Below are 144179 nucleotides of genomic sequence, written 5' to 3' on the forward strand. Positions count from 1 at the left end.
CCTCATCTGCTCCCTAGCCTGTAAAACACAACTATCCACCTCTTTCCGTTTGTCCGTCGACCACTTTTGTGTGAAATCCTCTGCCCACCATAGCCACTCATCTATAATTTAGTTTTTTCCCCCTTTTCTTCTCTTAGTTCCTTTTTCTCCAAATGTTCCTCCTCTTCTTCATAATCTAGAGATATGTCTCCATCACTCCCCCTCTACTCCACTGGCGCTAGGCAACTCCCCAACACCATTACAAACATGAGGCCAAACAACCTGTGTCTACCACGTGTCCTTGAATGAGGAGAGTAAGCTGGACTTTGTTCAACATTTTTCTTTTCGGTCCCTCGTTGTGGTCTGGCCAGCAGCTGTTGTCTGTGACTTCGCTTCTTCCTGAGGTCTTGGCCCACGCTAACATCTCCTGAGTGCTGAAGCAGCACCTCCTGTTGAGGCAATGGAGAATCAAAGCATCTTGGGGTCACTTATTGATTAGGCTAAGGGCACCCACATCAGGATCCCCTGCACCTTGTTATGTGACTCGTGTGCCAATAATAATTGTCGCAGAGTCTTGCCACATTTTTCAAACACTCTATAACTTTGTGTGATTCAGAATAAACACTCTCACCTTTGGGCACCTTTCCAGCCTTCGTGACCTTCACCCATTCATCTACATCAAACCTTTCTTCAACTACTCCTTTCTTGGCATCAAAATACTTCTCATACAAGGTCTATTGCCAATATCTCCCAAACCATCTTGGGGCACTCCATAGGATATAATATTGGTCTCAATGTCTTAAGACTCTTATCCGAGTTTGCACACTGCAAACACTCTCTTACTGTTCTCTTTCTATCTAATCCAGGCCACCAGTACACAGATTTCGTTCCCTTCTTTGTTCTAATTACCCCAAAATGCCTTTCACGACATAACTCCAAGATTATTTTCTTAAAACTTGTGGAGGATCAATTTAACCACACTTTACAACTGAATCTGATTCCATTGCCAGCTCATTCCTGACTTCCCAGAACAGCTTTAAATCCTCAGGACACTTCTTTCGGTCCACCCTATCCATTCTGAATGTACTTTTTTACCTTTCACAATTTTGTCATTGCTATATGCCTCCCTTCAATCCTCCTTAACAATAGAATTCATGCCATCATCATTCTCATATGCAACCTGAAAATCACCCCACTCACTCCATGGGAGCTCTGTCATGGGAAACAGTATTCTACTCAAACAGTCTGTCACCTTATTCTGCACACCCGGAACATACTTTATTTGATAGTTGAAATCCCTCAACCTCATAGGAAACCTTGCAATTATTGCAGATGATTTCAGAAACCCCTCTGTGACAACAAATGTACTGACGGCTTCAGGTCCATTCTTACATCAAATTCTGTTTCCCTACAAATTATCTAAAATGCTCCATTCACAAGCTAGTGTTCCCTTCTCAATTACCGGATATGCTTCCTCTGCAGGTGCTACACTTTGTGAAGCAAAAAAAATTAGCCATGCTTTGCCATGCACATCCCTTTGTGTAAGTAGAGCACCCAAACTCTTCTTGCTTGCATCCACTGTTGACATACTACGCAAGGCAGGATCAAAACCATGAATGGGTGTCACTGTGCTCAATTAATTTTTGTATACTTCCAAACTGCTTCTCACACTCCTGAATCCCCACAAATGTATTTCTGGTTGTCAAAAGTTGTCTCAAAGTATACGTTTTTTCTGAAAAATATTTTTCAAACTTAGAGTAGTACTTAACGAGACCAAAAAATCAGAAAATCTCATCCTTATTTGTTGGTGCAGGAGCTTCTCTTATCGTTACTACCAACTCCTTTTTGGGTGCTATGCCAGTCCCTCCAATGACATGTCCGAAATATTTTTAACCTGCTCATTTGCAACCTTACAATTTGCATTTGGACTTCAACTTCTTCAACACACACCTCAACCATTCATTATGCTCCTGTTGAATCTTTCCCATAGTAAAAACTCATCTTGGAAATTCAGAACTCCCTCTATTCTTTCAAAATGTCCCCATTAGTCCTTGAAAAACTGATGCGGCTGACACCAATCCAAAAGGCATTCTAATAAACTGAAAACATCTGTGTGGAGTAACAAATGCTGTGATATTCCTGCTCTTCTCATGCAATGGTACTTGGCGGTATACAGATGCAAGATCTACAGTGAAAAACCACTTCATATTCTTTGTTTTTGACAACAACTCATTAATTGTCTGCAAACTGTATTTATCAACTTGAATTTGCTTGTTCATCCCTCTAAGGTCAATGCATAGACAGATCTTGCCATTAGATTTTCGGGCAAACACAACCGGAGACATCCACTGTGAAGATTCTATGTGTTCAATCATATCAGCTTCCTCCAATATCAATTACTCCTTTTCCATTTCATCTCTGACTACTAATGGCACACTTCTTACTCTATAATTCACTTGAACAGCATACTCTTGTAGCAGAATCTGGTGTTTGAACCCTTTTAATGTGTCAACTTTCCTGACAACCATTCTGGAAAATCTGTGCACACCCTTTTACCCACACTGTCATTTTCATCGATTAGCAGCACTTGTTCTTTGCTATTGGTATTCAGAGTTATGCCTAGACTCATCTGGTCCCTCCACCTTAGTAGGAAATGGCCATGTTCTGATACATACAGCTTACCATTTGCAGAACGGTCCTTAAACTTGAATGACACCACACTAAATCCCACCATAAGTATAGCTTCTCATGTAAAGCTCTCTGGAGGTATTTAAAGTAGTCTGTAAAATATTTTCCAGTAGCTTCTTCAAACTTAGTTTTCCTGGTTAATAATTGTGAAAGGCAATCCCGAATCCGACACTAAGATTACCATTATGCCTGCCACAACCACCTTACACTTCGATTTGTTTCTGAAACGTGTTCACATTGAAGATTACATCAACAATTAAGATACAATCATCGCCCCCAGACTGATCCTCATCAGGCGTTGACTCCTTTTAAGAATCAGACATGCACTGGACCTTTTCCCTCCTGCCTCTTTGTTAACACCTCCAGGCATAATGACCTATTACACCAAAAATAGAGCATTTTTGGTCTCTTACTCTGAATTTCTTACTATTAGCTAAATGGTCTCGACTGCCACATATGTAACACGTCAATGTACTTTGAGTTCCATCCTTATTCATGTTTTGGGCATAAGAATCTATAACTTTATATTCCTTCCTTCCCACAGTTTTTTTTACTTTCTGAATACTTCTTAACTGATTTTCCACTTCTATTTCCACCCACCGCACAAACTTCTTTGACCTCTTTACTATCCTCCAAAACTGCTTTGGCACATCTATTCAATATTTCTGTTTTCCTCACAACTGCCAATACCTCTTTCAAAGTTGCATCCCTACTAGCCCACAAACTCTCTTTTGTTGTTCATATGCATGATGATCAGATTCCTTAGCAACTCCTCTTGTATCTGACCAAATCTGCAAGGAATCGCCAATTTTTTAAGAGCTGAAACATGATCATCTATTGTCTCTTTCAGCTCCTGCTTCCGAGGCAAAAACATATACCTATTGATTGCTATGCAAATAGTCAGCGAATAATACTATTCTAAATCATCCAATGCATTTCATATACACCATCTCAATCGGCACTTCTCCATCTGGTTATACTGACTGATAACCTCTGGACCCAATAAGTGCAACAAAATACCTTTTTTGGTTTCAGGTGTCACTGTTTCATTATCTATAGAAGACATATGATTGGAAAAATAATACTTCCACTCTTGACGCTTCATGCGTGGTTCTTTAGGTTCTGGCAAAAATAGTTTTGGTGGAGTCAAAGTGAATATTTGCACTGCACACATGGCTACAATTTATTCCTATTCCATATTAAATATTTCAGTTGTACCAACACACCACTCTGCCCTAAAGAGTTCCGCTGTAAAACTAAGAATAAACCTAGATTAACTTAGTTAACAATAACCACAGCTGTAACAACTCTGAACAATAACCACAGCTGTAACAACTCGGCCTTTCACCCCAAGTGTTCACTGTTTAACTATGCAGATATCATTGCAGTCGTAAATATTTCAAAAACTCCCCCAAATGATATAAAGTCAAAAACAATCCGGTGTGTGTATCACCGTTGTAGAACAACCAAAAAGTACTTACTGGTGTGTGTATCTCCATCTTTTACACCTCTGTATGTTTCATATGGTGTGTGCAAAACCGATGTGAATGCACATAATAAATATCACCCCCAGGTGTGCATATCACTGCTCACAATTCTGATCACCAAATGCTTCCGAGTACGCACTTCAATTGTTTCTGTAACTCTAGTGGATCGCGATCGTGTCTTACCACAGCACTGTTGGCCGGCCACCTGCGAAATTCTAGATGTGTCCTCCCTCGATGCTGTCGCTGTATTTCACTTCCTGACCAATTCCAAATGATCGCCCGACATCAGCATGAGCGTCCAAATATATAGGGTGCACACTATGACGCGCACTCTTCGGCCGAATGCCTCTTCGAACGCCGCACACAATTTCCTCTTTAAATGCGTAGGCAGCTGGAATCCCTTCCTCCGTATGACCAGAGACAATGGGGTGAGTTGGCACTTGAAGTGCACTCGTGCAGCTGCGATCGTGACTGCGATCACGGTTATTCCGTTATTCCTACCGTTGCATCTGTTTCACTTGGGCCAAAACCACTAAAAATTGACTTGGCATCACCGCATCTGAGCCATTGTTGCCACCAATTCTCTATATTCCGTGCCTCACTCCGGTGCACTGTAAATATGCCGCTTCTGCTCCTAGACAATTCCAAAAGAAAACTGCCTCAAACTTATTCTGCATACGATCATTCTCATAGAGTTGAGATCCTCCCCAAATTGTAGAAATGGTACATACGCCATCTGGTATCCGAAAGACCCTTTATTCTTAACTCTGTTACAGCGAGAAAGGCAAAGATGTAGCACCAACTCTACTGCTGTGACTTTACTGTTGCCATTCCTTTTCCTTAGCTACACCATCCCAACTGCTCCTTCAGTATGATTGTGGGAGTGCTTGGTGATGTGTAGAATTCTGAATGCTTGGTGATGTCAAAGAATGTGTGGGTGCCTGGTGATGTGCTGAGTGTCAGTTGGTGTGTGCAGGCTGAGCATCAGGGAGGCTGCTCCTGGTGGGGCTATCCGCTATCTGCATCCTATATGTCATTATCTACCTACTTACCTGTAACTAACCTTGTAATTAAGTATAATAAATTCATCTCCTTCAAACCTACTCTACAGCCACATGGACTTCATGTACCCATTGCACTGCACCCACCTCAGCCAGTCAACTCCCAACAGTCAACCCACAGAACGTTTACCTTCTCCATATTCTACATTACATCACAACTCACCTTCCACTTCATGCAAGCAGCAACAACACATCCATAACAATGCACCAATTTATTTTAATGAGTTTAAATTGCGTTGTTTTTTTCCACCAAATTGACGTATTATTTGAAGTTCAAGCCAACTGTGAGAATGCCCGGTTACTCACCAGTAATATTCATTACTTCGAGTAGTGGTCTTCCAGTCCCATTCCTTAACAGTGGACAGCTAATCTGCCCCCCAGAACCCTATACGTAGCAGAACTTTTTAGCACTTCCCCCAATATGGTGCCACTAATCAGGCGAGCATATAGGGGAAAGTGCGTCACACAACTTCCTGAGAATAGCAAAGAAACACAGAAAACAGAGAAAGAATCACCCCACCAAAAAAAACAGGGAGGGAGGGGAGGGCTCAGGAATGGGACGGGAAGACTAGGACTCGGAGTAATGAATACTTACCCTGAGTAACCGGGCATTACCTCCTCGTCCTGTCTTCGCGTCCTAGTCCTTAACAGTGAGCCCATACCCAAGCACACGGTGATGGTAAGAATATAGACCAGAAATTTAAGCAAAACAGGTCAATCTAATCAAATGAAACCAGTACAAATTAAACATCATGTACAGCAGACAAAACATGAGAGCCAAAAGCAGCCGAGGCCGCCATCCCCAACTGAAGATGGTTATGAGAAACAAACGTATGGGGAGAGGCCCAAGTGGCAACATTACAAATGTCATGCAAGGAGGCACCCTTGAACATGGCCCATGAGGAGGATACACTCCGGGTAGAACTACCCTGTACCGAAGAAGGGAGAGGACAGTGAGTGGATTCATAAGCGGAAACCACAGCACATTTCACCCAACGTGACAAGGTGGATAAGGAAGGACGAGGCCCTTTCCCCGAGGTCCCATAGGTAACAAACAAAGAATCTACCTTACGAAAGGCACTGGAGCGATCCAAATAGATGCGGAGAGCCCGCAACATATCCAAAGTCTGGGGAGGAGGGGTCCGGAAAAAAGACAGGGAGGACAATAGCCTCCTGACAGTGGAAAGTAGCCAAAACTTTGGGCAGTAAGTACTGACAAGGACGAAGAATCACTTTGTCCAAGCAGAAACGCAACAAGCATTTACAATGCAATGGTTTTGCCTTTGTTAAAGTTAGAGCGATTGGCATTGCTCTTGACATTATTTTTATTTATGTTTTTTTTTTAACATAAATAAATGGCATTGTCATTTACAATGCCACTAGCTTTATCTCTTGCAAATGACACACACCAACACCCACAGAGAGCCCCCCCAACACACACAAACCCCCCCCCACACACACACCCATACAGAGCCCCCCCACACACAGCCACACAAAGCCCCCCACACACACCCACACAGAGCCCCCCCACACACACACCCACACAGAGCCCCCCACACACTGCGAGCCCCACCCCACACACTGTGGGCTCGCTGCGAGCCCCCCCGCAGGCAACAGAGGCACGAAAACAGGGTCACAAGCAAGCAACAGGGTCACAAGCAAGCAACAGGGTCCCAAGCAAGCAACAGGGTCAGTGAAATTAGCCAATGGACGGGAAGGGCTTCCCTAATGCCCCGGGTTCTATGCTGCAGTGGGTGGAAGAAAAGTGCGAATGACCCATTAAAGACCACTGGATGAGCGCATATGCCAGGAATGTTGTACGTATATTTTTGCTAAAATCAAAAAGATACTGCTTGAAGGCAAACTTGAAGAAAATAAGCATAAACAACAACAGTATACAGCTTCAAGTTCTTAAAAGCCTCAAAACCCGTAACCAAATCAAATAAGTAGAGATTTCAAAGCAAGCAGGTTTGGAAATTTCAGGGCCTACCTGCAATGTAAATTTCATCTAGCTTTTCAGCTACTTTCTGTGGCAAACCTGCATCGAGCAACGTCTGGAAATGTTCTGAATGGGTAATCACTGTCGAAGAATTCAAAGCGTCATCAGTGCCATTCCCATTGACATGTTCTGAAGCCATGTTGCCAGAATGCTGTTGAAATGCAATAAATAGCAATATTCAATACAAAGACCGGCATCGCTGAAACGTCTCAAAAGAAAACTGGGTAAGAACTGGAAACTCCGCCACACGACTAAAGGCACGGGCCACTTTGATCGTGACCTACCATGGACGATAAGGGTTCATGTTTCCCATATTCAGTGTAAGCGAGTACTTCACCTAGTCCTCAGTATCTGCAATAATTCGGAAATGAAAAACTACAAGTACATAAAAACAGGACCGGGTGAACTACTCTCACCGAAAACTGCCAACTCCGTTTTTAAGAGCATGTGATCTAATTTAAGATCAGTTCACCAGAGTAGTGGGTTAATATTTACGACTGCGTATAATAAGGCTCTTTTTAAATGGCGCAGAGTAAACGAGTGCTTCCGGGAGGACTAACTATATGCATGTAAGATTTAAGCATCCCACCTAAAAGGGAGTGGCCTCTAGTCGACATTAAAGGGCTGCTCCAGTTTCCAAGAGTACTTCCCAGTACAAATGTGTACAGTAAACCCTGCCGTTAATATGTCCTAGTTGAGTCAAATTAGTAGAAATCGCACGATAGCCCGTGAACACGCTTTGCAGTTAGAGTGACCACATAACTCCTCTCCGTGTCAACTGGAAAACGCTTTTCCCATCTCGGGCTCGCCTTTTACAGAATCAGGCATCACGAGGTGCAGCCCAGGTAAATGGATCTACAACGAAGGCTCGCCCGATGCACTGACTTAGTTAAGTGAAGCGGCGGAGCTGCTGACAATATAACAAAAGAGTAACCTGGTCATTGTACTTGCAAAGCACTGTCATTACTAAGTTTGTAAACTTTCTGAGAACACAGAAGAATCCATACTTCACCTATCTTAAGTAAGGTGGTGTCAACCAAACAGCTTTCAGTTTTAGACCCCGGAAAAGGCAGTCAACCTGGGCTTTAGGTCACCCGCATGGGGGTCGAATAGTGAAACTAAACCGGCTTGACACTCACTGACCCTCCTCTTCCCGTGTCACGTGCAAAGCATTAGCCGATAGCAACATGAAAGCCTATCCGACCCACTCCCCGCAATTGAGAGGAAGCAGCTCTCCCCAGCTCACGACTCCATTGACACGGCGCACGTGCTCCGATAGAGGCTGTCCTCTTCAGATAGCGCCCTGCTGGCTCGTGCGCCCCTTATACCATGCCACCTCCCCGACCAACATACGGGTAACCCATATAGGGGGATGCTAATCCACACAGCTATTTCTCTGACAAGCTTGCCCCTCACAGCGGGGTGAGGCCGGTAACCGGCACACAAAGCCCGGCCATGCGGGCGGCCTAGCGCCCCTAAACATAGCCCCGGCCACGAGGAGGAAGACAGGTTGGGGCAGGGGCTCGGAGGGTAGGGGAGGAGGGAAAAAAAAAAACAAATAAATCGACTCACCTGCACCTTGCGACGGCGGCACTTCTCGATCGGTCTGGGAGGCGAGCAGCGACAGGCTGGGCAGCCCAGACAGAGCGGCAGGTTGGAGAGGCACTTCTCCGGTCTCCCCGCGGGCGCCGCCATAGTGCTTGCCGTCTTCCTCTCCTTCTTCCCCGGGCTGCGGGGGGCGGGCACTTCCGGCCGGCCGCGCTAGGATTGGCCGGCCGGCCAGTCACGGGGCAGGAGAGACGCAGAAGTGCCGGCAATGCCGGACCAGACACGGGGGCGTTCCCGGCGTCGCGTGACGTCGGCAAAAGCCAAAGAATGTCAGGAACGCCCCTGTGTCTGGTCCGGCATTGACGGACAGGCCCCTCGTCCAATGGCAAGGCTCCGTTTACGGAGCCAGCCAATCAATGACGAGGGCCGAGCCAAAGCACACTACACTTCTCATCAGGTTTTCGCCTGCGCGAAAAAGCTGCGCAGAGCGCAGCTTTCGCTAGGCAAAACCTAAAAAAGGGGGAGAGGCCATCAAGACACCAATCTCACCAACCCGTCGACCAGAAGAAACAGTCACCAAAAAAATAACCTTAGCCGCAAGGAACTTAAGGTCCAACGAAAGCAAAGGCACAAAGGGGGGCCAAGTCAAGGCCTGCAGAACAAGGGGAAGATCCCAGGCAGGGACAGGAGAGCGAGAAATAGGACGTTGAATCAAAAAACTTAGCTGAAAGGGGAGACAGAACCCACAACAGAACCCCAAAAAGCAAGAATGGCAGTCCATTGTGCACGGAGCGTCGAAACAGCGAGCCTCAGGACAAACCCATCACGCAAGAAGTCCAGCACCAGTGCAACCGCACCGGAGGAGGACAAAAAACCCTTCCCAAGGCACCAAGAGGAGAAGTTATTCCAATGACGTTCGTAAGACTTCAAGGTGGAAGGACGTCTAGACATCTGGATAATCAGGAACACTTCGTCAGAGCAACCCTGGACCAATAAATTCAACCATTCAAGTGCCAGACCCCCAGCCGGAGGCGGCGCAGAGAGGATACGCGGAGGGACGAGGGTCTACAACAGAATCCACCAGCAGTGAAAAGGAAACTTACCTTTGTGACGCCTCTCCAGCCCTACCAGCACCGTCGGGACCCTGCCTCCGCATCAGAGGTGCCTCAGCCAGGATCCTTCTGAAGCCACACAAGACTTACCCTCCCAGCCTGCAAGCCCGCAACGTGAGTATTTTAATGGCCGTTTTTTTATTCCCCTTCCCTGCAGCTTTCTCATTCCGCTGCAAAGCGCCATTCATCTTTTTTCAAAACTTTCGGAAATATTGTTACAATATTATGATTTAGACCACGCCCCTACGTGGATAGGCCACACTCCCTTGCCACGCCCCCTTTTGAGCATTCACAGTTTTTTCCCCATTTAAAGCCTGGAAATAGCAAATAGATGGCAATCATAAACTCTGCTTTTCTAGCAAATGCTTCTAGACCTCGCTTGATCAAATACGCGTGTGCAGGTTTTTAGATAGACTTTAAATAAGCACAGGATTTTAGATTGTTTTTTTATCCTTTAACGTGTAACCAATTAACGTGTAACCAATTAAACTTCATGTAATACCAACATGCTTCACTACAAGATGGCCTCGGATACAAATGAGATTTTAGACAGTAAAGCGAACACGTTAGCGTAGTATCGTCATAGCTCAAGGAAATAGAAAGAGGACAGTCACAGGAAGACTACAGCTACTGAGTACCGTACTTTATATTGAAATATTTGTCATCTTGAGCTGGATTGCTGTGGCAAGTACAAACAGTACGTGTACAATAGTGGGCATTATTATTCACTAACGAACTATTTTAACATTTATTTATGTGTCTTCTTCATAGTGGCACACCCTCACTTCCTTCCAGCACTTAGTTATTGTTTTTACTTTTTACAAAATATCTTTGGGGCATACGTCGTATAGTATCGCTTTGGAAATTTTCACCCCCATTTTTCTTCCTTAGTGCAAAATGTTGCACTATTTCCCTCCACCGTCTGCTAATATTCTCCAGATGCATAACGGCATTGTGCATTCCAAGATGGCGAGTGTTTTTCTGGTTTGTTTCGTGGGCGGTGCTTTCGATGCTTCGTATCCACGAGGGCGGACTCTCATTGAAGACTCGAGGGAAGGAAAGACACCGCTGGCGACATGCAGCACGACGATGTGAGTTGTGATCCATATGTATAAGCTCGGGGGTGGGGTCCCGGGTAGCTGCATTAATCCTGCGATATTATATAGTGAAATTTATCTGTTCTGGTACTAGACGACAACGGTGTCCTAGCAGGATTTTAGTGGGGAACGGAGGGTGCACGACCAGGGAACTTTTCTAGTGTGTCAGGTACATGATCGATAAGGCAGGTAGGATATTTCTAGACGGTGGTGAAAACAGCCTGAGAGTACTAGGGGTTTATGAGAGTAGCAGGGGCTTTTTGGTAGATGGCATGAGGGCGGTAGCTGTTAGAGCTTCGCGAGAGAAGAGGCCAGAAACTAAGAACTTTACGAAGCGTGCCTAGAGAGGGTGACACCACTTACCACCATGTCAGACCACCTTACTACAGGTCATTACGGATACAGTTACCAGTCCTAGACGTTTTAGCTACAAATCATGTATGTCCAGGTTACTTGCCAGTAATTTTCATGACTTTTAGACATACTTGTCCTCTTCACTTTACTATCGAGATGAACCCCTCTAACACGAGAACAGAAAATAAACATATTGGACACCCCATGGACACTATTAGAGCCAGCTTACCCAGTACTTCCTGTTTGTACCAAATTCATGAAGGTCAGTACATATTGAAGTGACAAGTATGACTATGGAAAGTGAAGATCACTGACAAACTGGGGCTTTATCCATCTATCACTTGTCCTAGTCACAACTTTTGAGGAATATCAAAGTTTAACTAGCCTCAACAGCAATAAAGAGAATGGAGGATAAAAAACTTGTTTTAACCAAAACTAAAGCACTGTTGTTATCTGATCATTTCGAAGGAATCAACTTTTCTAGACTTCTGGAGTCAGGTTTCCAGGATTTCAGAAGGTGCATTACCAAATAGCTAATCTAAAGATATGGCCAAGGTACTAGGAACATGTACATGGACATATGATCCTGTAATGTGAGTGAGTCATAGAGAATGAAACCATTACAATAATTGATGAATTGTTACTCTTAGTCTTTCGGCTCTGTCTTAGAAGATATACCATCCAAAGATCTTTTCAGAATTGTGCTCTTATAATTGTTCTGTCTTGAGTAGGTTCTAGTTTGGATTTCTGAAGTTTGATCAATAGCCACTGACTCACAAAACATGACCAGGAGTTTCCCATCGCTTCATAGTCTCCTCTCTCAATGTGACCTGAAGTAGAGAGTTGACTAAATATGGGTAAATGTTCCAAGCCGTAATTGTACATTGCTGCTATTCACTGGTGTGGGTATCCAGGCTCTGGGTTGCTGGGCTGTGTCGTATCAATCAATCAGGAGTTTGTTAAAGCGCGACTACTCACCCGTAAGGGTCTCAAGGCGCTAGGGGGGGTGGGGGGGTGCAGGTTCCATTCCATCAAGGAGGGGGTCTGTCGAAGAGCCAGGTTTTGAGGTTTCTTGCGAAGATGGGGAGCGATGTCTGTCTGAGGTGGAGCGGAAAGGCGTTCCATGCTTTGGCCGCGAGGAAGGAGAAGGAGCGGCCTCCCGATCTGGTCTTTCTGGTGCGGGGGACCACGGCGTAGGAAAGCTGGGCTGATCGTAGGGTCCTTTGGGGTGCGTGGAATTTGAGTCGGCTGTTCAGGTATGCTGGTCCGGTGCCGTGGAGGGCCTTGTGTGCGTGGGTGAGCATCTTAAAGGTGATTCTTGCCTCGACGGGGAGCCAGTGGAGTGTGCGCAGGTGCTGGGAGATGTGGCAGTGTTTTGGCAGGTTGAGGACCAGTCTTGCGGCGGCGTTCTGGATGTTCTGTAGCTTGCGGATGCGGTTTTTGTTTATTCCGGCGTAGAGTGCGTTGACGTAGTCGAGTCTGCTGGTGACCAGGGCGTGAGTGACTGTCTTTCGGTGTTCGAGGGGGATCCATTTGAAGGTCACAGGGATGTGGAATTCCTATAGTCCGACGCCCAGGACATATTGTTTGGGGTCAAGGGCAACAAGTTTTAATGTGAATTTTGTCCTTGGGACAAGTAGGCCCAACCCCCTGCAGCACAAACCCTTTGGCTGCCAGTTTCCAGTACCACATTAAGGATCAGGGAAGGGTACTGCCAGTAGTTAACTCAATATTTGTGTGCCTGTGTTAATGCTGTTCAAACTTGTATTCATTGTTCATTATTTGAAAGCCTTTATTATTAGGGTGAGTGCGCTAAGTAAATGTACGTTCTGACTGCACTACTGACAGTGGCTCCAGTATGAAAATGTGTCCACACGGTTTCAAAGTTTAGCAACATGAGGCTTTGCATGATGCACACAGAATGCTCTCTGATTAGATGCAAATATTTGCAGAAGCTTGAAAGCAAGATTAATGTTTCTTTGCTTTCAATATGAAATGCTCCTAAAAATGAAAGTAGGGAAAAAACATTTTGGTAAACTACTTTAAAATTTCAGGTACCATTTCTTTGCAGCATCATTTAGTAAAATGTGTTGATGCATGCTAGTATTTTCCCCAAAATATTCATATTGGAAAATTTGTGTAACCAGTTTCAATAAGATTATGGGAAACAAAAATAAACAAGCCTTGGCAAAGCCAGAAGGTCTGACACTGGTGATCAGCTTTTTAAGTTTGGCGATGCATTTTGGCATGGCTTTTGTAAAACCTTATTGATGTGAGAGCTGCCGGGCCCTCACCATTATAACAAACCTTGGCAAACGCAAACATTGTTTTTGGTCTCAAAAAGCACACACTGCCACATTAGTTACAGGCACTGAACAAAACTACTTTGTGTACCGATTTGCTCCTTGTAAAAGAGCAGAATGCTGTCACTCACAGTGAAGCCAGATGATTCTGAGAGAGAAAATTTTAATAAACACAAAAGGTCATAGTTAACGCCAGACCAAATTAGGGGCCCATTTATTAAAGAAAGTCTCAAAAGTGCACCTTTGGTATATAGCTTTTGTGAATTCACAAGAATTTACATTAGTAGGGCAAGAAATTGTACTTCTACAAAATATTTGTGAACTGCATTTCAGCATGAGCAAATCTGCATGTGTAGATTTGCTCATGTGAAACCCTGGATGTTTCAAAGTTCATTTTCACTCCAACTTCTTTTTTTCAACTCTGAAAGAAGGTTTACGTCTGCCACTCTCAGGAGTAAATTTCCAACATTTCTCAGTATGGGAAAGATTAGACCGGATTTGTTGAAAACCCTTAAAACATGCAAGTTAGTAGGTTAGCACAGACTCAAAACGGCATTCCAACCCTTGAACTACTGCTTACCACCATCATCAGTCCTAGTATATAGATCTCCAGAAACGTGGCAACATAAAATGACTACTAGTATTCAAACACTTCTATGGTATATGCCCTGGTATAATCAGAGAGGCTATATAAGAGCTCTTATATAATGAGATTGCTGCCATAATTTGTGGCAGCACTACATGGCACCAAAGGGACAAGTGGATTTTGTTACAGGACATGTAGATTTATGAAGCAACCTGCCCCATGGACAAGTAGATATTTTAATAAATTCCACACCCCTGCAGGTCTTACGAAGGAGGCGGAGGGTGTGGAAGCAGGAAGATGAGACAGAGTTGATCTGGCGGTCCATTTTGAGCTCGGAGTCCAGGATGATTCCCAGGTTGCATGCATGGTCTTTGGGGGTTGGCGGGTTTCCGAGGGCGGTGGGCCACCAGGTGTCGCTCCAGGCGTCGGGGTTTGGGCCCATGATGAGTACTTCTGTTTTGTTGGTGTTTAGTTGAAGGCAGCTGTTTTTCATCCATTTGGCAACGGCTTCCATGTCTTCTCGAAAGTTGCGTCTGGCGGTGTTGGGCTCGTTGGATAGGGAGAGGATGAGCTGGGTGTCGTCTGCATATGACACGATGTTGAGTCCGTAGGTTCTGACGATGGGGGCAAGTGGAGCCATGTAGACGTTGAAGAGCGTCGGGCTGAGGGAGGAGCCCTGGGGGACTCCGCAGGTGATCGGTGTGGGGTCAGAGAGGAAAGGGGGGAGTCTGACCCGCTGCGTCCTGCCGGAGAGGAAGGAGCAGATCCAGTCGAGGGCCTTGTCCTGGATTTCTGCATCGTAGAGTCTGCGTATTAGGGTGCGGTGTGAGACTGTGTCGAACGCCGCTGATAGGTCGAGGAGGATGACGGCTACTGTTTCTCCTTTGTCCAGTAAGGTGCGGATGTCGTCTGTTGCGGCGAGGAGGGCGGTTTCCGTACTGTGGTTTTTTCTGAAGCCGGATTGGGAGGAGTCGAGGATGTTGATCCATCTATGCAGGGTTCGGGCTGCGGTGTTGGGGTCGTCGTTTTCCGCGATGGTTGGGGTGGAGTTGTTGAGTGAGGTAAAGCCAGGTCTTGAGTCTTTTCCAGAATTTCACCATGGAGGGTGAAGTCCGGAGTTGGATGGGAAGGCTGTTCCAGGACTTGGCGGTGACATAGAAGAAGGAACGCGCTCCACTGAGGTTTCGGCGGATGTGCAGTGTCTTTGCGAGGGCGTCTGAGTGTAGGTCTTTGGAGGGTTGGTGGAAGTTGAGGCAGTGGTTGCTGTATGCAGGGCCTTGGTCGTGGACAGCTTTGTAGGCATGTGTCAACAGCTTGAAATGGCATATTTTCTGGACAGGGAGCCCCCTGAGGTGAGGGGTAATGTGAGTCCATTTGGACAGGTTGAGGATGAGTCTGGCCGCGGAATTCTGTATCGTCTAGAGCAGAGGTCTTCAAACTTTTTGAAGCCGAGACCCCCTTGTAAAACCTTTTTAGGGGTAAGGACCCCCTTCCGACAAAAGTTTCTAGAAACTGGTACTCCTCATCATCATCTTGTGGCAAGCATAAATGCGCCTGATAGACCTCATCACATCCATCCATCATTCATCCACCCACACTTTCACACATCCATCCATCCATCCTTTCATCCTTCCACCCATCCATCATTCATCAATCCTTCATCCATCCACCCTTTCATCTTTCCATCCACTCTTCCATCCACCCATCATTCATCCACCCACCATTCATCCACCTTTTCACACATCCATCCATCATTCATCCATGCAACCTTTTATCCATCCATACATCCATCCACCCTTTCATCCTCCCATCCATACATCCATCCTTCATCCATCCGCCCTTTCATCCATCCATCCACCCACCGTTTCATCCATCCACACACCGTTTCATCCATCCATCCTTCATTCATCCCCCCACCTTTTCACACATCCATCCATGCATCATTCATCCATGCAACCTTTTATCCATCCATACATCCACCCTTTCATCCTCCCATCCATACATCCATCCGCCCTTTCATCCATACATCCATCATTCCATTCATCCCCCCACCTTTTCACATACATCCATGCATCATTCATCCATGCAACCTTTTATCCATCCATACATCCATCCGCCCTTTCATCCATACATCCATCCACCCAGCCTTCCATCCATCCACCCTTTCATCCATCCACCCTTTCATCCATCCACCCTTTCATCCATCCAACCTTTCATCCATCCATCCTTTCATCCATCCATCCACCCATCATTCATCCCCCCACCTATCATTCATCCCCCACCTTTTCACACATCCATCCATGCAACCTTGTATCCATCCATACATCCATCCATCCTTCATCCGTCCACCCTTCCATCCATCCTCCCTTTCATCCTTCCTTCCATCCATCCTCCCTTTCATCCATCCATCCTTCATCCGTCCACCCTTTCATCCATACATCCACCCTCTCATCCTCCCATCCATACATCTATCCATCATCCATCCACCCTTCCATCCATCATTCATCCCCCCACCTTTTCACACATCCATCCATGCATCATTCATCCATTCAACCTTTTATCCATCCATACCTCCTTCATCCATCTACCCTTTCATCCATCCTTTCATCCATCCATCCATCCATCCACCCATCTTTTCACACATCCATCTATCCACCCATCTTTTCACACATCCATCTATCCTTCATCCTTACATCCATCCATCCACCCATCATTCATCCACCCACCTTTTCTGTGCCTCTCTCATGGGGGGGTGGGGGCATCAGTATCTCTCTGCGTCTTCTTCCTTCTTTCCCGACCATGGGAGGGCATCTTTGTGCCTCCCTGCTGGGGGCGGGGAACGTGTCGCGGGACCCACAGCTCCAGGCACGCAATATCCATTGACCTCAAAGGGTACACTACAGCCCTCTCCCCCAGTCCCCCTCCGCCCCCCCCCCCCCTTCCCTTCCCCCCACAGCTCGAAACGGCTTCAAGGACACACATACCGCCACACCCGAGTACTTGACAGGTCTTTAAAAGACCTTTAACTTGTTAATGAGGCTTTGATGTTGTTCACACCTCGGTGTGAATTAGGCCTCCACCGTGAGCACCCTCGACCAGCCCAAGCCAGGAACTGCACTCTGACAGAATCTGCGACCCCCTTCCAAGGACTCCACGACCCCCCTTGGGGTCGCGCCCCACAGATTGAAGACCTCTGGTCTAAAGTCTCCTCATGAGTTGGGTAGTGGTACCTGCAAACCGGTTCCACCCTTTGAGATGTAGACAAACCACCAATGGTGTCATCAGCTTTGCAAAGATGTTGTGTTGCTGACTTGATTCCAAAGGATTATACATGAAAATGGCAGTACATCTCCCACAGGCCAAACCTTAAGAAGGTATGATGTTCTTTGGCCAATAGAACATGAAAGAAGATGTCTTTCACATCCACTGTGACCATAAAGGCACCCTTCAGAATTACCTGTATGATGTTCGGTAAGGTTTCCATTTTGAAAGGTATCCTTTTGATCCATTTGTTTGCCTTCTGTACATTGACGACCAATTTGAATTCCCCTTTTGGCTTGGGAACCAGAAAACTTATTGAATGACACCCCTTTCTTCTCTGGGCACCACAACTATTGCCTTCTTCATTGTCAGTGTCTGGATTGAAGACATCAGTGAATCGTTCCTGATCATATTTTTGGAGCAAGGAGTAACTATGGTCCCCACCTCTGGAGGTATTGAACTTGACCTGGTATCCTTCCCTGATTATCTTTAGGATCCATACATTCGAGGTGGATTTTTCCCATACTGCCTTGAAATGCCTTAATTGACATCCAGCCGAAAAGGTTATCCGTTTGTGCATTGTCAAAAACACAGACTTTTAGAAGGGTAAGTAGATTTTTCATCTTTTCAGACTTATTCTTATAACCTTTCCTCTACTGTTACCCGAAGTAGCCAGACAGTTGCTGGTGCAACCAAATGAAGGTTGTTGAAGAGAAGATGTAAAAGGTGGTTGAGTACTTGAAACTTAAGAGTCAGTATACGGTCCAAATCATGCATAGCTTCTCCCTCGGTGGAACCTCTCTTCTAGTACTGAATTTTATAACCGCATTCCCTTAAATGGTAGACGTAGTGCTGTCGACTTCTGGGATAAATCTATTTACCACTCCTTTAGAAGCAGATTGCATCTTGCTGCAATATTGGAACCCTTTGCCAAGGTTAAAGCAATGGTTACACCACATGCTCATAGAGAATATCTATCAGATTCTCCATTACTGCCAATAAGGTAACCATTAATCTCCATCGTCCACTGCCTTAAATAGAGTCTTAAAGTTCGAAATTAGCGATTGGCTAGTGGAAAATTCCTGCTGTAATTGCCAAGTGGGCACCTGCTTCGTTCTTCAGTGCAAAATCTTCCTGTTAGTCCTATCCTTTTCTCATCTATCAAAGAACAACTAAATAGCCAGACAACCAGGGAATCGGCTGCTAACCAGTTTGCAGAGAAGCAACAAAAATCTACATAATCCCTTCTGATATGTGTAGTACAGTCAGTTTATTTAGAGTCCTCTCCCAGCACCAAACTTATTTAACAACTTTTAAGTCAATTTTTTAAATTAGTATAACATAGGCAATTGAAGGAATGATTCTCCTAGAATGGTGATAAAACCGGTAGAAATCAGGTGCGAATGCAGTAAGAACCTCTTTTTAAGTAATTGCAAATGTTCTTTGTTCACCGAGGATATTCTAACACAGTGTGTTGAAATTATGCCTCCTAAGAATACCTTCTTCCATGTCAACTGTTGTAGTTATATGAGTTAAGGGGTGGCCTAAAAAGTCGGATAAGAATAGAACAATGTTCCGGTCTCAAGTTATTGAGGAAGGTACTCTAAGATGGTTGATTATTTTAAGACCTTCCATGAACGACTTTGACAAGGTCCCTGAAACAGAATGCTTACCTGTTTTATAAAGAGGTAGTAACAACCACCAAATAGACTCACCATGCGAAAGGATTAGATTTACAGACACCGTAACGGATATCTACTCTCTCAAAGATGCCGTCCTAAGCCCGTTGGATTTTTCAGGATCCGGCACGGGGGAAAAACAAGCGAGACGCTCAAAGCAGAGTTCAAATTTTATGATTGAAGATTACCGGCATCTTTCTAAATGGATCGTAAAGTGGACTTATGCACTTAATTGGGAAACATAAAGAGCGAACACATCGTTTTCACTAAAGCTCATCTACATTTGGGCAGAGATTACTTAAGGATTCAAATCCTTTCTGCTTGACCTCAAAAACTTTTGATTCAGCTTATCACCTTAAGTCTTGAAAAAGCCCTGTGTGCCAAACGCAGCTGCTGCTGTATCAACAGATTTTTTTGATTGGAAAATAATAAACACACAGATCTGATTGAGGAGTGAGATTGGATTACTTCCCCTGACTGGAAACTGTGGGAAATTGGATTACATTGTGCAAGGACTAACATTTGATGTTGCTGTTTCTGTGTTGTACATGAAGACTGGATTATAGATATGATTGGGTGTGCGCAGGTGTAGTGTTTAAATGATTTAGCCAGGATTTTCGAATCTGTGGATTGATTAACACCCTAGTGGGTGGGTGTATGACACCTTAGAGAGCAGCCCGCACTCGGTGTATTGAGAATCAAGGATTTCACCTCATACTGTGACAATAAATAGATGTGCGGATTGATCTAGGCAAACCCACGTTCTGTGTTTTACACCAAATAGACTTGTTTAAGGCAATCCTGAGTTTTATAATATAAAAAATATATACTTTGATGTATTGTACTGATGCCTGTAGTGACCAGCGCATATTGCAATGTAGTAGTTTGCAAAATGTTTCCACTTTGATGCATAACCTGCAGTAGTGGTCAGATATTGTACTTTAAGAATACCCTCGCAGTATTTAGGAGGCTGCAAGTAACCCCATTGGAAGATCTCAGATTTGTAGATTCTAGTACAGTGAATTTGTATGTAAGATGTTTATGCAGTGTTACCCTAGCAAGTCTGCTTGATTCAGTAACTTGTGTAATTTATCTACAAACATTTCCATAAGACAGGGGACTTATTGCTGGCAGGGCCAGGCTCGAGGAATGTGGACACTTGTCATAGAAATATGATTAATTTTGTGTATGTTATATTGTACAAGATGTAGATGGTCAATTGCACAAGCAATTGTTCCAACTAATCTATCCACGGAGAATTCCTTAGTGGCTGGTTCTGTGGCAGTGTAACTTTGGTCTTTTTATTTGCTTGTTGAAGACACCTCTGAGTGTGAAAGAATTGGTTGAGAACATCTGTCTTGATGTCCATTTTGGTGTGTGAGTGAAACTGTTGCACAAAGGTAGAAGATGTTGTGCCAGAAGATAAATCTTCAGTTATCATTGACAGCTGAAGAGTGCGTGCCTCCCTTTTGCGACTGTAATGCATTGTTGTCATGTTGCCCTGCACAGTAGCATTCATTTGTTATATAGTATTTCTTGGGAAATCATGAATCCCAAAAGCACTGCCATCAGCTCCTGTAAATTGACATGCTTTCGGGTGTCTTTACTTGTATTTTGGCTGTCAAACTGCAGTTCTTACAAGTGTGAATTGCACCAGGATGCATTTGTTGTAATGGTTACCAGTGGCTGAAGGTCTGCAAAAGGCTAAGAATAGAATCTTTTTGTTCCACCTCTGATGTCCGTGCTGTACTCTAGATGACACCATAAGATCCTTTCAGGCATCAATCACTTAACACCATTGACTTACAAAGAACTCTTGTAGGGGGCACATTTGTAAACTCGCATCGGGCACTAATGAAATGCAACTACCATTTTCAGGACACTCCTTGATAGCCGAGGTTTTGATAAGTTGGTAAAGAGAAAACAATTTCTGATGTGGCAAAACACATTCTGTTGTTGGGTTTTCTTGAGACTACTGAACTGAGAGCTGATCCCCAAGACGGTTTGTATTTATACTGGTGGCAAATATAATTTCTTCAAATTAATTCTAAACAAAAGGGTGTTCAGAAAAGTGATTGTCTCTTTTGAGTGGTTTGGCATTTCTGAGATGTTGTTCTCCTTTACAAAGCATTCATCCAGGTAAGACTAAATATGAATACATTAACTCTGTAGATTTGATGCCAAAACTGCCACACATCTGGTTGATACTGTTCGTGGTGACATGCCAAAAGAGTGGTATTTGAACTGGCAATGTATGAAACATATTGCAAATTTTGAGTATATTGGCAATGCCCTGGGTGCATTGGTGTGTGGAAGTACTCATTCTTCAAGTCTAATGTATTCTGCAGGCTTATGTTGACCATAAATGTCACCCGATTTGAATGTGTTCTTTGTGCATTCCTGTTGAAAAGTATCAAATCTTGAATAGGCCTCAGTGCACATCATTTGGAAACCGAAAGTAGACTGGGTACACTTATGACAAGTTCCGACAATGGAATGATCCTTGTTGGTTCTTTCTTTCTTCATTGGATGGAAGATGCACTGATTCATTGTTTGGTTGCATAGGTTTTTGCATTTCTTCCCAAAGGTGACTTTCCTATATGCTGAGTAAAGCTTGTGAGTTGCAAGTTCTTTTTTCATATCATCTCTGGCAGCACAGTGTCCTGTTGTGTCTAATGTAGTTTCCATGCTCCTATAGCTGTAGGAACTGCCATAAACCTGGTCTTTTTGTTCTTGGATGCAGTATATTTCTCGAGTGTAGGGGTTATTGATCAAGCATTTGCAGGCATGTTTTGAATTCTGTGTTTTTTAAGCATCAATAAATATAGTTTTTTTTCTTCTGTTCTTATGAGGCTTTCCATAAAGGTTATTGTTTCCTCCTCTAACTTGTATTTCACTTGGTTTGTACGTAAATCTTGTGATTTGCATTTGTGTAATTGAATGGAATTTCGAGAAAATGATCTGAAATTACACATAATACAAATTGCGTTTGGTGCAGTATTTTAGCTTAAAACTCTTCCTTGCACAGGCATGTTTTACCCTAAGAAATAATACACACAAAGCAGGTTCTGTGAACAGCGGCTATGCTTGCTTAGGGTGTTCGTGCTAAATATTATGCTGCACAACATGTAATTACATGGGGTGTTATAGTGGAATTTGACATAATGCAAATTTCCCGAAAATATTCAAGCTTATGCTGTCATCAAAAGCGACCGTCTGAATAGCAGTGTGAAATGATGACATCTGATCATGGGGTAGTATGTTGATTAGATGAGTATTTAAACACTCATCTAGCAGTTCAGCTCGTTATTGTATGAACCATTGTTTTCCTCTCATCCTACTTGTTCTGTTCTACATTTTCTCCCATCAGATTCTTGTCTGGAGTGGAAGTAAAGGTGATTGTTGCTCAGAAGTGCTCCTCGTAATAAAAACTGTAGGTTTGGTTTTTGAAGGCTTGCACCGAAAATGCAATTCTTTCGTCTGAAATTGCTTCTTGAAAAGCTAGGTCACGTTGATAGGTGTTCGATTAAGGAGATGTGGAGAATGTGCCATTGTCTTGGTCGGTGTTTATTTTCCACTGTCTTTTATCAACTCTTGTTCTTTCAGTAGCAGCTGGTGTGGTAGTATCTACTTTTCCCCAATGCAGAAGCTCCATTGATGGATTTTTTTTTAGGTCTCGCCTTTTCCATTCCGAAGGAATGGGAAATGGCGAGAATTCAAGTGCTCAAAATACTCGTGAAACCAAGGGCTTTTTGGCGCGGTTCACGTGACCAAACAAGCACGCGCATCAGCCTCCCTTGCATTTTTTCGCAGCCGCTACCACATCAAAGGCTTCTCCCAGCGTGTGCTCTGCGGCTTCTCCTCCCCTAATTATTCATGGCTGGCCGGCCGTACTTTCAGTTTCCCGGCCGCTCTTGTTTCCCAAGCTGGGGTTTTTCATTCTGGTGCCTGTTCGTGCTCGTGTCACGTACAATTTTGTTCGTGCAGGAGTGTGTTCATGCCGGCGCTTCTCACGTTAGGCTTTACTTATGCTGGGTCTTTTCAAGCTGAAGTTTGATCAGGTTTGGTATGGCCGTGTTGTGATTACTTCATGGCTCATGGTATGTGTGATCACGGTGTGACACTTACCAGACACTGCTGTTCAGGTCTGAAATGTTTCTGCATGGCTCCCTAAAGCGGTAAATCACCCAGTGGTTCCATTCCAACCAGTGCATCACAAGAACCGATCTGCTCCATTGATGAGGACGCCCTTTACAATAGTATCAATCACCTTCCGGTTTATGATGAAACAAGAACATATGTGTAACACGCAGCAAGGAATCTCAAGCTACCTAACAGATTTCAGCAAAGATAAACAATGACGTAAAAGCTGTTGAATCCACAACGTCTATAAACAATGTATGTGTGTGTGTGTGTGTGTGTGTGTGTGCGCGTGTGTGTGCGTGTGTGTGTGTGGGGGGGGTGTATATATTTAGCAGTCGTATTATAGTAGTCGAATGGTCAAAAATAGCATATAAACATACACCGCCTCCAGCCCTCTGACAAATTCTCCTGGGGGAAACATGTATATTATTCTATCACCATGCGCAACTCGCTGTCCGGTCATCTTCTTTTTAATTATGGTTAGTATCTCAGCATACAACACCACATCACTTCTTGAAGATACATTCAGCCTGAACCCTTACATGCTATATTTCACTTGTCATCTCCGTGGAAGCGTATTTTACAAACTACAAGTGTGTCCTCTCTTAGAAATACAGACAAGTAATTCTTAAGCTCTTACATAAAAATATTCAGTCGGTGGTCTTGCCTGCTAGGCGTGTAATATATGCGCGTGGTATAATCTACCCTGCTTTTACCAGAATGTATTCTGAAAATCCGAATTCGAAGGGGGCAAACCAATGTGCAGTGTCAACCGTGCAGACGTGTGTGTGTGTGTGTGTGTGTGTGTGGTGTACAGACTACCAGAGAGGAAGGTGGCCCGCGATAATCCAACAGGCGTTATTGCCCGAGTGTATTTTTGCCCTTGGCGCATCTCCCAGGACCCGGAGTATTGCAGGTAAAGTATCAAGAGCCCACACACCGTCCCCCCAATCAAGTAAAAAAAAAAGCCCGTTGCTTTTTCAGCAACCAGTCGCCAAAGAGGAAAAGAGGTGAATAACGTGGAAGGATAAACTTACCAGGCGGCTGCGAAGGGGGGGCCTCCATCATGTTGCAGACGGGGATTTGACTGGACACGGAGCGCGCGCTAATAGGATAATGTGGCTGTGATGTGAGCGAGTACAGCCTGCTCCTCGTCCTGACCTGCTGTAGTTTACGAATGGTGCTGGCAGCTAATTCCATTTCAGCTTGCAGCGCTTTAGGCAACGCCACCTGCAGATAATTACCCGGCCGTCTGCTGAGGCAATCAGCAGCGCTGCTCTCGAAGAATAACACGGGGGTCCATAGCAGGGCCACGCGACCGGTCCGGCTCGCTCTCCTCCCTGCTACTGGGGGCCAAGACTGGCAGGGATATCCTTAAATTGCACAGCCAACGGAACTCCTGGGTAAATGTGGTAAGGGGATAAACAAGGGCACGGTGAAAACATGGCAACAGTCACCGCATGCAAAACTCGATTGCTGTTTAATTTCCTACCCCACCACCATACACGCATACAACCACTCACACATACAACCACTCACACATACAACCACTCTTGCATACAACCACTCTTGCATACAACCACTCTTACATACAACCACTCTTACATACAACCACCCACGCATACAACCACCCACGCATACAACCACCCACGCATACAACCACCCACGCATACAACCACCCACGCATACAACCACCCACGCATACAACCACCCACGCATACAACCACCCACGCATACAACCACCCACGCATACAACCACCCACGCATACAACCACCCACGCATACAACCACCCACGCATACAACCACCCACGCATACAACCACCCACGCATACAACCACCCACGCATACAACCACCCACGCATACAACCACCCACGCATACAACCACCCACGCATACAACCACCCACGCATACAACCACCCACGCATACAACCACCCACGCATACAACCACCCACGCATACAACCACCCACGCATACAACCACCCACGCATACAACCACCCACGCATACAACCACTCACACATACAACCACTCACACATACAACCACTCAAACAACTACACACACAACCGCACACACACAACCGCACACACACAAACACACACGTCTTTCGCCCTCACTCTATCTATTCCCCTCACTCTATCTATCTATTGCCCTCACTCTATCTCTCTATCGCACTCACTCTCTATCAATCTATCTATCGCCCTCACTCTATCTATCGCCCTCACTGTCTATCTATCTATCGCCCTCACTGTCTATCTATCTATCGCCGTGACTCTGTCTATCTATTGCAATCTATCTATCTATCGCTCCATCCCCAGCATCACTCCGGGGCACCACAGCATCACTCAGCACCACCACAGCATCACTCAGCACTACCACAGCATCACTGGTTCAAATATGTTCTCTCAATGTTTGAAGCTTTATTGCAAATGTCACAAAAAAATGTTAATATTTCACTTCTGTTCTTGGATTTTAGTCAATGAACATAATCTTCACAACAGTTATTTACAAAAGTTTAAGCTATTGCCATTAAAAAATACAATCACTTTTATTCGATTATTAATTAATTAAAAACATTAAAAGCCAATGTTATATTGTAATATCAATACATCTAAGTAAAGGCAATACAAAACATGTGACATTACAAATGCTAAAAGTGTCACATATGCTAAAGTTAAAAGTATTGGCATTGTAAATCACAAAACATAAATATAAAATGTCATTTACAAAACAAATAGCTCCAACTTTCCTACTGCGAGACCTATTGGCAATGCCAGTGCTTGTTTATTTGACCGGATCCTCCCTTAATGATCGAGGTTGATATTGAAACATCATTTCAAGGTTGATCCTTTTGATGAGACTATGTGAATCACAGGCTCATCTGCAATTCCAACCTGCTTTCGACTTCAATGTTCCTCCTGAGGCCAAGCCTCTTTTGAGGTCACCGTCATAGGTGCAGAGCCGAGTGTCAGTTGGAAACATATTATAAATAATCCAGTTGTAGTTGGAATTTCTTTCAAGCCAGAATTTTTATATAGTCCAAATTTCAATGTCATATGTCTTGATGAAAAAAGCTGAATGCTCACATACATGACTTATGAATCTTCATAATAATGTGCATTCATTAATCCAAATCAAGTGTAGTCAAATCTCACTTAGGTCACCTGGGAACAAGTTGCTCATCACCTCCGTTGCAGGGAGCATGATGCATATAGAATCTGATGCGCCTGAAAAAGGACCAGGCACTGAAACTGTAACAGAGAGGGTGAGGAGGCACACTTGTGATTACCTCAGGAAACTTGTGGCACCTTGGTTCGGTTGCAAGGAGACAGGTTTATAGTTCAGAAGTGTCGCAGAGAAAAGAGACTGCTGATATTTTTGGGGGATTTAAAGTGATTATGGTATGTATTGCTAAATTATTAACACTTACAAAAAACCGTGACAATAGCTATATATATTTTTTTTAAGTTTTCAAAAACCTTTGACAAATTCAACATAACCAAATTACAATTTTGCATCAAATCAGAACATCATACACGTTAGGCCATTTAAAAAGCATGTCTACGATAAAGAGAACCAATCGGACAGAGACATTTTTGTTTTGTACAACATGGCAATAGCACCATGGAAACAATACATAGTTGCATAATGTGGTGACAGCACTGCAGAGGTAAGAGCAGGTCCGGCCTGGGAAGAATGGGTAAAGGGAAGGAAAAGACTACTGACCAGCACCGGCCACAGGCAGAGTGCCGGCGGGGAGCGCGGGAAAGGCAGTATGGCTCCTGTGTGATCGGGTGTGAAGGTATGTTATTAGGGGCCCCATATGTCCGGTTGGTGAGATCTAGCAGGCATAAGGTCCCAGAACTCAGATAGTAGTGTCTGACATCTCGAAGCATCCTCAAGCCAGTGGGCGAACTTAGGCGCTGGCCTACACGTCCCTTCCTCCCCTCCCTCCCCCTTCCGAGGACAAGCAGCATTGCGACCAATTGGCGACAGGCATCTGGGCAAAACTTAACAAAAGCCCAGCAGGGTTTACAGTGGATCGGGCATGAGTCCCAATTTATATAGCTGAACAGGGGTGCGGTATAGCCTGTGCAAGTATGTTAAGTGTATAAGACGTAGGCGATAGTTGGGAGATAGTTTCTTCGTGTGATTACAGCAATATAGCCAGTCGGCTTGGGAAATGTCCATGCCAAGATCCTCGCCCCACTCCACCCAGGCGCGATCAGAGGAGACAGAGGAAGTCGACAGCATAAGGGCATATAGTTTGGTCACCAGCTTCGGGGGGAGGAATTATTTGAAGTCAGGAGTGGGCATCGAAGGGGGAGGCTGGGGGAACGTGGGATGTAATTGCCTAGAGATGGCCTGCAGCTTATAAAAGAGCAATGTGTCCATAGGGGGAGAGGAAGCAGGGATAGAATAGTAGGTGTCACTGTCAATGTCTCCAGCCCCAGGCGGGCGGCATGTTTAGACATGCCAGATGGTTGGAGGGAGGAAAGGCAGGGTGACGTACAATCGGCATAGTATTAACCGATAACATTGCGGCGTTAGAAATACAGTAGTCCCAACCGGGACCAGTGCAAGGTCTCAACCGTGTCCACTTCAGCCCACAGGCGACTGGCCGGGGCAAACAGGGCAGTTTTCAGTGGCCAAGGAGTAGCAAGGTCAACTTTCACTGCGACGTGCGGCTGGTAAGGGGTGGGGTGAATCCAGAAATGTAAAAAGTTGCCCTGGGCACTTAAGGCATAACGTTTGAAATAGGGGGCGCCCATGCCACCAACCGACATGGGGAGAGTAAGGATATCGTATGCAATCCTGGGTTGTTTGCCAGCCCATACAAGAGCTATATTCAGGGAGCAGATCTTATGAAAAAAATGGGCAGTGAGTGGTATGGGGATATTCAAAAAGAGGTAAAGACATTTCGGGAGGACAACCATCTTGGCGATGGCTATATGACCAGCAAGAGATAGGGGGAGCCGGTTCCAATGAGGTATTTTGGGCTCGAGCCAGTCCACAGCACGTCCAAAATTGGCCCTCCAAAGGTCATCCAAGTCCCTGCTCAACCAAATACCCAGATAGCGGGTGGGGCCAGAAGCCCATATAAAAGGAAAGTCCGGGGTGAAGGGCTTGGTGGCGTCAGTAAGAGGGAATAGCACTGATTTACTCCAATTCACCTGTATACCGGAGAATCCACCAAATCTTATTATCTCACACACAAGGGGGCTGAGGTTTCCTTGAGGGTGGTGGACATTCAATGTAATATCATCCGCATACATGGAGACCAAGAGCAAACGGGCAGAGTAACCAATGCCCTTCTGAGTGTGGTGTTGCGGAGTCTGGCTGCGAGAGGCTCCACCGCAGTTGCAAAGAGCATGGGGGAGAGTGGGCACCCCTGCTGGGTACCCTGTTCAATCGGAATAGGATCTGAGATTTGTCAGTTTGTCGGAAGGCGGGCGGAAGGGCGAGTGTATAGGAGTAGAATCTTACTAATAAAGATGTTGCTGAAGCCAAGGCGCAGTAGAAGATAGAGTAAAAAGGTTCACTCTAGGGTGTCCAATGCCTTAGTGATGTCGGGAAGAGCAGCCACTGCAGGGAGGCTAGGATTGATCTGATGGACAGAGAATATGGTCCCGAGGTTATGGGATGTGGCGCGGCCTGGAATGAAACAGGACTGGTCAGAATGGGCGATGAGAGGCATGAGGAGAAGAAGACGTGAGGCTATCAACTTTGTGAACATTTTATTGTCTGTAATAATTAAAGAGAGGGTGCGATAGGAGCAGCGGCAATCAGAAGGTTTGTCTGGCTTAAGAAGACTGTTTGTTTACTCCTGAGGCGGAAGCCGGGAGATTGCTTTGCTTTTAAAAATTGGAGTCACTTGATAACTGTGTGTTTTTAACTCACTCGCCTATCTCCCTGAGCATCCCCACGCAGCGGACCCTAGCGCTGACGTAGGGAAAATTGCCTAATTGCTGCCACCTGGTCGAGCACTCAGGCCACGCCCACCTGCTGACCACGCCCCCTGCATCCAGTACAAAAGGCACGCTGATTAAGAACGCGCCCAGAAGACTGTTTACTCCTGAGGCGGAAGCCGGGAGATTGCTTTGCTTTTAAAAATTGGAGTCACTTGTTAACTGTGTGTTTTTAACTCACTCGCCTATCTCCCTGAGCACCCCCACGCAGCGGACCCTAGCGCTGACGTAGGGAAAATTGCCTAATTGCTGCCACCTGGTCGAGCACTCAGGCCACGCCCACTTCGCTGACCACACCCCCCCACACTACTAAAATGTGCCTATTCAGGAAGCGCAGCAGACGTGCGCAGCGGGAGCGCCGTTTGCGCGCCGAAGGCGCGCCAAAGGCGCGCCTAAGGCAAGCCCGTCCGCGCCAGACCGCGCCCAGAGCCCGGACCCCTGGTTCGCCCTTCCCAGGCCATCACTTACTCCAGGGACACCTTGCTGGGACTTCGAATCCCCCTAACCCCCCCCCCTGCAGCAACTCGATCTCACTCGCTGAAGGGAACTCTCGATGCCGCTCATGCTCGTACAGTTTCAGCCCGGAGCCAACGCTGAAACCCAGCATCCTCAATATGGCCCTGCTAAACTGCAGATCCCTCCCAAAGCACCAAACGGAAATTAATCTGCTCCTGAAAGACTCCGATATTGAAATCTTATTCCTAACGGAAACATGGCTCACAGCAGGATCACAGCCAGACATCGTTCAGTCACTCCCACCGAAATACCTGATTAAATTCCACAACAGACCCGAAGGCATAGGCGGAGGAATCGCTGTCGTTTACAGAGACTACCTCTCATGTCAATTCAGAGACAGTCCTATTCTTGACTGCGAAAATATCTTCTTCTCAGTGAGTCGTCCACCCTCGCTCACACTTTTAGGACTATTAGTTTATCGTCCCCCTGGACCAATTCGTCACTTTAGCGAGTCACTCATTGACTCTGTCTCTTCCCTAGCCTGTATAACACCGAATTTCACGATATTGGGAGATTTAAATCTCCATCTCGACGACCCCTCCAGCAAACCGGCGATGGATCTCAAAGCCGACCTTGGCTCACTCAGCCTCGAATTGCTTAACGACCTTCCCACTCACATCAAAGGGCATCTATTGGATCCCGTGTTCTCCAACCTCCCGCGTCTCACAGCTAAGCCCCCCATCCCCATTCTATGGTCAGACAACTTCTTGGTCCCCTTCGAGCTACTGCTATCCACCAAGCCTCTTGGTAAACCTCCCCCCCAACCCCCCGATCGCCCGTGGAAAAAACTGGACAACAACGCCTGGGCTCAGGCTCTATCCTCCACCTCCCCCCTCCTGGACGATGACCCTTCCATCGCAGAAACTCAGCTACAGGATTGGATCCATCAATCCTTAGAAACCATTTTGCCACTCAAACAACTGCCTAGCAGGAACAAAACGACCAAATCTCCCTGGTTCACCCAGGAACTCCGCACCCTAAAAAAGAGCTGTAAAAAAACTAGAACGCGCCTGGAGGAAAACCTGGTCCACAGCCTCCAAAAACGAATACAGAGCCACTATCAAGCTCTACAAAAATACAATTAAATCTACTCAGGCCACCTTCTTTGAAGGAAAGATTGCTGCAGCGGCTAACTCCGCGAAGGAAACTTACCGGATAGTACGGCTCCTCACCAAAATCCAGGACCCCCCACAGACCCCGAAGGCGTGAGATGCAATCAAATGGCCAACTTCTTCTCCGCAAAAATTGATAAAATACTTACTTCACTTCCCGCACCCTCCGCTTCCCTCCATTCCATTTCACCTCCCCTTCATCCGGAGGCTCCGTACTTGCGAGCCTTTAACCAGATCTCCACGGAGACATTTTTAGACACCCTGCAAACTGTAAAAAGTGGCTCACCCGCTGATCCTGCTCCCATCAGCAAGCTGAAACTGGTCGCCCCTATTGTAGCTCAACCCTTCACCAATCTAATAAACGCCTCCTTTAGGAAGGGCGCCGTTCCAGCCAACTGGAAAAAGGCTACTGTCAAAGCCCTCCTGAAAAAAACCTCACCTAGACCCATCGGACCCCTCCAACTTCAGGCCGATTTCACTCCTACCTGGGATCAGTAAAGTGGCTGAACGAATAGCTAATAATATACAATGAGACCCAATCCAAATGGCGAGTAAATCTATCAGTGACATATGGGGGGTCCAATACATCCCACTCCCCACTACTCTCTTATCCACATTATAATGAGATAATGCACTGTACTCTGCCCTGTTTAAAATATCTGTTCTCCAAGACAACCCAACAGAGCAAAGCTCTCAGAGTGACCCCAATCTTGGTTGTTCAGACAAGGGCGGTGCTATTGTCCTTCTTAATACCACTGATTACGAGGCCGAAGTACTACGCCTCCTGAGTGTCAGGACCAATTATGTACCACTTAAAAAAGATCCGGTGGAAGAATTGTCAAAAACCATTCGCGACATGGTTGGGGTCGCTAAAGAAAGAAAATGGATTTCGGTTAAAGAGGCGGAGTTCCTTGTTAATACCAGCCCTAGGACTCCGTCTTTTTACATCCTCCCAAAGATCCATAAGCCCACTCGTCCACCTCCGGGTCGCCCTATTGTGGCAGGTATTCAATCGGTTCTGGAACCGCTATCTCAATATGCAGATTACTTTCTCAGAGAATCTGTAGTCACCCAAAAGTCCTTTGTCAAAGACACGACGGACATCTTAAAGGTACTTGAAGACATCCATTATGACCCGGCTAATGAATTCTTTGTCACCATTGACATCGAATCCTTGTACACTTGCATTCCCCAGGACGCGGCGCTGGTGGCAGCGGCCCGCGCCCTGGGTGACCAGGAATGGTTCTATGACACTACACAGACATTCGTGCTGCAGTGTATAGAGTTAGCCCTTACCAAGAACTACTTCTGCTACAAAGATCAGCTCTATCTTCAGGTGTCTGGCACCTCGATGGGGGCTACTATGGCACCCAGCATAGCTTGTATCTATGTGGGACAATTCGAGGAGCACGTCATCTATCATAACAACAACCCCTTCCAGAGCCAGATCCGGCTCTGGAAGAGATATATAGATGACGTGTTCTGCATCTGGTCAGGAACGGAGGAACACCTGTTGGAATTCCTTAACTGGCTGAATGCACAAGATGAGAACCTTAAGTTCACCTGGACATATGACAGACACAAAGCAGTATACCTTGACCTCGATATTGAATACAGTATGGGCACCATTAACACCTGTGTACATCAAAAACCCACAGACAGGAATTCCTTGCTCTCGTATGATTCCTTTCACCCAAGAGCTTTGAGGGACAACTTGCCTGTAGGGCAGTTCCTGAGGTATAGACGTAACTGTTCTAACACCAGCACCTTCTTGGAACAATCTGAAGTTTTGACCTCTAAGTTGAGCAATAGGAACTACCCTATGAAGGTAGTAAAACAAGCCAAAAAGAGAGCTCTTAACACCCCCAGGAGTGCCCTTCTAGAAAAGGCTACCAAGAAAAGGGACGACTGTATACCTGTGGTCATGACGTTTGACCCTATGGCCACCAAAATCCGCCAGTCCATCCGGAAGCATTGGTCCATCCTGTCTAACAGCGAGTTCCGTATGCCACCTCCGAGATTTGCATTTAAGAGGGCGACCAATTTGAAGGATAGACTGGTACACTCAAGGGCCCCCCGGGCACCAACCGACCACAATTCTACTGTACCCAAAGGCCACTTTCCGTGTGGGACATGCTCTGTATGTCCACTTACCAAGAAAAGCAAAAGTGTGAGTCTCACATCAGGGAAGGAGTGGTTTCAAAATCAGTTTAGCAACTGTAATTCCACACAAGTGGTATACAGGTTAACGTGCCAGTGTGGATTGCAGTATATAGGTCTGACTTCACGCAAGATCAAAGTGCGCATACAGGAACATCTTAGCACAATAAGAGCAGGTAAATTAACAACAAAGCTTGTTCAGCACTGCTCTACTGAAAAACGCACCTTTCAGTGGACAGTGCTTGAGAAGATCACAGGCTCTCCCCAGAACATTGATGAGATCTTGTTGACTAAAGAATCGCGCTGGATCTATAATGAGAAAACTGATAGGGTTGGGCTCAACGAAATCATTGAATGGAACAGGATTAAACTGTGATCCTGGGTCTTATGTTGCTCCACACTGGGACCCCTTCCATGCTTTGGGGTCATGCATCCTGGCCAAACTTGGGTTCACTATCTCCCAGTCGAATCAATGAGTGGTTCCATGTACAGTAGCCCTCCCTGTGCCCAGAACCTAGACTCCCCATATTTGATACCCCTTGAGGGTCAGGTCCTATCCAGCACAACTCTCCCTGACTCTGTGTTACTCTGGAGTGACTTTGGATCTCATCACATTACATGACTTCCAATGGGCTCAAGGGGGTGAATTGCATACAATTTGATCTATGGTGACTGGTCTATATCCATCATATCATTCACTGGCTTGATGACTATTTGAAGTAACCAGCTTGTCCTTTTTCACTTTTTTCACTTTCTACAGATGGGGGAGAAGTTCTGACATTTAGGAGCATTATGTCCCTGCCCTCCTAGTTTCAATACCTAGCACATCTGTCAGGGCAGCGTTGCAATGGTGAAGTAATCAGTGTGTCCCTTTTCACTTTTTACACATGGGGGTGAAGTTCTGACATCTATATGTCCCTACCCTCCCAGTTTCAATACCCAGTACAGTTACCAGGGCAGCGTTGCAGTGGTATAGCATCTTGCCCACTACATAGGGATGTACCAGTATATATCGCTATAGCCCATTGACTAGGCTAAGATGGCCGCCACGCATGGAGTCGCGATCACGTGATGTGACGCGAAGGGGCGTGGTCGCACCGGCGCAGCGCTCTTCAGTGATCCTGGCGCGGGCGTCCGACACGGCTGAGGAAAGGCACCTTCCCAGATCGTCACGGTGAGACGGATTCTAATCTAGCGCCAGGGAAGTATGCTATCGATTTTCGCTCCTTGGGTTAAATGTCATTTGCTCGAGCCCGCCGGCCCCGCGTAGCCTCACAGGTTCATTTGGAAGTTGGTCATGATCGTGACTGTTAAGTCCCAGTTTGCTTTGGCTGCATTATTGTTGACGTGGGGGTCGCTAAGATGGGTGCGCTGCACCATGGTATTTACAACTGGCACCCTAGTGATGGAACTGCACTAGTTAGAACAACCTTTGTCAGCAGTGTGTAATAGCAGCGTTAAGCATGTCACTTGTTGCTCTTTCTCGAGTATAGTTGTATTTTCCATCAGGTGCTACATGGCATAACAGCACATGGAAAATTACAACTTTGTATTTGTTTCTTCCATTTTGCAGATATAATAGTTTTATAACAAATCAAGGGGCACACTCACGCTTGGAGTATCTAGGGTCCCAGTTTGATACCGGAGTGGCTGGTATGCAAAGCTTTGCTGCTCCTGGGTAAATATTCCTCACACTACCACTTGGTACATACCTTCAGAGTATACCTCTGGCCAGCCTGAGTCTACATGTTTTTAACTACGTACCTGTTCTCCATTGACAGCACGTTACAGAACTGAGTGTCCAAAAAAAGAGTGAAGTGGCAGCACTTGAGTGCAGCCCTGATGAAACTGCTCTACGCTATACAGCAGTGAAACATGTCGGCACTGTAGGTAATGGTATGCATGACTAGCTACCAGCCTTTTTAATACTTAAGAGCACGCAATCACCACCCTACGAATAAAAGTGGATAAGGGATTGGTGTGTTGTGTGTGGTTTTAGGCACTCTATCATTATGTTTGTGTGTGTTTGCCACTAGCAGAATTTTCTGCACTTCACTGTAGCACTTTTATATGTTGTTTGTTTTGGACACGTCTTCTTTTCTATCACCTTTATTTTCCCGAGGAGCGAGTGACCACCGATGATGAGACAGGGGCCTGTCTGGAAATTGCATACCAGTTACCCCGCTTGGTGGTGTTTCCGTGAGGGGTCACTTGCTTCTCGCACATTTTTTCTCTATTTAGAATAAGGTCCAATGTGTAGTGTGGACTGTTGTGAACAACCAAGATTGGGGTCACTCTGAGAGCTTTGCTCTGTTGGGTTGTCTTGGAGAACAGATATTTTAAACAGGGCAGAGTACAGTGCATTATCTCATTATAATGTGGATAAGAGAGTAGTGGGGAGTGGGATGTATTGGACCCCCCATATGTCACTGATAGATTTACTCGCCATTTGGATTGGGTCTCATTGTATATTATTGACTGTGAGTGGAGGGCGACCCTTTCCGTATTCCCTCTAAGCTCCATTGTTTTTTGAGTGAACGAATAGCTAACCAACAGCTATCCTCCTTTTTGGAGTCCAACCACTTATTACGTGACTCCCAGACCGGCTTCAGACCGGGGCAAGGCACCGACACCGCCCTGCTTGCAGTTGTCGAAGAGGCGAGAGCCATCATAGACGCAGGAGGATCAGTGGCAGTGATCCTCCTCGATCTTAGTGCCGCCTTCGACACGGTGGACCACTCCATCTTGGTCCACCGGCTGAGTCAAGTAGGAATCACTGACTCAGCCCTCGCGTGGATTAAATCCTTCCTCGAGGGAAGATCATTCCAGGTCTCAGACGGCTTTTCCACGTCCAAACCCCTGACCATGCAGTGTGGGGTCCCCCAGGGCTCCTCGCTCAGCCCCACACTTTTTAATGTTTATATGTCTCCCCTCGAAAACATTATCACTCCTTTTGGTGTCAAGACAGTGATGTACGCTGATGACACCCAGCTGGTGGTGTCCATCAACCACTCAGACACTAGCTTAGGAAACCTCGCCAGTTGTCTCGAAGGGATCTCACAATGGATGTCGGACTCTAGACTTAAGCTCAACGGCGATAAATCCGAGATCCTCCTTCTGGGCAATCAAAACAAATTACCCGCAAACCTTTCTTGGCCACCCTGCATGGGCACCTACCCTACTCCCAAAACCGAAGTTAAAAGTCTAGGTATCTGGCTTGACCAGGACCTAAACTTCAAAACCCAGGCCAGGAAAACATCAGGGACCTGCTTTGGCCTAATCCGTATGGCCCGCAAGATCCTCCACCTGATCCCTTACCATTCCAGGAAGTTACTGATGCAGGGACTGATCAACTCAAGACTAGATTACGGTAACATCCTGTACTTGGGAGCCCCTGCATCAGTCATTCAAAAACTTCAGGTGGCCCAAAACGCCGCAGCTAGAGTCCTCACGGGCACCAAGGCACGGAGCTCGGCGAAACCGGCCCTCAAAAGCCTACACTGGCTCCCAGTGAAGGAGCGCATCACATTCAAGACGCTCTGTATAGCGCACAAAATCCTGCATGATAAGGGCCCCCCAATACTCAGATTCCTGATGAAACCACACAAATCTAACAAACGCCTAAGATCTGAATCACTTGCCCTGGCCTCCATCCCTAGAATAAAAAAGGCAAGATCTGGCGGCCGCAGGGTCGCCTACAACGCGCCAAAACACTGGAACTCTCTCCCACTAGCCATGAGGAGTGAGCAGAATCTACTATCCTTCCGAAAAAAACTAAAAACCTGGCTCTTTCCCTAAATACCTTCCTGCACTGACCCCTTTTGGAATAAACTATGTCCTCTTAGCGCTGGGATGCCCAAGGGTAGCTATGCGCTCTATAAATCCAATTCCAAATTCCAAGAAGCGTGATCATCGCCTCACGGAGCGATGGCGGGAGGAGGCCATTGTCAAAGGAATCATTGTACATGGCGGCCAGATGCGGCATCTAAAAATTTACGATGTTAGTCTTCGAGCCAGACAAGTGTGAGGGTGTCAAAATATTGATCGAAGTCCTTGCGCGAAGGGGTGGAGCCCACGGAGTAGAGTTGCGTGTAATAAGCCATGAAGCGCGACTTAATTTCCTCAGGGAAGGTGGTTCTAGTAGGACCGCCGTCCCGAAGCGCCGTGACATATGATGCAGCTCAGGGAGGACAAAGGAGGTTGGCCAAGGTCTTGCCAGGCCGATCGACCTCTCCGAAGCGGTGAGCCCGGGCCTCTCTGCCAAGGAAAGAGTTCTCTGTCGGCCTCCTCAGTGAACTCCGAATGTTTTTCACGCAGACGAGCTAGAGTCTCAGGGCTAGGATAAATTGCGCTTGATGTCCGATTCTAGTTTATCTAAAGTGGTGCGGATGGAGTGAAGAACTCCACTTTGTTTACAATAGCTATAATTTTGATTTTACTTGGTACTAATACACTTTGACAGATTTCATTGTCTAAATAAAGTATTTTTGAATATGGTATGTATTGTAGCGCAGTGTGACTCATGACATCTGGGATCTGTCAACTGAAAATGGTGCACGTATGGCATCAACCACAAAAATGAGTTTGCATATAAATGCTAGCAACAAGAATTTATTTTTGTTCTGTAGGTATGAAGCAAAAATTGCTTTTGAACAAAACCGTCAAATCTAATTCTTTTCAATTTTTACCCTTTTTCAGGTAATTTGGGACATTCTGGGTAACAAACAGTTCTGTTCATTCAAAATCAAGTAAGTACTATTTAATTGTTTTAGTGAACAGTTTATATGCATTTGAGTCTCACTGGAAGCACATTTTGCTCCACCTATTTGTCCTAGTTACTAGTTAACCTTTCTATGATCCTCGGGCTAGACGTGCTGATTATCTTGTTATCGATCATGTGTAAATGTTATTGTTTTCTTAACGCTTCTCAGGCTGTTCAGTTAACATATTTATACGGTTGAATGTTACTAGTAGCCACTTTAGTTTCAATGGTCCGATTCTTCTCGTGCATGTGTATTGGCAATCCTATTCCAACTACAGTACGTTTTATCTGTGCTTGCCTTCATAGTGTGTTTGACTCTAGTGAGAATTTAGTGCTCTTTACTGTTTAAAGGGATCTGCATTGCTCAAATCCTTTGACATATTCCACTTATAAGAAAGATATGACTTGGGGGTTTTATTGTGCTTCAGATTTTGGAAGCTTCTTTGACCTGCTTCGTTTTCACTCATACTGACAGGAAATCTTTTGCTTTTTAGGACAAAGACACAGAACTTTTGCCGCAATGAATATAACTTGACTGGCCAGTGTAACCGTTCCTCTTGTCCCTTGGCCAACAGTCAGTATGCTACAATAAAAGAAGAACGAGGTAACTGCATCAATCTGACCCATAATTGGAAATACGTTTTTGTTTATTATCAAGCACCAGTAGAGGCGGCTACCCTGACAGACAAAGCACTGCCCTAGACCGAGTTCTGGGAACACTTTGCCTAGAAAAAGGCAGTTTGCACTTAATATCAGTTTATTATTTCCTTCTGCTGAAGTTGCCCATTTTAAAGGTAGATTACATTTTTGAGGAGCTATTAATGTTTGACGGAATTTTTGGTATTTCTGTTATCCCTCTGTATCTGAAGGTAATGTAACTTCAGCGTATTCTGCACTAGTGCATATAGCTTCCGCTGTTGGCACTATAGTGCTGTATTCAACAAAATGTGATAGTTTGAATGCTCAAATTAATCTGTTTCTTGTAATTACTCAGGACAGCATTGCAGTCCATTGTTTTGTTATGTATCATGCCACCTCAGATTAGACCCAGCCATGCAAATGATGATTGGCCTTGCTCCACTAAGTGTAAGTAGCAAGGACCCCCTGATTAGATATAATAGCTTACACTTCAGGGAAAGACAAACGTGTGCATAACATCGGAAGAATATAAGGAGGGTAGTTGCAAACGGAAGAAATTCTAACAAAATAGTTAAAAAATTATATATCGCTTTTAATTTGTATAATCAGTTAAAATCAGCAAAAAATACACAGAAAATTCATATAACATTTAAACACATTTCCATTTCAAAATAAAATCATTACAGAAAAAGGGGAAAAGGAAAGTTATAACAACAATGTATTATACAGTCACTTAAAATTACACAAAAAAGGGGGGTGGCAATTAATATTCGAATATTGAATATTAATTGCCACCCCCCTTTTTTGTGTAATTTTAAGTGACTGTATAATACATTGTTGTTATAACTTTCCTTTTCCCCTTTTTCTGTAATGATTTTATTTTGAAATGGAAATGTGTTTAAATGTTATATGAATTTTCTGTGTATTTTTTGCTGATTTTAACTGATTATACAAATTAAAAGCGATATATAATTTTTTAACTATTTTGTTAGAATTTCTTCCGTTTGCAACTACCCTCCTTATATTCTTCCGATGTTATGCACACACTTGCTCCACTAAGAACAGTCCTGCCTGAACTGCCAAGCCAGATCCTCTCTTAATGTGAACACTAGCAAATTAAGACTGGTTTCGCCCAACTTGGAGCCCTTCAGTAGAGTGCTGCTTTTTCCAGTGGCACAGTGAAAACTAGACACTCTTCTGGGCATACATTCAGTGGTCGGCCAAAAAACGATGGTCGGGGATCTGGCTCACAGTAATTACCAGTGACTGAGATTATTTCGAGCATTCCACCCATCGCTTTTTATTTATATCGAAGCAACGCCCTAAATGTAACAGGTATGCCCAGACATGGGTCCTGTGATCACTGGAACCAAGGTCCGCTCAACTGAAGTGGTCCAACTAGGGTGAAACTGGTCTTGGGTTACTTGTGTTCCTGTTCGGAGAGAGAACCCAGCTTCGTAGTTGGGCCTAACTGTTCCAATTAAAGAGGACCAAAACTGATTTTCATGTGGTTGAGTCTAATTTGGCGGGCAAAAAAAAACATGGACTGGGGTGCAGCTAAAAGAATTACCAGTGGCAGAGATTAATTTAAGCATTGCACCCATCGCTTTTTTTTGTTTACTTCAGTTGGTACTATAGCAGCATTGTCTCTGGACCTCAAACGGGATTTGTTTGTTTCACCAACTACAGGCAGAGAAATGGGAAATCTCATAACTTGTAAATCTAGCTCGGCATCATAGAGATCATTGGAGGCATAATCGTTTGAACTGTCCGACCTAAGGGGGTGGCCCTGGAACACCATTTGCAATACATATACACAGTTCAGTAATGGTTAAAATACAAAAACCTCACCTTTTTAAAATTTCACCCATGCATTGCAGTCCATGTAAGGCTCGCTATCCGGAGTTCAAGTGTTTTTCTCCTTTGGAAAATAACATCCAATGAAGAAAATTAAATCATAATTGATTGGGGTTCTGACTGATGGAAACCTCACATTGCATTTTCAGGTCGGCACTGTAGTGTCAAAATGCTCATTTTGTTTTAAAACGTAGAGTGAAATTGCACCTCTACTATCCACTGAGGCGCGGAAACTGAGCGTTGCCATCATGTCACAACTTGACTACACAAACCTGGTCTACGTAGGATTGCTTAACGTTACCTGGCAATAACTTCAAGTCGTTTAAAATTAGGCATCTAGGCTGACATTCCGGCTTCCATAAAGGAATGCATACAGTTTAAGATGTGTTGCCCGGTGTTTAAAAGTCTGAATAGGACAGCCCCTACATTTTTGGCAGAAAAAAATCAAGAAATATAACCCAATACCTAACTTGTGATCAAAACATGCAATTCGTACCACTGTTGTTTAACCCTTTCAATGCTGATGACGAGCTCAGCTCGTCATCACCCACGGGTGTCGTGTGCTGATGACGAGCTGAGCTCGTCATGGTGCCACTAAAATGGCATTTTCCAGCACAGGGGGGGGAAACGCCCAGCAGCCATGTGGTTAAATGTCGGGAATGCAGGCCTGACGGTCTGAATTTTTCAGCTGTGGCCTCCATGATCTAGAACTCCTTGTCGGAAAAACTCCACCATGAAAGGGATTTCCGTTTTTTAGGGCTCGACCTCTGCCAATGCGCAAGCATTGCAGATGTCGAGACATATTATGGCCTATCCAGAGCTTACCCAAAGGGGCGATTTGATGCTGTGCCCGCGAAAAAGCTCGTGCACAGCATCAAAGCCACCAGCCTCCCTCCCACAAGCTGTCCCCAGCGTGAGCTCTGGCATATCTCCTCCCCTAATTATTCACTGCCCACGGCCGGCCGGCACATCAAAGGCTGCTGCTCCCCGTGCGTCTCCCCTTACTCTCCCCTACTATCTAATTATTTTCATACTGATGGCCGCTGCTTTAACGTTAAGCACAGCAACAGCTTTAATGTATTTTTAAATTATTTTGTGCGTCTCCCCTTACTCTCCCTATTCTTCCCTTCGTTTCTAATTATTTTCATACTGATGGCCGCCACTTTAACTTTAAGCACAGCAACAGCTTTAATGTATTTTTAAATTATTTTGTGCGTCTCCCCTTACTCTCCCTATTCTTCCCTTAGTTTCTAATTATTTTCATACTGATGGCCGCCACTTTAACTTTAAGAACAGCAACAGCTTTAATGTATTTTTAAATTATTTTCATGCTGAGGGGCATGGTAAATGCTCTGTTCAACAGCCGCACGACTCTTAACTCAAGCGCTTCAGTGCACGCAAAGCTGTTGACAGAAAAGCGAAATCAAGGACATGAGGTGATTTACCAGGGATCACACACTTTGATCGAGTGGGGTAGCCAGGATTGTAAAACACTGGTCTTGTATTGCGCACGACTCTCAACTCAAGCGCTTCAGTGCACGCAAAGCTGTTGACAGAAAAGCGTTTTGAATGCATGAGTGAATCAACTAACAAACACCTACAAATAAATAAGTGCATGAAAGAATGACAGGTTAAACGAATCACACAGTGTGCTTCACGCACGCAGTTAAAGCCTCGGTGCCGGCTGGTGATCATGGTTAGAGCAGCGGAGGGACCGATTTAGAATTTGGGCACTTTAGTGAAATATGCTTTTTCAGGAGCCCTTTTGCATAACGTCAAAGGCCTCTTTTCAGAAAACAGTATTCAGTTGGATCAAAGTACACAATTAGAAACTGTTCAACTCTGCTGTGTACAAAAGTTTATTGATGTGTTTTTGTGTGCTCTTTCATGTGCACCAGGCGCAAAATGAAAACAGTCTTAGAAGTACAGGAGACATTTTATTTTGTGGCGCAGAGGTACTGTGAACTTACAGCGTCATCAATGCTGCAGACACACAACATATTTACAGGTTTTTTAGGTCAAGCTTGTGCTCATAAGTATGTATCCCGGTCTAACTTTTTGTGTATGCGTATATGTATACTTGTCTCTCTTCGAAAGAAAGTGTTTGTTTTCAGGTATCTGTGGTGACCTCCATTGGTGTGTGTGTTCGTGTTTTTGTTTAGGATGTGATATGTGACTGTAAGTGTGTTTGAGGTCTTCTTTTGCTTGTTTCGACTTGTTGGTAGAGTCACTTAGTAATTTGTAGAGCGAGGAGACAAGCTCCTCCCCGAATGCCTGCCTTTCAATTGAAATGACGTCAGCCCAAGTTAAAATGCAGTCTGGCACTTTGAAATGCCCTCAGTGAAACCTGGAGTCTGCTGAGGCTGTTCCCCTGAGCTCTGTGTACAGAAACCAGGTCGGCCCAGCTGCCCACGTGGGTGTCTGTTTTACCAGACATCTAAGTTCTCGGTCACTCAGCACATACTAGTTACCACACCAATGTCTGTCTTTCTTTCTTCCTTTCTTCCTTCCTTTTTCTTTCTTCCTTCCATTTCCTTCCTTCCTTCCATTCTTTTTCTCTCTTTCTTTCTTTTTCTTTCTTTCTATTTGTTTCTTTCTTTCTGTCTTTCCCTTTCTCTGTTTTTCTTTCTTTCTTTCTTTCTTTCTTTTTCTCCTTCTTTCATTCTTTCTCTCTTTCTTTCTTTCTTTCTTTCTTTCTCTCCTTCTTTCTTTCTTTCTCTCTTTCTTTCTCTTTCTTTCTTTCTCTCTTTCTTTCTCTCTTCTCTCTCTTTCTTTCTCTCTTTCTTAGTTTCTCTTTCCCTATGTCTTTCTTTTTATTTCTTTCTTTCTCTTTCTTTATTTCCCTTTCCTGCTCTCTTTTTTCCTTTCCCTTTCTTTCCCCTTCCCATTCTTTCTTTCTTTCCCTTTCTCTCTTTCTTTCTTTCTCTTGAGTCAATGGGTTTAAAGAGTAGATAAGGGGGTGGGCAGGTGGGATAGAAGTGGTGTCACCACACTAAGGCATACTAACGCATGTTTCTATTCCACCAGCTAAATACAGGGTCTTTCCTGCGTTCCAGTCACACACTAGTGGGGTTCAAGCGAAGTTCAGAAAAGTTGCACCCACTCTATCGATTGCCCTCACTCTATCTATCTATCGCCCTCACTCTATCTGTCTATCTATCGCCCTCACCTTATCTGTCTATATCGCCCTCCCTCTATCTATCGCCCTCCCTCTATCTATCTATTGCCCTCACTCTATCTATCTATCGCACTCACTCTATCTATCTATCGCCCTCACTCTATCTATCTATCTATCTATCTATCTATCTATCTATCTATCTATCTCCATCTATCTCCATCTATCTATCGATCTATCTATCGCCCTCCCTCTATCTATCTATCTATCGCTCTCCCTCTATCTATCGCCCTTACTCTATCTATCGCATCACAACAGCATCACTCAGCAGCATCACTCAGGGGCACCTCAACATCACTATGCGCTACCACAGCAGCACTGAACACCACAGCATCACTCGTCGCCACCACAACATCACTCCGCGCCACCACACCATCAATCTGTGCAACCATTCAACAACAGCTGGTTCAAATATGTTCTCTCAAGGTTTCAAGCTTTATTACACATGTCACAAAAAGATGTTACTATTTCACTTCTGTTCTTGGATTTTCGTCACAATATTATGCACTGAACATAATCTTCACAAAAGTTATTTACAAAAGTTTAAGCTATTGCCATTATAAATTACAATAACTTTTATTTAACCCCTTTGACGCTCATGACGAGCTCAGCTCGTCATGAGTTACGCCTGTCGTACGCTCATGACGAGCTGAGCTCGTCATGAACCGCAGGATTTAAAAAAAGTCAGCGCACAGCGGGAAAACGCGTAGCGCGCATGGGGTTAAGTATTAATTATTTTAAAAAATTAAAAGCCATTGTTATTTGTAATATCAATACATCTAAGTCACGTAAATGCAACACATATTGCATTAGAAATGCGATCGGTGTCGCGAAAGTTATAACTATTGGCATTGTAAATGGCAAAGCTATTAATTTAGCAATTTACAAAAATAACACCTAAATTAAAAAAAATCATTTATAAGACCAATAGCTCAAACTTTCCTAATGCGAGCCCTATTGCATTTCCAATGCTTGTCTTTTGTGCAAATCTTTAAAGACTTGACTAGTCAAACAGGTTTATGAAAGCAATTAATCTTAATTTAAATCCTGTTCAGTTTGTTTTTAAGCGCCAAGACCATTGGTGAACGTGCGTTCTATAAGAAACATATTAACATAACATCATGAAATAGCCCTTCAGCTTAACTAGCACAATGTACACAAAAAATCTTGTAAAATGTGCTACATATTGGAAAAACATCCAAATGCACTGCTCTTTTAAGGAGCCAGCAGCTTCCCAATCCCATCATGCCCTGTACTGGCAGTTACTTAAGAGCACCATTACTTTTGATAGCATCATCATTGAAAATTCTTGGGAAATCTAAACTTCAGATATTACATTCTGGTTGCTTCAAACAGGGGAGAAGTGAGCTTATTTATGAATTTTATGAAGGTTCCTATGTGGCAGAACTAGCATTACAAGTAAGTAACTTTGACTTCTGCATCGTAAGTTCTTCATTGATGGTCATTAACATTAGAGTAGAATAGCAATCTTATCTCAGTATTCCGAGGCTTGAAGACACCTGAAAAAGGAGATGAAAATTGAAGTATTTGGTAATGTAGAGAAAACTATTTGTACTCTTCATGAACAGGTTTTTCTTGATAGCCTGATCAACTATTGATTTTTTTTTTCTAGCATCTGTGTCTTAACAATATTGCTTTGTAGAAGTGTGAACAACTTTCACTTCAGTCTTCCAAATATCTGACATGGGGACATTACATAACCAGGTAGTTGTAGCTGTCTTACCCCTCCTCAAATGAGATTTAGGTTTTGATGAGAACGATTGACTTGCTAACTGTCTCTTATTTAGTGTTGAGTTACCAATCTTTTGCGAAATGGAGGGTCCTATATCCATCTGTACGAAGCAATAGTTTACAAATACTTGAGAATTGTTCCTAATGTCCTCAGCCTTGTCAAAGTAAAACATTTTGGACACTTATGTCTCTAGAGTATGTTAAGTCTTTTCCAAGGTGACTGGGTTTTTAAAGACTACTGGAACGGAGATAGACTGATTTAAGTGAAATACTCCTACTACTGAATAAAGATGGAGTATTGCGTGTTTGTTTGCAATTCAGAAAGGGTTTACAGATCCCTAATTCTACACACGTAGGTAGAAGCAATTAAAGTTGTACCAATGAATGATGCTGCAAGAAACCTTTGTGTTGGCTCAAATAGGTTTTAGAATTTTGACAGTGTCACATCGAGCTCCTAAAGAAGCGAAGGTTTCGAAATTTAAGGGAAAACGTTATTCTGTCCTAAGAAGTTCTTAATGTCTGAGATCATAAAAAATTCTCTGAGATGGGTACTTTCCTTACACTATAATAGCTGACAAGCGTGCTTTAATCTGGGAGAGCTGAAGTCCACACTTGCCCAGCTGCAGCAGGTAAGGCAGTACTGCCTCATTTTGGCAGGAGACCAAATTAACGTCTTTTTGCTGGCACCATGTGTACAAATATTTCTATTTAAGAGGATATTTTATTGTTTTATTTTATTTTCAAAGTTTTATATAGGGCGAACAAGATCTTTGCAGATATCAGAGCGCTTTACAGAAAAGGAGGGGTAAGGGAAACAAGGGAGTGGTTAAACAAACTTTTGGGTACAAAATAGTAGTAGTTAGTAAGTGAGGAGCAAAATAGGATGGCAATCAGATAAAACAAAAAGTACAGTTAGACAATCAAATAAGCAAGTAATACAAAGTCAGTACAGTGTGTTCGATAAATCCAAAAAAGAGTTCAAGTGAATTTAGCCATAAGGATGGCTTTTACTTCTTCCTTAAACAAAGCAGTGGAGGAGATAATCCTTGTTTCGGGAGGGAGAGCGTTCCAGATCCTGGGTGCCATTCCAGAGAAGGATCGTTTATAAGTTTTTTCCTTCCGAAATCTTTGCGGTTTCAGGAGGAGATTTTTTGTGCTTCTGGTGGATCTCGAGCCCCCTGATATAGTCAGCTTTTGAGTGAGGTAGTTAGGTGAGTTGTGGTGTACAGCCATGTGAGTCATACAAGCGATTTTCAGCTGTATCCTGGCTTCGAAAGGCAGCCAGTTCAGGGATTTTAAGTCGGGGGGGAAATATGCGAATGTTTTTTTGATCCAGTGATAAGTCTCGCTGCAGAGTTCAAGGAGGCTCTTAGGGGAGCGGTTGTTGATCGGGGGAGTCCGCTGAGAGCGACGATTCCGTAGTCTATGCGAGGTATGACTAGGGCTTGTACTGCAGTCTGGAAGTCCTTAGCTGGGAGGAAGGGTTTAAGTTTCCTCAAAGTGTTGATTTGGAAATTAGCTCCCTTAGTTGCTTTGCTGATATGCTGCTGCATGTTGAGATTGGTGTCAAGTGTGATGCCTAAGGATTTAGCGGAGTCCACGATAGTAGGTTGGACATTGAGTGCAGTTAGGTGCTTGAGCCAGGTTTGGGTGGTGAAGATTGTCGTAGGAGGTGAGATCAGAAGGAACTCAGTTTTCAGAGCATTTAGTTTGAGGTGATTATCGGCCAACCATGATTCGGTGTTTCTGAGCGTAGAGTTTAGAAGTTTGATGTCTTCCGGGGATTGTAGTTTGAGATAGAGTTGAGTGTCATCGGCGTACATGTGAAAGTGTACATTAGATGCTTGTAACAAAGTGGTGAGTGGTTCCATGACTAGATTGAACAACGTTGGGGATAGGGAAGATCCTTGTGGGACGCCTAATGTAACAGGCACGGATGGGGATAGCACGTTGTTGATCTTGAACTTTTGAGACCGATTATGTAGAAAGGAAGTGAACCACTTGAGAACAGTCCCTGATAGACCCATTCTGGTGTTTAACAGCTCAAGTAGATTCTCATGTTTGACGGTGTCAAATGCTGAGGAGAGATCAAGTAGGATGAGGAGGCAGGTGTCGTTATGATCTAGGATTTGGAGGGCGTCCTCAATTATGTTTGTCATAGCGGTTTCAGTACTGTTCCCTGCTCTGAAGCCTGATTGAGTGTTGAGGAGGTCAAACTGATCAATGTGTTTCGTCAGTTGGAGCTGTACGCATTTTTCCAACAGTTTGGCAAGGGTGGGAATGTTGGTAATAGGACGTTAATTGTTTAGGTCAGTAGGGTCAGCTGTTGGTTTCTTGAGTATAGGTGTGACTTGTCCAATTTTGAGGGAGTCTGGGATGAATCCTTGTTGAAGTGAACTGTTGATAATTTTGGTCCAGAGTGGGAGGAGTAATGGGATGAAGTCCTTTACAGCGTTAGCAGGAAGGGGGTCTGTGAGGTGATTAGAAGGTTTCAATGTGTTGAGCAGTTTGTCAATTGTTTCTTCCGAGTAGGTGTCAAAGGATGACAATGCAGCATTGTTTTTTGGTTCAGTGGGTGTTATGCTGTGGGGGTTGGAGTAAAGGCTTACGTCATTCCTTATGCTATCAGTCATTAGATTAAAGAAAACAGAGGATTCTTCACAGGATGGTATAACACCTATTGTGCAATGTGATAGTTGGGGTTGTTCCTTGGATTGTGTATTGATTAGTTCAAACAGTTTTCTTGGTCGGTTTTTTGCTTGGTCGAGCTGGAGGCTGAAGAAATCTGATTTTGTGCGCTTGATTTTCCTGAAGTAGGCGTTTCTCTTTTTCTTTAGAGTTTTACGGTGCAGTGCCGAAGGGGCTGATCTCCAGGTGCGCTCTGCCATTCGCATGGCCCGTCTCTCTTCGTTGAGTCTACCATCATACCATGGGTTGGAGTTCTTAGTGGAGACTCTTTTCAGTTGCAAGGGGGCGACCTCATTGATTATTGAAGTCATAGAGTTGAGGTAGTGGTCGGTCAAAGATTGAACGTCAGAAGCGCCGGTAGGGGGAAGGAGGAGATTGCAGCTGTGGGAAGGTAACGAGTTTGGGTTGAGTTTCTTCAGGTCTCTTTTCCAGACCTTGGATTTGGTGGGTTGAACCAGGTTAAATTTAACTTTTTTTCATTGATGAAGAATGTGATAATGTGGTGGTCTGACCAGTCACAGGGTTGGATTGACTCAAGTTGGGTAGAGTTCTCTTTGGAGTTGATAAGGTCGAGGATAGAGCCTTTATCATGGGTCGGGCTGTTGAAGATTTGGGTGAGGTCAAGAGCATTGAGGTCGTTTTTGAGACTATTTACCACCGCGTCATTGTGATCGTTCCAATGGAGATTGAAGTCACCAAGGAAAATTTGAGTGTTTTGCCGACCGGAATTGGTTGAGATTGTGTCCATGAGTTGTTGGGTGAAGATGAGGTTGTCCCCAGGTGGGTGGTAGATGACGTGTAGAGAGCATACAGGTTTGCTCTCGCGGATGACATCGAGGCAGATGTATTCACAGGAGGTAAGAGAGGAGGAGGTGACTCTAGTAACTGAGAGGTTGCTCCTATAAATACATGCGATTCCACCGCCTGTCTTGCCAGACCTGTCAAGTCTAATGATGTGGTAGTTGGGGGGGGGGGGGGGGGGGGGGGACTAGAATATCCATGATAGGTGAAGAAGATTCAGTAAACCAGGTTTCAGTCAGAATGGTAAGATCAAGGTCCAGTGTTTTGATGAGATCAGCGATGTCGGAGGAGTGTCTAGGGGCTGACCTGCAGTTGAGAAGTATGCATTTGAGCCTGGGGGTGTGGAGGGTGGTAGAGTGTTCTAGAGTGAGGGGGACTTTTTTAAGGTTATTTGGACAGAGCCTCTGTTGTTTTGTGTGGGGTGCCTAAGGGGGTTAGGGTGAATCGTGGGGATGGAGAGGTGTGTGATGGTTAAGTAGTTTTGGGGAACTGGGCCATATGAGCGGAGGAGGATGCGTATGTCGTGGTCTGAAAGTGGATTGATAGTGCGTCGGGAGCGGTTGGTGGGATTGCAAGCGGGGATTGCGGTCCAGTGTGGGAAGTTTTGTGTGAGAGGGTGAGTAGGATGGGTGGGGGATTTGTTAGGGGGGGGGAAGTGGTGGTGGGTAGGGGGTGTCTGGGTTGTGTGAAGAGTAACTCTTTGAGGGTGTGGAGATCCTCTTTGACTTGGAGGAGGGTGGACATAATCATATCCAGCATGTGATTGGGAATAGAGTTGGGGATGGGCACTGAAGGTGAATAAGTGTCTAGGTTACTGGAGTGGGGGGCGGAGGTGTGGTGTTATTGCAGGGGTTGGTGGTATTAGTGAGTGGGTTGGTGTTCGAAAGGGTAGATAGGTAGGGTGTTAGGGGTGTGGTTGAATTAGGAGGTGGAGGGGAGTTGTGGGATGAGTGTAGGCTGGGGGTTGCGGAGGTGTAGGTGAGGTAGTGGGGACTAAGAGTGGGGGGGAGAAGTTGAAGGATGAGTGAGGGCTAGTGGTGTCTAGGGTGCCGGTGAGGTAGTGGGGACTGAGAATGGGGGGGAGAAGTTGATGGATAGAGAGGGCTAGGGGTGGCTGGGGTGCAGGTGAGGTAGTGGGGACTGGGAATGGGTGGGGGGAGATGGGATGGGAGATGGTCCTGTTGTGGGGAGGGGGAGTGCAGTTAAGGGAGGTGGGGTGTTCTGAAAGTCTAGTTGGAAGTGGGAGGGGAGGGTTATGTTGGGGGGTAGAGGGGGTGGGGGTGGGGAGGATGTAAGAAGAGTGATCTACAGCTGTGATTGAGGGATGTGAGGTGACTGTAGCGGGTGGGTGATGGAGAAGAGTACTGGGGGAGGGGGGAGGTGAGTGTTAGTGGTATGAGGCGCTGTGGAGTCAAGGTTGTTAGGATTGGAGGCCAGATGGATTGGAGTCTGAGGTTTGGAGATATATTCTATGAAAGTGGGGAACAGGTTGTCGAATAGGTCAAGGTTCCGGTCTGTGGATTGAATTAAGATAATGTCGTTGTTGTAGATAGTGATGGTTGCTCTAGATGGGAAGAGTTGGGATGGAGTGGTGGACAGTGTTAAACCATGGGCGGATTTCCTGGTGGCGGAGATAGCGAGTAAGGTGAGGAACACTTTTCTCCATTGTGCTCTACGTATAGTGTATAAGATGATATCAGTGCTCTTGGCTCCATTGTTTAGTGAGAAGTAGGTGTCTACAAACGGGGTTTCAGGGTGGGACTTCAGGAAGTTGTTTAAAACGTTTAGCAGTTTTTTTGGAGAGCTCGGGGGGTAATTAATTTTAGGTGTGCTTGCCCGTGGGTTCCATGATGGCAATAGAGGTGTAGGTAGGTGAAGGAGGTTGTGTGGGTAGGTGTAGATAAAGCGCTATGGTAGGTGCGAGTATGGTGTGGGTGGTTAGACTAAAAAGTGGGCATGAAGGAGAGGAGAAAGTGACCAGGCCGCTTCCTGAGGCTAGGTAAAGTAAAGATGATTGACTAGTCTAATATGGCCGCCAAGTTGGGGAGAAAGAGAAAAGTATTACAGTCCTTTTTTTTGTTATTATGTTTTGAGACCAATTTCACTTTCTGATCCAGGGCAGACCGAGGAAGTCCAGTTTCTAGCTTGCGGAGTGGGGAGTCCTATGTCTATTTTGAGGGTCACAGTGCCAGGCTAAGTTTTTAGCTTTGTGAGGGTCTGGTAAAAAATGGAGGCGATTTGTTGTTGCAATTTTATGACCCCAGCCATTTTGGGTAACATGTCTCAGGGGGTAAATTGTTAATATTCTAAAAATTAAAAGCGGTGCAGAAGCAGTGCCTTGCCACAGTCCTGTGCATCAAATGCGCTGGTGTTATCTGCAGTTCATTTCAATCACCGAGGGGTCGATGTGAGTAACGTCTTCTGCGACGATCTGCGGGTCTGCTCACGAAGGGCATGGTAGCAGCAGGGGGGCCTCGGGCGAGCCGCGAAGAGAAGACCAGGAGCGGATGCATGAGCATTGGGAAGATCCGTGTCTCAAGGATCAGGATCATCGGTGTAGGCGGCGTGCAGCCGAGGGCCAACCAGGGGGACACGTCAGGTGGGGAGCTCAGCCCGCCTCGATAGCAGCCGTCACGTGCAGCTTCAGGACGCTCCGTGAGGCACTGCGGAGAGCCGTGCACCATCCAGGGGAACAGGTCAGGATCCCAACAGTTGCCGCGTGTAACCAAAGATCGCTCCGTAAAGAGCTGCCCAGTCTGCCCCAGGGCTCCACATCAGCCGCTTAACCCGGGCAACGGCGCGATCACTCTGGCGCAGACACAGTCCTCGGCAGTGCGGTGAGGGTGACTGCAGTCCAAGGCAGTCCGGTGGGGGGGACCGTAGACAAACCAGACACCTCCGATGGCCAGAGCAGCTCTCCGGCAGACACTCCCAGCAGGCACCAGCCCTCAATCTCGGGCTAATCGATGTCCCGCTGCAGTCAGGTGAGGGTGGGGAAGATTCCAGGCGATGGCTTCCCAGGTGAAAAACAAGATCCTCAGCATGCTCCAGCCATCCGTCGCGGTCTCCACTGATGGCCAAAGGCAGTCTGATGAAGGTGGGGGCGACTCCATACAATACAGGCTCATCCGATGATCACAGCTTCCTGGATGACCGCGGGACTCTCAGCAGGCTCCAGACATCAGCAGTCAGGTAAGTGTACAATCCAGTTACTTGTGGTTGTTAGATTCCTTGTAAGAGACTTGCGCTGTAGGGAGCTGGACTTAGGAATAGTATGATTTACTATTCCAACTCCAGCCTACGTTCAGTAGGGAAGGTGTTGGACTAGTAAATCACACTATTCCATAGTCTAGAGCACCCTCCAGTTTTAGTTGTTGTAACGACTTGCGATGTAAAAGCAGCAATGTAAATGTATTGCGGTGTTTTGACTGTGTTGTTAAGGTCGTTTCCCGAAAACCCCAGACGGCTGGCCCAAAACATTTAGTGGCTTTGAACCAAGTTTCATTATAAATATAAACAACCCTCCAATGCTTTTTTCCATTACGCTTCCTCTATTGGTCAGTCACCATATCTAACCATGTGCTTTTCCTATTAAAAATAATCTCAAGAAACTTAAATGAGTCCACAGTCTCAAGATTTCTGCCTTCGATAGACCAAGTGGGGTGTTTTGTTAAAGTCGTACCCGTCACAAGTACAAATGACTTAATTTGATTTATTTTCATGTCCAAATTATTAATACATTTTACATATTCCTCTGTGAGACAATGCAGTACATTACCAGTTTGGGCCAAAAGCACTGCATCGTCTGCATAGCGGAGTATCGGGACAGGAGAAGATTTGATACAGGAGACATCTGGGATAGAGCCACCAAGGCCCACTCCACTGCATTAGTATATATAAAGCAAATACAAATTGGGCGAGTACACACCCTGTCTCGGGCGTGGGTAATTCTAAAACACCTTGTACGTTCTCCCTTTTTTCCATAGCAGTCTCGTGTGATGTTTTCCTGGCAGATGAAGTGGGTTGGTGTACAACCGCTGCTTTGGTCATTCACGTGAAGTCGGGATCAATGTTGCAATCAGGATCATCTTGGCTTTTGCCTGAATCGTAGAGTGGTAGGGATTAGAACAGTCTAGGGAGATATGTTCAGAAAACGATTTGACCACTTCATCATACGGGCAATTCCTAAGCACCCTGGTTATGAGTAACTGGATGCAAAGTCTTGATATTTTGTGTTGTCTGCCGTTTCAAATATATCTGTTTGCGGGATGCCCCAATCAGTAAAGATGTCTCTTAGAAAGTCATCGTTTAGATCAGTGGTTCCCAAAGTGTGCGCCGCGGCGCCCTGGTGCGCCGTGATTAGAAGCCAGGGGCGCCGCGGCGCAGGATGTGGATTCAATGTGTGAATGACGAAGAAAGCCTCACACATGCCAGACATTGCCCCGCAGTCTTGGGAGGGCAGAGAGGTCTGTGAATGGGGGTGTGGCTGGACAGCCCTGGGAAGCACCAGGGTTTAGTGGCGGTCGGAGGCCGATAGCTGGCTCTGGAGCTGCAATTCATTCAGGGTAAATTACAGAGCTGTGCACACAGGACTTCCGGAAGGAAATCGTAAATAACACTGAAGCGACCGGGGCGCCTGGGGTGTAATCACAGACCCCAAGACATGGGCGTAGGAAGTGTGGGGGACGAGGGGGATATATCCCCCAGAGTTTGGAGTGCACACGGGTGGACAAGAGTGGGGGGGAGGGGGACAAAGGAAATTCTCCTCTGTGATTAACAGGGCCATTAGCGCGCGACAGCGCTATGCATAATGATGACCCTGTAACTGCCTCCTGATACATGTGATCAGCTTGTAGGGGCTAAAAGGAATTTAACACCCCTGCCTCTCCCATCTCTCCTCTGTCCTCCGGCCTGTGTCTGGGCTGCTGCAGCTCCAGCTGCTGTTTCTGGCGTCTTAACACATACGTTTTTCACAGGTCTTCAAAAGCGCATTTACGTTCCTTTGGAACTGGTTAAGGAAGGTTTGAGGGTTTGTTGTTTTGTTGACTGATTCCAGTATCCCATGTGTCCCCACTCTGCCTATTCGATATTTCACACTTTTTATTTTATTTTTACTGCCTCAGTGGGGGAATGCATGTAGTGAAAAGACATCTCACAAGTAGGGACTACACATTTTCCCATGTTCACAGAGAGAGAGCATTTTGTTAAGAATAAATTGTTACTTCATTTTCATTTTTGTTGTAATTTAGCCGTTAATGTTGGTTTTCCACAAGGGGTTGTCTGGGGAGTCCATAGGATCGCCTTTATCCCACATAGAAGCAGGCAGGGTCAGAGGCCAGGTGGAGAGTGTTGGGTGGGTAGTGGGTCAGATGCCTGGTGGAGAGCGTTGGGTGGGTAGTGGGTCAGATGCCTGGTGGAGAGCATTTGGTGGGTGGGTGCGGGGTCAGAGGCTGTTTACGAATTTATGCTGATGTGAAAAGCCTCTTGCGCCGTGCTCTTTGTAATTTTACTACGTCATCTGATTAGGTGCTCCCCAAAAGTAGCACAAGTCCCCCTACCAAGTATTTTTTTGCAGTTTTATATAGCGCAAACTCACCGGAAGGCATCAGAGCGCTTTACATTAGCGCCAGTTGCATTACAAACGGACACATTCATTTTTAGGCACGGGGAGTCCATCATGTTTTTGAAATGGTGCCAATGTTCCAGGTGGCAGCCCCCTCCATTGGGTGGGAAGGGTGAAAGGGAGTAGCCGAGAAGGGTGCAAGGCAGAGGGAAGAAGGGTGCAAGACAGAGAGGAGAAGGGTGCAGGGCGTAGGGGAGAAGGGTGCAAGGCAGAGAGGAGAAGGGTGCAAGACGAAGGGGAGAAGGGTGCAAGGCAGAGGGGAGAAGGGTGCAAGGCAGAGAGGAGAAGGGTGCAAGGCAGAGAGGAGAAGGGTGCAAGGCGGAGGGGAGAAGGGTGCAAGGCGGAGGGGAGAAGGGTGCAAGGCGGAGGGGAGAAGGGTGCAAGGCGGAGGGGAGAAGGGTGCAAGGCAGAGGGGAGAAGGGTGCAAGACAGAGGGGAGAAGGGTGCAAGGCAGAGGGGAGAAGGGTGCAAGGCAGAGGGGAGAAGGGTGCAAGGCAGAGGGGAGAAGGGTACAAGGCAGAGAGGAGAAGGGTGCAAGGCAGAGGGGAGAAGGGTACAAGGCGGAGAGGAGAAGGGTGCAAGGCAGAGGGGAGAAGGGTGCAAGGCAGAGAGGAGAAGGGTGCAAGGCGGAGGGGAGAAGGGTGCAAGGCAGAGGGGAGAAGGGTGCAAGGCAGAGGGGAGAAGGGTGCAAGGCAGAGGGGAGAAGGGTACAAGGCAGAGGGGAGAAGGGTACAAGGCAGGGGGGAGAAGGGTGCAAGGCAGAGGGGAGAAGGGTGCAAGGCAGAGAGAAGGGTGCAAGGCGTAGGGGAGAAGGGTGCAAGGCAGAGAGGAGAAGGGTGCAAGACGAAGGGGAGAAGGGTGCAAGGCGGAGGGGAGAAGGGTGCAAGGCAGAGAGGAGAAGGGTGCAAGGCGGAGAGGAGAAGGGTGCAAGGCAGAGAGGAGAAGGGTGCAAGGCGGAGGGGAGAAGGGTGCAAGGCAGAGGGGAGAAGGGTGCAAGGCGGAGGGGAGAAGGGTGCAAGGCAGAGGGAAGAAGGGTGCAAGGCAGAGAGGAGAAGGGTGCAAGGCGGCGGGGAGAAGGGTGCAAGGCGGCGGGGAGAAGGGTGCAAGGCGGCGGGGAGAAGGGTGCAAGGCGGCGGGGAGAAGGGTGCAAGGCGGCGGGGAGAAGGGTGCAAGGCTGAGGGGAGAAGGGTGCAAGGCAGAGGGGAGAAGGGTGCAAGGCAAAGAGGAGAAGGGTGCAAGGCGGAGGGGAGAAGGGTGCAAGGCGGAGGGGAGAAGGGTGCAAGGCAGAGAGGAGAAGGGTGCAAGGTAGAGAAGGGTGCAAGGCAGAGGGGAGAAGGGTGGAAGGCAGAGGGGAGAAGGGTACAAGGCAGAGAGGAGAAGGGTGCAAGGCAGAGGGGAGAAGGGTGCAAGGCAGAGGGGAGAAGGGTACAAGGCGGAGAGGAGAAGGGTGCAAGGCAGAGGGGAGAAGGGTGCAAGGCAGAGAGGAGAAGGGTGCAAGGCGGAGGGGAGAAGGGTGCAAGGCAGAGAGGAGAAGGGTGCAAGGCAGAGAGGAGAAGGGTGAAAGGCAGAGAGGAGAAGGGTGCAAGGCAGAGGGGAGAAGGGTGCAAGGCGGAGGGGAGAAGGTTGCAAGGCAGAGAGGAGAAGGGTGCAAGATAGAGAAGGGTGCAAGGCAGAGGGGAGAAGGGTGCAAGGCAGAGTGGTTGCAAATAAAGTTTTATGACAGTGATGGCTACTCTCTGAATCCTTCATCACGTCTAGGCTTTGATCTTCATGTAGACCAGTGGTTCCCAAAGGGTGGGCCGCGGCACCCCGGTGCGCGGGTAAAAAACATGGTGGGGAGCCACGTCCAACTGCCAATTAGGTCAAGGGAGCCACGGGTCAAAAAAATTTGGGAACCACTGGTTTAGATTACAATTGTGGTTTCCTTCGTATAGTCTGCTTAGAGCATCCTTTTAACCAATCTTGTTCCCTTGCAGATGCATTCTCCAGTGGTCATACCTCCTGGAGCTAACCACTTTGTGTTTCTCTTAACAAAATCATATACTTAGTTCCCCCTAGTCTATTGAAGTAACTCATTGTGCTTCTATTGTCTGTTTGAATTAGTATTTTGCCTGTTAGAGAATGATTTGATGGGCCTGAAAACTGCCTTGTGCTCCAAAACATTGACAAGTTGTCGGCTTATTTGACCAGACGTCTGTACTGTTCGATTCCCTCAGTGCATTACCCTACAGTCAACAGTGCATCCATTACTGTTGTCTGTCTTCAGGGATCCTGATGGGAATTCGCTCCATAAAGGAGGCTGCAGCGAAAGTTCCACGATGTTGGAGACTGTAAGGATTCATGGAGTAGAAGAATTTGATTGCCCTGAGAGTCTGCTTCTGAGTCCACTGATCTTCCCAACAGTCTTGTAGTGTGCACATGTACAGCATGTTATTCGGAATTATGTACATCCACCCATGCCTTGCAGTTGGATTGTGCGTCAGTTGGAGTAGCATCACATCATTTGTTGAGCAGATACCTTCGTCACTGGAATAAATACATTCCATAGTATTTCTGACATTGATTCTGAAGATTGACCTTGCAGACATAATCTGCTGAAGTTTCCATGTTCATTAAAAGGTTGTTTTATTTAATACATTTCTTGATTAGATTTCATTTAAAATAAAACAACAACACAAGCTACCCAGATTTTGGTAAACTCAACTTTGGATAGGTGGCAATGAATGATATATTTTTTATTCAATTTATTGTAATGTTCATATGTATGGTAGGAAGTGTTGTGGGCTCCCATGTGTAGATGGGATAATTCTAATGTTTCTGACTATCTGTGAATACCCTATGATACAGAACTCCGGTTTACAAGGAACTAGCAACTGTATCACCCACCCCTCCCCCTTGTTTACTGATATATATTCCCAGAAGAAGAGATGAAAATGGTCAACGTGTTATTAAATCTGCTGCAGAAATCTGAGTTCACAGATTTGAATCATGGAAGGGGCCATAAAAAGTCTTTCCTTCCGAGGCCGATGACATGAGTACAACCGAATAGGGTTATATTAAAATGACATCTGTTTTCTAAAGCATGGTACATGTCTACATCTTCCTTCAGTTTATAAAAAGTTGATATTATTAAAATATGGCAACTTTAATTAAGGCCAAAATTTATACCACCGCTAGCTACTATTTGGCGTGCCGTTTTTATCACCTCATATTCCACTTCTTTTCCTTCAGATATCTCCTCCAAATTTTGTTATTGTAATACATATGGACATTTTTGTAACTGTTTCTGACAGTACGGGCAAAAGCCTTTCTTTAACTTCAAAGGTAAAAAAAAATGACCATCACTATTCTCTTCCCAATATTTAGCCATATGCTGCTATTTCTGTTTTCTTTATAGGTAGAAGTATGCTTTTTGGTACACTGAGGAAAGCATACTCTTAAATTTAAAGACCATGTCACTTTAATGTAACATATTGCAACATGTGTGTTCCTTTTTGTGTACTGTGGGAATTCATGGCATTTCACCTGGAGAATCTGTTGACCTACTTCTTGTATTAATTATGTTCTCCTTCCTTTAGGTCTGTGCTACTTGTACATGAAAGTGATTGAAAGAGCAGCTTTTCCGGGACGCATGTGGGAGCGGGTGAGTTTCAAGCAGTCTTGTCATTTGGTACCCTTATCACAGTAGAACTGTTATAAAGTGCAGGATTGCTCCATCTGCTTTAAAAGAGTGACCAGCTGTTCTCCTGATCAAGTCGGTGTGGCAGGCATGTTTTCTTCATTGCTCAAGGAAGTAAAAAAATACTTTTCATAGTGCTGCAGTAAAAAAAAATTGAATATGAGGATTATGACAACTGATATTGCAGGACAGTACCACTCCACTTTGGGTTTTTGTAGAGAAACATTTTGTGTATTTGTCAAGCATTGCAATCTCACAATTTGGACAGAGGGTTACTATAAGCGAACTATACAAGGCACTTTAATGATTTGTGATAAGTTTTATAGTATATATTGAGTAAGACAAAACCGGATCTACTCAGATGGGTCTACTTAGCTTCATAATGCACTGTATATTTAGCTCAAGGGCTGATATTGTTGCATTAATTTCGCTTCACGAAGAGGTGTGAGAGGGAGCCAGAGGGACATGGCAGAGGTTTGTGAGTTATGCAGTTTGAGGGTCAATTGGAAGATTCTTTGGGCAGATCATATTTCCTGAGATATGGGTGGATGTTAACATGGAGAGGCACCAGCACTGACATGGCCCTGAACTTGTTGGTTCAGGAATATCAGAGTTATAGATTATTGGTGTATGGGCTACTTGAAAGAGAGATGGTCTGCAAAGGTAAGTGACGATGAGTTTATTTATGCTAATTTAAAATATCCTGGCAAGGGGCCCTTTGTCGACGTTTTAGCCAGCTTGCTTTATGTAGGTATTTTGAAGTCTCCGTATGTGGAGGCTAGATAAAGTGTGTATCTCAAAACGAATAACTTTATTGTTGGAGAGAGGGTTTAAGGTCATGTAGTCTCCCGTTTCAGTGGGCCTTCTTACTGATGACTGGAGCGTCTCTTAAGGTTGGAGAAGGGTGTAAGGCGTGGTTAGATTTTACAGTTATACAGAGAATAGAAAGGAAATGGTATGAGGCATCAGTTCTCAACCTGATCACTTCTGTGGGCCCTCACTGATTCAATAGTGGAATCCGGGGGACCTCCACTGAGTCAAGTCAATAATCTTTGTTCGGCTAATTAAAACAAAACAGCCATAAAAGCACACACAATATAATACAATAAGTGTTTGCACATTAAAAGATGCCATCCTTAAAATTATTTATTTATGGATTATAACACAATGATTTTCCTTGCGTTAATCTATTTTAAAATGAACAGAGCAGTATTATAACTCGTCAATGGGTCCTCTACAGTTACAAGAAATTTCATTGCACTTTTATGAGACCTAATTCCATGATTAACAAACAGGGGCTTCAGATAAAAACATTTAAATTAAAATAAAATTTACAGAATAATAAAAAGTGCAACAAGCTTTGTTTACTCTTGCTGTCACACTCACAAACTGTCGTGTCTGGGGGGGCGTAACTTTATTTTTGGGACAGCAACACAGTAATGTACAATACCGCATCTCCGCCTCAGTAAAACAAATCGGTGCTGTGCGTGGGTCACATGAAATAAATAACTATTAACTCCCTCTTCTTGTATAAAAGATTTATATAAAACCACAGTGGGTTTACTCTGATCCGATTTTGCTCTGAGATTCTGTTTTGAAATCAGAAAGGAATCCTTAATCTCTTTCTTTGTGATAGTGTATTCCTAGGGTCCAACTGTACAGACATTTTAAACAGATTCCCCATGTGCTATTAATATAAGACAGCCAAGGGATTTTCAGAGCATCATCCAAGTTCAAACAATCTGAGATAATAGACCTGGTGAAGACAGTCTTTTGACGTCTCCATATTGATGCCCATAGTAACAATGGACCAGCCCCCAATATGCCCCCCAAAAATTGCAACCCCACCTCGTGATGTACAATAGTATTTGATACTGATGATGGTAAAGACCGCAATGGCAAGAAGCAATTTTCTTCAGTTTACAGGACCACACTATTTGTGTTGCCCCAAAGTCCTGACCCGTATGTGGCAGTACTTACTCCTTTAGCTTTGTAGATGGTTACCATCTCCTTAATTGGTTGATTACCCAGTTTAGCTGCAAATTTAACCAGCACTGGCGTTGCCAATAGGTCTCGCAGTAGGAAAGTTGAAGCTATTACAATTGCAAATAACAATGCCTTTTATTTTTGTTTTCATTTTAAAAACATAAAGGGCTTTGTCATTTACAAAACCAATAGCTCCAACTTTCCTACTGCAAGACCTATTGTGCACTGCACATTGTGGGTGAAAGTGGCACTGCGTGGGTGTGAGTGGCTTTGAGTGAGTGGCGTTGCATGTGTGAGTGTTGTTGCGTGGGTGAGTGGCGTTGCGTGGGTGAGTGGCGTTGCGTGGGTGAGTGGCGTTGCATGGGTGAGTGGCGTTGCGTGGGTGAGTGGCGTTGCGTGTGTGAGTGGCGTTGCGTGGGTGAGTGGCGTTGCGTGGGTGAGTGGCGTTGCGTGGGTGAGTGGCGCTGCGTGGGTGAGTGGCGTGGGTGAGTGGCGTTGCATGTGTGAGTGGCGTTGCGTGGATGAGTGGCGTTGCGTGGATGAGTGGCGTTGCGTGGATGAGTGGCGTTGCGTGGATGAGTGGCGCGTCGTGTCTGTGAGTGGTGTTGCGTGAGTGAGTTGCGTTGCGTGTGTGAGTGGTGTTGCTTGGGTAAGTGGCGTTGCGTGGGTGAGTGTGGTGTTGCTTGGGTGATAGTGGGCTTGCGTGGGTGTGAGTGGCGTTGCGTGTCTGAAAGTGGCACTGCGTGGGTGAAAGTGGCACTGCGTGGATGTGAGTGGTGTTGCTTGGGTGAGTGGTGTTGCTTGGGTGAGTGGTGTTGTGTGTGTGTGGGGTTGCGTGTGTGTGGGGTTGCGTGTGTGTGTGGGGTTGCGTGTGTGGGGGGGTTGTGTTTGTCGGGAGGTTGTGTGTGTTGGGGGGTGTGTGTGTGGGGAGTTGAATTATTATTTACCTTGCAACCGAGCTGCTTCTGTTCACAAGCTTGAAAGCAGCAGTTACATAACTCGAGAGCTGCAACATGCCCATGGCTCGCCAGTGCATGTTGCAAATGAAACAAAGCATAATGTATTCGGATCGCATTACAAAGAAAGCCGCATGTAAAATCCAGACCCTCTCTTGCCTCAGTGTATTAAGGCAGCACACAGAGAGGGAAAGGGGAATATTTTAACCTCCTCTGTGCTCATGGTAGAAAAAAAATGGGAATCAAAAGGCGCGTGTCCCATGACGTACAAGCCATTTCGTGTGAAAATGCATCAGCTAAAAGGCAGGGCGCTGACAGAAACACAAACTTGCCAACAAACACGAGCCTGCCAACCAAATGTAAATATTCTGCGTGCAGTGGAGCGCGAAGAGCAGCACGAAGAGCAGCACGAGTCTCTAATGTAAAATAAATACGCTGTGAGTAGTGAAGCGTGAAGGAGACCTCGAGCCTTCAAACTGAAAGGGAAAAGGCGCGAGGATCAAAAAGCGACGAATATCTCAGGCTGGAAACACATTATATGAAATGCTGCTGCTGCTAATTAAATATAAAAAGTGTTTAGGGAGTCACGGCTGCCGAGAGTAACAAGGCAGTGCTGGGAGGGGGGCTGCGCACCAACTGAAGTGCTCTGGTTGCACGGCCTGCAGCCGTGTGAAGTGATGAGCCTTTGAAGTATGTCACGGCGCCTGAGGGGAGAGCAGAGAGAAGAGAAGGCGAGACCTAAAAATAAGACGGACAGGCATGCTGTGACGGAGGTGTGAGAGGTCTGGCAGGGAACAGATGGCCTGGTCGTGAAGCAGGGGGCGGGCAGCGCTGGGGAAGCCTGTGGGAGGGTGATTGATGCCTTTGATGTGGGGAGGGAGGAGAGCCTTTTGCGAGCCTTGTGCAGGAGAAATGCTGCCGATGCGCGTGCTTATTTAATCACGTGATTCACGTGAACTTAAAGAAAACCGCGGGCTGAAAGCCCTTGGTTTGAAGAGGATTTTGACGACATGAATTCTCGCTCCGCTCAATGCGCTTGCGCGCATTGATAGGTCGCGAGACCTAAAAATCTCATGGTTAACTGTGCTCATTTTAGCTCTTGTGTTTATAATGTGTTGAGACCAGGTACCATTACCTGAAAATAGTATACCAAGGTAGGATAAAGTTTACTGTACATATTGGGGTACTGTCTATAGAAAAGGTTTTACAAGATTTATTTTGGGCCCACATACCATAGTAAATGATTTTAGTTTGTTAATTACCTTCCTCCGTTGTTTTATAAAATCCGAAAAACCATCCATCAATCTTTGCGGGCCTACTGGGGTCCGGGCCAATAGTACTACGTCGTCCGCATAAAGTAGTACGGGTATCGGACTACCATCCACCCTTGGTGCATCAGCCTGTATTTTTTATAAATGTGTATCAACCTCATTAATAAAAAGGGAGAATAAAATTGGGGCTAACACGCATCCTTGACGTGTACCCCGCCCCGCTTTAAATTTAGTAGTACATTCGGCCTGGTGCGGGCCAAAGCGGACCACACTAGTTTGTTTTTCATACAGATGGGAAAGAAAACTGATGATCGCCTGGGGCGCTCCCAAGTCGGTCAAAGTTTGCCACAGTATATTACGGTTAACTAAATCAAAGGCACTGCTCAAATAGGCAAAACATAGATATAAAGTACCCGTCTTTGCCCTAGTGTATTTGCCGATGAGTAGCTCTAACTTAAGATATTGTTCCACTGTCTCCAGGCGTTTCCTGAACCCGTACTGTACATGCGTTAAAATATGGTTGTCCTCAGCCCATTCCGCCAGCCTTTTAAGTAGGACCCGACTCATAACTTTTAAGGAGGTATCTAAGCAGTAGATCAGGTTGTAATTTTAAGGGTCAGTTTTATCCCCTTTTTTAGGTCGAGCCTAGCGCGCATGCGTTGCTCTAGGAGAGGGCCTCTTGGAATCACTCCAGACTTTTAGAAAACACAGCCTCAGGCTTGCGGGAGTGAGCAGCAGCGGCGCGCAGGGTGCCATCTGTTTCCAATTAGCGCTGTCCCTTTCACAGCAGTGTGGCCCTTGTTTATTGTTTACTCCTGCTTGTTCTTTATTGCACTTCTTCATCTGCACTAAGCTGGTCTGCTCTTCTGTTGTGTTTGGACTCTGCTGCCGCCACCGCCGCCGCCTCCTACTTTTATGTTCCCAAATCAGGATGTGTCTAGTCAACCTCCCGTTCTTGTGCACTTTTTTATTGGGGTTCATTGCACTGTCCAGATGTCTCACTCCTTTGCCTATCAAGGAGCGACCTCTGCTTTACGGTGTAAACAACTCCCCCGGTTACAACTCGCTTTTAGTTCTGCCTGCACAATAATAGTCAGAAATATGTATGCAATGTAAGGATTGTTTACTGTGTGGGGCAGAACAGTTCCAGCTATTTTCAGGGAAGCACTCACAGCAATGTTCTGCCTGTAGCCTCATGCGAGGTCACGCTCTCATCGAATCTGAAATGCACGTTTACTTTTATTGCCGGGTTGTTCACCTCCAACTTTAAAAACAAACAAAAACCACGGAAGTGTTCAGTACACAGACACACGTCTTAGATATACGTTTTACGTATAATTATTGAAAAGGGGGGCAAACTGGACACCTGAGCCGGAGGACCTCTAACCCGGACAGCGGTGGAAGTGCAAAAAGAAAAGTATGGGATGGGTAAGGGGGTGGTCAGTGAATCTGGGGACGAGATCAGAGACTGGGGCTAACTGGAGCAGAAGTTTCTGCAACTTTTTCGTTGGCCTTTCACCTACAGATACTTCCATTTAAAATATAAGGTGCATGTCTTAATTAAAAAAATAAATACAAGTTACATTTATTTGTGCAAATGCATTTTCTTGGTTGATGCAATCACTTTAATTAGTAGCCCTCTGATTTTAATGCTACTCGGTGTACTGGGGAAATAGGAAGGTGTATTTATAGTGCTTAAAGTCGGAATAAATGACAAAAAGCCCTGTGAATAAGTAATCACTCTAATTTTTTTTATTACACACAGTATAAGTTAGGTTGCACACAATGTAAATAGGCTGTCACAGAGTGTGCACAAAGATTTAGTTTAAATGCCTACAGTGCTTTCAAAAATATATTTTTTAGAAATTCGCTGCTTCTACCTCACCGCCTGTGTGCGTGCACTTCCGGTACTCTGTGTGCAGCTCTCTTTGCCTATGCTCTGTATGAATCTCCCTGTTGGCTGTTACCCTGTCTATACTCTGTATGAATCTCCGTGTTGGCTGTTACCCTGTGTGTGCAGCACTTTCTCCCGGTACCCTGTGTGTGCAGCACTTCCTCCTGGTACCCTGTGTGTGCAGCACTTCCTCCTGGTCCCCTGTGTGTGCAGCACTTCCTCCTGGTACCCTGTGTATACAGCACATCCTCCCGTAACACTGTGTGTGCAGCACTTTACACCACTTTACAACAAGTTGTTGGTGCCTTCTTTACTCCCCTCCATGCCTTCTTTACCCCCCTCCCTCCTGTTGTCCGTGCCTTCTTTACCCCACCACCCACCCATTCCCTCCCTTCTGTTGTCCGTGATACCTACCATTTGCAATGCAATGAGTCTCGCATTTACACAAGTTTGAGCTATTGGCAATGTAAATCACAATGCCTTTTATTGATGTTTTTTGTTTTTAAAACCTAAATAATACACATTGTCATTTACAATGGCAATAGCTTAAACTTGCATAATTGCAAGACCTATTGCATTGCAAATGCTTGTTATAGATTGGGACAATAATAGACTTGCCCCATGTTTGTGGAGTTTTATCCATTGCAGCTGAATTAAACACTCTAGTTAAAATAGGTCCCAATAGTTCTGGTTCGGATTTATAAACATCAACTGGAACTCCATCGGGCCCATCCCTCATCCCCCCCCCCCCCCTCTCGCTGCCACCCCCCCTCCCCCCCCCCCTTCAGCAGTCACCTGGATTGCCTGAAGGACTACGTCACATGTGATATGTATGGGGCAGGGCCTCTCTTCGTGGGGTTCCCGATCTAATCCCCTCACCATCCCCTCATTTTTAAAAAATGTGCCACCCATTTATCTGCCGGGATAAATGAACCAAACTCTGTTAAATCATCATGCTTTAAAAATGGGTATTTACTGTGTCCCAAAAGAGTTTGTTGTTCCCAATTTCTATGGAAATAGTCACATTTTCCCACGCTTCTACTCGTAATACCTTTTTCCGGGCCGCTGGAGCTATTTTATACTCTTGTTGTGGGGATTTAATCTCCAGTGCGTCTCGTGGTGTTTTAGACCGTGCAGATTTAAGCACCTGGAGTACTTTAGTGCAAGTACTGTTGACCCACCCCTTTTTACTTTTGGCTATATTAGTCTGCCTGGTTAAAAGTGTTGTGGTAATACAATTAAAATTTCTAATTAATATGATTGGGGATAGCTCATCTTGAAGGCAATAAGCCATTTTGCACTGGTTATGTGTTATTATTTGCTTTAATGTCCTACTTGGATCAAGGCCTGCCCATTTTATTCTAGTTCCATTTTTCCTAAAGGGAGTAATATGGTCAGCTAAAGTAAAAACTTCTCCTTTAGGGCCCCAAAAAAACCGATTTGGCCAGTAAATTGTGGTAGCTGAAAATGTTAGGAACGACAGTGGGGTTCCCACACCTTAATATGTACGAAGTGGACACTAGTATGCGGCCTATAAAGGTTGGGAATATGACCCCGTTTTGGCCAGAGCCTCCTCTAAGTAGGAGGAGATCATATTTAGGTATCATCTGGTTTAGGGCTTTCCCATACGCAGTGTGGCAAAAGTGGTCAGTTCCGTCCCCATCACCATAGCTAGGGCCGCATGCCTGAGGATTGGGCATATCACATGCCTGAATATTAAAATCTCCTTCCCACATTAGGACATAATCTGTACTGATTATGGTTAAAAAGGTTTCTAGTCGTCGGTCAAGGGCAATTACCACATTCATACGGCTCGAGTCAAAAATGTTATTGTAGAAATGTACTAAGATAAGATCTTTGCCTCCCTTCCTACTTAGCCATAAGATCTGAGCGTGGGGTCCCACTGTTACAAAATTTTGTAACCCTTGCAGAGATTTTAGTGGAGATTAGAATCTGTAGGCCCCCCCTTTATCGACCTGATTGTGAACCAGTTGCTTGAAGAAAATGGGAAGAGAATCCATCAATATGTACCAGGTTTATGCACCATGTTTTCTGGAAACATATAACATCATTACAGGAAATAAAATTGACCCAGTCTGTATTCTCAACCTTGTTCGACAACCCATTCACATTCCATGTTGCGAAAGCAAACCCTTCCCCACGATGTTGTACAGTTTGCTCAGTATATGTTGCTCTAGATGGTTAACTCACTATTTCCACCAACCATTGGCACTGCTGATCTCATTTGCCCCCCCCCCCCCCCCCCCCCCCACACCCCTTCCCCAAGTGATCTACCTTCATTTACTGGTAATGAATGGTAACTTGGAAAGAAAAACCCATAGAGTAAGACTTATATCTGTGTCTCCCTTGGGGGGGTCTCCCCACAAGTAGTCCAGAAGGGCTCTAGGGCTGTAATAATGATTAAAGTTCAGGATAACACAATCCTCCTCTGTTATTTTATTTGTCGAACCCACCCTTCTTGCCATAATAATTTGTATAGAGAGTGGGACAGCCCCTGTTACCTCTCTAGGAACCTGGCGGGATAACCAGTGCAGAGATTTATTTAGCAGTTGGATAGTACATTCAGACTGGTCTTTCCCTAATATCGGAACGTTCGTCAAAATCAGGACAAAAGGGTCTGAGGCTCGAGGGAGGTGCAAAGAGTGATTAGTTTTAATAGATGGGCCCCTAAGCAACCTATGTTTGTTGGAATAAGGGGCTCTCCCCTCCTGTCCCTGTGAGATTGGTCCGATGTTGTTGCCTAGTTTGTGTCAGTGGCAGATTGCAGTGAGGGGATCTCATCTCTTTGGTGGGATGGATGTTGGTGTGCAGAATGTGACGTTTGTACTAGGGGCTCAACTTGGGCAGTAGTTGTCAGACAACTTATAATGGGGTGTCTGTTTGTATTCCCCTCTATTGTATTGAGGGTCCCAATCCCTCACTCTCCCCCTTGGATTGGTTGATCCATCTGTGCAATGCCCCTACTTGTATATGGCAGAGGCCCAGGATGTTGATACTGGTGCCCCATGGGTTGGTGAGAAAGCTTAGTGGGATGATGACAAAATGATGTAACCAAACCCTCAAAATGCGACAACCGCTCCTCAATTCTATTTAGGTATGTTTGCAACAGGCTCAACAATACCATGATTAGTGTCTCAATCCTCTTCCACATATCATCACCCTTTGTTAGTGGGGATGAAACCGAGTCCTTCGTTACCACTGGAAACAGAGTGGGATTTGAACCGTGGTCAGTTCTTTTAGTTCCTTCCTTCCCTCTGCATCTTTTAGGTTGGGGTTTCTGCTTCGCCGGCTGTTTTGCTGGTCCACTCCCCACTTCTGCGTTCTCTGTGGGCTCGCTATTCTTGTCAGACCCCACTATTAGACCCCGGCTCACTATTGGTAACTTGGATCTAGTGATAGGCTGGATTACAGCAATGCCATTTATCTGGGAGCCCCTGAAGCCACCTTCAATACCTTACAGAGAACACAGAATGCCGCTGCTCAGCTTCTCACTAACACCCCGGCCAGAACATCGGCCAAGCCAGCCATAAAGCAACTTCACTGGTTGCCAGTTAGAGAAAGAGTTATGTTCAAGGCTCTCTGCCTTTCCCATAAACTCCTTCATAAGAAAGGCCCCCCCATCCTCAAAAACTTTATCATCCCTTACAAAGCCACCAGATCACTCCGGTCGGACCATGAGAACTTCATCACAGTCCACAGAGTGAAAAGGGCCCGCACCGGGGGACGGCGATTTTCTGTGAACACGTCGAACCTCTGGAATACCCTCCCCCGTAAATTGAGAATGGAACCTAACCACCTCTCTTTCAGAAAATCATTGAAAACGCTCCTCTTTCCCTGATCCCTCTGACTTCCCCTGCAACCCCGCCCTCTCGACTGTCTAGATTCCAGCGCTGGGATGCGTACGGGTTACTACGCGCTTTACAAAACCCTAATAATAATAATAAGGTTCATTATTAGGTTCATCCAAAAGGTGGGAGCCCACTGGAACAGGTATGTGTACTTGGGATGCCAGTGGAGCTGATGGGATAGGGGGTGAGGCCAGTAGGGGAGCTAACAAAGTAGTAGTAGTTTTACCTGGTTCCACTCCTTTCTTAAGGACAGATCCTTTAAGTTATCTGCTCCCCCATTCCTTTCAAAGTCCCATCCTATAGCACAAGGAGTCCCCCAGGGTTCAGCGTTGAGCCCCTCCCTCTTCAACCTGTATGTCCAGCCGCTTGCGGATGTGGCCAAAAAGTGGGGACTCACGCTGGTGTCGTACGCCGACGACACCCAGCTGGTCGTCACCCTCACGGAAAGCCCGTCCACTGCGGCATCCAAGTTCAGAGAGGGCATGGCAGCAGTGGCACAATGGATGACGGATAACTTCCTCCAACTCAACTCCGGAAAAACCGAGGTGCTCCTCCTTGGCAGAAACACCAGCCTATGGAACGAGCACTGGTGGCCGTCATCCCTTGGCACCACCCCACTCCCCAAAAACTGTGTAAAAAACTTGGGAGTCTGGATGGATGACAGCCTCCGCTTTCAATCACACACTAAAAAGGTGGCTGCCACCTGTATAGGTCTTCTAAGAAACCTTAGGCCTATACTCGGATTCTTTGATCCTAAGGCGCAACAGCTAATTGTCCAGGCAACCATCTTGTCACGCCTTGACTATGCGAACGTCCTCCTTCTGGGAGCAAACAAGGCAGAAACGGCTAGGTTCCAACGAATCCAGAATGCGGCAGCTAGAATACTAGTCGGTCTCCCACGCAGATGTTCAGCCAGAGCCACCATCCGCAAACTCCACTGGCTGCCTGTGGAACACCGAGCCAAATTTAAAGCTCTCATTACGATCTTTAAAATTGCCAAACAAGGAAACCCCCCTCTGCTACGAAATCTGGCCTGCCCCTATGTCCCTGGCCGTGAACTACGCTCCTCCAACCAACTTCTCCTGAAAGTACCCAGAACAAAGCGCTGCCGTACTGGAGGCCGTTCCTTCGGCGTCCTCGGTCCCAAACTTTGGAACGATCTTCCTCTCAGCATACGCTCCATAGATTCTCTCTCTGTCTTTCGTAAGGCAATTAAGACCCTTCTCTTCCCCGCCCCATAGGCTATCTCCCAGCCTGTCCAATAAGGTGTGTGTTTGTCTCTCAGGGCCGGGACGCCCCATTGCTGGGGTAGCTGTTGCGCTTTACCAAATTTAGAATAGAATAGAATAGGTGAAGAACGCTTCTAGGCAGTCAAAGAATCCAGGGAGAGGCGTCTCTCAGTTAGGGCAATACTGTGAATTAATACTGATTCAGCCTTTGTTAGAAAGGCATCCAATGTTCCTGCCACAATCCCCACCGCCTGGTCCGCACTGGTCTTCCTTTTAGCCATCCGTAAATCTATTTAAAGCTAAATACAAGTATAAACAAAACAAAGAAAAGACCACACATTCTTACTTGGCTATAATAAGCTGGTTCATGTATCAGTACCTTGTCTGGTATATTGTGGAATCCCGAAACACCGATGCAAGAGAGGGGGCCCAGTCCAGTCTCTTCCGGGCTTTGACGCGCGCTCCGGGAGCCGCAATGATCTTTTAACACTCCTCCGGGCGCATACACTGTAACGGCAGCGCCTCCTGGCACTCCAATTCGTGGGGCTTGTAGTCCCCCCGGGCTGTGGCTGGTGCTGGCACTCTCTCTTCACTGCTGGTGGCTCCAGTGCTGCAGGAGTCCCAATAAGCTTTTAACGCGTCTCCAGCGTGGACAAGGTTCGGCAGCGCCTCCTGGCGCTCAACTTTGTGGGGCTTGTAGTCCCCTGGCTGTGGCTGCTGATGGCACACTCTCTTCACTGCTGGCGGCTGCCCGGAGTCATTATTGGAAGCATGGGAGCCACAGCTGTTTCTATGATTTGAAAGTCAAAACAATACACAAAAATATAGAAAAAAGTATGCGGCAAACCAATGGTCAAAATTGAAATATTTTTATTTCCCAATCTAATCTAGAGATTTTTTTCCAAATTGTCAATTTTACTTCTTTGTATATACTTTATACATTTTAGTATTTAATTTTGTAAACAATGAGACCCTACCCCCAGGTAGGACTTGTGGCCCGAGGGGATCCTCAGACCACAAGTTAAGAAACACTGATGCAGGGGACTGTGATTATAGCTAGTAAACGATTTCAGTCTTCTAGCAGAGGAGTTCAGGTAGCTTCTGACCAGCCAACTGACACACAAACTAGGTTTACGGGAGACAGGGGAAGCTTGTCATCATCAAATGATTGGTTGATGAAACTTATAAGGTGGTGATGTTAGTAGAGGTTGTGTAGAGGGAGGAGGTGCAGGGCAGTCAAGCTGGACACTCACTGCTTTGGAGCTAAAGAAGCAAAAGGACACAATTGTATTAATCATCAAGATAAGAAGAGGCCTTGGAGTGCGGTACCAGTGAGGCCTAATATTGACATACCTGACAGAAATAATTCATGGTAACCAAGGAAGGGTGCTGCAGAGACATGCGAGTAGGATGAGATTGGAAGTGTGCGATTGTTGTGGTGGGCACAAAATGACGTTAGAGATGAGGGCAGCAGCCATTTCTGTTGAATTAAACTTTGAAAAACATGATTGGAAACTATTGGTAAAGTGTTATTGGGTAAGTGGTGAGACAAAGGACAGTAGTGTATTTTAGTTTTCTATTACGCCAGTTTAATTGGCATAAACTCATCAAAGTAACATGTTTAAAAAGAGCCCTAATCTGGCTAAATTTGAATGTGTTTAAAATGTATCTTTTGCTAATAAATGATGTGGGCATGTTAAAAAAGGTAGAAATTAAATGTATTTATTTTTAAAAGGACTGTTGTCCACTTTGAGGTACTTGGCTCTGTAAAGGTGGACTTTAGTAAACTGGAGAGCAATTGAGATGTGAAAATGCTCACTTGCATCAAAAGTTGAAATAGCTCCGAAAAACGAAGTTGTATATCTGTCATCGTTTGGTCCCTGGGTGGCACTTTGTTTCGAAGGGTAAAATATTGAAAAGGTAGAAGTGGAATTGAGCGTGGAATGTTTTATAGAGATTTTTGTCATTTGCGAGAGCTGCCTTTTGGTGTCTGCTTTGTTGCTACCTTTCATTCCAGTGTGGATGGTTTATTTTGGAAGTATATTCTTCCAGGGAAGTTAGTAAAATGGACTGCAAATCTTTGATCCATGTGCTGTCTCTGAATGGCAGAAGGACATTGACCCAAGATTAGCAGTTTAAAAAAAACTAGCATTTTGGTATGTAATCTAATATGTGCCTAGGGAAAGAAACAGTACCCTGGCAGAATATATGCCCAGACTGCTTTCAGTTGATGTTGATGATTGTTGTTGGTGATCATATGCTGATATTTTATATATTTTAATTCATTCTGGTTCTGGAGGCATTTTTGAATGGCAGCTCACCTTAGCACTTGCACTTTGTGTGCCGATCGCGTGGAGAGATGCTACTCCTCCCCACCTGAGTCCTTACTTCCAGTATTAGTGGCAGTATTTAAACCTCATGGTTGCCAGGCCGTGCAGCAAGTGCGCCGCCGGAGCGCCGAAGACGAGCCCATCTGCGCCCTTGCGTGTCCGGATCGCGGCCAGCGCCAGCCATGCTGCCCAGCTGATCAGGAATGAGGTAATCCAATAGTCTAGAAATGACCTCCTGTCCTTTAGAGATGAACCGTGTTCTAGAGAATATGCTATCAACCTGTCTATTAAAGCACTTCTGAGTGTGTGCTCTGGCTGTAAACAGGCTCTTGGTGACACCGCTGAGTATCCAGGTAAGTACAACCAGAAGGGCTGTAAGCGGGTTTTGAGTAAGCATGTTGCTGTGATAAGGGCGCGTCTAATCAATTGTAGATCATTGGCTAGGCACACGGAGGATATGTGGCTCCTACTTGCAGAGATTGAGTGGGATGTCATGTTCCTGACAGAAACATGGTTGAAAGAAGATGACTCAGCCGCAGTGGCGTTGGCCATCCCACCCGAATTCAAATATGCTGTGCTATTAGGGAGGGAGCAAAGAGGGGAGGTGGGGTAGCCATTATTTTAAAAGACACTTGGCAAATAGTATCCTCACTGCTACTTAATATGGATATGATTGAAGGGCTCAACTTTTGTATCAAGGTCAGCCCAATAACCTCCGTCCCAGGGTTCCTGATTTACAGACCCCCCAGACTGTGTGACAAGTATGCACCTAGAATTGTGCAACTACATTGCCCAGAAATCGCTTTTATACTCTAATTTCACTGTACTAGGGGACTTTAATCTGCATGTGAATGACCCAAAATGTGCTCAGGCAACATAGGTAGTCTCGTCCCTCTTGGGTGCTAACCTGACACAGCACGTGAAACTTCCAACTCATAAGGCAGGAAATACTCTTGACCTTGTGTTCTCAAATATACCTTCTCTGAAAACCGGCTCCCCAAGAAAAATGGCTTGGACCGACCGTTGCCTAATCCCAGTTTCATTTAATGTGGAAAAACCAAGTCAGCAAGGGAGCACTCGCTTTTGTTTAGAGAGAAACTGGAAGAAGTTAATAGGGGAGGTCTTGGGCCCAGTTTTGCAGAACAGTTAACCTCCATTAACTAATGATTTGAACGTGGACACATAGGCCTTAAATAATGGATTTTTGAGGAGATGGAATCCACTGCCCCAGCTAGAGTCACTAAATCGATGTTGAAATCTCCCTAGGGCCCTTGGTTTTCAGATACGCGGAGTAAAAAGCCGGTGCAAACGTCTGGAATGTCATTGGAGGGTGGATTGTAGTACTTTAGCCAAAGCGGCTTAAAAGTCTGCATTGAAAGAGCTCCATAAACTAATGAGAGAAGCCAGGAGGCATTACATAGCGCTGTGCATCAGCAATGCTGAGAACTCCGGGAAATAAATAGTCACGGTTGTTCATTATTTTCTTAAACCACGGGTATTAGAGATTGAGGTACAGTCTTCTTTCTCGCTATGTGCAAGAATTTCTGACTTCTTCGACAATAAAATTAGCAAAGTCTATAACTCCTGCTCTCCGGCGGTAATGACTGCTAAAACAGATGTGATCAAAGGTAGAAAACCCAAGCCCTCCCTCTCTGAATTTTCCCCCATCTCTCATCAGGAAGCCATGGCAGAGATAGAGAGATGTAAGTCCGGGTCACCGGAGGACCCTTGCCCCCCAAAAATGAGGAAGGAGCTGGCGCACTCTGTTATCCATGTGTTGTCCCACATATTGAATACATCTCTTGCCTCGGGCATTTTCCCTGACATTTGGAAGCACTCCATCCTCCTGCCACTTAAAAAGAAACCTAGTGTTGATCCAGGGGAATTGAACAACTATAGACCAATCTCACTACTACCAGCACCCGCAAAAATGCTGGAAAAATTGGTGCAGCAGCAATTGGCCAAGTTCATTGAGTGTCAAGACATCATGCATGATACTCAATCTGCGTTTCGAGCTGGCTTCAGCACTGAGACGGCGCATCTAGAGGTGGCAGAGTCAGTGAGGATGGCTGCAGATTCAGGAACATCAGGTTCGAGGCATGTGGGCTGCTAAATTCATATCTTAGCATTAGATCGCCACCTAGTGTTGGGTCCGGATGATCGCACATTGTTGTCCTGGAAGAGTCTTCGAAGTATCCTGAGATGGGTGGCTCCTCCCCTGGACTACAGTGCGCATGGGCATCGGCTCCATCCCCAGATTGTTTTTTTCCGCCATTGGGTTCGGATGCGGTCTCGACGTCTCTCCGTCGGAACCGAATAAACATCAATCTTTACGGCCAAAAGGCTTGGGTTCTTTACGTCGGTATTGTTTGCGTACGGTCTCGAGTTCATCCGTCTCTCGGAGCCGGATTCAGCGGAGTTTGTAACACTCTTCGGACATCGAGGCCTTCTCATCGCGACTCGACAACAAGTTCCCAACATGGAGCGGAGTCCGTTTAAACTCTGTCCGCTCTGTGGGTCCAAATACCCACACATAGACGTGCATCCGGTCTGTAATAAATGCCTTTCGCCGGACCACGACGAAGGCAGTTGCAGGGCCTGTGCGAGTTTCAGGTCGAAGAAGACTCTCACGATTCGGCGCGCGGTGCGCCTTGTGGCCAAACAGGCGGCCCCGGATCCAGAAAACATCTTCGACGACCAAGAAGACGAGGACCAGAGCCATCATCTTCAAATCTCCCCGCCCGAGACGGAGGTCGAGGCCGATCCGGAATATGACGACGACGGAGTCGTGGATCAAGACCTTGAATACGTCGACGAGGTAGGGGACGACAATATGGTTTATGGGGCCGCGGAAGATAGCTCAGGGGACGAGCTATGCCCCGAAGTTGACGGACATCAGGAGAGGGTCGCGGGATCGCCTGTCGGCCTTACCCAAGACCCTGGAGCGCAAGCCACGGCCTCGCCTGCTGGCCCGGCCACGGACACACTTGCTGCGCCAAGGGTTTCGAAACCGAAACTGAAAGCAACGGTCTCGGCAGCACCTAAGATGGCCGACCCAAAACCGAAACCGAAAGTCAAGGACTCAAACGTCCCTAAGATGGCGGTCGTCACCGCAAAAACACCTACACCGGCAGCCTCATCGACTCCGTCGACCTCCGGTCCACAGAAGTCGAAGAAACACGGCGATTCCACAAGGTCAAAATCGGCGCCGGAGGAGAGATCCGCTAAAAAGAGTGGCACGCACAAAACTAGCGCGTCGGCGCCGGCAAAGCCAACCAAAGTAAGCGACACAGCCCCGGCTCCAACGGGGACATCTGCGCATCGCTCCAAGGACTCGGGGTCGGCGCCGTCCGTCCCTCCAAAGGAGCACCGGAACGTCGCTTCCGACGGCAAGGCCGCCTCGTCGGTGCCAAAGACATCGGTCACCGACGCATCTCTCGTTGCTTCTTCACTACAAAGAATTAGGGAGAAGGCTTTTTCTTCGTCGACGCCAGCGCCATCGACGCAGAAGGCGGCGGACGTCCCGGTCAAGCCCGCAAGTAAACTCCTCTTCCTTCTACCGCCAAAAGTGGCGCCGAAGGCCTTTTCATCGAAATCGACGCCAAAGAAGGTGGAATCTTCTACGGCAGGGCCATCTTCGGGTCAGGTGCTCGACCAGGAAGAGGATTCGGAGTGTTTCATAGATGCGGACACGGGGAAGTTAACCCTTTACAAAAGAAAGATCACTTCGCAGCCGGTGGAATCCTATGTCATTCCCCTAAAGAAGAAAAAGTTTCCACAAGACGCCTCAGGCCTCATGGAACCTATCCAGCCTCCTATGGGAAGGAGCCCAACACCGTCTCCAGACCACTCTGAAGGTGAAGGCTATGGTGAAGATGAACAATACACGTTCCCAGTCAATGAGCCTGAGGCACAGCCAGATTCATATGATGTCATTGGGGACCAGGGCACCCAAGATATGGGACAAGACCCACAGACTTTCAGTACACGTGCGTCCCCTACAGAGGATTCTACAGGTTTTCATGCACTCATTGAAAGGGCAGCTGCTAATCATGATGTGGACATGCATGCTGACCCAGTTGAGGAAGACTTTCTGTTCGACACCTTTGCAGTTTCGGAGAAAACTGTAAAGACACTGCCTATGCTCAAAGGGGTCCTCAAGCATGCTGCGGACATCTTTAAGGAGCCTACCAGGGCGAGGGTGGTCAATCCACGTATTGAAAAAAAGTACAGACCAGCGCCTGCGGACCCTGCATACATTCGAGGACAGTTGCCGCTTGACTCCCTGGTGGTCGCAAACGCACGCAAAAGGGCCAACTCCCAATCAACGGGTGAAGCTCCTCCCCCGGATAAGGAGTCCAAAGTGCTAGAGGCAGGAGGCAAAAGAGTGGCTGCGCAGGCTGCCAATTTCTGGCGTATTGCAAATACACAGGCACTACTGGCACGTTATGATAGATCACATTACGACACACTAGAGCAGATTGTGGAACACCTGCCTCCGCAGTTTCAAGAGGGCACCAAAATGATTATACAAGAAGGGCAACTGATCTCCAACGCGGCCATAAAGTGTGCACTTGATGCCGCGGACACAGCCGCTAGGGCCATTAACACCAGTGTTATGCTCAGAAGGCAGGCGTGGCTCCGCATATCAGGGTTCAAAACTGACATTCAGACAACCATACTTAATCAACCAGTCAACCCGGATAGACTGTTTGGTCCAGATGTTGACACCACCCTGGAAAAAATTAAAAAAGATACTGAAACTGCTAAATCTATGGGGGCCCTACAATCACAGCAGTTTCGTGGCAATAATTTTCGTCGCTCAGGTGCCCGTGGAGTCACCAGAGGACAGTTGGGTCAGCAGTCACAGTTCCCTAGAGGTGGAGCACAATCCTCGTACCCCAAACAAAACAAGAGGGGCTACAGGGGAAACAGCAACAAAGGACGCGGCAAAGGAGGCAACAATTCACGCTCCTCTGCCCCAAGCAGCCAGTGACTCGCTGTCACTGCCCCCCGACCACTTAACACCTGTCGGGGGGAGAATACAGCAGTTCCTGCCCGTCTGGATCAACATCACCACAGACAGGTGGGTGCGACAGCTTATCCAGTACGGTTATTGTCTAGAGTTAAAATCCACTCCACCCAACATTCCACCAAGGCAAAGGCCTATGTCCGCAGAGCACTTGCACTTATTGCAGCAGGAAGTGTTGGTGATGCTGCAAAAAGGAGCAATCGAGCTCGTGCCAGTGGGGGAGGAAGGCACAGGGGTCTATTCCCTGTACTTCCTCATTCCAAAGAAGGATGGATCTCTCAGACCAATTCTGGATCTCCGTCCCCTCAATCTGTACATACTGTCAGAGCATTTCCACATGCTTACACTGCAACAGATTCTTCCTATGTTAAACAAAGGAGACTTCTTAGCAACCTTAGATCTCAAGGATGCTTATTTCCACATTCCGCTACATCCGTCCCACAGGAAGTACCTCAGGTTCACTATCCAGGGCACGCATTATCAGTTCAAAGTCCTACCCTTCGGAGTCACAACTGCCCCAAGGGTGTTTACCAAGTGTCTGGCGACAGTGGCAGCGCACCTCAGGAGGCAGAACATCCATGTCTATCCCTACCTCGACGACTGGCTCGTTCAAGCCAGGTCGGAACAGCAGTGCGCCGCGGACATGTCAACTACCATTCATCTCCTTCACGACCTGGGTTTCTCGTTGAATTACCCAAAGTCACACCTTCAGCCGGCACATGTCCGGCAGTTTCTGGGTGCGTCAATCAATACCCTGACGGCCAAGGCGCAACCAAACCAGGTCAGGATAGACGGCATACAGTCTCTAATCCAAAAATTCAGACCGGGACACTCACTGCCAGCAAGAGTGTTCATGCAGTTGATAGGCATGATGGCCTCCTGCATCTTCATAGTCCCGCACGCACGGTTGCATATGCGCCCGCTCCAGGAGTGCTTAGCAAATCAGTGGACACAGGCTCAGGGACAATTAACAGACCTAGTGTTGGTTACCAGTCGGGCATACAACTCTCTGCATTGGTGGACTCCACACAACCTTTGCAAGGGCCGACTGTTCCAGGAGCCAGTGCCACAGGTTATCCTGACAACGGACGCATCTCTCCAGGGATGGGGAGCTCATCTGCTCACTTACACAGTGCAGGGACTATGGACGACGCAGCAACAGAATATGCACATCAACTATCTAGAACTGATGGCGATCTTCATGGCGCTCAAGTCCTTCATTGTACATCTGTGCAACAAGGTGGTGTTAGTCCGGACGGACAACATGACCGCGATGTACTACATCCAAAAGCAGGGGGGCACCCACTCACCACAGCTGTCTCACCTGGCTCAGAGCATGTGGAAGTGGGCCATTCAGAGGAACATCTTCCTCATGGCAGAACACCTCCCAGGGAAGGACAATCAGATGGCGGATCTGCTCAGCAGATACAGCCATCAAATGCACGAGTGGGAGATACATCCATCGGTACTCCAGCCGTACTTCCAAAGGTGGGGTCGTCCAGACATAGACCTGTTCGCCACAAGGGAGAACACAAAATGCCAAAGCTTCGCCGCCAGGTTCCCACACCCCCAATCGCAGGGCAATGCGATATGGATGAACTGGTCAGGCAAATTTGCTTACGCTTTTCCCCCGACACCTCTGATACCACTGGTGGCGAGAAAACTACGGCAACACTCGATGACACTTATCCTAGTTGCTCCAACGTGGGCGCGCCAAGCCTGGTACACCACGTTCCTCGAACTCTCAGTGGTGCCGCATCAAAGACTGCGCCTCACGCCCAGACTTCTGACGCAGAACCATGGAGAAATTCAGCATCCAGATCCGCAACAGCTCAACCTGGCGATCTGGCTCCTGAAGTCTTAGAGTTTGGATACCTCAACCTACCTCCTGAATGCATGAACATCATCAAGGAGGCGAGGAAGCCGTCAACCAGAGCATGCTATGCCGCAAAGTGGAAGCGTTTTGTCATTTACTGTGCGGACAATGACATAAACCCGCTAGATGCATCTATCCCTAACATCATTTGCTATCTGTTACACCTTTATAAGTGCAAACTAGCGTTCACTTCTATTCGGATACACCTATCCGCCATCGCAGCTTACCTTCAAAACAGGCAGCATCTCTCAGTCTTCAGGGTGCCTGCCATTAAAGCGTTTCTTGAAGGTCTGAAACGAGTCATTCCCCCAAGAACACCGCCAGCTCCGGTGTGGAACCTCAATGTGGTCCTCACCAGACTGATGGGACCACCATTTGAGCCACTGCACTCGTGTGAACTGCAATTCCTGTCGTGGAAAGTTGCTTTCCTAATTGCGATTACGTCACTAAGGCGGGTTAGTGAGCTGCAAGCGCTCACAATACAAGAGCCTTTCATTCAAATTCATCCAAATAGGGTAGTGCTACGTACTAACCCCAAGTTCCTTCCAAAGGTGGTGTCACATTTTCATCTCAACCAAACTATCGATTTGCCGGCATTCTTCCAGAACCCACAAACAGTGGCAGAAAGAATGCTCCATACGTTAGACGTACGGAGGGCATTGATGTACTACATAGACAGGACACAACACTTTAGGAAGACGAAACAACTCTTTGTTGCCTTCTCACCACAACACAAAGGCAACCCGATTTCCAAAGCGGGAATAGCCAGATGGATTGTTAAGTGCATTCAAATCTGTTATCAAAAAGCCAAGCGCACTTTAACAATACCCCCAAAGGCACACTCCACACGCAAGTTGGGGGCATCCATGGCTTTCCTAGGAAACATTCCTCTAGAGGACATTTGCAGAGCAGCCACGTGGGTTACACCACATACCTTTACAAAACACTACTGTGTTGATGTACATTCCAAACAGTAAGCGGCTGTTGGGCAGGCTGTTCTCAAAACACTTTTTCAGGTTTCTGCAGCTGGCACGGGCAACCGCCGCTAATGGAGGGACTGCTATGTATTCTATGCTAAGATATGAATTTAGCAGCCCACATGCCTCGAACTGAATATGCTACTTACCAGTATGCATCTGTTCTTGGCATGTAGGGCTGCTAACATTCATATCGCCCACCCTCCTCCCCGGTGCCCGTCGCAGCTGCAGATATACTATTGTATTCAATCATTAGCATGGACATCCTTTACACTTTTCACTCCATCCTCTGCCACAATGGCGAAAAACAATCTGGGGATGGAGCCGATGCCCATGCGCACTGTAGTCCAGGGGAGGAGCCACCCATCTCAGGATACTTCGAAGACTCTTCCAGGACAACAATGTGCGATCATCCGGACCCAACACTAGGTGGCGATCTAATGCTAAGATATGAATGTTAGCAGCCCTACATGCCAAGAACAGATGCATACTGGTAAGTAGCATATTCACTATGCTGGTGATCTTGGATCTGTCTGCAGCATTTGATATGGTAGATCATTTAATGCTGATGCAGCGTCTTCAGGACATTGGCATTGGGGGTGTAGCCCTTGCCTGCCTAAAGTCCTTTCTCAAAAATCGCACTCAAAGGGTCTCTCTATAACCTCACGAGTCCAAACCCAAAAATGTATGTCTGTTAACAGTCAGATATTTTGGAAAGAAAAGAACTGGTATTTAAGCATAAAAAGATAGCTTTGAATCCCTGGGAAGCTAGAAGTGAAGGTAAAATGATGATATTCACACTTTATTCCTTCTTTACCTATTCTCTAACTCTGCAAACTTCTCTTCCTATCTTCAACTGTGGATCACATTTCAACAAGCTGTGCAGAATATCCTCCTGCATTACCTTAGATTGCTGATATCCTGCATTCTGCTCCTGTGACACAGTTCCTAATTATATCCAGCTCTTGTCACAGCACTGTCATATTTATTGCCGGCCTCAGTCTTTTCTGTGATTGCCATATTCCCTTCTGTTATCAGTGGTTTCATACCGGATATGGAAGGTTTGCATGTTGTTTCTCCCTTTACAGCCTCCCACGCTCAGTACTTCTGTGACATTTTCACCATTCATTCTTTAATGGTATGTTTGTTATGTCTAGAAGACGTAAATCTTCCTTTTTGTCTCAAAGGCATTAGTTTGGTGAAGATGTGGAGCCCATGCCACTGCTTCTATTGCAACACCCCTCAGTTACATCTATGTCAGTACTGTGCAGGATCAGTGCAGTTTCCATGCCAACAACTATAGTTCTTGATGAGTCATTTCTTTTGGCAACCTTTGTAAAGCTTCACTCATAATAAACAAGTTGAGGGCTCTGCTTCGTGCCTCCTTTCTCAAGAATCTGTTTTTCCCTCATCCTGCAAATTGAATGCTCTTGTATTGCTTTCAAATGCACTTTCTTATTACCCACAGTGTGTTATCTTTTTACATATAAGGCTACACTTCCCAACTGTTAACCACATTTTTGCAAGAGCCCAGCTTGGAGCAGTGTATTCACACCCTGGGCTCGTCATTCTATCAAATCATCGCTCAGGAAGAGCACCAACATGTCAGGTTACAGCTTCCTTGTCCATGTCCTCTAATAACACTCTTACCCCTTGTCGCCTCTGATGATTTTGGATTGTGGGTCATCAATGCTTCAATAATATCTCTAAATTTCTTCTCATTGAAGGTTTCATCTCCTTTTTAGGTCTTGCTGAGTCAGAGCATGCGCTGCTGCTCTGCGAGACATTTAGTAGGTGAGTTTTCAAAGTGCTACTGGCTTCACTCGACCGTGCACACGGCCAGCCGCCATCTGCCTTTCACGGGTCATTAGCACCACTCAGCCGCACGTCTTGTGGCTCCTGCCATGTCTGCTTTTGACCCTCGTGCGCGCACCACTCGGCCGCACGTAAACAAGAAGCAATAAGTGGGTTAATATTAGCAGCTGTTAATTGAGTCGCTAATCCAGGTGCAAAATATACGACACAAAACCTTAGAAATCTCCCCCACGATAAAGTCTCACTTAAAAGATAGTGCGCTTTTACAATTAGCACACAAAACTTCTCCTCCCATAGCCATTGATCCAATACTTCCCATTTGCCACCACTCCAAGCATGGCTGAGTTGTCACTACCAACCCATAATTAACATAGAAAAGGGCCTGCACAACATCCTTGTCACGCCCTAAGTGCTGCGGCCACATTGGAATGATAAGAGTAATGTCACAGCAGTAGAAGCCACGTTACTATTGTGCGAACTGGTTGTTTTGATGGAGATTGCTAGTCTCTAAAGTAGTTGCTCTTTTTTTGTACATCAGAGGGAACTGCTCAACATTTCTTCATTGATAAATAAAATATACCTCCGTCCCAGAGTCTGTTAGAGAAAACGCCCTCAGATGAGTGCAGGCAAGATCGCCATCTTTAAATACAGCCGGGTTAGTAAAACGGTCTGAAAAAAAACATGCCATTTCTGTCAGTCAAGTCATTAAGGCATGGGATCGACCTCGCACCACTTCAGCCTGCGAGCTGCGTTCCACGGCTAAGAAATTGCTTGCGTGATACAACTAATACCCTTCCAACACAGTGGCAGGACCCCTGGTCCTCGCCAATGCAAGACGACCCGACAGACCTACGACGCCGCCGCCCTCAACGCACTCCATGCTGGCCAGGAACCCCGCCTGCTGCCGGGCCACCCCGAAACGCATCCACGGACCCTTCACCTGCAGAACCTGCAAGTTCACCTGCCTCCGAACCTGCACCGCACCCGCCAAGCCAGACACCAGCAGCAACCACCTCAAGTGTATCCTGCTCAACACCCGCTCCGCCCACAGACACGCCGTGGAACTCTGGAACCTCCTCAACACAACATCACCAGACATCGCCTTCCTCACGGAAACATGGATGAACGCCTCCTCAGCCCCCGCCATCGCCATCCCGGACGGGTACAAGATCATCAGGAGGGACCGCATCAACCAGACCGGAGGAGGCATCGCCATCGTCCACAAGAACACCATCCGCATCTCGACCGATTCCAACGACACCTTCGCCACCGCGGAGCACCTCCACTTCCAGATACACACCGACCCAAAGACAACCCTCAGAGGCACCCTCATCTACAGACCCCTGGGACCACGTACCCAATTCAGCGAAGACATCACAGACTTAATCAGCCTGCACGCCCTCCCCTCCACCGACTACATCCTCCTAGGGGACCTCAACTTCCACCTGGAGAACAACAAGGACCGCAACACCGCCGCCCTGCTAGAAAACCTCGCCAACCTCGGACTCAAGCAACTGGTCAACACCCCCACCCACTACGCCGGCCACACGCTTGATCCCGTCTTCTCTTCCAGTAAGCACATCACCTTCAGCCACGCCACCGGACTCCACAGGACCGACCACAGCTGCGTCCACTTCAGTTTCAGAAGAACCACGACCCACCACCACCCGCAACAGGTTCCTCACAGGAGCTGGAGCAAGATCACCGCTGACCAGCTCACCACCTCCCTCAACCAGAACCCACCTGCCAGCACAACGGACCCCAACGAAGCAGCTCGCAACTTCACGCAGTGGCTGACCGCCTACGCCGACGACCTCGCACCACTGAAGAACCCTCCCAGCAGACCCAGAAGCAAGAAGGCCTCCTGGTTCACCAGCGAACTCAAGGACTCCAAGAAGAACTGCTGCACCCTTGAGAAAGCCTGGCTCCTCGACCAGACCCTAGACAACAGGACCGCCCTCAAACAAGCCACCCGCAAGCACCACCAGCTCATCCGCACCACCAAGAAGAAATCCCTGAAGGAACGACTGGACAACAACGCCCACGACAGCAAGGAACTCTTCAGCATCGTCAAGGAGTTCTCCAACCCCTGCACCGGCAACAACGACATCACTCAATGTGCGCCTCAATAAGATTGATTATTTTTTACTGAATACTTTGCGTGGATAACAGCGACATCATAGAGTGCATTACTGAGCTGTTGATTTATTCAAGCCTTTCACCTCCTAAATAGGGGTAACTCGTGTCATCATATTGATACGGATATTATTTAATGACCTAGCCAATTAAGGTTGGGACGGAATTACAACCAGCCAGAAGGCTAAACACCCTTGTGTATCTGCCCACCAGCCCTGAGGAAGTCGTTGGTAACTCACAAACGATGAAACACGTGTTGGCGGCGAGAAATATTACAAGATACCATAAATTAAAGATCTCATGAAGAAAAATGAATGTTTTGTTTCTGAAAAAGTAGTATTACTGTAAAATATTTTGCTGTGGTATGCTAGGGACTTGGATTCTGTTTATTGATCTACCTGAGGGCATTTGGATGATTGACCCTTCTCTAAGCACCCATATTACTGATAAGTAGTATATTGATATTCACAAACTAACTGAATATTGGTTGCGCCAATTCTATCCAGTACTTAATCATCCCAATGTATCCTAGCATTCGAAGTGTCGTGCAGATGGCAGCGGCTGCCTCAGGCAGGCATCATCATGAGTTTACCATCATCAGCTGTGCAAGGTTTTGTTTGTGCACCACGAGAAAGTCTCACAGTCGAATCAATCCTCCCACAGTGGAAAAGGTGAACACATATTCTCTGCGAGTTTACATGTTACAGTGGTCGTCTATCAGAGCGGCAAATGTCTGCAGAATGTTTCACTGCAAGTATTCCTTGAGACATAAATTGTTTTACATGTCTCAACTGTCACTCAAATGTTGGGGGAGGACAACGCTGCATGAAGTTGCACAGATTTCGCTAGAAACGTACGGCGTTGCCCCCCCCCCCCCCCCCCCCCCCTTACACACACACACCTCTAGGAATGACCAGAACTTTGCATCAGTGTACGGGGCTCTCACTAGACAAGAAGCAAGCTTCACCTTCCTTCAGGCCCCCCGTGGATGCTGAAAGTGAAAGCCGTCGCCATGCGCCCTGTGTCTGGCCCAGAAAATGTATATTCCTTCCAGACTATCGCCCTCCTGGGAGTTGGAAAGTCACGGAAAAGCTGCACGTTTAAAAAGATGCACTCAGTGAGAAGATATGTTAAATGCAAACTGTGCTCTCTGCGCCCATTGAAGCCATTCTTCTACCAGCTACATCCTGGATGTCATGCAGTTGTAATAAGCGGTGTGTTGCTGTCCCCTGTAGAGCGCTCTTTCATTGCTTTTTCAACCCACGACCTGAAACCAATGACCTAAATTGAAACACACCCGTAGTCCAGGGGTGCTGGAAAGAAAAAAGTCTCTGCAAAGGGATAAAAACTATTCCGATCCACAGGTGTCCTGGAAAGTTTGTCACTCGGCTAGATCTGCACCAGGGGGAAAACTGGCATGAGTAAAGTTTGCAAAGTTGGATTAAACCTTGAAATCTACAGTTTTGAATTAGCCCGCTTTACTGCTGGGATTAGGCGCTCGGTGCTGACAAAGATTATACCATTGGCGGCGTGGACTATCAATACAAAGCTAATGACTTCACGCGCAGCCGAGCAGTGAGACATGCTGCGCAGTCTCCGTCTTGCATGTCTCTCACTGACTCTCTGCCCCAAAATATCTTTTAATTCACCCTTCATTGCCTACCTCTCGTTCCTTCCTTATCCTCTGTCTCCCAATGCTCTCCTCGTGCTCTATATTCATTCCCTTCCCACCAATGGCGCTCTCCCCCATACTCCTTTTCTTTCATTCACAGCATCTCTCCCTCTTCAGCCCGCCCTCCTTCCCATCAGTGGCTTCCTGTCCCATCCTTAACACATATCCGTCCCTTCACCTCTTTCGCCTTAGCCCGCTCCCTGCCCTCAGTAGAATACTATCTTCCTCCTCATGACTTCTTCCCTCCTACTCTTCGTCTCCTCCCTCTTCATCCCACCCCTTCCCTCCAGTTACTCCTCTCTCCCTCTCTGTCACATCTTCCCTCCCAGACCAGTTTGCCTCCCTCACTCATGATCCCACGCCCCTTCAGTCCCTGTCTCACTACACTACGATAAAAAAAAGCATTGGCATAGCCAATAGGTCTCGCTTTTGGGAACTTATAAGTATTTAATTATGCAGCACAATATCCTTGGTGCAACAACATGAAATGTTGCATGGTTAAACACTTATAAGGTCTCAAAGGCGAGACCTATTAGCTATGCTAATGCTTGTTGTAGTTTAAGCCAGCAGCCTCAGGCCGCCGGGTGTCGGTGATATCCTGGCTTCTCCCCCAAGAAATGCCCGCTCACTATAACGAATAGGTTTCTCTCTTCCATCACTTATCATTTGAAGAGCGGCACCTGTATTTTGTAGCCCGATGGCAGCTATTTCATAGCATGGTGGCTCTACCTCAGACAGTTGGATTTTAAAGAGGATGAAAGCTACCGGCCTATCTGTCTGAGGACGGAACGACAAGGTAGATAGTGATAAGTCAAATGAGAGAGAAGGCAAGCTTGAAGAAAAAGTTGGAAATATGTCCGTCACGAACGTGGGATTTAGAAGCATGGAGTTTTTCCAGGAGTAACTTTTATGTGTTGTTTATGGAGGTTGAGTTAGGGTGGTAAAGTATGAAGATTGTCTGTTCTGAAGAAATTATTGGCATTACTCAGTGCTGTCAGATTAGACAATAGCAGTGTGGATTTTAGCAGAAGGTCGAAATGTCATAATGGCAGATTCATGATTTGGCTGCGGATGAGCAGAACATATTTTTTGATGTTGGTTTGGAGGAATTTCTTAGAAGAATACCAGATAGATATCAATGTTAGTAGTCTAGTAGATGAATTGAGAGTGATGGTTGTGATGCGACAACGGTAATGGTGGTTTGAAAATGGTAATGATGATTGATACCACCGGTTCTGCCCTGTTTCTGGTTATTTTGGTGAGTGTGTGTGTGAGAGATTTGTTGGGAGAAAGGTGCATGGTACATTCTGTCTTTCTTGGAGTGAAGTATTGGAATGTTGTGAGAGATGGTTTGTTTGGAGTTTTTAGTTTGGTGTGGATAACTGCTTGCAAAGAGGAATGTTTTTCAGTTGGAGGAATCTCCCTTTTGCTTGGTTCCTCATTCCCATCACATCCTAGAGAGTACACCTGGTTTTGGAAACGTGGTCCTCAAGACTAAAGAGGTATTATTGCTTTATTACTTGCATCTTTTACAAATAGGTGTTTGTGATGCTATGTAGAAATGGGATAACCTGTAGGGAAACCTCAATTTCTCTTAGCTGCCCAGGTGCCTTAGAAAGATCTCTAGGTGAAACATATTACTTTGAACCAACTCTACAGATTTTCAGTGGCATTGGCCAGTGAAACATCAAGGGTGGATTTCCTTGGACCTTCAAATGTCAATGCCTAGCCAATGTAATTACATCATTGTTTTGCCTTCACCCTCAGGTTCGACTCAGCAAGAACTATGAAAAGGCCCTGGAACAGATAGACGAAAACCTCATATACTGGCCGCGATTCATTCGGCACAAGTGCAAACAACGCTTCACAAAGATCACCCAGTATCTAATCCGCATCCGTAAACTTACCCTCAAACGACAGTGAGTGACTTCAGGCTTCTCATGTGTGTTTTTCCTAACCATTAATGTTTTCCTATTTAGAGATTCTTCCGGGGCGTGGGGGGAAATGTTTATTCTGTAGCTTGACCGGAGTGCTTTCTGCAAAGTTTTGAACTGTTTACTTAGGGTAAAGTTTCATATAAAAACAGGCATTGTCAAAGATAATAGGTCTTGCATTTGGGACCTGTTGGCTTTGGCAAAGGTTTAATGATGCTGTGCAGCATTGCTAAAAAGGGGAAAAAGGCGCTATGATACGACCGCAGCACCATTTTGTAAGCGAGCGCACCTTTCACATTCGAGTGCCTACAAAATTACACTTGCCGTTTTTGGGGGTCTCGCCTAGGCAGAGCTTGCTCCCTCTCTTCGAGACATGATATATTCACTCTGTGGGCTTTCAGCCTGCCCACCGCTTTTGATTTTTTAATTCGATAATAACCTTTGTTATATGTCACCTCTTCTCATGTCTTGCTCCCTCTCATGGAGCATTGGTGTATTACTTGAATCCTTTTACTTTAGTGCACATTGTTTTCGTTGTAGAGTGCCCATGTTTAGGAAGGTTCCGTTTTCTTATGTTGTGTTATTGCTAAAGCTTTTGGGAGATATGTTCTAAGCTTCTTTTTTTTTTTTAAGTGTGCTTTATTTGTTTAGCAAGGCTTTACCGTGTTGATGGTGTTTTTGTAACTTATGTGCTATTTTACATAGCGTAAATTCTACCTGAAGGTATCGAAGGGCTTTGCAAAATCGCCTGTTGCATTAGACACAGGGACACAAGCGTGGAGCGATTTATTGATTTACCCAGAAACACAGAATGTTGAGCCTCTTGGGCCTCCCACAAGACTCAAACCGCTCTAGTCCATACCGACGCGGTCGGCAACTCTAGCCCTTACGCTACATCCTCTCCCCTCAAGTTCAGCATATAAGTTGGTTGCCACTCTTTTGGAACGCACACTTATAATGCATTCCTATTATGCATTCCAGAGCAGTGTCGGCCATCTTGTTTTCTACTACTGCAGCAGAGTTCAATGGTGTGAGTTTGTTCTGGGCAGGAACCAGTGTCCTCCAAAAGGGAGTTGCATGCAATGCGATAGGTAAAGAAAATAACAATACCAAAAATATTTTCGTTCGGATTTCTAAACGAGACAACCAAGGCATCCTACTAGCTTCACACCCTAGTTATTGATAAATCAGCACGTGCAATTGAAATTGAACAGTGGTATTTATGAATCAGTGATTACTGGGATACTTGTAGATCTTTTCACATGAAAAGCACTTTAAAGCTGTGCAAGTAGATTAATGAGTCAAGTTATGGGCTATAGGTCAACCAGAGCCTAGAACTGGAGACTACCTGTGCCACAAACTGCACTGTAAACTAAAGACATACCTGCCCCCTGACTGTTGCTCTATACTCTCGTATATCCTGATTGTGTGCACGCTGTCGTAACCGTAGCAACCAATAAAAGTTTAAAAACAACACTTTTCGACTAAAGTGTATCTCCCATTATTTACTTGTTTAGTTGTATCCACTAGCATCACTCCATTGAGTGGCCAGACTTGAACGCTTTCTAAAATATTGATGTTGTGTTTTCTAACTTTAGCACCGCTTTGCTGAAATCTGTGGGCAGAAACATTCCATACAATTGTTGTTCTCACTCACAACACCTCTTGAAAACATTCAGTTTATTTAGTGGGGCCACAGTAATCTGGCATTGTTTTGACCCCTCTTGCAATCCATTGGCTATCTCGGATGGCCTTTATTAATTGTCTGTGTGCTCGTCACACAATCTCTTTGCGGCTGACACCGTAGTGCCTTCTAGCTGCCTGCCTGGACCTCCAAGTTCTGTGTGCTTTCTGCATAGAGTGTATAACTCGCTTAAAAAAGCTTAACTGTCTGGATTTAGGGGTATTTATAGCTACATTTTCCTTTTGTGGTATTTAAGCATCAGGGCTGGGTGGCCAAGTTGGTCCGTTAACTTAACCCCTTGTGTGCTTCGGACGGCCTCCGGCCATCCGACGTCACGGTGGGCGTGTGTGGAGGGCGGTCCGAACCTCGCCCACTCATTAAAACGTCCTCACAACGCAAACATAAAGTGTAACTCATTCTTTTTGATTGTGTAGTATTTTCAGTGCGTAGTGATTATGGTCCGTTTGAGGTCGGTAACATTAAAACCTATTTTATTGACGGAAACAATCTACACTTACTATCCACAAAACTACTGTACCATAGAGAAAACAAAAATAGAACCTTTTGCAAAGGCGAGACCATTTGGCTTTGCCCATGCTTGTTTTCTTTCTAATAACTGATCTGAAATGGATAGGTAAGTAAAAATCTTTTTTTTAAACGTAGTGCTTTGTTTTTTTTTGTTGCAAAAGTGAGTATGGGGGAGCAACATAGGAAAAGCAACACAAAGGACATGAAGCACACGGGTGAGAGAGAAACATGGAGTGGGAGGGGAAGAGAAGCACATGAGGGGGCAGATCAATGTGGAGCATGGGGGGAGAAGCACATGGCTTAGAGAATGTGTGGTGGAAGAGAAGCACACAGATAAGAGAGAACAACTTTCACATGGGGAAGTTAGCTGGAAACTACATCAACGATTGCTTAAGCAAAAAGTAGTTCCCTAAAGTGAACATCAAAAGGACGCAAGTAAAGAGACTAAGGTCCAGGGGAGGAACAGGTACAAGATGAACAAGGCAAGCCAACTAATAAGCAAGCAGTGAGTAACAAGAATGCCCACGAATGTTAAGCACTGGATGGGCTTTAAGCATGCTGTAAGATCTGGTAAGATGACAATAAGTCTTTTGCAACCACGCTCGTCTTTTGCAACCACGCTCAACCTAAAAACAGTTTTGGAAGGTAAATCATTTGCAAACATTTAATCTGATTTGTTTTTTTGTTTTTTAAATATCTTCTGCAATATTAAGTGACAAAACACTACGGATATCAGGTACAATTAATTTTTTTTTGCTGAGTTTTATATAGGGCGAACTAGACCCGAACCAAATAGAGTATCAGAGCGCTTTACATAGCACCAGTTACGTTACATGAGGACACACATTCATTTTAGGCACGGGGAGATTACGTGATTTGCCCAGAATCACAGGAGGTTTTGGCGTTGTTACCGAGACTCAAACCCAGATCCCCAGGTCTGAGGTCGAGCGCCCTAGCCGTTAGGCATTAGCCGATAAGTCTACAAAGTGCTCATTCCGGTTTTTTTTTCCGGAGGAATTGGCTTTCTCTTTTTTTTTCATTCAAATTTTGCCAATTTCATAGTTTAACAGAATTTAAATTTTTTCCACAATTGTATTGTTAAAGAATTTTGCACACTCTTAAAATCTCCCAATTTCATTCTCAGTAGCTCGCGTAAGGCATCAAATGGGAAGGAGGAGGAGAGAATTTCAAGTTCCAGATTAGCTACAAATGTGTTTTGCTTGCGTTTTTGAGGTCCTTGGGCATAAAGGGAAAAACCTACCGTTCCTCAACAGGCAAGGTTGTCTGAAATTGTCCCAGACATATCAGACAGACACTGTGGCACTTGGCTGCTTTAAATGAGGCAATTTCCTGGTAGAATACATAGCCTATGAGAGCCATAATCTGATCTTCTCCCTATCTGTTGCTGGATGACAAGTACTCCTTGTCGAACAGTGCTAGCAAATCCACTTATTGAAAACCCTTTAAACTTCTAATAGGTTGATTGTCTGCTGGAAAGCAGATACCTCCGATTCTCTTGGTACAGTCTTCTTTTGCTTTTTTCTTCACCTGCTGCCACATCTTTTGCACGACTCTACGCCTTTCCATCCGCACGTGGGATGTTATTAAGTTTAGGTTCACTCCGCGTTTCAATAATTCCTTACAGCACAAATATTCACTTTTTTTCTGCAACAAAGGCTACCTTATCCATTCTGTACTAGGATTCAAATGAGATCATTTACTGCTGGGAGGGCCACATTTCAAGGAGGGTTCCACTCCTACTAAGGGGAATGAATCTGTATACGACTGGAAAACGTCTTTGAGTTTGACAGTTTTGGTTTAAACAGGAAAATAGCAACTCTGCATATCGTTGATCATGAGGATGAAAGGAATATAAAGGAGAGAAATAGGTGTATGCGCGCATTCTCCAGTATTGGGGTGTCTTTCATAGATTCACATGCTTGAATATTCCCCGTCGTCGGAGTGGGAGTCCCACGGTAAATAAAATAGCAATAAATGCTAAATATATAATAATATATAATAAATATGTATATACATAATAAGGAAAAACCCAAAAAATGCATACAATAACCATCTGGTATCTAACCAAGAGTTTTCCACATAGGAATGCATGGGGAAGAAGAAGTTCCAATGCAGCCTATCCTTGTCATTATGTTAGTCCAAACTGCAGCCAATCAGGCGCCAGCAGCCCCCTAGAACCTTCTCCTCAGAGCTCAAGCCCTCAGATTTTCTACCGCACGTCGTGTGTAAGGGAGTCTCCCTGAGCTCTGCTCAGTTTTTCTTTCTTCAAGTGTTCCAGTTTCTTCCAAAATGTCTTCAAGTAAGAAGTCTCTCTTCAGAGCTTGCTCCTCCTGTGGAAAGCTGAGATTATTTCATGATGACCCACACAGTAAGTGTATTTACTGCCTTTACCCGGACCATGAAGTGGGTACCTGTAAACTCTGTAGAAAGTTCTCAGAGAAAACTCAAAAGGACAGAGAAGGCCGTTTACTTGTCTGGCTTCAGAGGCTTAAAGACAAAGATAGTGTAATTTCTGACGCTGAAAGTCTTGGGTCAGGCCGTTCTAAAGCAGCTTCTAAACGTGGTAGTGTGCAGGAGGTGCCTTCACCATTTCTTAAAAAGAGGAAAGTTTCCCTCACAATGACCCCTGCGGTGTCTTCACCTTTGCCTACCACGTCTGGGCCCACGAGACAAAGCTCTCAGGCTCCCTCTGCTTCAAAGTCCAGTTTTTCTGTGAGGAAAACGGATTTGCCGTCGACGACGGTGGTTTCTACTCCGTCGACGAGAATGGCTTTCTCTGGTTCCAAATCGACGACGACAGTCACAACGACGCTGGCCTCTGGATCGTCGTCGGCTTTAGCGTCGACGTCTTCATCGTCGATGAGAGTGGTTCTCAGCTCTAAGACTGTTTCTTCTGTGATTCCTATTTCATCTTCAACGACGAAAAAAGCTCACTCGTCGACGACCCGGTCGTCGTCGACTAGAGGTGTGAAGGCTTTGACTCAGTCGACGCTCTCGTCGACGAGCGCACCGTCGACGGCTATCCCGTCGACGAGGGGACCTGTTCCATCTGCTCCGTCGACGACCGCTCTGTCGTCGGCCGCTCCGTCGACGACCGCTCCGTCGACGATGACTCCGTCGACGATGGCTCCGTCGACGATGGCTCCGTCGACGATGACTCCGTCGACGATGACTCCGTCGACGAAGACATTGAAAGTAAAGGTTCCGTCGACGATGACTCCATCGATACCACTGAAGACTGCTCCGTCGACGGTCTCCTCGTCGACGATGGCATCCAAGTCGATCCCATCGCAGAAGTCAATTGATGTCATGCCGTCGACGCGTACGCAGGACACAATTTCGACGCCGGCCTCTTCTTTTGCTACAATGCCTCTATTGCCCTTGCAGTCCAGCAAACCACAGTTCGAGACTCTTACAGAGCAAGAGATGATTAATCCTCCATCTCCGCTGTTTGCGACTGATTCTGATCAAGAGTCTGATGACCAAGCTCACAGTCTTTCGGATCTAAATATTAAGTGCCAAGACCTCAGTAACGACGAGGAAGATGTTTATGGCCAACATCAAACGACTCTCACTCAAGTTCCGACTGCGATGTTGCCTATCTCCATGATATCAAACCTCCAAAGTATGTTGGAAGACTACAATCGGCGTTTCCCACCAACGCCACAGGTTACAACGGTCCCATCAGTAATGAATCCAGTTTCTAACCCGATTCTGGCTCCTCCTCAACCAGCGTCGCCTGTAACTGTTCACCGAACTACATCAGTTCGTGTTCACACTACCATCTACCCGGAGGATGATGATGACGAGAATCCTCCAGAGCGTGAAGATGGTGAAGTTTCTGAAGTTGATGAGGATGGTGAGGAACATTTGGCGGAGTGGGATGACTATCGTGCTCAAACACCATCTCCTTCTCAGGTGCCTGCAGCGGATTCTCCTCCAGTAGACATCGCGGGCTTCCACCAGCTAATGGATAGGGCAGCACAGCGATTCAAATTGCCACGAGCACACCGAGAGGAAGATTGCTTCCTATACGATTTCAAAAACCAACCCCTGAAACAGATCCACACAGTCCCGATTATAGATTTCATCTGGTCTGAAGGAGAGAAAATAATGAAGACGCCAAACTCTCTACCAGCACAGCTGCCAAGGTTGGAAAAGAAATACAAAGCTCCTACAGGATCTCCAGCATGCCTTACAGGTCAACCTAAGCCCGACTCTGTCGTCACGCAGGCAGCTCAACGGGGTTCAAAGAATCCGGCGTCTACAATCACTGCTCCTCCGGACCGTGAGGGCCGTCGCCTGGATGCTATTGGGCGAAAATTTTCCTCCATGTCCTCTACAACAGTTCGAGTAGCTAACGCAATGGCCATTTTAGGCCGTTATGACCGTCAGGCTTGGGCTGACATGGCCGCCTATGTAGCGTTACTCCCAGATGCTTCCAAGACAGAAGCACAGAAAATTCTGCAAGAAGGAGAAAGGACGGCAGAAGAACTTATAGATTGTGCAGTGGATGTAGCCTGCACCGGTTTTCGCCAGCTCGCTGGAGCGGCCGTCCTGCGTCGCCAGGGTTGGTTACGCTCAACTTCGTTTCGGCAGGAAGTTCAGGCACGAATCCTAGATATGCCATTTGACGGCGAGTCATTATTTGGAGCGCATATTGATGAAGCGCTACAATCCATTAAAAAGGACACGGACACTGCACGTGCTTTGGGTACCCTTCAGTTTAAGAAGCAGCCCTTTCGGGGTGCGCGAGGACGTGGCACTACGTCCACTTTTCGTGGAGGAAGCAGTCAATACCGGTCCTTCAACCAAGGTAACCAGCGTTACACCGGTAATCGCCAGCAGTCTTCCCGTCAGCAGCCTGCCAGAACTTACAGAGGGAAGTCTAATTTCAGAGGACAATCCAACAAACGTCAATGACTCCTCTATCGAACGGAGAATTGGAGGTCAAATCTCTCTGTTTGGTTCTCAATGGTCCTCCATTACTACGGACCGTTGGGCACTCGACATTGTGAAGAGAGGCCATGCATTGGAATTTGTCGAGGTACCTCCTCCAACGCCACCTTCCGGACCACCACCTCCGCACCTCAAAGAACTATTGCATCAGGTTCGCCTTCTCCTTCAGAAAGGTGCGGTGGAAGTTGTGCCAAAGTCGCAGAGAGGGAAGGGGTTTTATTCTCGTTTTTTCCTCGTCATCAAAAAGAACGGAGAATGGAGACCAATACTGGACTTGAGAGCACTCAATCATTATCTCAAGGACCAGACCTTCCGTATGCTCACGCTTACAGAGATCTTGCGTTTGCTCTCAGTCGGAGATTTCATGACTACCATCGATCTCCGGGACGCCTACTTCCATGTCCCAATCCTAGCGGCTCATCGCAAATTCCTGCGCTTCAAGGTGGGGCACCTTCATTTCCAATTCAGGGTCCTTCCATTTGGCCTCCGTTCAGCCCCCCGAGTCTTTACAAAAATGTTGGCTCCGGTCATGGCTTTTCTTCGTCTCCAAGGCATACAGATATTCCCATATCTCGACGACTGCCTCCTGAAGTCACAATCCCACGCACAACTTCTACACCATACTGCAATCTGCCAGACAGTATTCCGTTCCTTGGGTCTGTCCATCAATCTGGAGAAATCTCAATTGCAGCCAACAACTTGCAAAGATTTCCTAGGAGCAACGCTGGACACCAACCTAGCCAAAGCATTTGTCTCCCGGGAACGTCAACAGAGGATCCTCCGGCTAGTTTCGCTACTTCTCGCAAAGAAGTGCGTTTCAGTCCGCTTATTGAAGTCTTTTCTAGGGATGGCTTCGTCATGCATCGCTCTTGTCCCTCATTGCCGACTACGAGCACGACCTATCCAACAGGCTTTGGACAAGCAGTGGCGTCAAGTCACCGGTTCCTTCAACGATCAGGTCTCCATCACCATTCCCATGAAGAAGGCGCTCAGATGGTGGGCACAACCACACCAGCTAGCAGCAGGCACGTCTTTTCTGTCCAACACCCCAGATCTAACACTGACGACGGATGCCTCCCTGGAGGGCTGGGGAGCTCACCTCCAAGACCTGTCCGTGAAAGGGAAATGGACTTCCCATCAAAAGACCTGGCACATCAACAAGTTGGAGCTTATGGCTATCTTTCTGGCCCTGAAATCATTTCAACCAGTGCTGCAGGGAGAGTCAGTTCTCATACAAACGGACAACACGACCTGCATGCATTATATAAACAAACAGGGCGGAACGAAGTCTCCGGTGTTATCCCGCCTGGCAGAGGCGATTTGGGACTGGTCCATCAATCATCAAATCCAAATCACTGCAGTACATCTTCCGGGGTTGTCCAACCTCCTGGCGGATTCCCTAAGCAGATCCCGATCATCCAACCACGAGTGGGAACTCCACCAGCCAACACTCGATATGGTCCTTCACCGTTGGGGATTCCCTGCAATCGACCTCTTTGCGACTCCAGAGAACCGCAAATGCCCCGCTTACGCAAGCTGGCATCCCCACAAAGGGTCCCAAGGCAATGCCCTTTTGATGGATTGGTCGAATCTCTTCGCCTACGCTTTTCCTCTGATCCCTCTAGTGCCTCGTGTACTTTGGAAGATGCGGAGAGAGCCTTGCCACATCCTTCTGATTGCTCCCAGGTGGCCACGACAGGCGTGGTTCTCAGAGCTGCTACTCCTGTCTCAATGCAAACCCATTCTTCTTCATCCTCGAATGGATCTTCTCTCCATGAACAGGGGTCAAATCTACCATCCGGACCCCTCTTCCCTGAGCTTGTCAGCCTGGAACCTGAGCACTGTGAATTTGCACATCTAAGCATCCCTCAGGAGTGTCGTAACATCCTCGCTCAGGCCAGGGCTCCATCAACTATAAAAACCTATAAGTTGAAATGGAAACGCTTTTGCCACTGGTGTGCAGACGCCGGAGTACATCCTTTGCGTGCCACGCCCGCTGAGCTCCTCCCTTTCTTTCTCCATCTGGCTCAGTCGGGTTTGTCACATGCTACTTTAAGAGTTTTTCTGGCGGCAATATCACGCTTCCGCCATGATGGCTCCGCCTCCTTATGCTCATCCAGATTGATACGTCAATTCTTCAAAGGACTTCTTCGGACTTTTCCTCCAGTTCGGCGTCCTCCCCCAGAGTGGCGCCTCAACATTGTCCTGTCACAATTAATGACTGCTCTGTTTGAGCCAATCCATAGCGCAGACCTCAAGTATGTCACCTGGAAGGTTGCGCTTTTACTTGCTCTGACGTCCTCACGTCGAGTGAGTGATATGCATGCTTTCACGATTAAACAACCATTTCTACAGTTCAAACCGGATTCTGTGCTTTTACGCACTAACCCTACTTTCCTTCCAAAAGTGCCGTCAGACTTCCACATTAATGAACCTGTTATACTGAAGTCTTTCTTTGCCAATCCGCAATCTCCTGCGGAACAACGCCTGCACTCTTTGGACATTAAAAGATGTTTAAAGTTCTACATCAGCAGAACAGCCCAGTTCCGAAAATCGGATCAGCTCTTCGTGGCCTATGGCCGTTTTCAAAAAGGGCGACCAGTCACCAAACCTACAGTAGCCCGCTGGGTGGCTTCGGCGATTGCTTTCTGCCATCAGAAAGCGGGAAAGCCTTTACAGTCTACAGTACGAGCCCACTCTACCAGGTCTGTGGCCTCTTCGACTGCACTCTTTGCCGGAGTTCCATTGCATCAGATTTGCAGAGCAGCCACGTGGTCCAGCAGGCACACGTTCACGAAGCACTACAATCTGGGTGCCATGGCTGAAGGGGATACCGCAGTGGGACAAGCTGTGCTCCGTAATCTTTTTCAATAAGGTGAGCCTCTGTTCTACCCTCCTCCTATGGTTTCCAGTCTTATGCATGTCTTCTCTATGTATACATATAGTTTTGTAACTTCTATGGCATGGTTTACACCTGTTGATTCCAACCGTTTGTGTATACATTGCATCCTGGAAACTTTGTGTTCGGATACGGACTGCTTACTATTCTATATTCAAGCATGTGAATCTATGAAAGACACCCCAATACTGGAGAAGAACAATTGTTACTTACCTGTAAACAGGTGGTTCTCCAGTATTGGTGTCTTTCATAGATTCACATGCGACCTTCCCATCCTCCCCTCAGAGGCTCGCTTCTCCTCATAGACTCTGTGGTCACTCTTGTGCTACGAAAATCTGAGGGCTTGAGCTCTGAGGAGAAGGTTCTAGAGGGCTGCTGGCGCCTGATTGGCTGCAGTTTGGACTAACATAATGACAAGGATAGGCTGCATTGGAACTTCTTCTTCCCCATGCATTCCTATGTGGAAAACTCTTGGTTAGATACCAGATGGTTATTGTATGCATTTTTTGGGTTTTTCCTTATTATGTATATACATATTTATTATATATTATTATATATTTAGCATTTATTGCTATTTTATTTACCGTGGGACTCCCACTCCGACGACGGGGAATATTCAAGCATGTGAATCTATGAAAGACACCAATACTGGAGAACCACCTGTTTACAGGTAAGTAACAATTGTTCATACCCAATCACAAACCAAAAAAACACATTGGCAACACATGTCCCACTTACTGTAAATGAGTTGCATTCCACCCCTCTCAAAACTAAATCAATTGTAAAAGCCCGACAGCAGTGAACCATATATGTAATGTCACACACAACACCTGCTTTTTTACTAAAGTGTTGTGTAAACCTAAGAGGGAACTGAAAACCATAGACACCCCCATATTATGAGGTGGAACGAAATTGTACTAGTATGCTCAGAAGTTCTTGTTATTCATGTTTACATCTGTTGCACAATTGTCTATTTGGGGATCTCAGCAAATGTAAAGGCTGACGGAATCTGGATAGTCTTTCGACAACCTTGCTGTAGTAGTGCATTGTATGGACAATAGGGAAAATGTGAAAACATGGTTATCGTAATTGTTTGTTGTGAACCAAGACTGTTACATTCCTGTAAAATTGTGCAAATCTTATATGTAACATGTATGCAGGTGGAACTTAACTAAACTCAATAAACAGATGTTTTTTTTAAAAAAAGAGAGAGAAATAGGTGTATATTGAGCTTTAATGGTGGCAGTGATGACAGGAATTTCTCTATAACTGAATTTCAATGTACGTTATCCAGAGGTTTATTAGGTAGATGCTCTGAGACAAATCTTGTGTCCCCCACCTACTCACTTATTTCTATATTTATTCGTTCGCTCGAATATTAAGTGAAAAAATAGTATGAAAACTAAACGTTTGCCTTTTCCTTTTTTGAATTCTTGTGTACAGACGTCAATTGCATAATTTTACTCCAATCCTTTAATTGAGATTGGTTCTTCTTACGTTGCAAAGCAATGCTCTAAAATTCATCTTTCCATAGCTTCACCCTTGTATTTGCTAGTAGTTACGGAGGTGCCAGTGCCCACCTCCTAAATCATTTATCTTTTAAGTTATTTTTTTTTAACAGTTGCCTAGTGTGTGAGCACTATAATTTAGTATTTATAAAAACTATTTTTAACTAAGGTGGAAATTTCTCAAAACATATGCTCTCTTTTAGACAAACCGCAATAATGATCATTCTTCTGTGCTTTCATGTTTCAATATCTCACAAATAGTCAGAGGTGTACAAACTAGTTCACTTGGGTGCAGTTACCTTTTCTTAAAGTCACATTTCTGTAAGTAGTGGTCAGGCGTCCTGGTGCCAAATATAGGGCCCATTAGTGGAAAATCAAGACGCTTTGAATCCTGATATATATAGATGTGTTGTCCATGTCTGCCTAAGCTTGGCACTAATCCTTTTTTTTTGCTTTCCTTTCTAGGAGAAAACTTGTTCCTTTAAGCAGAAAGGTGGAGAGGAGAGAAAAAAGACGAGAGGTTATTGGATTTTCTTTACTGTGATTCTTGTCATTTTTTCCCAGTTTCCTGTTCTTTAAAGTTTTTCATTTTCTGTTTAACGATATTGAAGATGACTCATACTTAGACAAAGTTCTCACCCTTCCCATCAACATATTCCGTAACCCCACATTTTTTATCTATATGCATTTATCAGATAATCACCATTTCTGGTAATTACCATCTAAATGCAATTTTTTTATTTAAATTGTTTTTAACCTGTGGTGTTATTGTGGCTTACAAGGTATCGTGCCCATTTCAAAATAGAATCATTGTTCAGTCATTGTGTTAAGTTGCCCACCAGATCTTTAGGTAATATCAGTCATCTTTTTCATGTATGCTGTTTCACATAATGTATCCGCAGTGGACGAATTGCATAGTTTTTAACCCATGTACATTTTTTGATGAAGTTAAGTGAATAATGGAACCTGCAGAATTTCAAACATTGAAGTTTCATTACTAGGCACGTCAGTCTTTATCTTGTCTTTCGTTGAGACTGAACACTCAAAGTTATGTATATGAAAAATGTTTTAATTTAAAAAAAAAAATTGAGAACGTGTTAGAATTGGAATGCACAAATAAGAAGTTAGGGACAGGTGTTATTTGTGAGTGATGGCATGGTAGGAACCATAATGGAGTCAAGTAAATGTCCTGCCCCCTCATTGCTGATTATATTTCCTGTTTAGTTGTCCGATTGAAAAATAATTCATTGTTTTACTTCGTCTACAAGGGTCACCTGTCAGTAGGTGGCGGAGAAAAGGGAGGAACAGAGGTTGAGCAAGTTTCACTCACTCCCTTATTGCCATTTTATTAACAATAAAGGGAAAATCTAGTTTGGGAGTAGCCTTTAATTTCCTATTTCTGTCTTAATTTTTCAGTTAAAAGTAATTCAGGGATTTTTAGAGAAATAATTTTTATTGTGTTAATTTCCCTGAACTAACTTTTCTGCAAAAATACTGTTACAATCTTATTTCAGTGATGTGTATTCTAATTTGTGCAACAGGCATTTGCTTGTCGTTCTTCCTTGGTAACGTGGCAAAGTGGTAGTTTTCTTGATTTGCTTTAATGCACTTTATATTTTTTTCTAATCAGGAAAAGGCGTTGGTGGCAGCTCAAGTGGACAATGCGATTGAAAAAGAACTGCTAGAGCGGCTGAAACAAGGAGCGGTAAGGACACACTCTGGAGCATTAGGCTTATTTGGCAACTATTCCCAAAGATATGGGGTTAATGTTTTTGCTTGTTATCAACTATACCACCAGCTATGAATGCAGTGAGTAGGTTGTTCTGTCAGACCTTGCAGTGCAATTGTACTTCTAGTGCAAAGGTGACCCACTTTTCCCTTTAGTAGTTAAAATATTTCACAGTGTTGTAAAACTGATCATTTGATGGACTATGGCCTAGTTTATTGATGCGGCCCCTCTGAGAGATGTGTAGTTTTTTTTTTATTTAAAAAAGTCTCCATTGGGTTTTATAAAAACAGAACAGAGAAGATAATGATATGATAGTTTAGCAGGGTACATAATAAGCAAGTCAAGTACCAACTTTTTTCAGTCTAAATAAATTAGACCATAAAAGCGCACCAAAAAAGTACAGTAAAAAGATCCCACTTCATTTACATCAATACATATAAAAACAATTCATTTAATTTCACATATAAGAAGAGAAAATGCAAGAATGTAAAAATCTCAAGTCAGGGTCCGCCATACATTCTCATTCAAATCTCTTATTGTGATTCATAGTAACTAATTTCATTTTTTTAAACTAAAATCCTTGTTTTGTAATAACTGGTTAATAAAAGACTTGTATCATTTGATCACTTATCAACTATCATACAAAGTTGCTCGCGTCATCTATCGAGATGTTTTTTCTGGCATAAAAAGCACCCCCAAAAAGCATGACAATCTACAACAGATATCAATGGTGGGTAATGTTTGTAAAAAAAGATACGCCGGACGGCATTGAACTGTAATGGCTTTAAAATGCATCAGATATAGCATTTCCTCCACTTATAATCAAATTTGCAGAACGTGCATTGTGCTCTGTATCATCGTTTTGTCACAGGGACTTTAACTAAATTTGGAGACCAGTCATTGGGTTCAGGGAAACTAACCATACGGTGAAAAATATCCAATTGAAAACGTGTTCGGACAAATCTGTGCCTTGAGTTGGGTACAACTTTAAAGTATGGCTGCATATCATAATTAGCTAAGATAAGCTGATTTCTCAGAACAGTGGGCTTTAACAGTTCTGCAAACAACCTTCCTTCCAATTTCTACTAGAGTTTCGGGGTTATTAAAGTAGTCTGTATGCCCCAGGTCTTGACAAAAACGTTGTATGTATATCAACCATGGCATTCGTGTATGCAGAGTTGTTTTTAAACAGTCTCTTATAATAGCACAGTTAAAAGCATAATAAGCATGCTACATATGCTGGATCAGGTGATGACCTGTGAACTTTAGAAAAACAGAAAATAACTCACTAAAATGAAAGAGCAGTATCCAAAAGACAGCTTTTAAGGCACAATAAGGGAAAGTAAAGAAATTGAGAAAAATTAAAGAGCAGTTCACTGAGGGTCTTCTATCGTCCAAGAACAGTACGCTATTTTATTAGCCAAGCCGATAGTCGTGCCAGGGAGTATAACACATATCACTAGTGACAGTACAGCATAATGAATCCACATTCATACAAAGTTTAGCATACATATTTGGCACACAGAGTGAGAATGCATTTTGGGGGGGTGGGAGGGGGGGGGGGAGTGTGACCTACTGTTCATGTCTGAGCTCAAACTCCTGTCTGAGTGAGGGGGCAGTCTATGACCCATGGAGGATTATGGAGGTTTTGTTGTAGTAAAATAGCTATCAAGCGACTCCCAGACGTTATTTAGTGTTTTTCCAGGGGGGGTTCTGCAGAGTGATATTATCTGCCCCTCTTAGGCAGGTAATCCAATTCAGCCAAGTACTTAAGGAGGTAGCAGCTTGGTCTCCCACTAGGCCAATACCGAGTTACAAGCCAAAGTTAGTAGTATGTCCACTAAACGTCTATCATTCTGTGAATATATTTGGGGATCTAAAAATACCTGAATTTAGGATAGGAAGTCCTTTTGAAGTCTGGTCCCACAAAGCGTGTGGATAAAGTCAAAAACGCTATTACAGAAAGAAGAGACTGCACTGCAGTGAAAGAGTAGGTGGTAGAGGTCCCTGTTAGCTTCATTACCGTTCTAACATGCTGGGTCTTCTCTAAGACCCATTTTATAAAGCCGAGCAGGTGTCTAGAATGTCCTTTGTAGGAGCCAGTGTTTTGTTTGGGGGAGAAAGGTTAAGAGCTTGTGGTATACTACTGATATCCAAATTAGCTGACAGTAATCTGAGGGGATGGACCCATGGCTATCCCGTTTCTTTATGACTGCCGCTATGATGGATGTGGATTTTGGTTTTAAAATGTGGTAAGGCTTGGAGGATTTGGTGACTGGACTTGTCGAGGGAAAGTATTATTACCTTAATGATGAAGGGATCTTTGTCCGGGTAACTTATTGGACAAGATGACTTTGAGCTTGAGAAAATCATATAAGTGTATGTCCCTCTAGTAGGTTATATTTTTGTTGGAGTTCTCTGAAGGATCGAGGCACTTCAGGTGTGCCAAATTGTTTTAAGAAATGGATGCCTTTCCACACCCATGAGCACAAGAATATTGTTTTTCTGCAGATTTTGATCTTTGGGTTGTGCAAGATCGACATCAGATTAGATTTGTACTTTATAAATAAAACAATAGCATTGTACGTTATTCAAAGGCATATCTGTAACCGAACCCCTTGTATGACAATTACCGGAACTTGTCTTTTCACCTCAACCCAAAATCATCATCCGCTTTTTTTCTGGCATGGTCAAACTAGAAGGTGGGCAGAAAATATTGAATGTTCAGTGAAATGGAGAACTGTTTTGGGGCTTTTCTTAATTAGAGAAAGTTTTTATGTAGAATTTGGGTTTTCACGTTTGTGGCTTCGAAAACCATCATTGACGAGCAGAATTTGCCTTTATAGAGTTCCTTACCCATTTCCGTTTTTGTTGAGGATCCCACCTGTAACTATGGCAATAAATAACCGCTCCTCAGTACAACTCTATTCCTGTCAAAGAAATTAAAGTACACCGTTCCAACTAAAGCCATCAAAAAGAGAAACTGTGTGCCCAGAAATCATAGTGAGTTTTTTACTATGACTTTCCAGGTTGAAGGTGGCAGAGTACAGGTAAAAAGCGTGTAATCTGCCGACCACTTGAACCGCATGCTACTTTCACTGACCTTATTACAGACTTCGACGCTTCCCTCGCCATTGACTCCAAGGACTACATCTTATTAGACTTCAACTTCCACCTGGAAGTAGTAAACAACACCAACTCACTCCACTGTACTCCTCGGAAGCCTAGAAAACGTTGGAATGGCACATGTCCCCAGACACACCCTCACCCCAGTTTTCGCCTCCTGCAACTGCATCAAAATCATTGCAACCATGCCTCTTACCTGGACTTATCACACCATGATCCAATTCAAAACCACATCCCTCGACAAACAGAACCCACCCACACATCTGGCATGCTGGAGCAGCATCTTGGAATTAAACTGGCATGACACCCTGCGCTTGAACCAGCCTAACAGATGATGACCTAAATAGCGAAATCAAACAGACTAGTGGATCACAAAATATGCCTACTTCCTGACACTCTGTAAACACATTTCACAGAAGCGGACCTAGAAGCTAGCTGGTACACTTCAGATTTTTGCCAACAACTGGAAGAAGATGGAGAACGATTCCCCACGAAAATGACAAGAAAACCTCTATAGAAGCCTTGCTACACTACCACCAGCTGATCAGGGAAACCAAGAGGAAGGCCCTAGCAGAAAGCATAGACAACAGCTCCAATAGCTGCAAAGAACTCTTCTTAGTCATCAAAGACTTTACTTTTCCAGTGTCCACCCTGAGCAGCAGCATCCCCTTGCAAGAACCATGCAATAACCTCTCGGAGCTCTTCAGCATCTACAACTTCGACCTTCAACCAAACCCTCACCTCCAGTCTACCCAAAAACCACCTCGAAAACTCACTGATTACCTGGAAAACCAGTGCCACAGAAGAAACAGCCAATACCATGAGGACCATCCTCTCCAGGGCACCGACGGACCCTCCAGCCCCCACCTCTTCTACATTTGGGCACCTCCCACCCCCATCAGCAAAGTCCTCACCTGCTTTAAACCCATCCCCACTGCTATGTTCCTGAAGACCTGGACACATTCAGTGGCCAACGCACTGCTAAAGAAACCCTCAGCAGACCTCACACTACTAGCAAACTACCACCCGTTCTCCCTTCTACCATACCTAGCCAAGTTCATGGAGATAGTCATTAACATCTTGCTATCTCAACACACACTAACTCCTAAGCACCAGTCGGGCTTCCAGCCCAAGCACTGCACACAGTCCACCCTCGTCACCGCAAAAGGGCACATCAGGATGATCCTCGCCTGCGGAAAAACAGCAACCTTCCTAATGCTCGATCTCTTTGCAGCTTTTGACACGGTTTCGGACTCCGTCCTGATCAGAAGACTACTTGAAACAGGTATCCAAGTACCCCTTCCTCAATTGGATCTGCCCCTTCCTCACAGGAAGAACACAAAAAGGCAGCCTGCTACCTTCCCTGTCGAAAGTCAATTTCCTCATCTGCGGTGTGCCCCAGGGATCTTCTGTCAGCCCTACCTTATTCAAAATCTGCATGACCCGCTGGCAGACCTCATCAGATTACACAACACTAACATACTTTTCTACGCTGAAGGTACCCAAATGATTATCAAAAATCAACTTCAGCACCTCTATAAAATCCAACTGCCTCAAACTCAACCCAGACAAAAAGGAAGTGGTGATCTTAGGGAAGAAAACCTTGACTTGGCCCCACATCCATGCCAGAAATGTAGCTATCATCCTGGACAACAAGCTCAACCTGACAGCCCCAAGTAAACGCAATGACATGCACCTATATCTTGAGGATGCTGCATAGGATCTTTAGTTGGCTACCAAACAACACGAGGAAAACTATCACACAGGCCGTAAGCGTCAGCAGACTTGGCTATGGTACTGCCCCCTAAGCTGGAATCGCCAGGAAGCTCCTGAACAGTCTCCGAACCATCCATAACTCTACTGCTAGACGCATCCTCTACCTACCTTACCACACCCACATCACCTCACACCTCCGGGTACTTCACTGGTTCCCCATACAAGGACGCACCCAGTTCAGGCCCCTAACACACACAACACTGGCCTCACAGCCGCCTCCCCTTTCACTTACCTGCCAGGCACCTCTGCTCAGCCAGCTTCTCACATAACCCCATTCCAGAACAAAATCCGTAGTCTCTTTTCTCCTACATCTCCCCCAAAGCATGGAACAACCTCCCACATCACACCGAAGCGTCCTCATTGCTTTTTGAAGGTCTCAACAAGCTGAAAACCAGGCTCTTCAAATAAATTCTTCAAGGGGGCAGACGCCTACTCGCTGGCAATGTGCCTGGATACACTCTATGGTGATTAGCGAGCTATACAAATCAACATAACATCAGTTTTGTATTATAGGACCTATCCAAATTCTGGCTCCATGCCTCAGCGCATTTAATTGTCTTTTTACAGCTAAGTCTAAGGTCAACAGGAGAATACATAGTACCAGGACCCATGCACTCACACTGCAAAGGATGAGACAGCGAATTGTCACAGTTAAGAGCCGGGTTAAGCAGACGTGTTGTTTGTAGTGCGTCGCTTGTTACAGTCCCTAAAATTGTGGTCAATCCCAACTATGAAAAGGCAGATCACACCTTCACAAATCGATCTCTACAAGCGACAACTGGACACCTCTCTTGAGATGGAAGAAATGACCGCTTGGGAAATGTAGGCAACTGGATATGGCCCTCCATGTTAATATATAGAAGCTCAGCCCCAAAGTCTTTCAACTGCATATCACAAAACGGTTGTAATTTTAATCAAAATGTACTAGGACAATGTATTTACGACTCCGCTTGGCCATCTGTTGACAGAAGTAGACATTTTGCGCTGGTCTGGTAGTGGAAGATATTCTGTGCATAAGTGACTTATGTCGCAATTTTCTGCTTGACTCATGAACTACTGTTAAAGGGAATGTTCTTCGGTAGCAGTCTATCCATAATGGCAGTGTTTAGCACAAGTTTACCTTTAAAGTGCTTTCGCAAGGAAATACTCATTAAAACACAATTGGTTGGATGCGTTAGGGATCATTGTCACCCGAGACATTGTTGCTGTTATAGATTTTCACATCATTATGGAAGACAGGCGCGAAACTATCCACTAGATGGCGCCTAATGCCAAGCATATAAACCCATGTCCAATATCAAACTAGTGTTATGTTTCAGTATCGTCTCTTTTCTTTGGCGAAGGAACACATATTTTCCGGGAAACTATAGCAACATTATGTCATAGGCTACAATTATTAAGGCGCCTTTTGCGTGGGGTGGATTTTGACTGTCAAATGTTGCTAAATCTGCAGTTGCGTGAAGTGGTTGCTGATAGATCGCACGGGAAAGTGCGCTGTGACATTTAAGGCAGCCATCTGCTTGTTTTTTTATTTATTTGATCTAGATGGCTCAGCGGAATAATTCTTTAGCTGCTGGTATCAGTATCAACCTCTAGAGTAGAGTCAGTGTGCAAGAGGAGTGTGTGAATGACCACAAGTTCATGTGTTTCTGGACATTCACAAACGTTCAAAGTAATCCTGTCTTGAAATGCCCACTTGTCACCCAGCGCATTGCATTTACTCCTAAATAATATCACGTGGAATATAATTATTTAGAACCGAAATATCACCGGTTTGCATTGGTATCGGTTATAAATCCAGCCGTTTGCACATGTAGTCTGGTTGACAAGCAAACGTGAGTTTGTGAATTGGGTCCACAAAGTATCCATTTTAAGGCCGGTTTAAAAAAAAGAAAAAAAAGACCATGATGTTGTTAAATCTGAGTTTGGATTTCCAGTGATGGTTTCTACTAATTTCGGGGGTTCAACAGCAGGCCATTAAATATTGAACATGCGTGCTATAAATGAGAATTTCACACTTCCTTGTATCTATATTTTTGGGAAAATATGCATTAAAATACTCTGCTAGATCTCTTTCTTCCAAAAATGTTGAAGGGTGCAACAATGGGGAGGTGGGCACCGTGTTGTACAAGAAAGGTGTTGCTACTTATCGAATTACCCATGCAGTGTCACAATTGTTTAATATTCCTGTGATATTTGGGTTGTTGGAGGCTGCTGGATAGGGAAGTGACTCACTGGACAACACCCCCACTCTGAAAATCATTCAAGCGCCACTGTCCCAATAAATAGATGGTAATAACTTAGAAGATCTCATCGCTTGTAGAATCGAATCTTCAAGATTGACTGTGTACCAAGTGGGTGCTGTAATGTGCATTTCTTCAGGTCTCTGATGATGCTTTACCGGCAAGCGTGGTGTATCCTTAGTAAGGGGTAGTGTTGTGCTTGTAAGAGGGTGTTGTGTAAGTGGAACCCAATATTTGGTCTTAAAACACTGAGAGGTCCTTCACTGTACCATTGTTAATGGAAAGTTAAGTATAGCAGCAAAAATTAGCATTTTCTGAAAGAGCAAAGAGAAACTGGTGCATCACTTCTGTATATCGACCCACGGAGATACAGTTACAGGTGTGCATGTTTTGTTTAGGTTTTTAGTGAGTTATGTAATATTTGTTAGGACGTTGTGGTAGACATTCACAAACTATTTATGTATTTTCTTATCCTTACAATTGAGAGTGGATGAACTAACCACATACAATTACAAGTGTAACAACTGGTCAACACAAAATTCAAACTCTCTGCGGTATTGCATCCATCATCTTGTGTGATGAACTGTTTGGGGGTTGGGGCAACAAGGGAAGAGGTAAACGTTGACCGGGTCGTTTCAGAAGTTCATGCTTAATGCGAGCTTGGACAAATGTTAAGTTGGATTTAGCACTGAGGTAAAAAACAATCTTTACCTCTTTAGCGGATTAAGCTGTTTGCAGCATTATCCATAAAGTGCCACAATCCAGGGGAGGGTCATAACTGTGCTTGTAGTTGTTTTGATTTCAGCTGTGTCCAAAACACTCAGACCCGCGCACATGAATTCGTACATTTATAAAATGTTGGAGGATCCCACATTCTTTGAAAGCTCATTATTGGAATGCATTAGCCAGTAGTACCCCATTAGGCGTAAGGGATAGGAACTGTTAAATATCTTTGTGGAGTGTTTCACCTGCCCTGATCATATGGCCGAGATACCCGCCACCCCCTCTCAACACAATCCCCAAGAATTGGGAAACCGGAAACAGTTCTTGAACTTTTGGAAGGCGGGAAGGGAGTCACCCTTCCCGGCCGTATTTATTAAAATATGAAACAAAAGAAAACATTAAAATAACAGTTTCATATAATGTACAATTTCATTTCCACATTACGATGTTTGGCTAACCTTAACAGATCTCTAATACAAAGGTTCTCCTAGCCGAACTAACATCCTACAAAACATTTGACTTGAAATTGTACATCCTAACGTTAAGGGCCAACGGCAAGGTCGTAACCGGTGTCAGATCCCTAAACCAGAAATACCCCCCTCACTTGTGAGAGGAGCGACCGCACAGAGGCGTACCTCAAGTGCATCTACCAATTTCCCTTTGTACTTGACGGGGGCCCCAATAAACTCGACGCCATTTAACGGTCGTTCGAGGACTCGTGTGAGGTGTCTAAAAAGGTAGCGTAAACCCCCTCCCGCACCCCACACAACTTACCCATCTGCCGTCGCAGATGTCCTGGCCCCGGGAAATTCCCCAGGAGGGGCCGTAGCCCCTCCTATCCAGGAAGGGGCCTTGACCACCTTTCCTTTCCTTCCGGCGGCCTCTCCTTAGACAGGACCGCCTCCCCGTTGAGGGGCCAATTGGCCACCTCCCCCGCGCGCTCCCATCCGTAATGGGTGACGCCCCCTCATAGGGATCTTCGAATTACTGCTCACCGATCATGACCTTACCGCCCGACCAAAATAAATACGACAGTTCTACCTAAGTTACTAAGATTTACAAAGCAAAACAACATTTATTATCAAGCGTAAATACTTATCAATCCTTGTCAAAATTACTTTATTTGCAAAACATACTGAAAATAACCAATCTTTATTGCATCTTTAAGAAATTTCACGACAATCATCACAACCTGTAAGGAAACAGAGAAAAAAAAGATACTATATCAACTGTATTCACAACGAATCGCTGTCCTCAGGGGCTGGTGGGTGGGTCATAATTGCTCTTCGTTCCGTCTCGAGCTCACGTGCAGCGGGGAGGTGCAGCTTCAGAGCACAGGAACAAGAGGATGCTTTCTTGGCTTCCGCTCCTTTTATCTGTCTTCAGGGTGGGCGTGAACCCGCCCCCGCCTGCCTCCGAGGGCGTGGCCGCGTCGGTGTCTAGGCCAGCCCACTCTAGGGCGGGAAAAAGGCGCGCCCCGGCTACGCCGCTTCGGGCATACCAGCCGAGACTCGCCTCCCGCCCAAGATGGCTTCCCGGGGGGATCGTGGTACTCCACCATACGTTCGGGGGGACCGATTGGTCGCCCCTTTCCATATGGCCGAGATACCCGCCACCCCCTCTCAACACAATCCCCAAGAATTGGGAAACCGGAAACAGTTCTTGAACTTTTGGAAGGCAGGAAGGGAGTCACCCTTCCCGGCCGTATTTATTAAAATATGAAACAAAAGAAAACATTAAAATAACAGTTTCATATAATGTACAATTTCATTTCCACATTACGATGTTTGGCTAACCTTAACAGATCTCTAATACAAAGGTTCTCCTAGCCGAACTAACATCCTACAAAACATTTGACTTGAAATTGTACATCCTAACGTTAAGGGCCAACGGCAAGGTCGTAACCGGTGTCAGATCCCTAAACCAGAAATACCCCCCTCACTTGTGAGAGGAGCGACCGCACAGAGGCGTACCTCAAGTGCATCTACCAATTTCCCTTTGTACTTGACGGGGGCCCCAATAAACTCGACGCCATTTAACGGTCGTTCGAGGACTCGTGTGAGGTGTCTAAAAGGTAGCGTAAACCCCCTCCCGCACCCCACACAACTTACCCATCTGCCGTCGCAGATGTCCTGGCCCCGGGAAATTCCCCAGGAGGGGCCGTAGCCCCTCCTATCCAGGAAGGGGCCTTGACCACCTTTCCTTTCCTTCCGGCGGCCTCTCCTTAGACAGGACCGCCTCCCCGTTGAGGGGCCAATTGGCCACCTCCCCCGCGCGCTCCCATCCGTAATGGGTGACGCCCCCTCATAGGGATCTTCGAATCACTGCTCACCGATCATGACCTTACCGCCACAGGCCGGATAGTTGACCGGCTATCCGGACCCCCCACAACACTCCTGCCTAAAGGTCATGTCACAAAGTCTTTAGCCAGGCTATCAGGTCTCCTATGAGTAACTCGTTCCCCATCCGGGACAAATGAACACCATCCCCCGAATACATACTGTCCCCTTTAATACAACCATGCGAAATAGAATGCAGTGTACTTGAACGGAACAGTCTACTCACTTTATTATTAATTTTCCTTACTGAATGATTCAGAGCAGAAACAGAAATAGCCCCCCGCCACACTTTCTGTGGGATCATATGGGACCATGCAATTGTGTACCCTGGAACTCTTCTCGCCAACCAACTTACCGTGGAAAGCATCGCCTCAAGAAGAAGTAGTCTACCAGTGGTCACCAAATCATTGCCCCCAAGATGTACTATGACTACAGACGGCAGTGACCTCGTCCGCCCTAACAAACCCTCGAAAAATGATCGAAACTGGTCAATACAGAGCCCGCCCTTTCCGTAGAAGGACACACTGTACCCGTATTCCCCAGCCACGTGAATCATGTCACCTGCTTTGAATATGTCCGCGGCACGCCTCACGTATGAGTGACCCACGACCCACACCTCCTTTTTCACAGCCGGTAATGTCTGACCGCTGGCCCCCCGGTGTCGGGTCGACTGGACAGTCCGCCCCGCCTCGTAGGCTTGCGCAACTGAAAACCAAACAAAAACAAGAAGCGTGAGTACATCATTACAGCTTCACAACATGTGCAACCGCACATACCTCTTATAACAGTTCGAGGACCAACGCCCCACACGTTTTACTTGTTCAACATTCAGACCCCTGGCTGTAGCTTCCGTAGCAGCCCCTATCCGAAAGGAATGGGTCCCAAAGTCGCCGGGGTTCAAGCCCGCGGCAGAAATCGACATCGCAAGCACCCGCTGAAACTGAAACCTCGTCAGTGGGGTGGCGTCAGCGTGTCTTAACAAGGTCCCCCCCCATGCTGCCACCCTCTGCGCTAAATATTCCTCTACGCACACAACAGGGCACATGGAAGACCCGGGGATCCTCTGGATGATTACGCAGTCCCCGATTGCATCCTGATCGGATTTGGACCTGACAAACGAGACCGTCATTGTCTCCTCCCTGACCTGAATGTGTTCCCGGCACAGTCCCCCCATCGTATCCTGCTTGTTCTTTGCCACTAATTCGCTTACCCGCATAGCCCCATGGAATGCTAATGCAAATGCGGCTCGGAACAACACTGCTTCGTACTGGGATGAACATGTTACCGGTAGCACGGATAATAACAGGGCCAACCTATCCAGACCTATCGGGTGCCTATCGTCTACTCTGCGACCCTCAAGGCGTTGCCACCCACGTAGCGCTTTCTGCACAACGAAAGACGCTGTCGGGTCCTGGATCCCATGAGCCCTTGCCATGAAGGAAATGGCGGCCCGATGCCTCTGGGCCGTAGCTACTGACTTGCCTGCGTGACGTAAAGAGAGCAGGAATCTCACTACACACTCTTCCAGACCCCAAAGCTCCCTCCCGGCAGTACCCAAAAAGGCCCAATAGGAACGGAACGCCCCTTCATATGCCTTCCTCGTCCTGGGTGCTAAACTCTCTCCCACGAGGTCTTGTAGTTCGGGGCACCGAGAGACCAGAGAGCTTCGGGAAAGGGTGCCGCCACCGGGTTCGCTGTGGGCAGAAAACCCCAGAAGGCCTGCATACGGAAACGAGAGAGCGCATCAGCCGCTTGGTTCATCACCCCCGGCACGTGTCGCGCCCTAAACAGTACATTCAGTTGCATGCACAACAACACAATTTCCTTGAGCAGACTCAGAATCAATTTGCAACGTGCTGCCTGACTATTGATGCACTCAACCACGGTCATGTTATCAGACCAGAACACCACAGAGTGATCCCTAAACCCTTCTGGCCATGTTTTCAAAGCCACCAGAATAGGGAACAGTTCGAGAAAAGCAATGTTACTCGTCAACCCGCACTCGTGCCACCATGACGGCCATTTTTGAGCCGATCATTGTGTACCCAATATGGCGCCAAAACCCATACTCCCCGCCAAGTCTGTCCATAGCCCCAACTCCTCGGAAGACACAGCTGGTTTATTCCAGACAATTCGACCATTGAAATCCGCCAGGAATGCAATCCAAATGCGCATGTCCTGGCGAACCTCTGCCGAGAGTCTCGTACGATGATGTCCTTCCTTCAAGCCGACCATGGACTGTGCAATCGAGCGGGAAAAGGGGCGCGCCATCGGCATTACTCTTAGGGCAAAATTCAACTGACCCACCACCTGTTGCAATTGATGCAGGTTCACTTTCGTTGCACGAATACATGTCTCAAGGGATAACCTGAATTTTAACACTTTTTCCTTAGGTAATCGAAAACAACCTTCCACCGAGTCGAGCTCGATCCCCAGAAACTCGATCAAGGTCGAGGGACCCACCGTCTTACCTGGCGCCAATGGCACACCGAATTGATTCATTAGGACACAAAATTCATGTAAGGCCTGTCCACACTCCGAATCCCCGGCTGCCCCCAGAAACAGAAAGTCATCGAGATAGTGCATAACATGTTGAAAACCTGTCTTCCTCGTGAATACCCACTGCAGAAAACAACTGAATTTCTCGAAATAGGCACATGAAATCGAGCATCCCATTGGCATACATCTATCCATGTAATAGCGACCCTGAAACTGAAAACCAAGGAGACGCTGATCGTCTGGGTGTACCGGGAGCAACCGGAACGCTGACTCGATGTCCGATTTGGCCATCAGCGTCCCGGGCCCCAGGCGATTCAACATGGCAACGGCCTCATCGAAAGATGCGTACCGCACCGAACATACTTCCGGGTCTATCGCGTCATTCACGGAAAGACCACGTGGGGCTGACAAATTATGTATCAGCCGAAACTCACCCGGGTCCTTCTTGGGGACCACCCCTAGAGGAGAACACACAAAATTAGCAACTGGTGGCAAATCGAATGGACCGGCGACACGACCTCGAGTCACCTCTTTCCCAATCTTTACCTGCACCACCGCCGTGTGCTGTAAGACCGACATTTGATTCTTACAGTCCGGTACCCCCTGAAAATCCCCCACTGGGATGCGGAAACCATATGAAAACCCGTTCCGTAACACCCCAGCGGAAGCATGATCTGGGTATTCGCTGAGCCAAGGAATCATTGCCATGGTATCAATCGGGGTCGGTAAAGGCGCCCCTCGGACTATATTAGACCTGTTTGACGCCTCCCTTACCACCGTTATCACCCGTTTTGGCTCTGCACATGGACTCAGGATGGGATGGCTGCCCGCACCCCCCACACTCATGTCTGAATTTGCATGACCCCTGGGGTCTGGTACATTTGCCCCTGTTAAAATTCCAACAGATCCCCCTTTTACCTGTGTTGCCACTCGGCTTCGAGTGGAACTCGTTACCTGCACCCGTCCGAAAGGGCGTCCCAGAGTTTTGGCGGGAGGATTCCCCCCCGTTACTCCCTACTAATGGCACCTTCAACATCCCTGGCGTCTTCGCAGCCTCCCTAGATTCCCGCAGTTGCCTCATCACTGCCCGGGCGTCGTCAGCCGTGGCGCCCTCGCTATCGTTTCCCAACCACGCTGCCAATTGTGCCGCTAACTCGGGGGGCATATCCTCCCTGTTCGCAGGGGTGACCACCACAGGGATTGGATTCCCCTCCTTCGGCGCCGGGGTTGGCTCCTCTCGTAGGGCTTCGGGAACCGGGGTCTCCCCCCCAAGTGCTCCCCTTCTGGGCCTCTTGCTTTTTCCACCGGGAATTGTTCCCTGTAAAGGCCGTTTCGGTCCTCCCTCCCCGTCCTTAGCCTCAACCTTTCTCTTCAGATCGGCTATCTCCTTCATGAGTATGCGGAGCATCTCCTCGGTACCGACCCGCTTTCCGACCTTCTTGGGCATTCTTAGACGGGATATCTGTAAGACAAAAGAGAGATTACAACGCTCAAAATTGCTCTTCGTTCCGTCTCGAGCTCACGTGCAGCGGGGAGGTGCAGCTTCAGAGCACAGGAACAAGAGGATGCTTTCTTGGCTTCCGCTCCTTTTATCTGTCTTCAGGGTGGGCGTGAGCCCGCCCCCGCCTGCCTCCGAGGGCGTGGCCGGCCGCGTCGGTGTCTAGGCCAGCCCACTCTAGGGCGGGAAAAAGGCGCGCCCCGGCTACGCCGCTTCGGGCATACCAGCCGAGACTCGCCTCCCGCCCAAGATGGCTTCCCGGGGGGATCGTGGTACTCCACCATACGTTCGGGGGGACCGATTGGTCGCCCCTTTCCATGATTAGGGCTCCCGGTTTTATGGTATTTATTTTTTAACATTTTCATCTGTATTTATCCATATTTATTTTCTGGCCATTTTATTGGTATTTATCCATATTTATTTTGTGTTTTCACAAATGGATTCGTAATATGGCATATTTCCACATTTATTCATCTCTTAGAAGTGCATTCATACATGGATGCCTTTCACATTTTAGCAAATTAAGCAGCTACATAACACTATAAAACAAAACACTACACCCACAGGTACATATTAGTGTTATACTACAAATATATGTTGATATATGTCTTTGTTCACAGAAATCTGATCCTATTTTATAACTCCCCATGTCTATCTGCTCAGCTTTTGCCTGGAATTAATGAAAAAGAGCATGGAGAGTCTTTCATAAAAACACAATTTTCAATATTTTTCCGCTTTTAAAATAAATACAGAAAGGAAACACATTGTTTTCTGTCTGTATTTATCTGTAAAAATGGAAACTGGGAGCCTGAATCATGATATAAACAGTGGGCATCCTGTTATCCCTAGTAGCTGCTCTTTCAAGGCTGGCATTAGTAATTCCTAGAAGGTCTGTGGTTTTGCTGCAGTCCTGTGTATTATAAAAAAGAGAGCACATGACACATTGTGCTATATGTGAATCTAAATAAAAACATTGAAACATAATTTTTTTTAATATTATGTGGATTGCATGCATTAATCGAGTCTCCACTTTCTCTTACTTTCTCACAGTACGGTGATATCTATAATTTCCCCATTCATGCCTTTGACAAAGCCCTGGAGCATCAGGAGGCAGAGAGCGAGTCTGACGTTTCGGAAGCAGAGGAGGAAGAGGAGAAGGTAACTACCTGTTGCATTGTATACTGTATTATGCCCAAGAGCACATGCTGCGCGTACACTGATACATAGGGAGTCCATAGTGCGGAACTTTTATCCTCCTGCTCGCTTATGATCGTTTACCTAGTGGAGCTCTAACAGAATGAACAAGGGAATGAAAACAGTAGTATAAGCATATCCTCCCTAACTAAAAACTGGCGTGCATAATCCTGGTTTTCACCTGTACTAATACTCCTAGCAAAAAGAAGAAACGTTCTATGCCATGTCTCATTGAGAACAGGTACTGATTGACCTTTTACGACTAATACAGCAGGAGTGACTATTTTCCAGAAGTCACTCTAAAGACTATATTCCTAGGACCAACTCAACCTTTATTTCGAGTAATTGTCAGTGAACTCTAGATTAACTCTTTGATATTCAGTTTTTCATAATGTTTGGATTGTGAAAGCCACCCTAGGCTAAAAAGGTGATTGAGAAATTCTAAGGTTTGTATTACATTACTATACTGCAGAAAGCGTCAATGAATCATTGTCTACTCCAAGAGCACTGTCCTTCAAAACCTCTAGAAGAATGTGCTTCAGAACCATGTTGAGGAGCCAAAGAGCTTTTGCCTTTTGGTGGAAAGCTACGTCTTGGAAGTCCTACGGATGGAAGAGTGCACTGGTCTGTGTTACTGCCTTTTTTGGCAGTGTTTTGATATTCTGCTTCTGGACCACAGTTGTGCCCTTGTTGTGTTTTATTATTGTGCCTCTACTGGAATTTGAAAAGGAATGAAATTGCATTAATGGACATTCGAACCTATTGTATTATTCTAAAGAAACGTGTGAGGACAGTAGGGCATATGTGGGAAGTGTTTGTGTTGTGTGTCAAAGATTGTGCAAGTGTGTAACTGAACCTGGGCACAAGTGTAGGAGAAAATTGTGAGAACAGACATGGTCATGCATGCTGGTACCTATATGTTTTGGATTGGTTTGTATCATACACTTTCAACCATAATAAATATTGGTGTAAGAATTACCCGGGGTGAAAGTAGATAGAATCTGACATCATCTAAAGTATTTGTTCTGAGGTCCACTCTGGAGTGGCCGAGGAGAAATCCACATGAATGGGAAATAAGCAACAAGCCATTGTATATGCTCTGAGCAATCTATTTAGGAGCAGCAGGGTGCGCACACTCTTACGGGCCTCCCATGGAGTAATGGACGATCAGTCTGTAGACAAGCAGCCATAGTAGCTGCCTGACGAGCCCACTGCGGGGTGGCATATTCTTTAAGGATGGGCGTTATACATCTAGCCAGTTCAGTCTCTGGTGGGATTCGTTGTGAAGCGACAATGGGGCAACTGTTATGCAGTCAGCAAGGCCCCACCAAGGCCTGTAGGGGAGCAGCTCATAGAAATCGACTTTATACACCCTACCCTGGTTACCTGCTCTGAGGAGTTCCCCACTCCCCCGCCCCACTGGAGCGGAAGGGAGCAAACCATATTATAGTCTATCCAGCAGCAGACATTATGCAGACAAACTGGAAATGGTTTATGGAAAATGGCATTATACAAAGGCAGTGCTATTTTGCTTTGAGAGATCCACCTAGTAGCAGCAAGGAGCAACCCACAAGGATGGCATTATAGAGTGAACCATATTGTATGCTGTGATGGGTTCAGTGTGGTCTGATAGAGAGCCACCTCATCCAATCAGCAGCTCATTAGAAAGGACTGTATACAAACAGTCATGCTGCTTGCACTGAGGAGTTCACCCAGGAAGACCTCAGAGAAAGTTATGTTATGATCTATCAAAGAGCAGCAATGGAGAATTCATTGTACGAGCTCTTTGCAGTTTTCGGATGAGTGGCAGAAGAGCAACCCTAAGCAATGTCAAATCACAAATACACATGGGTCTCTACGTACTCCCCATGAGGGTTGAAGCATAACCCATTGCTTTAAGTAATGTTAAGGAACTACAAGAGAGGCTTGGCCTCTGTCAGGACAGTCTTGCTTACATGTTCAAAGTGCACACAATTACTATGAAACACGTTTACACTTCTTAAACATACAAAATGTCAATAGAGATGCAAATATCCAATCAGTTTTACGAGATCAAAATGTATCTCCTAAAACGCAATCCTACTTCTCAGCATTTAAACCGCAGGTCACTCCCAGATTAGTGGTAAACACCCTGAAGGACAAATTGGGGTCCTCTAAAGGGGTGGGCGACAACAACCTCACATGGCAAGGCTATCTGAGCGCAGTCCAATTGAATACAGAACTGGGTCATTTACTTCACCAAAATGTATGCACAGAGGACAAAAAATGTAAACGAGCTGCACAATTGATGGAAGTTTGAAAAGGGAACAAGTCTTTGGCATTGCATTAAATTTTCAGAGCTTAATGGACTACAAAAATCATGCAATTGTTAACTGCGACTACAGTTGATCCCATAATCCCAATTTGTATGCATAGGCATGTCCTGTCAATAGTCCTGCATAGAGCCCACGACTCTGCGACAGCTAAACTAGGAGGCAAACATTCTGAGTAATCTGAACTTTGCTAGAAATTGATGCAAATTGAATCTTTGAATTTTTTCCTTAGGATGTTGGTAAGAGGGAGTTTGTGGAGGACGATGAAGTGGAAGAAAGCGATTTGAGTGACTTTGAGGTAAATTACTTTTTCACCTTCTGAGACATATCCTTTTTTTAAATTTCAGCTGCATGTTGCTAGCATTTGTTTTTTGTTACATTTATAAATTCTAGTCATAACTAAGGTGCAGTGTTTACGTTATTTTTCTCACCTGCATTTGTATTTTGAAGTAGCACAATGAACATTTTAAGTTCCCGTAAACCGCTTCAAAACCTCTTCTTTCCTGATTTTACAGGCCTTGTTATTCCAGTCCATACATACTCACTGAGTCTTTGGTTTTGCACCCCGGTTCACGTCTACTGCTTTCTACCGGGCCAGGGGACCTACTTTCAGCTATACTATTGCTCATTAATTCTACCTTTGACCATCCGTGCTATTTGGCATAGGATTCACACCCAGCTCTTCCAGTGTGCATATTTCATTAGATTCATTACTCACTTTTTCTTCCAGTACATAGGCACCCACAGGGTATTAATATACTGGGACCTTCATAAAATCAAACAAAGATATCTCATCTCAGAACAAATGAGCTTCTCCTAATAAGTTTTGTTCCACTTACATAATGTTTCCTTTGCATATATGCAACACCTCAGCCTGTGTTAGCACCTGGACTTCAATTATCTACACCTGTGAACTGCAGTCATCACCTACAGCACCTTACAGTACTGAGAACCCCATATTGCGCTCTAATTTGTTTGTACTGCCTCAATATTCAGTTATTGAAATCACGCATGAATCTGCCGGTAGTCCTATTTCTCTTCTTTCCATAAAGTGATAACCTTAGCCCTGTTTCTCTGAGACTGATATGAGATATTTGTATAGGGCTTGCCTAGCCAAAAGGCGATGGAGCTATGTCTGGGATCAAAATCAAGGATTCAGCCAACATGTAATAGGAGCGCCATCTGACCAGAAGTGTACTGTTCTATATTGATGTAGTGTTCTTGAAAGAGGTCCATCTTCAACTCTTTCATAAATTTGAGCAGTGTTGTGTCCTGTTGGATACAAAGGTGTTGTTTCAGATCCTGGGTATTTATATATGGAGAAGGTGTGCTGAATTGTTTTACTTTTTAATTTATTTTCTACACTTCTTTTGTTTTAATTTTTAATTGAGTTTTTCCAACTTGAGAAATTGAGAAAAATACATTGTAGCAAAGGTACAAGTCATTTAGGTATGCATGATGTGTGTACAGCTACTAGGCGGGCGGACCAAGTGTGAGCTCTCAATCTCATGGAGTTAAGAAGGAAGGGGACCTTCCCCTGTCACTATTACTCAATGTGTATATGTTCTTTCAACGGGAGAGGGGGGGGGGGGGTCCTACACTTATTACTCTCTAATCTGATGGTGTCCTGGTTGATGCATTGTTGTGTCTTTTGTCAATGGCAGTTGTTGATCACATTCAGGGCTTTTGCATCCGTTGTCTCTGAATTATTATTTCTTTGTGCAGGACATGGACAAGTTGGAAGCCAGCAGTGACGAAGAGGGAGTGAAGTCCTCGAGTGAAGAGGAGATGGAGACTGGAAAAGCTTCCGGCAAAGTAAAGTCAAAAGGCAAGACACCCCTAAAAGGAACTGCCCCGAAAAAGCGAGCTTATGTGGAAATTGAGTATGAACAGGAGACTGAGCCAGCCACCAAGTCTAAAGCAACCTGAGAGCTTATGCGCAGGAGTGCAGAACTGAAATGAAAGGCTCTTGTCCATAAAACAACACATTGGAACCAGGCTTACAGACCTTGTTTTTAAGACATGAACCAACACTTCTCCACATTTTGGAAACGTGATCCACCATGTCAAGCAGCGTGCAACATCTCCACCCTCTCGAAAGATTGAAAACCACCTTCTCCATTCTTTGGGTAGATGACACGGAGTGCTTTTGGAAAAGTGTGAATACCAATATTTATCTCATTTGAACCTTCGTGGAAAGAAGAGAGTCCCCAACGTGTACATTTTTGTATTGCAGTTTTGAAAGGAACTGCCTTTTCTAGAATCTACACACAGCCACATGCCTCCATTTGTAAGCAAGGATGAGATCGATGCCAAATTTCTCTCTTCTGGTTGTCACTTCTTAAGACATGTCACGTGCAATAAAGATGGATCAAACAGTTGTCCCGCTTGAGTGCGCCACAATAACATATCTGTGAACCCTTTTTTTGTAATTGGTATCATTTGGAACTACCACTACGTATGCGACCAACTTCAGCATAATAAAGCCAACCTTTACAGTTAAGTGACTTCATAAGTTTAATGAGTATCATTTTCCTTGTGCAGTATTATAAACAAACTTGTTTCCAGGTACAAAAAAAGCATTGACAAAGCCAAGAGGCCTGCCTTTCAGATGCAAACAGAGGCACCAAGACTGCTGATGTCATGCTACTTTGTATCCCTGCTGCATGGCACCACAGCATTAGGGAATAAAAACGGGGTACAAACATTGAGGTCACAGAAATAAGTAGTGTACACGGGGATGTCAACCAGTCTGTGCCCATATCTGCCACTGATTTTACATGCTAGCATATAAAAGCAAGATCTACTGTCTTTGCCAGTACCTGTTTTTCTGAGTGAGATGGCCAAAGGGTATGCCAGGCCATGGTCCTTCTGCTCATTGCACCCCAGGTCTCAAGCTGTATCTCATTGATGAGGCCCACAAGGTGAAAACACTGCAGTTGCTTGTGTTCTCGATCAGAGGGAATATGACATAAACTTTTGGTGAACTGTTCCTACTGGAGCAGGACGATGGCTAACTTAAAGATCCTTGTCTGTGTCTAATTGCACGGTGGGGACAAAAAACCCACGGACTGGAATGTTGTCCAGAACATCTACGATTGACCGAGATTGATTAACGCATTACATTTGTCACTTTTGTAACCTGTACTTACAACTGGGCATTGATTAGGTTGCTGCCTTGATGGCAGCTGTTGTCCATGCCACATTTACTGGTGTAGACACTGCTATTGCAACAGCTCTGGTCTATACCGGTGTGAGAGCTGTTGATGCCAACCTTGTCCCCGCTGTCATTGCTCCTGTGGTCCCACTTATGTGGCTGCTGTTCGATCTACTATGACAGATGTGGTTCCTGCTGTGGTGGAATTTGTAAACAGTGTTGTTGTCCCTGCTACATTTGCAGTTATTGTTGTGGTTGCTACTGTTGTGTTTCCTGTTTGTTCTTTTATAGACTCTTGTCCGCTTAAAGTACTGAAAGCCTGTCGGGAAGTGGTTATTCCACCCCTTATGAATGTTATGAACCGTGCCATTGTGGAAGGAGTCTTTCCCTCCTTATGGAAGATGGCGGTTGTAAAACCACTTCTGAAGAAACCTGCTCTGGACCCAGGGGTTTTGAAAAACATTCGCCCCATTTCTCTTCTTCCCGCCCCCGCAAAGATGTTGGAGTCCCATCTCAATCTCCATCTTAGTTCTTTTCTCAGGGATTCTGCCCTTTTGGATGTCTCTCAACATGGCTTCAGGAGACTTCACAGCACTGAAACTGCTCTTATTGTTGTTGTTAACAATATTCGCTCTCAGGTTGACAAGGGCCATACCACACTTCTGGTCCTGTTGGACCTTACGGCGGCCTTCGACACTCTGTCACCATCTATATTGGTGTCTCGCCTCAGGGGTCGGAGGCCCTGCCCTGAGTCTTCTTGCTTCCTTTCTTAACGAAAGGGAACAGAGAGTGAAACTGGGCCAGTTTCTGTCTGCCCCTAAGCCTGTGCACTGTGGGGTCCCTCAGGGCTCTTCATTGAGCCCCACATTGTTTAACATCTATGTGGCCCCCCTTTGCCAGGGTGGTTAGATAATTTGGGCTGGAGGTGCTGTCCAATGCTGACGACACCCAAAGAATGGTCCCTCTCTCTCACTCATTCAGTGAAGGATTCTGCTCAGAATTTCAGGAGCTGTATGAAGGCTGTTTCCCAGTGGATGGTGCAGAATTTCCTGAAATTAAATGGGTAGAAAACAGAGGTCTTAACCTTTGGGGGCAATCGAGATATCTGGTCAAGGGACTGGTGGCCGCCCTCACTTGGGGAATGCCCCCACCCACGCCAGTATACTAAGAATTTAGGGGTGCTAATGGACACTGCCCTTTCCTTTGACCGTCAGACCAATAGGACCGTCTCCACCTGCTCTGGCATCATTAGGGTTCTTAGAAAGATCACGCATTATCTTTCCCCTGATGCTCGGAAACAGGCTACGGTGGCATTCGTTTCCTCTAGACTGGACTATTGTAATGCCCTTTATTTGGGCATCAACAAGAGCCTTATCCATAGTCTCCAAATGGCCCAGAATGCTGCGACAAAGGTGGTTCTGAACCTCCCTAGATTTGCCTCCGCTTCGGCAGCTCAGGAGAACCTAAACTGGCTTCCCATACACTCTAAGATCACGTTTAAAATTCTTTGTCTATCTCATGCAGCTTTTTATGGTACTGGTCCAGAGGGGATTAAGTCACTTGAACATCTTTATTCCCCTACTAGATCTCTTCGCTCCTCTAATAAAAACTTTCTTGAGGTCCCCAGGTTTGTAAGAGCAAAATGGGGAGGCAGAGCGTTTTCCTCTGTAGCGCCCAGATTGTGGAACCCTCTCACCCCTGAGCTTTTAGGGCAACCATCGCTCTCTCTGTTCCGTAAGGCCTTAAAAACTTGGCTTTTTTCTGAAGCGTACTTGTAAAGCCGACTTTGTCTGACTGTGTGTTGGATGATCTGCTTTGATGCCCTTGGGCTAAGTTGCGCGATATAAGTCTTTGTTCATTCATTCATTGAAGCTATTCTATTTATTGTTGCTGTCAGTTGTGTTTGATGCTGTTGTTCCAACTGATAGGCCCTAGTGTGGTGACAATGCGGTCTATGCTGTAGCGGTTACACTTGTGGCATAGGTGGACCCTGCTATGATGACATCTGTGCTTGCTGCTAAGGGCCCTACTGTCATAGATGTGGTTGCTATTATGCTTGTGTTTGCTGTTGTGCCAGCTATGGTTGTTGCTCTGGTTCCTGCTTTGGAGGCAGCAGTTGTCCCTGGTATGGTTGCTGCTGTCAATGGCATGGTAACAGCTGTGGTGACCGATGTGTTTACTGTTGTGGTTTCTGCAATTTTGCAGTTGACGATTATGTGGTAAATGTAGTGTTCGATCACTGCAGCTGTCCCCTACTGTGAGGAATATGGTTGTTCCTTCGCTTGTCCCTTCTGAAGTTATATTTGCTGCGGTTACAGTTTTGGTGGAAGTTGTCGTCTCTGCTATTATTGCTTCTGTGGTGGCAACAGCTGTTGTGGCTACTATTGCTTGGGAATTCATTGTTGCTGCTATTGGTACTTCTGTGGTTAATGTTGGTCCAGCTGAGATTGTATCTTCAATCACTGATGTGTCATGCTGTTATCTCTGTCGATGCAGCAGTTGTCCTCACTACTGTGGTCCTTGCTATGATTGCAGCTGTGATTACTGCTGTTGCTGGCTTAAAGATCTCTTTGAATATATTTTTGTGCATCACATTATCCGTGGTAGTCCATTAACGGTACTTCTAGCAGAGCTTCTTTCCCTGGGCAACCTGATATATTTACTAGCCAATATGATGGTCAGCGCCCATAGAGACGCTAATCTACATTTGAAAAGGCCCTATCTGTATGCATTTCTGTGTTTTTCTCCCTTTTTTGTTAATACAAGAGTGTTGACACAGCCAAATCGCCTTCTAGTCAGACCTAAAAAGTCAGTATATTGCTAACTTCCACAATGCTCTTTGCAACACAGAACTTCACAAAGGGGGCTCCTATTTGCCCAAAGCATCGCTGATAACTTCTAAAACCTACTAACTTGCAGTTGAACGTGTTGTACTGAGCTGCCAAAGATCATTTCCTCTGTCGTAGTCGAAAGGACAGAAAACTGGTGGGTCTATACCTTTTAGGTCATGAAATGCCAGGGACGCATAACTTGTTTAGTATAACTCTCCTGTTAACCTTCAAAACTTAAGCCCTTCCTGATTTTCTGGGTAGTGACTATTTATTAAAGGTGCGCAAACAGTTTCTTTTCTAGTGCAGTGTATGGATAATGTGAGTTTCCCTGTGTGTTATTATTCATACCTACGAGGCTTGGTAAAGCTGTGCCGTCTTGCCCTGTACAGATTTTCTGGACTATTTTTCTTATAATGGATTCAACAGTAAGGTAAGTCCAATGTCTTTTCAGGTCTTGTAAGGGTGCACACACTCCGTGTTTCTATTTCTACGTCAATGTGGGTGTTGTCTCATTAACACGGGCCATGACATGACTGACAATGGAGACAACATTTATTTATTCATTCAAGAGTTTTATATAGCGCTGGCTAGACCCGGAGGTATCGGAGCGCTTTACATGAGCATCAGATCATAGTTACAGGTTACATCATTGCAAAGGTTACACAGTTCTTAGAGCACGGCAACATGTAAGGTCAAGATAAACAATAAGCACAAATACGAAAGGGGAAAAGCAGGCAAGGTGAAAGATTCAAGGGGGGGGGGGGGTTGGAGCATGGGAAGTAGCCAGATAATGAGGGCGGGAAAGGGGAGGGTGAGAGACACAGCAGGGGAAAGGTGATGGGAACACAAACCGGTAGACAAGTCAAGGCAACGCCCAAAGTCCAGTAAGCTGTGATTCCAGGGCAGACAAGGGGAGAGATTCAGGGGAGAGAGGATAGGGGCTAGGGAAGAGACAATAAGGAGAGACGAAAAGAAGTCTGCCTAAAGACCGACTGGGTAGGTGACGACCAAGGAGGGAATCCACGGCCCATCTCCCCTATAGCTAAACCACGTAGCTCCATCGGGAATCAGACAAAATAGTTCAGTCTCAATACATTGAGAGAGGAGAGAAGGAGAGACCTAAATAGAGGGAGGATGCGGTAGGAGACGACAGGCGAGACGAAAGGAAGTGTAACAATGTGGTTCAACAATATACCAGAAAAGATTAACAAGTAAACATTATATCAAACAATCATCAATACAATTAGGGGAGGAGAGAAATGAGAGGGAAAGTAGTGGGGGGTAGAGGAGGAGGGAAAGTGAGGATAAGGGAAGAGACAACCGTAGAGACGAGAGGAAGTCTGTCTAAAGACCGACTAGGGAGGTGACAACCAAGGAGGGAATCCACGGCCCATCTCCCCTATAGCTAAACCAGGTAGCTCCATCGGGCATCAAACAAAATAGTTCGGTCTCAATACACTGAGAGAGGAGGGAAGGAGAGAAAAAAATAGAGGGAGGATGCGGGAGGAGACGAAAGGAAGTGCAACAATGTGGTTCGACAATATACCAGAAAAAGAACAACAAGTAAACATTAAATAGAACAGTCAGCAATACATTAGGGGGGGAGAGAAAGGAGAGATAAAGTAATGGGGGATAGGGGAGGAGAGAGAGTGAGGATAAGGGAAGAGACAACCGTAGAGACAAAAGGAAGTCTGTCTATAAACAGACTCGGTAGGTGACGACCAAGGAGCAATGGCCTTTTATTAATACCCCTAATGGGGAAGACTGCCTTACCACTCTTATCAGTGAGTTAGTCAGTCCCATAATTGTGTCCTCTTGTTTACATTGTATCAGGATCACATATGTCCCATAGATTTCATTTGCATGGCTATCATCTCGCAGATTGTGCCTAACCCGATTTAATCGTGCACTCTTTTAACATGTGTCCATCGATCACAATAAATGATAAAATAAGTGTACCAAGACCACTCGTTTTTCAACCATCACTTCTTTTATTCATGTATAATGTGAATAGATAAGAAATTAAAATGCACTGGTCATGATAGCGCAAAAAATATTAAAGTTTCACATAAAATCACGGGTGCATCGAAGGTTGTAGCTGAGGTTTATATTTGAATAGGCATTTTTCAATGGGAGTTAATCACTGCAACTCTAGATATATTGTCGATGTGTAAACCCTGTCTCAAATTAATGGGTCTCATCAGAAATAGCCATCTGTCTCTATGTTCTCTGGTCTGTACCGTTCATTATCAATGCCCAGATCTTGTTCAATTTATCTCTGCAAGCGAAATCAATAAACTTGCTTAATGGTGGTCCCCAATCAAGATATGATATTGAATTCAATCATCCCACGAGTATTGTCATGTGATTACGACCCCCCTGCCTGCAGTGAAAGACACTGAGGAGAAGGGCCTGATGTAATGCTTTGAAACAAATCAATAATGACCATAACTAAACAAATGGGAGAAATCTGCACACATTGCGGTCTATACATGGAAATTGGAGCAAGTGCTGGCAGTGTTCTAAACCGAGAGTACAAACAGAACTATCTATACTCCACCAGGATCTACCACCTGAAAAAGAAAGCGCAGTGGCTAATGGGAGACCTGCAAATCAGTACATTGGCTGCGTACAACTATCTAGGGGTCTGCCTTACGGAACGGGCCAAGGCATACATCCACCTGAAACATCAGTCTTCTAAGGCCAACAAGGTGATATTCCTGTTAAAGCAACTGAACTGTCAGCTGATAAGCCCCACTGCCGGACCAATTTTAACTGCCCTAAAGGCAAAATTGCTGCCAGCCACCAGCTATGGCCACCAGGCTTTTCCTGGGTCGCAGGGCGCCCTTCTCATGGCAACCCAAGCCAAAGCATATAAATTAGTTTTCTATCCCAAGGTCGGCAAGGAAGTCCAGGCTAAGATTGGAGCTAGGCCTGGTAAGGCCAGACTTGATGTGCCAATGGGAGATTATAAAACTATACTTAAGGATTACAAGGGCCCCAACAAATTCCTTAAGACATCAACTGAGAGTCATCTTAGAGGGGCCAAGTTCAGTATGGCACACCAGTCTCGGCAAGGCGCTCAAGACTTTAAAGATCGAAGATAAGAGCATACCATTTTCTGAAATCCCACTAATGCCTGGAAAAAAGCCATAAACAGACAAGTCTGCAAAACCTCATTTGATTTAGACTTTAAATCTCTTCGCTCTGGCCCCCACTTAGTCCCGCTGAACAGCTCCTATATGGTAGCCAAGGCACAACCCTACCTAAAAGAGGCCCTGACACCACATGTCCAAACCAAAATTCTTGCTATGAGATTATGCACATTAAGAATCACTGATTATAATCCTGCATGGGCCCACAAGGGTGAAGGGAATCCTGGCTACGCCTACTGTGCTGCTGCCCCGCCCTTCGGAACAAACGCCGACGACTCCTTTGTCCAGTTTGTATCGCTAAGGGAACCAAGTCATGCAGCGAAGCATCAGCCCTGTGCTTTTTTAAAACAACCACAATGACCGTGGCGAGACTGGGGAAGTTTACTCACTTGATAAGTATGGCTTTAAAGGATGCAAATGAACACAATTAAACTAGGGTGTCCAGCACGGCATAACAAGGGGGATAATGCAGCTTCTCCTCTAACAACTACAAAGCCCTGACCCTATTCACCGGTCTTATAGAAACCCCACTATATTTATGGGTCTAAATGGAAGGACCAAGGAAAATGACCCATAGACTGCTGAACTAGAAACTGCCTTGGTTTTATGCAGGTGTCTTGGAAACTCTGTGTAAGGACTCATGACAGTGACCCAGTGATGGCAGATTGAGTGGGTGTGGCGGGGAAGGGATATAGCACACGAATGACAGACTTTAAAAAAATATATATTTTTATTAACACAATAACAAAGAAACACATCAGGTGACTTCAGCTGTTCTCGCACTTGTCAGTGTTACATTCTCATAAGTGCAGAATATTAAATACAAAATAAAGATAATGGATCACGGGGATTCTTGCGCCTCCAATTCTACAAGACGTTTCGGAGGTGTATAAACATCTTCACGGTGCCTATTCCAGGCCTCCCATACCATACCCCACTTCTCAGGGCACCCTCTGTTGACTTAGATTGACCTCTCCCTAAACATGCACCAATCTAAGTCTTCCGCCCAGTTCGTAACCCTGGGGAGGATGACTGGCTCCCCACAGCTGAGCTATGCTTCGTTTTGCAATCCTACATGCCAATGATAACCATTGTTTCTGGTACACATTCAGGTCTATGGTTTCCCAGACTTTTAATATGCACCTGCGGGCCTCTAGTGTTATGTCCACCCCAAGGACATCTCGCAGAGCCTTCTGGATCTTCACCCAGTAGTCCTGCACCACCGTACAGTGCCACAAGATATGCAAAAAGGTGCCTAGCTCCCTGCAACCCCTCCAGCACTCTCCACCCGACCCATGCGAACTAGCCGTGGCCCCGTTACATATGACCTGTGTAAAATATTCAATCGCACTAACCTGAGCCTCCTCTGTATCTCTACGACCCTCGGGGTGGAGACCGCCTCTCTCCAATCCTCCTCGTCTAGTAAATACCGAGGTACCGAAACCCCACCGGCTCCATTTGTATTGGGCCGGCCTGTGGTACTATCAGCGGATCGCCCCTAAGCATGAAGAGCACTGATTTCGTCCAGTTTATCGCGAACCCGGAATATCTCCCGAATATCGCTAGCACATCCAGAAAACAAATCAGTGATCCCCTAGGATTGGTAAGGTAAAGCAGGATATCGTCAGCATATAACGAGATTTTATCCTCCCAGTCCAACGTCCACCGTAGGCCTCGTATAGAATGGTCCCATCAAACCCACGCCGCCAAGGGCTCCAGGGCGAGAGCAAACAATAGCGGGGACAAGGGGTATTCCTGCCTCGTGCCTCTACCAAGGGGGAAGTCGGCAGACTTGCGATTATTCACCACTACTCTGGATAGGGGATTCGCGTTGAGTAGATGTATCCAGCCAACAAACTCCGGACCGAAGCCCATCTTACCCAATACTGCAACTTGATAGGGCCATTCAACTCTATCGAACGCCATGGTGGTGTCCAGTGATACCAAGACTGCCGGCTCCCGGATCTGTGGGATCCTGCCTAGTATCCCGTGTAGCCTGCGCAGATTGAGGGCTGCGTTACGGCGGGGCATGAAACCGGATTGGTCCGGTGTATCAAGTTTTAGTGATCACCTTGACCAGTCGTGTTGCTAGTAACTTCGAGAGTATTTTAGGCTCTGCATTTAGTAACGAAATTGGTCTGTATGAGGAACAGTGCATCTTGGATTTACCCGTCTTGTGGATGACTACAATGTTGGCCAGCCGCTGGTCATATGGAAGCTGTCCTCTCTCTACTCTCCAGGAACATGGACCGGATAAACAGGGAAAGTTTATTGGCACTTAATTTATACAATTCTATGGGAATCCCGTTCGGGCCAATAGCCTTCCTGGAGTGCACCCATCTGATGGCTTGTGCCACTTCATCGTCTGTGAGGGAGGAGTCTAAGTATTCCCGGTTTTCATCCGAGAGCCTAGGCATCTGGATATCTCAAATCATTGCACTGATGTCTTCCTCAGTGTACCCTCCGACCGAGGTATACACCCCCTCATAGTATCCAGAGAACTCATCCGCAACTGCTTGTGGGTCTGTAACTATCGTGGAGTCCATTCTCCGTAGTTCAGGCACCAGTCTCAATGCCCACTCTCCCTTCTCTAGCCACACTATCAATTTACCAGCCTTGTCCCCATGCTCATATATTCTGGTCTGGATATCGTCGTTCTGAGCTAAGTCCTTGTCTCTCGCTAGGCCTCTATAGTCATCTTGTCGTAATTTTAAATGGTGCATATTCACCGGAGTTGTTGCTCTAGCTACCTTCTCTTCCAAGTTTATCACTTCTGCGTCCGCTCTTTCCATTTCTGCCTGCCGCTTCTTTTTCTTTCCAGCTACCAACGACAGAACCTCCCCCCTAATGACGGTCTTATATGCTTCCCACAGTGTCTGTGAAGAGTCTACGGAGCCTCTATTTTCTTCAAAGTATCTCCCGGTTATCTTGACTACATCTTTCTTAGTGTCTGGGTCCTTCAGATGCCATGCGTTAATTGGAGCCACCTTACCTACCGCAAATTGGCTAAGCTCCAGCTGTAGCCAAATGGGAGAATGGTCTGAGATCCACCTCCCCAGGTGTCTCGCCTCTAATCACGGCAGCCTGGGCCACCGGTACCAGTATATAGTTAATCCTAGACATGCTGTGGTGAGCGGCGGACACGTGTGTCTAATATAGCCCTGTTGGGTTACGTAACCTCCAGCCATCTACAAGCCTTGTTGTTTCTAGAAAGACGGGAAGCCACTTCTGCGCCAGTCTCAGCACTCTGGCAGGGTGTCTGTCCATCTCCTTGTCCACCACCGAATTGAAGCCCCCCCCCCCAATCACCAGGAGGCCCAAAGGCAAAGTTAGAAAAATAGCGCCCAGGTCACGGAAGGTATCATATTGAAGGCCGGGCGGGACCTATACGGACACGAAGGTGACTGTCTTCCCTTCCCATTGCCCAGACTCTCCAGCGTAGCGGCCTCTCTGGTCAGACCATGTGGCTTGAACGCTTAGGGGAAAGGAGTTCTTCAACAGGACCCCTAGACCCCATGGTGAACCCAGAATGCGCTACTAACTTATAACCCCCCTTGTGAAGGGCTATGTGACTATTTCCAATAAGATGGGTCTCCTGCAATAGCACTACGTCCAGGGAGTGTCTTCTAATCAACTGGGTGACCATCCCTCTCTTAATTCTGTCTCCCAGGCCGTTCACATTCCAGCTTAGCACTTTTATCCCTGACTAACATTTGACATTTAACCGGTGTGAGCAGAAAACAGTCATAGCGTTGTCACCTGATACAAAAAGAAAGAAAACACAAAAAAATTGCAAAAAGCTTGAAATCAAACATCTATCAGTCCCCCCTCCCTGCACAAGGCTAGCACCCAATCCCCAACTCGCAGTGTGCCTGTCGCCCAATACCCGGCTTACTAACTAACTAAAGGTAGTTACGAGGAGGAAAACCAATGCCCCGCCCCCTCATCCCCTCTATAAACAACCCTGAATTCTGGGGCTTCCCACAGCACGTTTACACTTTAAGAGTCCAATTAAGAAATTCGCTGCAGAGCCGCCCCACCACCCGACGGCCTTCGTCAGTCCTGTTCCTGCAATTCTTCTCCACCAACTCAGATCTCGATCTTCCGGCCCGTTCATGAGCCTGCTATCCACCCAGTCGGATGCCACCTCCGGATTGTTGAAAAACCAGGCTTTTCCTTGGAGTTCCACTCGCAACCGAGCCAGGAACATCATGGCATACTTCAGTCCTTTCTCCCTGAGCTTCTTCACCGGGAGAAAACCTTGCCTTTGTTTCTGCACCATCTGAGTAAAATTCGGGAAGAAAGAGAGCGTTGCATTTTTGTATCGCAGAGGGGCTCCCGTTCGGGCCGCTTGCAGTATCACATCCCTATCCCGAAAGTTTAGGACTCTCGCAATCATTGGGCGAGGGGGTGCCCCCGGTCTGGGCCTCCCACCTGGCACCCTATGGGCCCGCTCAATTGTAAAGAAATTGCTTAGGCCCTTGGGCTTGAGATGATTTAGGACTATGTCTTCCACGAATAGGTCCTACGCCGAGTCTTCTGATTTCTCGGGCACTCCAAGGATGCGTATGTTGTTACGCCTGGCTCTACCCTCATATTCATCGAGCTTCCAGTCAGTCGCCTTCGAGAAATCTTCAGTTTGCGAACTTCCTGCTGTAGCAACGCCATATCATCGATCAAACTAGCTGTCTTGATATCAAGTGATTTCACTTTTTCACTTGCCTTTGTAAGGTCAGCCCTTATCAGGTTTACCTCGATCGTGACCGTGTCTAATTTATTGTCCAAGCATCCCATTTTTTCCCCCAGGGAGGATTCGACCCAATTTATGGCAGCAATGACGTCTGAGAGTGTTGGTTCCGTGGGGGAGCCATGTGAGTCTCCTCCCGTCAAGTGGGCCCTCTTTGGGGCAATCGGGGAGCCCTTAGGCATCAGATAACGGTCAAGTTTATTGGATTGGATATGCTTTGAGCCCTTGAAGGATCTGGGCAAGGCCTTGTCTGTATCTGGCTTTGTCGTCATCAGGACGCCTGCCACTCCCGGCTTCACGTTACTGGTCACAACTTATTCCTCAGGATCCGATCCTCTGGTCCTTCCTCTTGTTTTCCTGCTATTTCGGGTGGCTGACTGTCTTTTGGCATCGCAAGGGACAGGCCTACTCTCATTTGCGCTCCGCAGTGAGTGGGCCAGAGCGTCAGTCGTTACCCTGGCACCCATGTAGACTGATCAACCTGGCGAAAGCCATCTTGACCAGCTTGGGCCCTCTACTCTCTAGTCACAGGAGCACTTCTGTGCTGCTTCTCACAATTCGCACTCCGGGGGGGGATGAATGAAGGTGCGCTGCTTATCACAGTTCTTGCGGCGGGGGGTAAATGATGAAGGTGCGCCGAGCCCCTCCAGCCGCAGTCTTCTCAGGTGGTTCCCCGCACTGAGGATCGCCCAGTGCTCCCTGCATTCAGCTCTGGGGCGTTATGTGCATCGGCTCACCTCTGGCTTCACTGTGCCCATACTCTGTGCTCTCCCCCGCCGCGACCTGCCGCGATTCTCACCGCTCTCTCTTGCCTCCTATGCCTGGACCCAATGCTCATAACCGGCTGTCTCACTAAGGCCCTTCCTAGCAGGGCTCACTGCATGGTAGCCAGGCGCCTCCACCAATGCCAGCCACTCTTCAGCTCGTGACCGCCAAGTAATCACAGGGCCCCCGGTGCACCACCAATCCGACACTTAGCCCAGCAGTCAGTGTGCCTCTTCCTGCGGGCAGGTCTACTCAGCCCAGTCTATTCAGCCTCCGGGTGTTGTCTCCACCGCCTCGCGGTCTTCCGATGTCCCCGCTGACGCCTTCCCCCGCCGGAGGTCGCAGTCACCCACTCCAGCTCGGTCCGCTCCGTTAATATCATGGAGTGGTGCACACACCTCGCCTGTGGCCTGGATCGGCATTCCCTCTCTAGGCGCATCATCCTGTCTGGACTGATCAGTTTTCGGGACGAGTCAGTCTCTCGGATACCTCACAAAGACCCGCTGGTCACTGGCCGCACACTGAGTAATTTCGGGGCCGGACCGGCGACTTCCGGTTTCTGGCCCCGCCGTTGATTACACTTTATCCCCCGGCTCTGGAGGCATGCAGGCTGCAAAATGTCAGGCGGCAATCCTTCGGGCTCCGACGGCGGAATCAGTCCAAAAACACCGCAGGGAGCGTCGCTTCGGCTCCTCTGTCAGGTGGTGCTTTCAGGATTATTCACAGGATAGGTCTACAGGGGGCAGGGGTTAGGGAGCTGAGCTCTTACGCGGCCATCTTGGACCCGTGTGTAGCTCCTACCCGAAATGACAGACTTTTATCGGTAGCCTCTATATTTTTACTGTGATCATTCTTTTATTTGCTCACTTTTATGCTTTTTTTACTGTAATGATTTTAATTAATTGTACAGTTAATAAAATTCAATTCAAAATTCAACTATCTATTCTCCCCGTCAGGGGCCAAGACTTCTGGTAACGGTGAGTTTGGTCCTGCAGTGCTTGAACCCTATTAATTATAAGTCCCAAGTGTGTCTCCATAGAAAACCTTTTTCTCTCTGGGACTATGGAACATTTCCTTCAATTTAATGGGGACCCCAGCTAGTGCCCTAGGCTAACCTTCTGAATACTTATTTTTCATTGTTCGACCTCACCAGCCAATAATCTGGGTGGGGGTAGAAATTAATTTGCATGCCTTCTGAGCTGGGCTGCTGATAAACACCCATGGTGCTGATGTTGTCAAATGGCAATATCCAAAACTCGTGATATAACCCCATCATCACAAACCTGCAATAGGTGTATAATGATTTACAAGCAGGTGTCCTACCATTCTAAGAGGAAGTATATTTGTAGATCATAGATTTTAACTTCCTGGAGGACTGTCATTTGGGGGCACCAGGGCACACTCATACCCACAACCAAACACCAGAGAGAGACCTCGTGGCATCAGCCCCCTTGTGTGGCACCTATATGGGTTTCCCTAACTAAACACTCCCACAATTCTCTGTGGTGTGGTTCAGATTCTTGTGCAAGACCTATTTCCAAAGAAAGCTTTGAGGTAGAGGAGTTGTGCGATACCCCTCACGTCCAGTTAATTAAAGGTTTACATCTCTTCTGACAAAACCTTGAGTTAGTTTAAGAAAAATTTAAAGTTAAGTACATCTAAATTATTTTGTAATTTTATCCAGGAGTCGATAGAAATTGGAACGGTATATGCCATCACTTCCCCTAGGAACGCAGGGGCATATTACCAAGATTAAGCGATAATTATCGCTTAACATGGTTAGCGGCAATATTATTATCGCCGAGCTCTGACGATTTTTATCGCAGATAAATCTTGCTATTATCATGGTTTATCTCAAAAGCGATAAAAATCGGCCGAAATGCATGAATATCGCTGAAAAGTCAGCGATATTCATGCATTACCGAGCTAATGCTCTTAGCCATGTTATCAACCTACCATTGGATAACATGACTAAGACCTGCTCTGGGCAGGCGTTGGCTTTGGGAGATATTCGCGCTTAGCGCAAATATTTCCAAAAGTACGCCTTTGTAGGTAATAGGAGATAGCGATGTTAGTGACTGTTTACAGTCGCTAACATCTTGGCACGCCCACTTTGCATGTCATTAGCGATAAATATCGCTGACATGCAAAGTGGGCCCCAAGATGATCGCTATCTCCTACTAGCTGTCGCTAACTGGTGTTAGCGACAGTTAGGTAATAGGGCAATAAAATTGTCGCCGCTTTAGCGGGAACAATTCCCGCTAAATCGGCGATAAGGCCCTTGGTAATATGACCCGCAATTCCTAGGGGTATATTATTAATCAACACAACAGTAATAATTCTGCAGAAACTTAACAAAAGTCCAGTTAAACCAAACATATTTGTTTTTACGTATTCATCCGATTACGGTGATTAAGGGAAGGCAGAAGTAATGGCTGGGTCTTTGTACAGTGAATTCTCAAAAGGGGGTACTTTATAACACTGCATTGCTAAAGGGTGTCACAGAAGCAGTTCAACAGCATAACGGCTATGCAAGTGCTATAGGAATCAACAAACTAAGTTGGTAGAAGAAAGATGTTGCATGTGTTCACAAAGGTGAATAGCTATGTCTAAATGTGGGAACCGATTTTAAAATGTAAAAATTAATATCTTTATAACACATGCCTACCAAAATTGATTTTTTTATTTTTTTTTTTACTTTGAAAGACAGCCAATTATACTTTGAAGCTGATCACATAGACGCCTCTAGAACTTGTTAACGCATTCTTTTAAAAAGGAAAGCAGATTAGCAATAGAGACTTGCAGAGATGATAAACCTCCCTGGAATTTTAAACCCACAGGCATATTTTGTAATCCCAGAGCGCACAGCTTTATCACTTGAGTTGTAGTGCCTTTTGGAGCTTGAGTAAGGCATTCGGATCATAATTTAGGGCTATCAATCGAAGTACAGTCTTTAGAATGGCCAGCGAGGAGGATGTGTTGTTTAAGAAGAACTAGAATTACATGTTACATTATGATATTAACAATGAAATTCAAATATCAAGCTTTAATCTATGTTCTCAAGTGGGAAATTTAAAAGTACGAGTGGAGGTGGACAGGTTTTTTTTAATGGACATTTACAATAATGACTCCCAAAATAAGTGCTCTAGTGGGGCAAATGTTTCTGCAAAAATCCAAGTTGACCCTGAAGTGCCTTTCAAGTGTGCGAGGTAATTACCAGGCCACAGCTCTGGAACTATAGGGATTTTCATACTAAGAGTTCTACAGCCCCTTTCCATCTGTAAGTATCATCCCTGGGTTCTTCCTGAAACAGGCCTGTTTGCCTTTGGGTAACAGGCGACAATCGAATAGGGTCTGGACTGCATGGATGTCCTCATAGCTGTATACCACAGCTTTCCAAACTTTCCATGTCAGTGACCCACCTTTTCAACAATCTTCATCTTGTAACACGGTAATGCGAGCGCGAACCTCATACAGGGGGTTCTGGGTGGTATTCCTGCAGGAAATGTTTGAAAAAATAGTGGGCCAATGGTGCAGTTTCAAGCAAATTTGAGAAAGCAGGAAGGTTCCAACAAAGATAGTGACTAGCAAAACTGGGTGTAAGCAAGGTTCGGAGTGTGCCTGAAACAAGAATATAACCATGCACACATTGACACATGCCCCAGTGATTTACAGCACAAAAAGAGCGGATGCACGGACTGCCAACCATGCACAAAGTCCAGATGCCTTGCTGAATATGAGTTATACAAAAATCCGTTCAGGACCAATCATGCAACTTATCAGCCAGTCTCTGCGCATTGAACTCAGGTTAGACCGCTTTTCTCAGCGTAGCGTGCCAAAAGGCACATCATCCTTACTTCACCGTGCCTTGCTATCCATCTCTCTCTCCCCTGTCTCACTCCTCTTCCTCTCACTCCTCTTTCTCTCCCTCCTCTCTTCCCTCTCACTCCTCTTACTCTCCCTCCACAGCTCTCTCCCTCAGTATCTCTGTCTCGCCCTCTCTCTCCATCCTTCAGTATCTCTCTCTCTCTCTTCCTATTTCTCTCTGTCTCCATCCTACAGTCTCTCTCTCTGTGTTTCTCTCCCTCTGTATGTCTCTCGCCCCCTTTCTCCATCCTTCAGTTTCTCTCTCCCCTCGGTATGTCTCTCGCCCTCTCCATCTCTCCCCCCCCATCCCCCCATACTTCTGTGGCACCCTTTCGCCATTACCCTTCTCTCAGGAACATCTTGCGAGAGCCGTCCCCGGAAAAGCCTTGCCTCTGCTGTTTGTGCATTACAAGGAGCCGTTGGTTGTGATATAATTATTAAGTGCAACTACTGTGAAATAAATTCAACAAAATAGACAAATACGTAATGTTTCGTAAATAAATGCAGAGGTCATAAGATAAAAACCCATGGACCTGAGGCTGGACAGAGTCCCCACCTCTCTGCTAACGCCTGAGTTTTCCAAGTAATAAGATGCAGCGCCTTGAACCAGTGCGCCAAGCAGAGAATCCTTCTGAAACTGCTCGGATGCTGCCACTGCCAGGTGTCTGACCAGGAGCAAGAATCATGTTCGCAGCAACCGGTGCGCCTAGCTAAGGCTGGTGCTTGGCAGGCGAGACTGGTGCCTGCTGGGCCCAGGGTGGAGGGAGGCACTACAGAGCATATTAACAGCAGCAGACACCCCCCAGCGTCATACAACTCAAACTCCCAGAAAGCATATAATATTGGAACCAAACAGGAACAATCGCCGGGGGCCTAAACAGAGTTTTAAAAGTTCGAAAATTTACATGGGGAGCAGAGGCGGCTCCGTGGTCACTGCACGCTTCTCCTTCCTCCGCCTCAGCCGTACTGCGTCACTGAATGCAAGAGCATTCGCCCTAATCTGGCTGCAGGCGTCGTCACCCGACACTCCCACAGAGGGGATGCGACATAGTACCGTGTCGCGAAACACACTTTGGAAAGCTCTGCTGTATACACTGAATCATCATAATGGACAACAAGCATTGGAAATGCAACAGGTCGCGGATTTATTTGAGTTAGAGCTAATGGCATTGTAAATGGCAATGTCTTTTAGCCATGTGTTATGGAGCGTATGCATGTGGTGTATAGTGGAATTATGTGGGTTGGATTGAAATTGTAGCATGCTGCGCTTTAGATGAATATGTTTAAAAGAAAGGGCACCATACTGCGATTGCTACAATAGTTAATTGTGGATGCGTTAACAATTGATGTGTGCACTGATGGCTGGTGGTGTGTGTGCGCCTGTAGAAATTGTGCACTGATGGCTGGTGGAGTGTGTGCCTGGTGGAAGCGTGCAGTGCCGGGTGGAGGTTTGTGTGCTTGGTGGAAGCGTGCACTGACGGCTGGTGGGGTGTGTGCCTGTTGAAAGCGTGCACCGATGGCTGGTGAAAGCGTGCATTGACGTCTGGTGATGTGTGTGTGCCTGGTGAAAGTGTGCACTGATGGTTGGTGGTGTGTGTGTGTTTAGTGAAAGTGTGCACTGACGTCTGGTGGTGTATGCCTGGTGGAAGCGTGCACTGACGGCTGGTGGTGTTTGTGTCCGGTGAAAGTGTGCACTAATGACTTATGGTGTCGGTGTCTGGTAAATGTGTGCACTGACTGTGTAGTGGTGTGTGTGTGCTGTCAATGTCACTCTGCTGTCTCTCATGCAGTCACTCACTCTGCTGTCTCATGCTGTCATTCTCACTCTGCTGTCACTCTCACTCTGCTGTCTCATGCTGTCACTCTCCTTTCTCTCATGCTGACACTCTCACTCGGATGTCACTCATTCTGATGTCTCATGATGGCACACTCACTCTGCTGTCACACCCAATCTGCTGTCTCTTTATAAATGCCCTCACATGCTGTCTAAACAGCTCCAAAAGACACACCAGCCCTGAGCATCCTCTCTTAGTGAGTGTTGACATGCAAGCTTTAGGTCAGGGTGCCTGGGACTCTCCCGATGTCCTGGAGCCTCGTTTCTTGTTCCCGCCTCCTGCATTTGAGCAGCAGGAAGATATCTGTTGGCTCACATACAGACACACAACTCACATGCACGCACGCACACAGACACAGCTGTGGGGTTCCAAGGGAACCTATGTGATAAACCTCTCTTTCAGCCAGGCCTGGATTTTTTTTACCGGCAACATCCTGTCCCTGTAAGGGCGATAACTTGCCTACGTGCTAACCTGCAGAGTTTCCCAGCAAAGCATCCAGGGTTTCCTATCCCCAGGAGGAGAGGGCGTCACCGATCTGCCACAGATAAAAGGCGTAGGAGGACTAAGTGGGGACTATTGGAAAGAGTAAGCGGGCTCTGACAGACATAGGCTATCAGGAAGGCAGCAAGCAGACCGTGCGCTCTCTGCACCATTCACGCCGCTGCCTCATACATCTATCTCCTCAGCAAGTCACCATGAACAGCTGCCTGGCGATCCTGGCGCAGCTGCAGCCCTCTCACAAGGTAAAAGAGCACACAAATCAACCTTCCTATGCCATATAGACATTAAGACCAGCCGTGTTTAAAACCAACCGGGGTTCCTCAAAACCAGTTCCACAGCTGCCCATGTGCCAGCAGCTGGATTGATTTTAAAACTTGTGTATCTGGTCTGCTGGCGTTTGCAACGTGTGTTTGGCAACCAATAGTTATGAGCCTGAATCCTTACAAAAATGCTGTCAGGCTTAGAAAACAAACTAGATATATTGTTATCCCTTTAATATTTTTCAAGAGCCAAAAGGCAACTAAACTTGTGGCGTTAGCTGCTGCTCCCGCAATTGATGGGACATGTAGTGCCCTGTTGCAGCCACCACCTTCCCGACAGTACAGGTGAAAATAAAACTACAATAAAAAAAAAGCCTGCGAGTGCCATTGCGAGCATATGTTTTACAGCCGCGATAATTCAAAACATATGGCCTCTGGAGCTACGCGACCGCCTATGGCCTATTGCGTGTTCTGTTTAAAAACAGCTCGCACGCAAAGGCCAATGGAAATGGACCTTGGAAATCCACACACACGAGCTATGTGGAATTTCAAGGTCCATTTTCAAATTGCCTGGAATAAGATGCTCTGCGCGACACTGCATGCGCAGTGTACACAGAGCCCGAGCCCTAAAAAGCAGGTTCCTTTTTTGATCTTTTATCCAATCAGTCCTGACATACCCTTTCACATTCAGAGTATAAAGGTATATTCGTGCTGAAGAAGCAGCAGTTGCAAAGGGTATGAAGCAATATGCTCAGGTTTAAACGGATGTCTGTCTGCAATTACATTTGGGAGGAAAGTTAGCTAGGTTCTATATAGAACATTTTTCACACAGTTCTTAATGTTGTTTAGACCACAGAGCCCGAATCTCATTCACCAGTTTTGCAGATGTGATGGCTATTTCAAAGGCGATGTTCTGGGAAAGGGGATAAAGTGGTTTTATGCATCAGTCAAAACAAGGCAATATTCTCTTAGACAATGTTGATCTCCCCTGGCAAGAAGCAGATCGATTGATTGGCAGAGATATCTTTCCAAGTCCTTCACCATATTTTCATCTTTTGTCTATCAATGCTACTGCCCATTAATTTGCCCTACTTTCTACAGCATACACTCTTCTGGTCCAATAAATGGGCAAGCACTGACCACTAGAAGAACAGAATACGCTAATTGATTCATGAAGGACAACTATTGAGCATTTGGGCGAGGCATCAGTTTGTAGAAAATGGCAGCCCTTCAGAATTTAATTTGGTGTCTTTTCTGAAGGCCTCCTGTATCGTGAGCACGGCGTGCAATTGGAGAAGAACTTTGGCACAGGCCCTGGACCAAATTGTGTTGATCATTTGACTTCCGTGCTTCGTGCAGGCGAAAAGTGAAGTATGTATGTCTGACACATCTAATCCATGTTTAAGCTGCTGGAAGCATTGTGAAGTGTTCTTAATTCACCTACTTGTTTGTTGTCCATAGATCTAGGATGGTCCTTTATTATTTCTCCAGACATTCTTCTCACACCAGGACTCATCTTAAATTGAATACCTTTGTGCTTGTGAGATTATGGTTCCTTTTTCTGTCCCTTACTTTTGCTGCAATAATCACATTTTCTGCAGTATTTGGTTGAGATTAACTCCTTGGACTGTGAGGGGTTTGAACAGAGTCCATGATAATTTGGTAATATTTTTGTCATTGTTCCAGGTCCTTGGCAATGCTCATTTATGGGAACGTCCTCTATCTGGGAGCTCCACAATACACCATCAAAAAGCTCCAGATTATACAAAATTGCACCGCCTGACTGCTTCTCCAGATCCCTCGCCGGCAGTCTGCAAAACCAGCCCTGGAATCCTTGCATTGGCTGCTGATCAGGGAAAGGACTCAGTTCAAAGCCATGTGTTTGGCCCACAAAGCCTTCTGGAAGAATGGCCCAGCTGTTATCCAATCCCTGATTACCCCTTACCAACCTAGAAGAAACCTCCGCTCACCACCCACCTTTCTCTCCTTACCCCCCAAAATAATGAGAGCTAGATGTGGCGGACGGTCTTTTGCCTATAACGCTGCTATTCTCTGGAATACTTTTCCACTTCATCTCCGAAACATGCCCAATCTGTTGGCCTTCCGAAAGCTTCTAAAAACTTGACTTTTCAGGAACTGTATCTAACTAATACCTGCTTGGCCATCGGCTGTGCCGTCTGGGAGGCCTCAGGGTAGCCATCGTGCTTTATAAATAACATTTCATGTGTTCAGAGGCAAATACAATGCCCTAAATGGAGGGAATGTCTTGGAGCTTTGTGCCAACTAATTTATTGCCTGAAATCAATTAGCTTAAATGGCATTGAGACCATAATCTTGCTACCCCAGGGAGGCAAATGAAAGCACCGAAATTGTGTTCACCAGTTATTCTCTGGTGAATACCCTGAAGGAGAACAAGGTTTCGATTGAACAATAGGGAATAAAGGTGGTAAGTACAGCAGTGAGCAAGTATGCGGTGATTATTTACCCAAAGTGTCAAGCTCCAGCAAGAATACAGGCCATGCAGTGGAAGGGCAAAGGAGAACAGGACTGTACACTAAAGGGCACCAAAAAGGAAAGCAGAACCCCCTATCTCAGAGGTTGAGCTAATAATAAAGGCTAGTTGCACAGGGATAATCCTGTGCGGCTCAGCAAACAAAAATTACAGATATGACAGGGCTCAAAGAGCATTAAGCACGTGGCCTTAGCACACGGAATGCTAAAAAGCCAGACATCTTGAAAATAAGCTCTTGGAATATAAGAGGTCTAACTGGCTCAGAAACAAAACAAGCATTTTCAATGCAATACGTCTCGCATTTACACAAGTTTAAGCTATTGGTATTGTATAGGACAATGAGTTTTATTTACATTTAAAAAACTAAAACATAAATAAAAGTCAGTCATTTACAATGCCAATAGGTAAAACTCGCATAAATGCGAGACCTCTTGGATTGCAAATACTTATTTAAATTGTCAGCGTATAACTGGTGTGCGTCTCTCTTGCCAGTGCCACCTACTCTTCTTGAGCTCAGTGCCCATCCCTGCAGACATGTTTACTGCTGTCCATTGGTGCATAATTGGTAGTTTCGGATGAGAGCCAGGGAATAAATGGGCACAGTCCATAAACTACTGATTTATTGGAGCAGATTTGAAGCCTCCCAAGGGCATCCTACCTGCAGCAGCGCAACTCATGAAGAGCCTGAAGAAAACAACCACATCCTAACAGAGCTCCACAATCTTCAAAACTAGCTGTTTCATCTACAGAGCTACCGTGACCAACACCCCAGACAGTCTGGCTGACATATCCACCTGGTGGCTTTCAGCACACCCATAGCAAGGCTGTCATCAGGCTCTAAATGAAGAAGTGCATAAAAGAAAACAGTAGGAACAGGCCTGACTCCAAGGTCTGGAATGGCAGCCCAGTATCCAGCAGGCCTGCCCCAACCCAGCTCCAGGTTAGGAAGATGCTGAAGACTCTATCGGGCTCTGTTTTGTACCCTGGCACAGGCGGTCCGGGTTTTCCGGACTGCAGTGACAGAAGGCACATCGATTCACACTGCTCACTTCTCACTAGTTGAGAAGTTACGGCATGACGTCATGCCAGGCGAGCATTGTAGGGAAAGGAAATCCTTTAAAGAGAGTCATTTTCTCTCTGGATTTACCTTCTCTTTTTGAAACTCATGAGCAGCAACATTGTCGCGGTGTCACCAGGGCTTTAAGTTGAATCTTTTTTAATATTATATACAAGCCATAGTTGCTGCTTATTCATCTCATGCAACTAACAACCATTGACAAAGCCAATAGTCCTGACTGGCTGTAGGTATGATGTTAGTTGCTGTATCATATATTTGGATGCAATGACAAACAACAAAATACAAGTCGGGCGGCACACTATGCTAAGCACAGATTTTTAGCTTATGTGTTTTAAACCACGCCCTTGATTACATTGGCCACGCCCCTTTGAGACCCGTTTTTTCATCCCACTTAAAGTCCTGCACATAAGCCCATTTGATGTATAGATATATTAATCGCGCTGTCCAGCAAGACAACAAAAAAGTACTTGAAGAATCCCTACATGCCAAGCCCCTCTGTACTATACCACCAAATGCTTTGCCTCATTTCAGACTCTTCTCACATTGCCATTACTGCTCCGAGCCTGCCCTGCATTTTTAAACTAATTCCGTTAATTTCTGCCAGTACACTCCCAGCCTAAATGCAATTTGGGTCATTTGCCAATTTCTCTGTTGATACTTGCATGCCTTTTTTGGCACTTTGTACCCAAAAGAGCATGATCTTGTGAATACTTTTACTTTTATTGCGGGGCAGAAACTCTTCAGGTCCTGTGCTTCTGCAAATCCCATCTCGAGCCCCCTCAAGACCAAATGTGTTTTGCTGGTCCCCCCCGCTGCCGCACCGGAAGATCTTGCGGCCGCCGTGCGGGGGGACTACAGCCCCCAGGGGACTTTGCTCTTGAGCCCGCCCACCTTCACCCATTGCCGCGCCCGGGAGGCGCATAAATTAACGGTGCTCCCTCGGGGGAGCGGGAAACTTTTACTTTTATTACGGGGCAGAAACTCTTCAGGTCCTGTGATTCTGAGAGTCCCATCTCGAGCCCCCTCAAGACCACAAGTGTTTTTCTGGTCCCCCCGCTGCCGCACCGGAAGATCTTGCGGTCGCCGTGCGGGGGGACTACAGCCCCAGAGGACTTTGCTCTTGAGCCTGCCTACCTTCACCCATTGCCGCGCCTGGGAGGTGCATAAATCAACGGTGCTCCCTCCGCGTCACGGGACGCGGGCGGGACGGCGCCGGGCGAAGCCCGGGCAAAGGGCAGGCCCTCTGTGGCCCTTAGAGGCCTGAGCCATTTCCTTTGGTTTTCTGTCTTTCACCTTGTGGCCAACAATGCCAATGGGACGATAAGTCAAATCTTTCATTTCTATGCTGGTATTGGATTAGCAACTGTTGGTACTGTTGTGCATACTTGATTGGATCTTGGACTTGCCTGTAATTTACTGTACACA

At 46.0% G+C, this 144179-nt stretch overlaps 1 protein-coding gene across 1 annotated transcript; it reads left to right on the top strand.

The window, feature by feature from the left end:
• Window positions 1-10645: 10645 nt before the first annotated feature.
• On the top strand, window positions 10646-120561 carry MAK16 (MAK16 homolog). The gene is made up of 10 exons (XM_086943770.1): window positions 10646-10965; window positions 37754-37803; window positions 38312-38421; window positions 57931-57995; window positions 86842-86993; window positions 99073-99127; window positions 100238-100312; window positions 115591-115698; window positions 118279-118344; window positions 119772-120561. The coding sequence occupies exons 1-10, from the start codon at window positions 10951-10953 to the stop codon at window positions 119973-119975; spliced, it is 900 nt and encodes a 299-aa protein (XP_086799896.1). The 5' UTR covers window positions 10646-10950; the 3' UTR covers window positions 119976-120561.
• Window positions 120562-144179: the final 23618 nt, after the last annotated feature.

Source organism: Lissotriton vulgaris, chromosome 11, assembly GCF_964263255.1.
Source record: "Lissotriton vulgaris chromosome 11, aLisVul1.2, whole genome shotgun sequence".
In the NCBI taxonomy this organism is placed as follows: Eukaryota; Metazoa; Chordata; class Amphibia; order Caudata; family Salamandridae; genus Lissotriton; species Lissotriton vulgaris.

Bases quoted from the DNA above. Each gene is read 5' to 3' on its own strand.
- MAK16 (XM_086943770.1), top strand. The intron at 100,313-115,590 runs GTAAGGACACAC...ACTTTCTCACAG, and splicing joins AGCGGCTGAAACAAGGAGCG to TACGGTGATATCTATAATTT. The intron at 118,345-119,771 runs GTAAATTACTTT...TTCTTTGTGCAG, and splicing joins GCGATTTGAGTGACTTTGAG to GACATGGACAAGTTGGAAGC.